Below are 105,278 nucleotides of genomic sequence, written 5' to 3' on the forward strand. Positions count from 1 at the left end.
TGGCGGTGCGTGTCGGGGCGGTGCGTGTTAGGGCGTGTCAGGGTGGTGCGTGTCGTGGCGGTGCGTGTTAGGGCGTGTCGGGGCGGTGCGTGTCGGGCGGTGCGTGTCGGGGCGGTGCGTGTCGGGCGGTGCGTGTCGGGGCGGTGCGTGTCGGGGCGGTGCGTGTCGGGGCGGTGCGTGTCGGGGCGGTGGCGTTGTCGGGGCGGTGCGTGTCGGGGCGGTGCGTGTCGGGGCGGTGCGTGTCGGGGCGGTGCGTGTCGGGGCGGTGCGTGCCGGGCGGTGCGTGTCGGGGCGTGTCGGGCGTTTCGGGGCGTGTCGGGCGTGTCGGGGCGGTGTGTGTCGGGGCGTGTCGGGGCGGTGCGTGTCGGGGCGGTGCGTGTCGGGGCGGTGCGTGTCGGGGCGGTGCGTGTCGGGGCGGTGCGTGTCGGGGCGGTGCGTGTCGGGGCGGTGCGTGTCGGGGCGGTGCGTGTCGGGGCGGTGCGTGTCGGGGCGGTGCGTGTCGGGGCGGTGCGTGTCGGGGCGGTGCGTGTCGGGGCGGTGCGTGTCGGGGCGGTGCGTGTCGGGCGGTGCGTGTCGTGGCGGTGCGTGTTAGGGCGGTGCGTGTCGGGGCGGTGCGTGTCGGGGCGGTGCGTGTCAGGGCGTGTCGGGGCGGTGCGTGTCGGGCGATGCGTGTCGGCGTGTTGGGGCGGTGCGTGTCGGGGCGGTGCGTGTCAGGGCGTTTCGTGTCGGGGCGATGCGTGTCGTTGCGTGTCGGGGTGGTGCGTGACGGGGTGGTGCGTGTCGGGGTGGTGCGTGTCGGGGTGGTGCGTGTCGGGGTGGTGCGTGTCGGGGCGGTGCGTGTCAGGGCGTGTCGGGGCGGTGCGTGTCGGGGCGATGCGTGTCGGCGTGTCGGGGCGGTGCGTGTCGTGGCGGTGCGTGTCGGGGCGTGTCGGGCGGTGCGTGTCGGGGCGTGTCGGGGCGGTGCGTGTCGGGGCGGTGCGTGTTAGGGCGTGTCAGGGTGGTGCGTGTCGTGGCGGTGCGTGTTAGGGCGTGTCGGGGCGGTGCGTGTCGGGGCGGTGCGTGTCGGGGCGGTGCGTGTCGGGGCGGTGCGTGCCGGGGCGGTGCGTGTCGGGGCGTGTCGGGGCGTGTCGGGCGTGCGGGGCGGTGTGTGTCGGGGCGTGTCGGGGCGGTGCGTGTCGGGGCGGTGCGTGTCGGGGCGGTGCGTGTCGGGGCGGTGCGTGTCGGGGCGGTGCGTGTCGGGGCGGTGCGTGTCGGGGCGGTGCGTGTCGGGGCGGGGTGCGTGTCGGGGCGGTGCGTGTCGGGGCGGTGCGTGTCGGGGCGGTGCGTGTCGGGGCGGTGCGTGTCGGGGCGGTGCGTGTCGGGGCGGTGGCTGTCGGGGCGGTGCGTGTCGGGGCGGTGCGTGTCGGGGCGGTGCGTGTCGTGGCGGTGCGTGTCGGGGGCGGTGCGTGTCGGGGCGGTGCGTGTCAGGGCGTGTCGGGGCGGTGCGTGTCGGGGCGATGCGTGTCGGCGTGTTGGGGCGGTGCGTGTCGGGGCGGTGCGTGTCGGGGCGGTGCGTGTCAGGGCGTTGCGTGTCGGGGTGGTGCGTGACGGGGTGGTGCGTGTCGGGGTGGTGCGTGTCGGGGTGGTGCGTGTCGGGGTGGTGCGTGTCGGGGTGGTGCGTGTCGGGGTGGTGCGTGTCGGGGTGGTGCGTGTCGGGGTGGTGCGTGTCGGGGTGGGGCGTGTCGGGGCGGTGCGTGTCGGGGCGTGTCGGGGCGGTGCGTGTCGGGGCGTGTCGGGGCGGTGCGTGTCGGGGCGGTGCGTGTCGGGGCGGTGCGTGTCGGGGCGGTGCGTGTTAGGGCGTGTCAGGGCGGTGCGTGTCGGGGCGGTGCGTGTCGGGGCGGTGCGTGTCAGGGCGTGTCAGGGCGGTGCGTGTCGTGGCGGTGCGTGTTAGGGCGTGTCGGGGCGGTGCGTGTCGGGGCGGTGCGTGTCGGGGCGGTGCGTGTCGGGGCGGTGCGTGTCGGGGCGGTGCGTGTCGGGGCGGTGCGTGTCGGGGCGTTGCGTGTCGGGGCGTGTCGGGGCGGTGCGTGTCGGGGCGGTGCTTGTTAGGGCGTGTCAGGGCGGTGCGTGTCAGGGCGGTGCGTGTCGGGGCGGTGCGTGTCAGGGCGTGTCGGGGCGGTGCGTGTCGGGGCGGTGCGTGTCGGGGCGGTGCGTGTCTGGGCGGCGCGTGTCAGGGCGTGTCAGGGCGGTGCGTGTCAGGGCGTGTCAGGGCGTTGCGTGTCGGGGCGGTGCGTGTCGGGGCGTGTCCGGGCGGTGCGTGTCCGGGCGGTGCGTGTCGGGGCGGTGCGTGTCGGGGCGGTGCGTGTCGGGGCGGTGCGTGTCGGGGCGGTGCGTGTCGGGGCGGTGCGTGTCGGGGCGGTGTGTGTCGGGGCGGTGTGTGTCGGGGCGGTGTGTGTCGGGGCGGTGCGTGTCGGGGCGGTGCGTGTTAGGGCGTGTCAGGGCGGTGCGTGTCGGGGCGGTGCGTGTCGGGGCGGTGCGTGTCGGGGCGGTGCGTGTCGGGGCGGTGCATGTCAGGGCTTGTCGGGGCGGTGCGTGTCGGGGCGGTGCGTGTCGGGGCGGTGCATGTCAGGGCGTGTCGGGGCGGTGCATGTCAGGGCTTGTCGGGGCGGTGCGTGTCGGGGCGGTGCGTGTCGGGGCGGTGCATGTCAGGGCGTGTCGGGGCGGTGCGTGTCGGAGCGGTGCGTGTCGGAGCGGTGCGTGTCGGGGCGGTGCGTGTCGGGGCGGTGCGTGTCGGGGCGGTGCGTGTCGGGGCGTGTCGGGGCGGTGCGTGTCCGGGCGGTGCGTGTCAGGGCGTGTCAGGGCGGTGCATGTCAGGGCGTGTCGGCAGTGCGTGTCGGGGCGGTGCGTGTCAGGGCGTGTCGGGGCGGTGCGTGTCGGGGCGGTGCGTGTCGGGGCGGTGCGTGTCGGGGCGGTGCGTGTCGGGCCGTGTCGGGGCGGTGCGTGTCGGGGCGGTGCGTGTCGGGGCGCCATTTTCTCCCTGCGGAGGGTGTTTGTGGCTCTGGACAGGGGCTCGATTGTGAGAGACACAACCCCCCACCTGTGGGTAATGAGATGCTCTGGGAGTTGGGGAGCAGGAGTCTGCTCTCTGGCTCGAGGTGCTGGGCTTGAGGGAGTCCGGCCATCACTGTGGCTTCTTCTCCTGGCTCCAGCTCTTGATGCAGCTGGCACAGTGTGGGGGGAGGGCACAGTGCGGGATTGGGGGGCTTTCTTTGTCTGTTATGAGGGGCCTGCCTACAGGATTTTCTGGTCCTCTGAAGGCCTGGAATGCTCTCGGCCACTAACACATCAAAGGCGGCTGAGGATGGCACCCCTCCCCGACCCCACCCCCTCGGAAACCCCCATCAGCAGAGGCACTCGGCAGCATTGTCTCTGATTGGCGGTGGGGCGGCGATTATCCTCAGGGGAAGATGGTGAAGAGAAAGGCTCCCCCCTCTCTCCCCCCCCCCCTCCCTACCCCCCTCCCTCCCCCCCTCCCTCCCCCCTCTCCCCGGCGTGGTCACTCTGGCCCCCCGCCCCTGTTATGAGGTCACTCCAGCACCTCGGCTTCGGTGACGTGCCTGGTGGAGAGGAGGGCCCTGGTTGCCAAGGTGACCAGAGGAGTGGGCTGGATGTCTGGGTGCTGTGTCTGGCCAGTGGCCCTGACTCGTTGGGTGTACCGAGGAGGCTCGAGCAGGCGGAGTGCTCTCGTCCGATCTCACCCCTGTTCGGGTGGAATCTCTCATCGATGTGAAGCCCTGTAACCTCCCCCGGGATCCTGCACCCACAACCTGATCCGTCTCAGGGCAATTTCCCGCCGTGCTATTTCGCTCTGCACAGAGGGGTTTCCTGTGTGAGCTGCTCCTGCACACTCTCCACTTCATCATCCACCTCTCCCATCCGGACTGGGGCAGGGGGAGCGAGGGGAGAGGGGGAGCGAATCATAGAAAGTTATGGCACAGAAGGAGGCCATTCAGCCCATCATGTCCGTGCTGGCCGAAAAAGAGCTATCCAGCCCGATCCCACTTTCCAGCACTTGGTCCGTAGCCCTGTGGGTTACAGCACTTCAAATGCTCATCCAGGTACCTTCTTAAATGTGATGAGGGTTTCTGCCTCTCCCACCCTTTCAGGCAGTGAGTTCCAGACCCCCACCACCCTCTGGGTGAAAACATTTCTCCTCAGCTCCCTTCTAATCCTTCTACCAATCACTTTAAATCTATGCCCCCTGGTTATTGACCTCTCTGCTAAGGGAAATAGGTCCTCCCTATCCACTCTATATAGTCCAGTCATAATTTTATGCACCTCAATTAAATCTCCCCTCAGCCTCCTTTGTTCCAAAGAAAACAACCCCAGCCTATCCAACCTTTCCCCATAGCTAAAATTCTCCAGTCCTGGCAACATCCTCGTAAATCTCCTCTGTACCCTCTCTAGTGCAATCACATCTTTCCTGTAATGTGGTGACCAGAACTGTACACAGTACTCAAACTGCGGCCGAACCAAAGTTTTGTACAGTTCTAGCATAACCTCCCTGCCCTTATATTCTATGCCTCGGCTAATAAAGGAAAGTATCCCGTATGCCTTTTTAACCACCTTATCTACCTGTCCTGCTACCTTCAGGGATCTGTGGACATGCACTCCAAGGTTCCTTTGTTCCTCTACACCTCTCAGTATCCTCCCATTTATTGTGTATTCCTTTGCCTTGTTTGCCCTCCCCAAAAACATCACCTCACATTTCTCCGGATTGAATTCCATTTGCCACTTTTCTGTCCACCTGACCAGTCCATTGATATCTTCCTGCAGTCTACAGCTTTCCTCCTCACTATCAACCACACGGCCAATTTTTGTATCATCTGCAAAGTTCTTGATCATGCCCCCTACATTTAAGTCCAAATCATTAATATATACCACAAAAAGCAAGGAACCTCATACTGAGCCCTGCGGAACCCCACTGGAAACAGCCTTCTAGTCACAAAAATACCTGTCGACCATTACCCTTTGCTTCCTGCCACTGAGTTAATTTTGGATCCAACTTGCCACTTTCCCTTGGATCCCATGGGCTTTTACTCTTTTGAGCAGTCTGCCAAAAGCATTGCTAAAATCAATGTAGACTACATCAAACACGTTACCCTCATCGGTCAGCATGGCTTTATGAAGGGGAAGTCATGTCTGACAAATTTGCTTGAGTTCTTCGAGGATATAACGTATAGGGTGGATAAAGGGGAACCAGTGGACGTAGTGTATTTAGACTTCCAGAAGGCATTCGACAAGGTGCCACATAAAAGATTATTACTTAAGATAAAAAATCACGGGATTGGGGGTAATATTCTGGCATGGGTGGAGGATTGGTTATCAAACAGGAAGCAGAGAGTTGGGATAAATGGTTCATTTTCGGACTGGCAACCAGTAACCAGTGGTGTTCCACAGGGGTCGGTGCTGGGTCCCCAACTCTTTACAATCTATATTAACGATTTGGAGGAGGGGACCGAGTGCAACATATCAAAATTTGCAGATGATACAAAGATGGGAGGGAAAGTAGAGAGTGAGGAGGACATAAAAAACCTGCAAGGGGATATAGACAGGCTGGGTGAGTGGGCGGAGATTTGGCAGATGCAATATAATATTGGAAAATGTGAGGTTATGCACTTTGGCAGGAAAAATCAGAGAGCAAGTTATTTTCTTAATGGCGAGAGACTGGAAAGTACTGCAGCACAAAGGGATCTGGGGGTCCTAGTGCAAGAAAATCAAAAAGTTGGTATGCAGGTGCAGCAGGTGATCAAGAAAGCCAACGGAATGTTGGCTTTTATTGCTAGGGGGATAGAATATAAAAACAAGGAGGTATTGCTGCAGTTATATAAGGTATTGGTGAGACCGCACCTGGAATACTGCATACAGTTTTGGTCTCCATACTTAAGAAAAGACATACTTGCTCTCGAGGCAGTACAAAGAAGGTTCACTCGGTTAATCCCGGGGATGAGGGGGCGGACATATGAGGAGAGGTTGAGTAGATTGGGACTCTACTCATTGGAGTTCAGAAGAATGAGAGGCGATCTTATTGAAACATATAAGATTGTGAAGGGTCTTGATCGGGTGGATGCAGTAAGGATGTTCCCAAAGATGGGTGAAACTAGAACTAGGGGGCATAATCTTAGAATAAGGGGCTGCTCTTTCAAAACTGAGATGAGGAGAAACTTCTTCACTCAGAGGGTGGTAGGTCTGTGGAATTTGCTGCCCCAGGAAGCTGTGGAAGCTACATCATTAGATAAATTTAAAACAGAAATAGACAGTTTCCTAGAAGTAAAGGGAATTAGGGGTTATGGGGAGCGGGCAGGAAAGTGGACATGAAGCTGAGTTCGGATCGGTCAATGCCCTGTGGGTGGCGGAGAGGGCCCAGGGGCTATGTGGCCGGGTCCTGCTCCGACTTCTTGTGTTCTTTAGATTTGTGGTTGGGATCAGATCAGCCATGATCTTATTGAATGGCGGAGCAGGCTCGAGGGGCCGATTGGCCTACTCCTGCTCCAATTTCTTATGTTCTTATGTTCTTATGTTGACCCTCCTTGTTACCATCTCAAAAAAATTCAATCAAGTTAGTCAGACACTTCCCTTAACAAATCCATGCTGACTGTCCTTGATTAGTCAGTGCCTTTCTAAATGACGATTTATGCTGTCCCTCAGAATCTATTCCAATAATTTCCCCACCACTGAGGTTAGGCCGACTGGCCTATCATTACTCGGCCTATCTCTTTCTCCCTTTTTAAACAATGGTACAACGTTAGCAGTCCTCCAATCCTCCAGCACCACGCCTGTATCCAGTGAGGATTGGAAATGATGGTCAGAGCCTCCGCTATTTCCTCCCTGGCTTCTCTTAACAGCCTGGGATACATTTCATCCGGGCCTGGTGATTTATCCACTTTCAAAGATGCTAATCCCCTTAATACTTCCTCTCTCACTATGTTTATCCCATCCAATATTTCACACTCCTTCTCCTTAACTTCAATCCCTGCATCATCCCTCTCCTTTGTGAAGACAGACACAAAGTATTCATTAAGAGCCATACCCACATCTTCCGCCTCCACACAAGTTACCGTTCTGGTCTCTAATAGGCCCTACTCTTTCCTTAGTTATTCTCTTGCTCTTTATGTATTTATAAAACATTTTTGGGTTTTCCTTAATTTTACTTGCCGGTATTTTTTCATGCCCTCTCTTTGCTTTCCTAATTTCCTTTTTAATTTCACCCCTGCACTTTCTATACTCCTCGAGGCTTTCTGCAGTATTGAGCTCTCGGTGTCTGACATGAGCTTCCCTTTTTTTGCCTTATCTTACCCTGCATGTTCCTTGTCATCCAGGGGGCTTTAGATTTGGCAGTCCCACCCTTTTTCTTTGTGGGAACATGTTTACTCTGAACCCCTTGAATCTTCCCCTTGAATGCCTCCCACTGCTCTGACACTGATTTACCTTCAAGTAGCTGTTTCTAGTCCACTTTTGCTAAATCACTTCTCAGCTTAGTAAAATTGGCCTTTCCACAATTTAGAACTTTTACTCCTGTTCTATCTTTGTCCTTTTCCATAACTATGCTAAATCTAACTGAATTATGATCACTACCTGCTCTCCCACTGATACTCCTTCCACCTGCCCAGCTTCATTCCCTAAAACTAAATCCAGAACTGCCTCCCCTCTTGTTGGGCTTGCTATATACTGGCTTAAAAAGTTCTTTTGAATGCATTTTAAGAATTCTGCACCCTCTATACCCTTCACACTGTTTGTATCCCAGTTAATATTCGGGTAGTTGAAATCCCCTACTATTACTGCCCTATTGTTTTTGCACTTCTCAGAAATTTGCCTACATATTTGCTCTTCTATCTCCCTCTGACTGTTTGGGGGTCTATAGTACACCCCCAGTAATGTGACTGCCCCTTTTTTGTTCTTCAGCTCAACCTGAGGGTGAGGAGAGCGGGGGAGAGGGTGAATCGGCAATCGGGGCAGAAACCCCTCGTATCAATAATGAGGAGATTCCTTCTACAACTCTTCACAAAACCATAAAACTGCCCTCAGGGCACATGAGGGTGGGGGAGTCTGTATCATCTGTTGAAAAGAAGACCCCCAGACGTAAGTGGTCACATTGATCAAAGGAGCAAAGATCGGGGGGGGGTCTATTATACTACTCCCAGAACATTGGGACCTTTCCCGTTTCCCCCCCCACCCCCCAGAGCGTCTCTAGACCCCCCCCTTTATACATGTGGGACCTGGGGGGTGTGGCAGGGCCTGGGGGTAGGGTCTGTACAGGCACAAAGGTAGATGGAGGTCCAGCAAATTCCAACCCTTTGCCCATTCCTCACTGTCCGTCCTCGCTGGCCTCCTCCTGGAGAATCTACACTGAACCCTCTCTGTGGCTTCAGTGTCTTTTCTATAGTGAGGCCCAGAGCTGCAGACGGTCCTCCAGTGTTTTGTGTAAATTGATTATCGCCCCTGTTTATAAAACCCAAAATACTCTTTTTATCACTGGCATCTGTAATTTCAGGGCAGTCCTGAAATGCGTCGGCCGTGTGTTCTGGGCCAGGGGCTGGATTTTGGAGTGGGACCTGGTTCTGCTCGCTCTCTGTTCCCTTCTGCCTGCAATCCGAACCTCTAATGGGGAGGGACGCAGGTGTTTCCAGCACCTGTCCCTTCCATTCACATCACTGACAGTCGGTCTCAGGGCAATCTCAGAGTCATCCACTGTCGTTCAGGAAGCTGCAACAGAACCCTGGATGGTTTTATTTGAAGATTTGTTCTATCTTCAGCTGTAATTCCACCCCACACCAATCCTGCTCTGATCTTCCTGCTCCCACAGGCCCAGGTAGTGTCATTATCGACTCCTGCTTATTGTCCCCTGGTATCTTCTCTCTCTCACCCTTTCAATGTAAATGCGCCCATCTCAGGACTTGGGACTGGGTCAACCCTGCGTCACATGAGCTCGATGTATTTTGGCCCATATGTTTCTGAACATCTCCAAGCCTGAAATTTTAACGAGCTTCTCATTGCAAACTCCCTTTGAAACTCCATGTACATTCGAGGCCAGATTCCACATCTAGGAGTTTGCAGCGTTACAACAGCCAGGAACTCGCAGGCCTGCACTGATCAGCAGATCATTAATCTAAATGGCAGGGGTCTGGTGCCCGGGGTCTGGGACCTGGGGCTCTCCGTTGAGTGCTCTCCGCTTGGATTGCCTGACTGCTGAATTAGATCTTCCATCCCTTTATCAAAATAACATCACTTCTTCAAAACACTTAGTGTTGTGATGATCTGGAATGCGCTGCCTGAAAGGGCAGTAGAAGCAGATTCAATAGTAACTTTCAAAAAGGAATTGGATAAATACTTGAAATTTACAGGGCGACGGGAATAGAGCGAGGGAGTGGGACTAATTGGAAAGCTCTTTCAAGGAGCCAGCACAGGCATGATGGGCCGAATGGGCTGCCTCCTGTGCTGTATCAAAATTAGTTCCTTCAGCTTGTCTTTGACAAATCCATGCTGAGTGTGCTTGATAATCTCGTGCATCTTTAAATACTCACTGAGTGGATTTAGATGATGGTCTCTGGGCCTCGGGCAGTTTGGGCAGAAACTGAGCCAGACAATAAACCACAGACTGCCCCTGGATTCCACTCTTTTTTAGCTCCAGCCATTTTCCAGTGGGGAGGGAGTTTGTTGGTGCCTCTTCTGCCCACCCATCCTGCACCAAAAGGCACTAAGGGGAGTTCCCAGGCTACCTCTTTATGCCTAGAAAAGGCCAAAGCAGAGCTTCTGCCAGCTGAGAGTAGGTGTGAATCCAACCGAGACTCCCGACATCGCTGGGGTACAATAATGGATGCTGGAGCTGTGTGCCACTCCTCCTCCCTGCTGGGGAACGTGGCAGATGCTATTGATGCCCCCTAGAGATGGGTTGTGCCCACTCCAACATCCCTGGGGTTTCAGGCAAGCTCCCCGGACAATGCCCCAGTTCTTATATCTTTCTGAAGCATATTTAACGACAGTAGTTTAATCACATTAGCCCCATGATGTCATCTGTCCCGGACACCTCCCCCTCCCCCCCCAGGGTGCCTATTGTTCCAGACATCTTTCGATATCCATTCTATGGTGTTAACTGTTTGTCAGACACCTTTTCCCTGGGGTTAATTGTTGTCAATTCTCTCTAGTTTATGGGAAGGTACATGCCCTTATCTTCCTGTGTAGCCGGGCCCCTGCGTGTCCTGTTTTTGCTTCACAATCTTATTGTTTGGACATTTAAGATGTCTCATCCTGTGTACACCAATCACGAAGGTTAGCGAATTATCTGAAGAAAGCTCCTGCAATTAACAGAACAGGATTAGTCTGTGTCCAGGTTCTGAGTCTTCGATTATGCCTTGGGACTTCTGTTATGTTTCTGACAATTGCTCTTCAATGTGTCTGTTTCACGTTTCTATTGTCTCTGCAATCTTCCCAATCACTTTGCCTGATGTCAGATTTAATCTTGTCAGATTTAATTACCTCAGCAATATCAGTGTTATCATTTCCTGTGGAATGTTTGTCCTCCCCCCGCCCCCCCTCAGTGGGTGATACAAACTGTTACAGACACAGGGTCTGCCCTTCCCACAGCATCACTTTTTAGCCAAGCACCTGAAGCTTTGCAGGATGGGATACATGATTATGATTTGGTCTAGAAATCGTACTTCTTTCATCTCCCTCCTTTTGACCCTGAGGTCATGTTAAACCCCCCCGCGCCCCCATAATATTGTCATGGTCTTACCTAAGATCACCTTGGCTTTACATTTTATCAACATTACGTTCACAGAAACACACAGAGACATGTTGCTTCAGCGGGCCCTGTTTGTCAATAATGGCGCGCCCAGTCAATACGTACTAAATAATTATTAGCCACAATACGCAGCATTGAAAAATAACGAATAGTTTTACCACCATTCTTGTCCACAGCTGGACAGAGAAATTCATGCCTGCAGCTTTTTATACATTGAAAATACTACACAAAACATTATAACAATTATAATCAGAACAAATTGGGCAAGGATTAAAACCTGTGAGAATTCTGACCCAAGACTGTTGTATCCTATTTCCCACTATTTAGCTTCCCCTCGCTGCCCTCTATCGCTCTCTATGGCGCACTTTGTTGTTGTAGGTCGATTAGGTGGCACACTGAGGTGACCGTCCATTCGAGCACAGTTTGAAGATTCAGTGACAGTGGGGGAATCGGATGTCCAAATTGTATAATCTCCTTCTGAACTTCTTAAACTGATTTCCACCTGAATTTCCGCAGCATTATAAATATTCACTGGGATCAGGACTGAACTCTCAACCCTTGTAGGTAACTTGGGAAAAGCAAAACGATGGTGTTCGTACAGGGCACTGCTGTTTCCCATGGCTGTAAATCAAGTCTGATCTCGTCACGCCTCTTCCCATGTCTCCGTGCTTTGCCTGTCCCAATTTCCATCTTCTAATACTAACGGTACAGTTGGGGGAGAACTCATCTCGGGTGAAACCACAAGCCGGGACACATCGCACCAACACGTCCAGGCGCCCTTGATCTGAGTAGATTAAGATCAATCTGACGCCACCCCGGTTTCACCATCATCTGTCAATACCTTTGGATCGCTGACAAATTCTTTATGTATGTCACCTTTGAGGACGCCTATGGACGCCACCTTGAAGACCCCTGAAGGCTTCTGATTGGGTGAAAGGTGTGGAATGGCCATAGTCATCGTGAAAACGTGCCTTCACAGGAGTGTTTCGCTGGGTGTACAGATCCCAGGCGCCTGATATTACAATGGCTTCCTCCATTCTCACCAGTCCATTTATTTAGCTGTTCATCTGTTATAAAAGAAGGGATGTGATTTCTCAATGTCTTCCAATCCCTTCTGCACCTGAGACAACACAAACATGATGCACGGAATTCCTTTGGAGATCTGAATCTTGGATGCCTCCATATCACTGATCATTGTATTAACCTTTTCCTGAGTCTGTCAAAAGTTGTTGACCATTTCCTTCAGAAACACTTAAACTTGTTGCTGTTCATACAATGACCCTATCACTATCCTATTCTCTCCTTTCACAATGCCTTTTAATTGCTTTCCCACGGCTTCATTCTGTTCCTACATGTTGTCTACGTCTATCCAGTGCCAAGCGACTGTTCCTGTTATGGCCCCTATACCCACCATTCAGCCACTTCCCGTTTTCTATTCTGTCTACTGGGGGTGTGGGGCTATTCCTTGGGACTTTGTCTATGTCCCGACCTGAGTTTCTCTCCATAAACTAACTCAGTTTCCCGGACAACATCTATTGGTAGAATCTCTCATAAGTTTCATTACACAAACCTGGTGACAGAGCAACTTTTGAAAAATTAAACTGAACAGGGAAGGTGTCAAATCTCACATCATTGTTCAGGGTCTGATATGTTTTAAAAACCAATAAGCCATTGCCGGGACCTTTGTCCGTAACCGGGCACCCGGCGGAGGCTGAATGGGCAGTTGCTCCTGACAATTTTGCATTCTCAATTACTTTAAAGCAGAAGGACCAGGATGACAGCATTCTGGTTTCTTACCTGAGTTGGCACCCATAGCAATCAGCATGTCGCCTCCAGACCTGAGGGAAATTCATTAGGGAACGCAAAGATGTCCTTAGTGTCTCCCATATAGGGCATGCCAAAAGGCACCAGGTCACTGCCCTTACTGGTGTTCACACTCATCCAATACCACTTGATAGGAGCTGGTTCTTTTCCCTCGCTGATACATGTACAGGTCAATCGAAGCCCTTTCCCTGCGGGTATGTGTGCCGGGACATCCCGCGTGGATCATGGCCTGGTATCCTTGGTGATATAACTCACGACCACAGTCCCAGTCGTTCCAAAGATGATCGGCTTCACTGAGGATCAAGACGCATTCCAACATGGCAGTTCACCAATATATGCTCTTGGTGAATATCTGATACCATTATTTATTCACTTACAACCAGCCATATAAATACTGTGGCTACAAGAGCAGGTCAGAAGCTGGGTATTCTGCGGCGAGTGACTCACCTCCTGACTCCCCAAAGCCTTTCCACCATCTACAAGGCACAAGTCAGGAGTGTGATGGAATACTCTCCACTTGCCTGGATGAGTGCATCTCCAACAACACTCAAGAAGCTCGACACCATCCAGGACAAAGCAGCCCGCTTGATTGGCACCCCATCCACCGCCCTAAACATTCACTCCCTTCACCACTGGCGCACAGTGGCTGCAGTGTGCACCATCCACAGGATGCACTGCAGCAACTCGCCAAGGCTTCTTCGACGGCACCTCCCAAACCCGCGACCTCTACCACCTAGAGGACAAGAGCAGCAGGCACATGGGAACAACACCACCTGCACGTTCCCCTTCAAGTCACACACCATCCCAACTTGGAAATATATCGCCATTCCTTCATCGTCGCTGGGTCAAAATCCTGGAACTTCCTAACAGCACTGTGGGAGAACCTTCACCACACGGACTGCAGCGGTTCAAGAAGGCGGCTCACCACCACCTTCTCAAGGGCAATTAGGGATGGGCAATAAATGCCGGCCTCGCCAGTGATGTCCGCATCCCATGAACGAATAAAAAAAACATGATAAGTCGCAATAGCATCATGGATACGAAATTGGCTAAGTGACAGGAAGCAGAGAGTAGTGGTGAAGGGTTGTTTTTCGGACCGGAGGGAGGTGTACAGTGGTGTTCCCCAGGGGTCGGTACTGGGACCACTGCTTATCTTGATTATATTAATGACTTGGTCTTGGGTGTACAGGGCACAATTTCCAAATTTGCAGATGACACAAAACTTGGAAGTGTAGTAAACAGTGAGGAGGATAGTGATAGACTTCAAGAGGATATAGACAGGCTGGTGGAATGGGCGGACACATGGCAGATGAAATTTAACGCAGAAAAATGTGAAGTGATACATTTCGGTAGGAAGAACGAGGAGAGGCAATATAAACTAAAGGGCACAACTCTAAAAGGGGTACAGGAACAGAGAGATCTGGGGGTATATGTGCAGAAATCATTGAAGGTGGCAGGGCAGGTTGAGAAAGCGGTTAAAAAAGCATACGGGATCCTGGGCTTTATAAATAGAAGCAAGGAAGTCATGATGAACCTTTATAAAACACTGGTTCGACCACAACTGGAGTATTGTGTCCAGCTCTGGGCACCACACTTTAGGAAAGATGTGAAGGCCTTAGAGAGGGTGCAGAAGAGATTTACTAGAATGATTCCAGGGATGAGGGACTTCAGTTACGTGGATAGACTGGAGAAGCTGGTTTTGTTCCCCTTGGAACAGAGAAGGTTGCGAGGAGATTTGATAGAGGTGTTTAAAATCATGAAGGGTCTGGACAGAGTAGATAGAGAGAAACTGTTCCCATTGGCAGAAGGGTCAAGAACCAGAGGACATAGATTTAAGGTGATTGGCAAAAGAACCAAAGGTGACATGTGGAAAATCTTTTTTACACAGTGAGTGATTAGGATCTGGAATGCACTGCCCGAGGGGGTGGTGGAGGCAGATTCAATCATGGCCTTCAAAAGGGAACTGGATAAGAACTTGAAGGGAAACAAATTGCAGGGCTGCAGGGATAGGGTGGGGGAGTGGGACTAGCTGGATTGCTCTTGCATAGAGCCAGCGCGGACTCGATGGGCTGAAAGACCTCCTTCCGTGCTGTACCCACTCTATGATTCTATGATAAGCGTATAATATATGGCTTACCATGACCAAATTAATAAAATGGTGCTTTGAGCCAATGTAAATCACAAAAGTTTTCCTTCAATTTAATTTGAAGTGAACGTCTATATTTGCTTACATTCTGTCATGAAAGACAAGAGCACAGAGGGTTAAACTGCTTTTCGCGTTGTGGAAAGGAGAGGGCGGAGCCGACACCAGAAACAACTTCTCACAGACATATTTTAAAAAGAGGCTTTTAAACGTAAGAAACTCTCCAGCTTTTTAAACGTTTGGAACATTCTTGATGTTAAACCATCAGCAAATTTCGTGTTTACTGAATCGCGGACTAGTCGACACTGTCCTAATCTTCCTTCTTAGCCTCCATTGAGGGGCTTCACATTCCAGACGTCTTGGTCTGAGGGAAGCCCACCTTGGTTTTGCACTAACTCGAGCTCGAAGCTCCATGTTTGTTATGTTGATAGGATCGGGGTATGGCCACCAGTCACCCGCACTCTCCATTGTTATAAGTCTCACACTGGCCACACCACCCTTAAGTTCAGGCTCGTTGTACTGTTTTAGCTGATTTAAATGAACCCAGGCTAGGTCCTTGTCAGTGTATTTTGTAAATCTGTGGACTTAATTTGTCGAAAATCGGACACGGGCCTTCAAATTTGGTTTCCATTTTCCCTCATACATGTTAAGCCGGACCATCACTTGGTTCCTATCTCATCCCCTTCGGAGGTGGTCAGAGTCTGGTCCAGTGGACCTACTCAGGCATGTCCCATATTTCGGGCTGCTGATAGTTGCACTCGTTGTAAGTGCTGTTTTAACTGCTGCATCTGGGTGTTCATTTTTCCACCCTCTAGCCGAAGTCCTGATAAATGACCTGCCAGCCACACTTCAGGGAGGCGCATCTTTCTACCGTTCATTATTTCGGACAGGCCGTACCCCGTGCGTTTAGAAGGGTTGCCTCGAATGGCCATTCGAAGGAGGGGTAGTAAGCTCTCCCATCGTTCTCCTGAATCGGAGAGGGACTTGGCCAATCTATTCTTTATGTTCGATTCATTCGTTCCACTATTCCTGCCGCTTGAGGATTATATGGAATGTGGAATCTTAATAATCGCAGTGTTTCTTGCATAACATCCCCAGTGAAATGGGTTCCTCTGTCCAATTCAATAGTGTCTGGCAACCCTCACTGGGTGAATACATGTTCAATCAAGACCCTTGCTGTTTGGTAGGTGGTGTTTCTTACCACTGGGAAAGCCCCTACCCATTTCGAGAAACACTCTGCCACCATCAGGGCATATTCCCTTTATTGCACAGTGCGAGGCAAGGGCCCAATGTCATCAATATACAGGCATTTCCATGACCCTGATGTGGCTTTAACATGTCCCAGTGGAATTTTAATTTTTGGACCGGGGTCATATTGGGCACAAGTGATACATTGGTTTACTACTTCCCCAACAACATTGCCCATTGTGGCCCACCACATGCTCTGGAGTAGCCTCTGAATCAGGCCTTCTGATGTCCGCTGAATGTATGAGTCCACTGGACAATTTCCATACATAAGGGGGTGGGAATTATCACACTTTCTTGGTAACGTACCAAGCCATTCGGGCTTACTGTGAGTCCTTCACCATTTTTAGGGGCTTTAGGAGGCCACCAGACTGTACCTGTAATGGCCTCTTTAATCTGTTTGATCCAGGATTCCTGGTCCTGTAACTCATTTAAGTGTGGGGATAACGGGGGTCATTGGGGCACAATCGGCGGAGGGGGGAGGGGGGGGGTTTGGGCTCCAGCTTTCATCACTCTGCTGGAAAGTGTGGGCGAGTTTGTCTGTTACCCCATTTCCGTCTACCCAGGGGGTGTTTAGAGAATACCTTTACCTTTCCTATGGTTAGGCCTGTTTCCACTGTTTCCTTTTTCTCCCCGCCTCCTCCAAATCCTACTTTTTCCTCAAGGCTTCTATCTCTGACTCTCCTTCCTTTACTATTTCCCTTTGGGCAAGCTGCTCCCACCACCTTCTTAGGACATTGGCGGGAGAAATGACCTGCCTGGCCGCAACAACAACACTCCGGTCCCGACCGGTCTCTGGTTGGGGCCGATGGGGCAGGATGATACTGGGATCTTCCCTCATTCCACCAGGGCCTCTCTGGGGTTGTACCACATGCATTTGCCTTATAGTGTTCCCATTTGCTGTTCATCCACCCCACTACCCATGCCTCATCATGGGCTGCTACCGTGGGATCATATATGTCACTAATGGTCCCATATTTATCATTTAATGTTCCTCGGAGATACTGGACCCACTGCCTTGTGCCGGGACGGTCCAAACCATTATGGTCTTCCGCTGGGAAGGCACCGTTATAATGGTTCCATAAACTGTCTGCAAAAGCCTGCGGGTTTTCATTACTTTCCTGCCCACATTCTAGTAACCCTTTCAAGGCTGTCCGGTTTGAATCTGTTCCATGCCCCGTGGCTTTCCATACCCTCCCTCTAGCTTCCTCCCAGGTACCTTTCCCATTTTTAAGTTCTCCTGGTAGTGCCTTATATACCTCGGGGTGACCCACATGAAGCAATAACTTTATCCTTTCCTTGTTACCACGTTGCTGTAGACCGGAGGTTTGCTCGATCGTAGCCAGGCTGGTACCAGGATCCTCTCGGACCTTCATTATCAGGATGTCCTGCACCATCTCTTTCAACTGAAGCAGTCCGAGCCCGCATGCAGCAAGACTTGGACAACATCCAGGCTTGGGCTGATAAGTGGAAAGTAACATTCGCGCCAGACAAGTGCCAGGCAATGACCATCTCCAACAAGAGAGAGTCTAACCACCTCCCCTTGACATTCAACGGCATTACCATCGCCGAATCCCCCACCATCAACATCCTGTGGGTCACCATTGACCAAAAACTTAACTGGACCAGCCACATAAATACTGTGGTTACAAGAGCAGGTCAGAGGCTGGGTATTCTGTGGCGAGTGACTCATCTCCTGACTCCCCAAAGCCTTTCCACCATCTACAAGGCACAAGTCAGGAGTGTGATGGAATACTCTCCGCTTGCCTGGATGAGTGCAGCTCCAACAACACTCAAGAAGCTCGAGACCATCTAGGACAAAGCAGCCCACTTGATTGGCACCGCATCCACCACCCTAAACATTCACTTTGTTGGCCAGGGGCTGCAGAAACTACTGAGTTTATTCCGAACTGCTGACACACAGGCAAAAGCAACTTTTGAACTGAAGTAACCTGAGTTCAGTCGCTGGCATGAGCTGGCTGGAACTGGTTTGAATTAGCTAAGTTTTGTGAAAGACAAAGGAGATGCGATAAGACACAAGTCCTTATTTAGAAAAGGAGTAATGAGGTAATGCTACATAAATCCTTGGGACAGAGCCATTGAGGAGAAGACACTGACTAGGCGAGCAAGCCTAAACCAACGGGAGAGAGAGACAGCACAGCTTGAAGAGATAAGATTCAGAATAAGAAGGAAGAATCTGGGGCGTGGAGCCCGACCGAAGACTCCGGAGACCAACCATCGCGAAAGTGGAAGACCCTACGTTAGGGACGTAGAGATGACGCCGAAAGAGAGAGAGAGAACGGAATGCCTGGCCAGCGTCAGCTCTCCTTTTCGGGTATTATCCTTTATACTCAGGGAGTGTCAGAGAAACCTAGTGGGTGTGCGTTTAGATCCTAGTTTGGGTATAAAACTGTATAACCTGGTGCAAACTGCATGTCTATATCTAACCAGACGTATAAGCTATATGTATATGATCTAACGACGTGAATAAAGCGAATTGAGAGTTAAGAGAGAATTGACTCTTCTCCTCTTTGTACTAAGCCAATAACTGTAACCGGTGACAACATAATTTGGCGTCCCTGGGTGGGCTCGAGTATAAATCTCTCCGTTGAGTCAGCGGGAGAATCGAGTCGAACCGAATTGGCAAAGTACACAGAACAGGAGTTTGGGTTAATTCATAGCTATTAACATAAGATGACGAATCAAGGGGAATCTCCAAGCCCTGGGGACTTGGACTGTTTTGACTGGAAGGGACTCCTTCAAAAATACGTAATAGGGAAGTGGCCGCAATACGGGGATTATGTGGGTCACATTGGAGACAAGGGAACGCCTGTTGGGGAGGTCCTTTGGAGAATCGCGCAAACAAAGATGTCAGATAAGAAATTTCAAAAGGTACAGAAGTCCGTAGCGGTCGGATGTTTACTTGAGGAATGGATAGAATGCCGACAGCAGGCTCGGAGAGAGAGAGACAGACTAGAGGAAGAGAATAAAAAACTCCGTGAGGAGATCGCCCGCCTTAGTGAGAAGGTAACTGATCTACAGGGACAGAGGAGTGCAGATTTGATGCACATGAACCAATATCAGTTACAGTGCAAAAAATTGGCTAATGAAAAGAGTAAGAGAGAGGGAGAAGCCCAAGCAGCTAAAGCTGAGGTGGAGAGATGGAAACAACAATGTAGTGATTTAAAAACTGCTATGAATGTGATTCACAGAGCAGCTCAGGAGAAGAGGAGTAGTACTGGCGATCACACAAAGTGTCAGAAACTGATAGGGAGGCTGCAAGATCAGCTAGCCGCACAGAGGGGCATATTGTGTGCTTTTGCACCCGGGAGAGGTGAAGAAAGTGGTTTAGGGGATGTCGATTGGGATGATTTAGCAGACAAGGCGGATAGATACAGCAGCGGTGATAGGGAACCTCTACTAGGGGACCCACCGCCAGCATATGCTCCAGAGCAGGAAAAACCGTCTGCCCCAATGGCCCCCCTTTTAACCACTAGAGCACAGATGGGGGAAGATGGTCAGGATATGACATATTCCACCCCACTTAGGGTACAAGAACTGAGGGTTATTGCAAAAGATATTGGAACGTGTGCGCCTGGGGATGATCCTAGGGAGTTGTTCCTAGCGGTCAGGCAACAGAGAGCGATACACGGCTTAGACGATGCCGAGGAAAGGAAATTAATCCTAATGTGCCTACACCCACATATACACTCCGCCCTACCGGAGGAACAAAAACTTGGTAGAGGCACAAATAAAGCCTTAAAGGACCAGGTATTATCTGTCATGGGCGATAACAGAGGGGATCCAGTGGAGGCGCTGATGAAATGCTATCAAAGGAAAGGTGAACACCCCACTGTATTTTCGGCCCGCATTTGGGCGGTGTTTCAGGGGGTCTATGGTACAGACTTAGACAGGGATAATTTACAGCAGGAGGTTAGGAACCGATGGTTGAGAACACTGCTGTCGCATGGCACTGAGGAGTCGAGGAAGGCACTAGATCAGTTTGACCCTGCTGATGACAGACATACGGAACCCTGGATAATTAGGAAGATGGTTAGCGTATGGGAAAGGGAAATACCAAAACGATCCAAGGCATCCGGGGACAGAGCAATGCCTGTTAAAGATCAGGCGATAACCTGGAGAAATGAAGGGAGGGGACCTACTCAGGGGGAACCCCCTCCAGCTTATCAGACAGTGGGAAGAGGTAGAGGCAGAGGAAGAGGAAACTTCTCGGGAACAGGGAGAACTCCAGGCGAGGTGTCCAAATGCTATAACTGTGGCCAAGAGGGACACTTCGCAAGGGACTGCCTGAACCCGAGACGAGAGAATGCAGGTCGGGAATATTTTCCACCCAGATCAGTTATATATTCTGACAGCATGTATGTCTGTAATAGCCTCACAGAACATTTGCCCCTATGGGAAGCGAGGGGATTTGTCTCAGCAGATGGAAGGCCCCTTTCCGTCGGCCCCGCTATTACGGTACATCTTTGAAGAGCAGGGGAAAGGATATGGGGTCACAAAAGTGAAAGCTCATTCAAAACTATCTCCCGAAGCAAACAGGAAAGCTGATGAACCAGCCAAACGAGGTGCTGTAAGTGGACAGGAATGGCAGCCACCGATTGGGGAAATCGGAGGCCAGAAAGAGAAGCAGGTCAAAGTAATGGATTTAACGGAGGAGCAAAAGAAAGACGGAGAATTAAAAAAACTAATAGAAGGAGCAGAGTCAGACACATACAAAAGGCACAAGGGGGTCTATATTCGAGACGGAGTGGTTTTATGTGTAGGAAAATTTGTGGTGCCAGAGGGGGGACGAAACCAAATAATCCACTGGTACCATGACCTATGGGGACATAAAGGGACGGAGAGCATCCTAGATAGGATAAAGGAGATGTGTTGGTGGCCTGGAATGACAGGTGACGTGGAACACTATGTCAGGAATTGTTTGATCTGTGCACAACACAACCCCGATAGAAATGTTAAGAAAGGGGTCCTCCGACATACTAGACCAGTAGAAGGGCCTTGGACTAATTTACAGATAGACTATATCGGACCGCTTCCTCCCACTCCAGGAGGGTACAAGTACATTCTAGTAATAGTGGATACCTTCACTAAATGGGTGGAAGCTTTTCCGACCAGAACAAACTCAGCCAAAGTTACTGCGAAAATTCTATTAGAAAAGGTGTTTACCCGTTGGGGTTTACCCCGAAGCATAGAATCGGATCAGGGAACACATTTTACAGCCCAAGTAATGCAAGATGTTATGACCCTTTTTGGGGTTAGACAGAGATTTCACATACCCTATAGACCACAGTCTAGTGGAATTGTGGAAAGAATGAATCAGACATTGAAAAACATGATCGCCAAAATGGTGCAGCAGCGCAAGACAACCTGGCAGGTGGTTCTGCCCTTTGTGCTGATAATAGTCAGGAATACCGTGGCTTCATCAACAGGCTACACTCCTTATAGACTCATGACAGGAAGGGACAAAACAGGACCAGCTACAGTCCAAGAGGAGGTGATTGAAAACAAATTTGATACTGTCCATTCACAGGCAGAGGCGAATCCAGGGACAAAACCGAAAGAAAAATAAAACAAAGAGGGGGAATAAATGGGTTCGAAGAAACGTACGGTTAGAATCTGAAACAAATTGGGAACAGGATTTGGACGGTCTGGCTCCGTATATGGAGAGACTGGACTTAAGATAGTACTTAAAAGAAACTGTAAATAAGAGCAGAAATTACACTTGTTTATTACAGGTCCAGCCTATGTCCCCCTGAAGTCTGTTACTATCCTCCTCACTGTGTACTACTTTTTTTGAGTTTCATTTCATCTGCAAACTTTGAAATTATACCCTCTATCCCAAGTCCAGGCCATTAATATATATCAAAAAGAGCAGTGGTCCTAATACTGATCCCTGGGGAACACCACTGTATACTTCCCTCCAGTCTGAAAAACAACTACTCTCTGCTTTCTGTCCCTTAGCCAATTCTGTATCCACGCAGCCTCTGTCCCATTAATCCCATGGGCTTTAATTTTGCTAACAATTCTATTATATGGTCCTTTATCAAATGCCTTTTGAAAGTCCATATACACAACATCAGGCGCACTACCCTCATCAACCCCCTCCGTTACTTCATCAAAGAACTCAATCAAGTTAGTCGAACACAATTTTCCTTTATAGTGTATCTCCTCCCAGGGATTCTCACTCCCGCTATTATCGGTACTAATTTGCCTTTTGGTTACTGCAAACATTACAACCTTATGTTCTTCCAATTGCTCTTTTAATTCACTAATCTCTTCTTGACATTGCTTGTGATTGCCCTGTTTGTCGGCCTTACTCCGATCTTCTTGATTCTGACTAAACACCCCTCAGTGCGCGGACCCTAATTCTTCCACTTTTAGCTCGAGTTTCTCTGCTAGCTCCATTTTTCCTGCTAGGGCCGCCTGGAATTCTCCCATTGTTCGTACCTTATAGCTACTACCTGCCTGCAACCAGGATACTGAGGCCGGGAGAGTTTTCACAACACAATCTTTTGATGGCTAATCATTTCGAACATTTTTCCGCTTCTACTTCCTGTTTACCTGATTCTGTCTTGAACTTGCTTCTGTGTAGAGTTTGCCACAGTGAGAGGACAGCTTTCCAACTATCTTTCTTTAGTTTCTTTACCTTAGAGAGGGTCCATACCACGACCTCCAAGTCTTCTATACTATCAATATCTTTTACCAGGGTTCGACATAACCCGAATTTACCATCGACATATTTCTGAAGCATCGATACCAAACCATCTTGCATCTTTGCCATGGTTTCCGTAAAGAGATACATTTATATCCATGTCTCTACCCAGGATTTGGGTCACTGCTTTTTGTTTCCAACCGTACACTGCTCCAGAGGAATCGGCTACAACTGTACCCTCCCCCTGATGTCTAATTTACCACGGAGTCATCTTATAATAAGCCTCACATATCATAATCACTTAAACTCAGGCCCACCCACGGACACCAGAATGTTGGAAATATGTTATTATTAATGCTGCCAAGGCTTGTTGATTCTTCTTAATAATAACTTCCACGATGATTCGACCCGAGTGTGACCAAACGTGCAAGTTTTTTTTATAGACACAAGAACAATGTTCTAATGAAGTTACAGCAAATAAACAAGTATTGTACAATCTGCCCTATTCCTAGGAGATGTCAGGCTGATCAAAACTAGTTCATAGGGTGTGTGGACCTCCGCCATCCCAAGAAGCCTCTAACTTTTAGTGGGACAATGCCCCAATTCTTATATCTTTCTGAAGCATATTTGCTTCAAGTAGTTTAATCACATTAGCCCCATGATGTCATCTGTCCTGGACACCTCCCCCTCCCCCCCCAGGGTGCCCATTGTTCCAGACATCTTTCGATATCCATTCTATGGTGTTAACTGTTTGTCAGACACCTTTTCCCTGGGGTTAATTGTTGTCAATTCTCTCTAGTTTATGGGAAGGTACATGCCCTTATCTTCCTGTGTAGCCGGGCCCCTGCGTGTCCTGTTTTTGCTTCACAATCTTATTGTTTGGACATTTAAGATGTCTCATCCTGTGTACACCAATCACAAAGGTTAGCGAATTATCTGAAGAAAGCTCCTGCAATTAACAGAACAGGATTAGTCTGTGTCCAGGTTCTGAGTCTTCGATTATGCCTTGGGACTTCTGTTATGTTTCTGACAATTGCTCTTCAATGTGTCTGTTTCACGTTTCTATTGTCTCTGCAATCTTCCCAATCACTTTGCCTGATGTCAGATTTAATCTTGTCAGATTTAATTACCTCAGCAATATCAGTGTTATCATTTCCTGTGGAATGTTTGTCCTCCCCCCGCCCCCCCTCAGTGGGTGATACAAACTGTTACAGACACAGGGTCTGCCCTTCCCACAGCATCACTTTTTAGCCAAGCGCCTGAAGCTTTGCAGGATGGGATACATGATTATGATTTGGTCTAGAAATCATATTTCTTACATTCTCATTCTCTATCCGTCTCACATCAGATCTCCCACTCCTGACTTTTTGGCCCATTTAATCTGTACCACTAAACTTTCCTTTTTTTCAGTCCCTTATCTTTGACTTTTCATTATCCTTTTCTATTCTTACATTGACCCTACATGTTGTTGTTGCTGTTTCCCAGTTGTTCTCCTCCTCTCACATCAGTAATTTGCTCAACTTTATTTCCCAGAACTAAATTAAGCAATGCTTCTGGACCAGTAATGGGCTGATCGAGGAAGCAGTCCTGCAATCATTATAAAAAGTGTCCCAACTTCCACCACCTGCATTACCGTTATCCCAATCCATCTCGGGACAGTTGAAGTCAGCCAATGTTATGGCCCTGTTGTTCTCACATCTCTCTGCAGATCTCCCCCTCTACCTCATCTCCCTGTAATGTACATGGAGAACTGCACCATTTCTTTCCTATCCCTAACTCTACCCGTCTGGATTGTGTCTGAACTCAACTCCTAACATCCTTGTGCTCTGGCGCTCTGATAGAATTGCTCAGCACCATTGCCACCTTCCTTCTCTTCCTATCTTTCCTGAAAATATTATAACCAGGAATATCAGGTCCCCATTATAGCCGCTATATCAGACCCCTCGAATGTTATTGATTCTAACACTCCAATTTTATTTTGAATGATTTGAGCATTCACATACAAACCTTTCAATCCCATCATTTTTTGGAAAATTGATCCTTATTTTTTTCCCTGGTTTTCTCGTTTAATTGTTTCATATCCCCTGCCGGCTGTATTTTGAATCTCTCACTATCTTATAGCCTCTTTATTTCCCTTTCTGGTCCTCTGATATTTTCTCATTATTAATTCAGCTACTCCTCCTGCCTCTGTTAATCCTGCTCTCCCTCTCCAGTCTCAAACCTACACTTTGCCCACTGCCTGCCTGTTAGTTTCAATCCTCTCTCCAAGGTCACTGCTGCCATTGTGGTCAAGGTAACTGTCCTGGTTCAAGAGCTCACTTCCGATTAATCCGATCGTGATCCTTTCTGTAGGACAGGTATGGAATGCAGCACAGGAACAGGAGGAGGCCATTCAGCCCCTCAAGCCTGTTCCACCATTCAATTAGATCATGGCTGATCTGCATCTTAACTTCATTTACCCGCCTTGGTTCCTTAACCCTTAATAGCCTTACCTAACAAAAATCGATCCATCTCAATTGACCCCCAGCCTCAACAGCTGTTTGGGGGAGAGAGTTCCAGGTTCCCACTCCCCTTTGTGTGAAGAAGTGCTTCCTGACATCACCCCTGAATGGTCTAGCTCTAAATTTAAGGTTATGCCCCCTTGTTCTGAACTCCCCCCACCAGAGGAAATAGTTTCTCTCTCTCTACCCTGTCAACTCCTTTAATTATTTTAAACACCTCAATTAGATCACCCTTTAATCTTCTATCTTCAAGGGAATACAAGCCCAGTCTCTGCAACCTGTCCTCATAATTTAACCCTTTTAGCCCCGGAATTATTCCGCTGAATATTCACTGCACCCCCTCCAAGGCCGATATATCCTTCCTGAGGTGCGGTGCCCAGAACTGAACATGGTCTCCAGATGGGGTCCAACCAGAGTTCTGCACAGCTGTAATATAAAGTCCATCCCTTTGTATTCCAGTGTTCTTGAGATAAAGGCCATTAGCCTTTTGAATTATTTTTTGTACCTGTCCACTAGCTTTTGGTGATTTCTGTACTTGGACCCCATAATCTCTCTGCTCACCACAGTTCCTGGCTTCTCAACTTTTAGAAAATACTCAGATTTTTCTTTCTTGGGTCCAAAGTGGATGTCCTCACACTTTCCCACATTAAACTCCATCTACCACAGTTTTGACCACTCACTTAATCTATCAATGTCCCTTTGCAACTTCCTGCTCCCATCTACAGTATTTACTGTTGTCAGCAAATTTGGAAATACAGCTCTCTATTCCTTCATCCAAGTCATTTATAAATATAGTGAAAAGCTGGGATCTTGTCCACATGGAAAGAGATAGCACTGTACCATAAGAACGTAAGAAACAGGAGCAGGGGTAGGCCATACGACCCCTGGAGCTCCGCCATTCAATCAGATCATTGCTGATCTTCAACCTCAACTCCACTTTCCTGCCCGATCCCCATATCCCTTGATTCCCCTAGAGTCCAAAAATATATCTATCTCAGCCTTGAATATATTCAGTGATTGAGCATCCACAGCCCTCTGGGCTGGAGAATTCCAAAGATTCACAACCCTCTGCATGAAGAAATTCCTCCTCATCTCAGTCTTGAATGGCCGACCCCTTATCCTGTGAATATGCCCTCTAGTTCTAGATTCTCTAGCCGGGGAAACAATCTCTCAGCATCTACCCTGTCAACCCCCCTCATAATCTTATATGTTTCAATGAGATCACCTCTCATTCTTCTAAACCCCAGAGAATATAGGCCCATTCTACTCAATCTCTTCTCATAGGACAACCCTCTCATCCCAGGAATCAAACTAGTGAACCTTTGTTGCACCGCCTCTAAGGCAAGTATATCCGTCCTTAGATAAGGAGACCAAAACTGCACACAGTACTCCAGGTGAGGTCTCACCAATGCCCTGTGCAATTGTAGTAAGACTTCCTTACTCTTGTACTCCAACCCCCTTACAATAAAGGCCAACATGCCATTTGCCTTCCGAATTGCTCGCTGTACCTGCATGCTAACTTTTTTGTGTTTCTTGTACCAGGACACCCAAGTCTCTCTGAACACCAAAATTTAATAGTTTCTCACCATTTAAAAAATATTCTGTTTTTCTATTCTTCCCACCAAAGTGAATAACCTCACATTTCCCCACATTATACTCCATCTGCTATGTTTTTGCCCACTCACTTAACCTGTCTATATCCCTATGCAGACTCTTTGTGTCCTCCTCACAGCTTACTTTCCCACCTAGCTTTGTATCATCAGCAAACTTGGATACATTACACTCGGTCCCTTCATCTAAATCATTAATATAGATTGTAAATAGCTGAGGCCCAAGCACTGATCCCTGCGGCACCCCACTAGTTACAGCCTGACAATCTGAGAATGATCTGTTTATTCCTAACTCTCTGTTTTCTGTCCTTTAACCAACCCTCTATCCATGTTAATATATTACCCCCAACCCCATGAGCCCTTACCTTGTGTAATGACCTTTCGTGTGGCACCTTATCGAATACCTTTTGAAAATCCAAATATACTACAACCAGTTTCCTAAATATACTCAGATCTAAATTTGGGGCCTCAGATATTGCCTGGAAAAGCAACGCAGAATCCCTGAATCCAGTTCTGATGAAGGGCCCGCACATGAACCATTAACTCATCTGCTCTTTCCACAGATACTGCCTGACCTGCTGAGCCTTTCCAACATTTACTATTTTTGTTTCCAGCATCTGTAATATTTTGCTTTTTGTACCCTTGGTTGTAAGGCTTCATCCTGGATGTCCCCATTTCTCCATGGCCCCCAGTTCTGCCGCACATCAGCTGCTTTGATGTGGTGGAGCCTGTAGCCAATGGGCAGAAACAATCTGGTTCGATTTTGTGAAAGCTGCATTTACTCTGAGCTGTGTGTGGAACGGGAGGCTGTGCTGCACCATAAATAGCTGCTTCTCTCCAGATTGCCTTAGAGATATTGTAGTGAAGTCTGTAATCTGAGTGAGTGTTACTCTGTGTTTAGGGTTGGGTTGGTCTGGTTAAGATTACGCAGCTTTTGGGCAGCAGGGAATGTGGCATCTGCCTCTCCTTCTCATTTACTTTAGTCGGTTCCACTATATGACAAGGTCTCTGGTTCCTGGCACCGTGAAGTTTGTAATTATTCTGGTCCAGCCCCTGTTCCTATATAATCTCCTAGTATAGCCAGTTCCATCAGTTCCTTCGCTTTGCTACAGCCCTCCTCCCGTGTGTGCTGGGCACCATTTATTTCATGTTGATGAACTAGTGTCGCACTCGTTTTGTTTGAGTGTCTGTGGCCCTTTCATCTGTGCCTTTGCTTCTATTTAAGTTTTGCAGTGCTCTTCCTTCCTGCTCTATTGCCCTGTGTCTCTATTGCTCTGTGTGACCGTGTCTCTGTGTCTCTATTGCACTTTGTCTCTATTGCTCTGTGTGACTGTGTCTCTATTGCCCTGTGTGATTGTGCCTGTATTGCCCTGTGTCTCTGTGTCTCTATTGCCCTGTGTGACTGTGTCTCTATTGCCCTGTGTGACTGTGCCTGTATTGCCCTGTGTCTCTGTGTCTCTATTACCCTGTGTCTCTGTGTCTCTATTGCCCTGTGTGATTGTGTCTCTATTGCCCTGTGTGACTGTGTCTCTATTGCCCTGTGTGATTGTGCCTGTATTGCCCTGTGTCTCTGTGTCTCTATTGCCCTGTGTGACTGTGTCTCTATTGCCCTGTGTGACTGTGCCTGTATTGCCCTGTGTCTCTGTGTCTCTATTGCCCTGTGTCTCTGTGTCTCTATTGCCCTGTGTGACTGTGTCTCTATTACCCCGTGTCTCTGTGTCTCTATTGCCCTGTGTCTCTGTGTCTCTATTGCCCTGTGTGATTGTACCTGTATTGCCATTCCTACTGTCAGTCAGAATGTCGATTGCTAGTATAGCTACTGAGTTTATTTTATCTGATTCTCTCATCCGGGAACCGAAGGATTCGAGGGCCAAGAACTTGCGCTTAGAGCTGGCCACTGACCGAATGATTAAGTTTATCTCCGTGGGACTCCCTCTGCTCCTGGTCTCGGCCGCACTGGCGAAAGAAATCTCTCTCAGTGAGTCTCAATCCATTCAGATTCACTGTCTTTAACACGGATCACTAAATGGTTAATTAATCGATGCTTAATGGGCATTAATGATTAGTTAATGGATGGTTATTGGTTAATTAATGCATTGTTAATAGTTAATGCCTAATGAATAATGGTTAGTTAAAGATTGGTTCTGGTCATTTAATACATTGTTAATGGGTTGTTAATGTTAGCTCAATGGCTAGTTAATGCATAGTTGATAGTTAGTTTATGCTTGGTTAATAGTTAATACATGCTGAATGCTTATATAATGCCTTGTTAATCGTCAGTTAATGCTTTTTAATGGTTAGTTAATGATTGCTTAATGGTACATAGGAAACTAGGAATGTAGGAACACGAATAGATCATTTAATCTATTTCGAGTGGTGTTTGTTTAGTCTGATTTACTAGTTCTTGGGATGTGCTTATTCTACCTGTTGAGACAATGTTCATAAAGGTATTTCATTTATCAGTAACTGAAGATTTCTTGTGTATTATCCCCCACCTCTTGTTCAGTTCAAGCTTCCCCTTATAGGAACAGCAGGAGGCCATTCGCCCCCTGGATCCTGTTCTGCCATTCATTAGATTATGGCTGATCTGTACCTCAACTCCATTTCCCGTCTTTGTTCATATCCCTTAATATTTTTACCTAACACAAATCTATTGATCAGTCTTGAAAATTTCAGTTGCCCCCCAGAATCCACAGCCTTTTGGGGGAGAGAGTTCCAGATTTCCACTCCCCTTTGTGTGAAAAAGTGCTTCTTGATTTCACTCCTTGAACGGCCTGGCTCTAATTTTAAGATTATTCCTCCTTGTTCTGGACTCCCCCACCAGAGGAAATAGTTTCTCTCTCTCTACACTATCAAATCCCTTTATAATTTTAAATATCTCAATTAGATCACCCATCGACCTACTAAACTCAAGGGATTACAAGCTGTCATCATTTAACACTTTAAGCCCTGGCATAATTCTGGCGAACCTGCTCTGTCCCCTTTCTACCGACAATATATCCTCCCTGAGGTGCGGTGCCCAGAACTTAATGTAATACTGCAGGTGGGGTCTGACCGCGGTGCCATACAAATGAAGCAAAACTTTTTTATTCCAAGCTCCTTGAGTTAATGACCAACATTCCATTAGCCTTTTTGATTGCTTTTTGTACCTGCTCACTATCTTTTAGTGATCTGGACACCCAAATCCATTTGCTCCTCCACAGTTCCCAGTCTCTCACCATCAAGAAAATATTCCGATTTGTCTTTCTCGGATCCAAAGTGGATGACCTCACACTTCCCCACATTGAACTTCATCTGCCATAGTTTTGCCCACTCACTTAGTCTGTCTATGCCCCTTTCTAACTTCTTCCTCCCATTTGCACAACACGCTGTGCCTCCTAACTTAGTGTCATCTGTAAACTTGGATATACAACTCTCTATTCCTTCATCCAAGTCATCAATAAATACGGTGAAAAGCTGAGGCCCCAGAACAGATCCGTGGGGACCACCACTTGTCACATCCTGCCAATCAGAGAACGTTCCCTTTATCTCTCTCTGTCTCCTATCTCCCCAACCAATTACCAACCCATATCACAAAGTTACCTTCAATTCCATGAGCTTTTACTTTTGCTAATAATCTCTTTTGTGGACCTTTATCATATGCCTTCTTGAAATCCATATTGAAAAAATACATAGACACACCCCTATCCTCCATGTTAACTAGATTAATCAGACATGACCGATCCTTCACAAATACAGGCTGACTCTCTTTGATCTGCTCATACTTATCGAAGTGCTCAGTCACTCTGTCTCAGATGATAGATTCCAGTAACTTCCCCACAACAGGCGTTAAACTGACAGGCCTGTAGTTTCCTGCTTTCTCCCTCACTCTCCTCTTAAATAATCAAATAACATTTGCAATTTTCCAATTTAAAGGCACAAGCCAACTTTAGAAAATTATTATCCCATCTGCAATTTCCCCATCTGTTTCAATACCCTAGGGTTGAAGCCATCACATTTTGGAGATTAGTCTGTCTTAAGTCCCACTATTTTCTCCATAGTTTTTACATGTGTTAAATCAAATAAGCTCCTCCCCTTCACTTATTTTTAGGTCCACTTGTACCACTGGCATTTTTCTTTCTCCACTATGAAAACGGATACAAAGTCCTCATTTAATAAATTTACCATTTCCTTATTGTTCATTATAGTCTCGCCACATCTTTCTTTAATCGGCCCACATTTTCACTTACCACTCTCCTTCTCATAATATATCTATTTAAAGCTTTTGCTGTTCGTTTTGATATCTCTTATTCCCTATTTGTTCCTCTCATTACTTCCTTTCTATCCCTTTGTTGCTTTTTAAAGCTCTCAGTCCCCCGGATTTCCACTTCTCCTTGCATTTGTGTAAGCCTCTTCTTTCAGCTTGATCCTGTCTTTCACTTTCTTTGTTGACCATAGTTGTTTAACTACACAAGTCGAGCCTTTGCATTTTCTGAGTATAACCCGGCTTTGTATCATACCGAATACTTCACTGTATCTATAGGTTTACCCATTAACAGATCAGCCCAGTTTACTGTGGTCAATTTATTTCTCATCCCCTCGAAGTTTGCCTCACAAATTTAAAACCTTGTTTGAGACACTCCCTTCCCTTCTCAAACCCGTATCAAACTCTATCATATTAAGGTCACTATTTGCAAGAGGTTCCCTTACCGTCAGATTGTTAACTAATTCTGGTTCATTACTCACCACTAAATTATCAAGGAATATAAACAGAAATAGTAAAGTATTCTACAGACACATAAATAACACAAGAAAAATCAGCATAGGGATAGGGTACTAAGGGATGCACACGATAAACTCACAGGTAATGACAGCGAAATGGCAGAAATATTGAATAGTTACTTTGCCTCAGTATTTACCATAGAGACAGGGTGGGCAGGACATCAGAAGAAGAGATCAAAAAAGATATAAAAACATTTAAGATAGAAAGGGGGGAAATAATTGATAAACTAATCAAACTTAGAGAGGATAAAACCCCTGGTCCGGATGGATTGTATCCGTGCATAAAAGAAGTTAGGGAAGAGATAGCAGAGGCATTAGAAAAGGGAATAGTGCCAGAGGATTGGTGGACATATTTAAAAGGGAGATAGAACAAGTCCAGGGAATTTGGCAGGAAGAACGAGGAGAGGCAATATAAACTAAATGGTACCAGGAACAGAGAGACCAGGGGGTATATGTGCACAAACCTTTGAAGGTGGCAAGACAGGTTGAGAAAGTGGTTAAAAAAGCATATGGGATCCTGGGCTTTATTAATAGAGGCATAGAGTACAAAAACAATGAAGCCATGATCAACCTTTATAAAACTGGTTCGGCCACAACTGGAGTATTGTGTCCAATTCTGGGCACCGCACTGTAGGAAGGATGTGAAGGCCTTCGAGAGAGTACAGAAAAGATTTACTAGAATGGTTCCAGGGATGAGGGATTTCAGTTATCTGGATAGATTGGAGAAGCTGGGGTTGTTCTCCTTAGAGCAGAGAAGGTTGCGAGGAGATTTGATAGAGGTGCTAAAATTCACGAAGGGTTTAGATAAAGTAAATAAAGAGAAACTGTTCCCATTGGTGGAAGGGTCGAGAACCAGAGGACACAGACTTAAGGTGATTGGCAAAAGAACCAAAGGCGACATGAGGAAAAACTTTTTTACGCAGTGAGTGATTAGGATCTGGAATGCACTGCCTGAGGGGATGGTGGAGGCAGATTCAATCGTGGCTTTCAAAAGGGAATTGGATAAATACTTGAAGAGAAAAAATTTGCAGGGCTACAGGGAAAGAGCGGGGGAGTGGGACTAACTGGATTGCTCTTACAAAGAGCTGGCATGGGCTCGATGGGCCAAATGGCTTCCTTCTGTGCTGTAACCATTCTATGATTCTAACCATAGACCAATTAGCTTAATGTCAGTGGTAGGAAAGATAATGGAATCTTTACTCAAAGATGTAAGAGAAAAACATAGAAACTGAAAATATAATGAAGAATAGTCAGCACAGATTTCAGAAGGGGAATTCATGCCTGGACAACCTTATTGAATTCTTTGAAGAAGTAACAGAAAGGGTAATCTAGTACATAGAATTACATAGAAATTACAGCACAGAAACAGGCCATTTGGCCCAACTGGTCTATGCCGGTGTTTATGCTCCACTCCTCGTACCACCCTACTTCATCTAACCCTGTCAACCTATCCTTCTAGTAGATGTAATATATTTTTCAAAAGGCCTTTGATAAGGTACCGCATTGTAGACCCATGACTAAGGTCAGAGCATGTGGAGTCAGGGGACAGGTAGCAGAATGGATAGCAAGCTGGCTATAAAACAGAAAACAGAGAGTAGGGGTTAAGGGTAGTTATTCAAACTGGCAAAAGTTGGGAAGTGGTGTTCCCCGAGGATCGGTGCTGGGACCACTGATGTTCACCATCAATTTGGATTTTGAAATTGGAAGTACGATTTCAAAATTTGCGGACGACACCAAATTGGGAGGTGTATTTAATACAGGGGAGGACTGCGACAAAATACAAGAGGATATTAATAAACTTGCAGAATGAGTGTGTAATTGGCAAATGAATTTCAATATTGATAAGTGTGAGGTGTGAGGTTATTATTGTTCCATTTTGGTGGGAAGAATAAGGCAGCCACACACTACTTGGATAATTAGAGTTTGAATGGAATAGAGGAGCAAAGGGATCTGGGGGACAGATACACAAATCACTAAAAGTAGCGACGCAGGTTAACAAGACCATAAAAAAGACAAACCAAGGACTGGGGTTCATTTCGAGAGGGATAGAATTGAAAAGCAGAGAAGTTATGTTAAACTTGTATAGAATCTTGATTAGACCACACTTGGAGTACTGTGAACAGTTCTGGTCTCCATATTATAGAAAGGATATAGAGGCACTGGAAAGGGTGCAAAAAGTATTCACAAGGATGATACCAGAACTGAGAGGATATCCTTATCAGGAAAGATTGAACAGGCTGGGGCTCTTTTCTCTAGAAAAGAGAAGGCTGAGGGGTGACCTGATAGAGGTCTTTAAGATAATCGGGTTTGATAGGGTAGCCTTACAGAAAATATTTCCACTTGTGTGGAGTCCAAATCTAGAGGTCATAAATATAAAATAATTACTAATAAATCCAATAGGGAATTCAGGAGTAACTTCTATACCCAAAGAGTGGTAAGAATGTGGAACTCACTACCACAAGGAATAATTGAGGTGAATAGCATAGATGCATTTAAGGGGAAGCTAGATAAACACATGAGGGAGAAAGGAATAGAAGGATATGCTGATAGGGTGAGATGAAGTAGGGGGAGAGGAGGATCGTGTGGAACATAAATATCGGCATCGACCAGTTGGGCCGAATGGCCTGTTTCTGTGCTGTAGTTTTGATGTAACTCGATGTAACCCAATGTAGGTCAGCCAGCACAGGGGGTGATGGGTGAACGGGACTTGGTGCGAGTTAGGATATGGACAGCAGAGTTTTGGATGAGCTCAAGTTTATGGAGGGTGGAAGTTGGGAGGCCAGGAGAGCATTGGAATATTCGAGTCTAGAGGTAACAAAGGCATGGATGAGGGTTTCAGCAGCAGATCAGCTGAGGCAGGGGTGGAGACGGGCGATGTGATGGAGGTGGAAGTAGGCGGTCTTGGTGATGGAGCAGATATGTGGTCGGAAGCTCATCTCAGAGTCAAAGAGGACACCAAGGGTTGTGAACAGTCTGGTTCAGCCTCAGACAGTGGCCAGGGAGAGGGATGGAGTCGGTGGTTAGGGAACGGAGTTTGTGGCGGGGACCAAAGACAATGGCTTTGGTCTTCCCAATATTCATTTAGAGGGAATTTCTACATACAATTTACAGAGCCAGGTCCCATGGAAACGATCAAAGTGGTTCATGTATCAACCCAGTGTTTTATTGATTTGTTCGAGGGATGTGGCAATATCGGTCGGTCAGGATTTATTGATCATCTCTCAGTACCCAGAGTCAACCAAACACTGAGAGCATTGTCAGCCCTTCCTGGAGGGTGGGGGGAAGATTCCCCTCCCTGAACGATGTTAATGAATCCCAGCTGCTTTTGACTATTTTTCTGGGGTTAGCTCACAAATGATTTGCTGAATTCGGTTTCCCAACTTGCCATGAAGGGGATTTAAACTCGGAACCTTTGGGTTTCCAGCCGAGTAAAATAACCACGAGACTCCCGTAGCCTCCATCACTTCATTCTGTGCTAAGGTTTTCCATGAATTTTTATGGTGACCAGCAGAGCACTGGAGCATTCAGCCAGATAGGGGAAGAGCAGAAGTGGACCTGACATTAATGCCATCAATCAGTATCCACGTACACAACTTTAAATGGGCCACATTCAAATGAAAGGTGTTTAAAATGTTAAAAGTAGTTGATAAGGTAGATAGAGAGAAACTATTTTCTCTGGTGGGGGAGTCCAGAATAAGGGGGTACAACCTTAACATTAGAGCTAGGCCGAGTACGAGTGAAATCAGGAAACACTTTTTCACGCAAAAGGAAGTGGAGATCTGAAATTCTCTCCCCAAAAAGCTGTGGATGCTGGGGGCCAGTGGAGCTTTCAAGACCGAGAGCAATAGATTTGTGTTGGGAAAGGGTATCGGGGATAATGAGTGGGTAAATGGAGTTGGGGAACAGATCAGCCATAATCCAATTGCGGAGCAGGCTTAAGGGGCTGAATGGCCTCCTCCTGTTCCTATAAAGAGGGAGCTTCAACAGAAGTTACAGTTTATATAAAGCTCTGGTTAGACCCCATCTGGAGACTGCGTTCAGTTCTGGGCACCGCACCTCAGGAAGGAAATATTGACCTTGGAGGGGGTGCAGTGCAGATTCACCAGAATGATACCGGGGCTCAAAGGGTTAAATTATGAGGACTGATTGCATAGACTGGGCTTGTGTTCTCTTGAGTATAGAAGATTAAGGGCTGATCTAATTGAAGTGTTTAAGATGATTAAAGGATTTGATAGGGTAGATAGAGGGGAACTCTTTCCTCTGGTGGGGGAGACCAGAACGAGGGGGCATAACCTTAAAATTAGAGCTAGGCCGTTCAAGGGTGATGTCAGGAAGCACTTCTTCACACAAAGGGGAGTGGAAATCTGGAACTCTCTTCCCCAAAAAGCTGTTGAGTCTGGGGGTGAATTGAAAATTTCAAAACTAAGATTGACAGATTTTTGTAAGACAAGGGTATTAAGGCAGGTAAATTGAGTTAAGGTATAGATCAGCCATGATCTCACTGAATGGCAGGTCAGACTCGAGGGGCTGAATGGCCACCTCCTGTTCCTATGTTCCTAGAACAATACGTAGGGGGGTGGGGAGGATAATACACAAGAAAATCTCAGTTACGGACAAATGAAATACCTTTCTGAACATGTGGGAGTTTTTTCCCCCCAGGACGGGTGAGACAGTGAGTAGGGGGTGGGTTACATTGCTAAAAATGAGAAACCCGACCCCAGCCCGCCACAAAGGCGCTGACCTCCAGTGTAGCCAGGGTGGGTCGGGGGTCGGCCTAGTAACCTGCTCTCGAGAGGCAGGTCAGTAATTACATGTTAATGAGGCTCCGTACCTCAGATTATGTCGGCCATTTGGATTTAACACCCCCAGCATGGGTTTCCCGGGGCTCGGCCCCAAGGCTCAGGGCTCGTGGACCCGGTCCCAGGGCTCAGGGTTTGGGGCTCAGTCCCAGGGCTCGTGGCCTGGTCTCAGGGCTCAGCCCCAGGGTTCGGTCCCAGGGCTCGGGGCTCGTGGCCCGGACCCAGGGCTCTTGGCCTGGTGTCGGGGCTCGGTCCCAGGGCTCAGTCCCATGGCTCAGGGCTCAGGCTTAGGGCTCAGTCCCAGGGCCCAGTTCCAGGGCTTGTGGCTCAGTCCCAGGGCCCGGGGCTCGGCCCTAGAACCCGGGGCTCAGTTGTGGGGCTCGGGACAACCGGCAGCTAAAGGGAAGTGAGAACTGCTGGAGCCAGCAGGTGGGCCAGGAGAAGGAGTGCTTCCCCTCGGCCCCTCAAGCTAACCTGCCTCAATCTCTCCCCGCCCACCCACCCCCACGATCTCCAGACCCACTCACCCCCCGTGATTCCCAGACGCTTCCTCCTGTGATCTCTTCCTCCCTCCCACCTTCCACTCCAGTCCCCGATTGCTGCCATCTACCACAGACCTTCTCACTCGACAGTGGACGGACTCTCAATCTGGCCGGCGTCCTGGTGTGAAATGGAGTAAAAAATACTAATGGCAGGACCCCCACCTTCCTGGTATTTCGGGGTTTCCTGGCTGCAGTCTCATGCCCCGCCATAACCGCCGGGAACTGAGGGAGGAGAGACTCCGGCCACAATATTTCAATCTTCCTTAAATATGCAAATTGTGCCGTTGGCCTGCCGATGTTGTTTAAGAAAACTGAGGATAAACCGGGTAACTATAGAGTTTGTTTAATTACTGTTTGGTTATTAGAGTTTTTTGAAGAGACTGATTGGCTAGACAACTGAGCCTCGGGTTCTAGGGCCAAGCCCCGGGCCCTGGGACTGAGCCCCAGGCCCTGGAACTGGGCCCTGGGACTGAGCCCTAAGCCTGAGCCCTGAGCCTTGGGACCGAGCCCCAAGACCGGGCCAAGAGCCCTGGGACCGGGCCACGAGCCCCGAGCCCTGAGCCCTGGGACCGAGCCCCGAGCCCTGGAACTGGGCCCTGGGACTGAGCCATGAGCCCTGGAACTGGGCCCTGGGACTGAGCCCTGAGCCTTGGGACCGAACCCTGGGACCGAGCCCCGAGACCAGGCCACGAGCTCTGGGACCCGAACCCTGAGCCCTGGGACCGGGTCACGAGCCCTGGGACCGGTTTTGTGTACATGGATTTTCAGGCAGCGTTTGATCAGGAGGCTTGTTGAGAAATTCCATGTTTATGTAGCTCTGTGTGAAAACATTTCTGCACATTGCCCCTTCCAGTGATGATCCTCCCGATGTGCCCTTGTTACCCATCACCAACCAGTGGGAATAGTCTTTCACTGTTTCACTCTCTCAAAATCTTTCACAATTATCAAACCGTCCTTCGCTTTCTCTATTCAAGTGAAAAAAGCACCATTTTTTTGGCTGTAATACCCATCCTGCACTGGGTTGCACATTATACTCCGATTGTGGTCTAACCACAAACAAAACTTCACTTGCTTGTCTTAATATTTAGTTCCCCTTTGTATAAAACCCACAATCCATTGGCATTTTCGACCTACACTGTCACCTTTCCATTAGCATCTGGTACCTGAAAGGGGGAAGTTACTGAGCCCCAGGGAGGGGTGTGATTGACAAATCAGATAATCCCATGGGCAACAATCAGGAGCCCTACGACCAGACAGACAGACAGACAGACAGTAGATGAAAAATCACATTTTCATTGTCTATTTTTCAGGATCACAAATCACCTGTTTCCCCCCCAGTAACTTCTCGCTGAAGCAGGCCACATACGTGGACTTGTATTGTTGGGAGACTCTGCTCCACCATCAGTTCCAAACCAGCGGCACTGTGGAGATGTCACTCTGGATTCACAAGGTACTGAACACACGAGACACCAGTGTCCAATATTAATCCTTTACCAACAACCAACACAGCTGTGAGATTGAACAAGAACAACAGGGCATCCTTCCACTCAAAACCACGCCCCTGTGTACATAAATAGGCCCTCGTAAACTGTAGTAGGGTGATGGAGGGCTGGTATAGCAACCATAGGCTGATGAAGGCCCGGATCCCTGAGTAAGGGTATGGCCCTTTAAGAAACCTTCCCTTTAAGAGGAAGGGTCTGGCCCTTTAATAAACCTCATCTTTATAAGGGGTGGAGAACTTCCCTAGGCAAATGAGAATAAAAGGTCGAGGCACCGAGAAACAAGGTCCCTGAAACGGAAGCCGGCGTGGACGGAGGGGGTCGAGGGGGTCACGGGGCGGAGGGGCAGAGGGGGTCACGGGGCGGAGGGGCAGAGGGGGTCACGGGGCGGAGGGGGCAGAGGAGGTCGAGGGGCGGACGGGGTGGAGGGGGCGGAGGGGTACTATTGCTGTGGCTGGAGCCAGAGAGCTGAAAGACAGCTGAGGGCAGCTGCAAAGGAACCCTGAGGCTCCTGAACGAGCCAGGGAGTTGGAGAGTGTTGCAGATGTTACTAACATCGAATGTATTGTGACTTTGTGTTGCTGCGAGAGCCCCATAACAGAAAGGCAGCTGGGGCTGGCCTGGGCTCTGAGACCTGAAAGAAGCTGATGAGCTGAAATGCAGCTGTGGACAGCTGCAAGAGCCTGGGACTGGGAAAGTGTACTCAGCGTTACCGAAGGTTCTGTCGTGTGACATTGTGAGGTGTGAATTAAAAGAAAAGTATTTAAAGTACGAAGAAAGTTACAAGATGGTAAAAATACATAAACACGCCCGTATACACATAAACATGACCGTATACACATAAACACGATCGTATACCCATAAACACACCTGTATACACATAAACACACCCGTACACATAAACACGTCCGTATACACATAAACACACCTGTACACATAAACACGATCGTATACCCATAAACACACCTGTATACACATAAACACATCCGTACACATAAACACGTCCGTATACACATAAACACGTCTGTATAACAGATTTTAAGAGCTTCTACAAGTATATAAAAAGTAAGAGATTAGCGAAAGTAAACGTGGGTCCCTTAGAGGCAGAGACAGGAGAAATTATAAAGGGGAATAAGGAAATGGCAGAGACGTTAAACAAATATTTTGTATCTGTCTTCACAGTAGAAGACACAAAAAACATACCAGAAATAGTGGGAAACCAAGGGTCTAAAGAGAGAGAGGAACTTAAAGTTATTAAGATTAGTGAAGAAAAAGTACTGGAGAAATTATTGGGACTAAAAGCCAACAAATACCCTGGACCCGATGGCCTACATCAGAGGGTTCTAAAAGAGGTGGCTGCAGAGTGTAAATGAATTGGTTTTGATCTTCCAAAATTCCCTAAATCCTAGAACAGTTCCCGTGGATTGGAAGGTAGCAAATGTAACCCCGCTAGTCAAGAAAGGAGGGAGAGAACACACAGGGAACTGCAGGCCAGTCAGCCTGACATCAGTCGTCGAGAAAATCTTGGAATCTATTATTAAGGATGTGGTAACAGGGCACTTAGAAAATCATAATATGATAAGGCAGAGTCAACACGGTTTTATGAAAGGGAAATCGTGTTTGACAAATTTATTAGAGATTTTTGAGGATGTAATTAGCAGAGTAAATAAAGGGGAACCAGTGGATGTCGTATATTTGGATTTTCAAAAGGCATTTGATAAGGTGCCACATAAAAGGTTATTACACTAGGTTTGGGTTCGTGGGATGGGGGTGATATATTAGCACGGATTGAGGATTGGTTAATGGACAGAAAACAGAGTAGAAATAAACGGGTCATTTTCGGGTTTGGCAGGTTGTAACTAGTGGGGTGCCGCAAGGATCAGTGCTTGGGCCTCAGCTATTTACAATCTATATTAATGACTTAGATGAAGGGACCGAGTGTAATGTATCCAAGTTTGCTGATGATAAAAAGTTAGATGGGAAAGTAAGCTGTGAGGAGGACACAAGGGCCTAAATTTTAACAATGAGGGGGATCTCAGCAAGGGGGCCAATTAGCGGGTGGGAAACCTGGAAAACATTTTCGTACATGTTCCCGCGTGAAGCCACTGAACTGAATTTCCGGGTTTCGCATCTTCAAGCTGCGTAGCGGGCGGACTACACACCTGCATGTCGCGATTAAAGCCCACTATTTAAAGGGCCAATGAAACAATGGATTTTGAAGGAGAAAGGAGGAAAGGGCACAATGGAGCGTCCTAGAGCAAAGTCAGCACCCAGGCTCTCGGACGCCGCCCTGGAGATACTACTGGCTACTGTGAGAAAGAAGAGGGAGGTCCTATATCCAGCTGACAGGAGGAAGAAACCTGGTTCTGCCACCAAGAAGGCGTGGCTGGAGGTGTCAGGAGCACGGAACAGTGCAGGAAGCGATTTAATGACCTAACCAGGTCAGTAAAAGTGAGTACAGTTACTGATTCACCTGCGTTCTGAGGTGAACATTATCCCACATCCCCCTCACACTGCACTGCGAAGCCGACTCCATCACATCACTCCTCACACCCACTTAAGGCTCAGTCTCGACTCATCTTCACTTTCTGTACACTTCCTCACCTCCCCATTTGTGAATCCACCTCTCCCACTCACCCCAATCCTGATGCAATGTCATGAATCTGTCTGATAGTCACCCACTGATCCATCTGCTTCATTGTTTCCCCTTGTGGGAGAGACTAGAACTCGGGGCCACAGTTTAAAAATAAGGGGTCTCCCATTTAAGACAGAGATGAGGTGAAATATTTTCTCTGAGGGTTGTGAGTCTGTGGAACTCCCTTCCCCAGAGAGCGGTGGAGGCAGGGTCATTGAATATTTTTAAGGCTAAGTTAGAGAGATTCCTGATTAACAAGGGAGTCAAAGGTTATAGTAGGTAGACGGGAAAGTACGGTTGAGGTCACAATCAGATCTGACCCAGAGCGATGCATCCATTGGCTGACCCTGTCACACTCACTCACTCACACTCATCTGTATTTTCTCCCCTTGTAGGAGGAGAGAGCAAAGTACAAGGGAGAGGGCGAGGTCTGGAAGGGGCCTCCACAAATCGTGGCTGTCACAGAGATGGAGGAGGAGGCGTTGGACATAAGCCAGATGGTGGAGTGCCTGGCCATAGGGGATGCCGAGACTGGTAGCCCGCAGACGTCTGGTGACAGAAATTTAACATCCATCATACACACCATGAATTGATGTTATCAATGTGGAAAATTGCCCAGGTATGTCCTGTCCACAAAAAGCAGGACAAATCCAATCCGGCCAATTACCGCCCCATCAGTCTACTCTCAATCATCAGCAAAGTGATGGAAGGTGTCGTCAACAGTGCTATCAAGCGGCACTTACTCACCAATAACCTGCTCACCGACGCTCAGTTTGGGTTCCGCCAGGACCTTGACATACCTGGGCAATTTTCCACATTGTCGGGTGGATGCCAGTGTTGTAGCTGTACTGGAACAGCTTGGCTAGAGGCGCAGCTAGTTCTGGAGCACAAGTCTTCAGCACTACAGCTGGGATGTTGTCGGGGCCCATAGCCTTTGCTGTATCCAGTGCACTCAGCCGTTTCTTGATATCACGTGGAGTGAATCGAATTGGCCGAAGACTGGCTTCCGTGATGGTGGGGATATCGGGAGGAGGCCGAGATGGATTATCCACTCAGCACTTCGGGCTGAAGATGGTTGCAAACGCTTCAGCCTTGTCTTTTGCACTCACGTGCTGGACTCCGCCATCATTGAGGATGGGGATGTTTGCAGAGCCTCCTCCTCCCGTTAGTTGTTTAATTGTCCACCACCATTCACGACTGGATGTGGCAGGACTGCAGAGCTTTGATCTGATCCGTTGGTTGTGGAATCGCTTAGCTCTGTCTATAGCATGTTGCTTCCGCTGTTTAGCATGCATGTAGTCCTGAGTTGTAGCTTCACCAGGTTGGCACCTCATTTTTCGGTACGCCTGGTGCTGCTCCTGGCATGCTCTTCTACACTCCTCATTGAACCAGGGTTGATCCCCTGGCTTGTTGGTAATGGTAGAGTGAGGAATATGCCAGGCCATGAGGTTACAGATTGTGCTGGAATACAATTCTGCTGCTGCTGATGGCCCACAGCGCCTCATGGATGCCCAGTTTTGAGCTGCTAGATCTGTTCTGAATCTATCCCATTTAGCACGGTGGTAGTGCCACACAACACGTTGGATGGTGTCCTCAGTGCGAAGACGGGATTTCATCTCCACGAGGACTGTGTGGTGGTCACTCCTACCAATACTGTCATGGACAGATGCATTTGCGACAGGTAGATTGGTGAGGACGAGGTCAAGTAAGTTTTTCCCTCATGTTGGTTCGCTCACCACCTGCCGCAGGCCCAGTCTAACAGCTATGTCCTTCAGGACTCGGCCAGCTCGGTCAGTAGTGGTGCTACCGAGCCACTCTTGGTGATGGACATTGAAGTCCCCCACCCAGAGTACATTTTGTGCCTTTGCTACCCTCAGTGCTTCCTCCAAGTGGTGCTCAACATGGAGGAGGACTGATTCATCAGCTGAGGGAGGACGGTAGGTGGTAATCAGCAGGAGGTTTCCTTGCCCATGTTTGACCTGATGCCATGAGATTTCATGGGGTCTAGAGTCAATGTTGAGGACTCCCAGGGCCACTCCTTCCTGACTGTATATCACTGTACCGCTACCTCTGGTGGGTCTGTCCTGCCGGTGGGACAGGACATAGATAAGAACATAAGAACATAAGAAATTGGAGCAGGAGTAGGCCAATCGGCCCCTCGAGCCTGCTCCGCCATTCAATAAGATCATGGCTGATCTGATCCCAACCACAAATCGAAAGAACACAAGAAGTCGGAGCAGGACCCGGCCACATAGCCCCTGGGCCCTCTCCGCCACCCACAGGGCATTGACCGATCCGAACTCAGCTTCATGTCCAATTTCCTGCCCGCTCCCCATAACCCCTAATTCCCTTTACTTCTAGGAAACTGTCTATTTCTGTTTTAAATTTATCTAATGATGTAGCTTCCACAGCTTCCTGGGGCAGCAAATTCCACAGACCTACCACCCTCTGAGTGAAGAAGTTTCTCCTCATCTCAGTTTTGAAAGAGCAGCCCCTTATTCTAAGATTATGCCCCCTAGTTCTAGTTTCACCCATCTTTGGGAACATCCTTACTGCATCCACCCGATCAAGACCCTTCACAATCTTATATGTTTCAATAAGATCGCCTCTCATTCTTCTGAACTCCAATGAGTAGAGTCCCAATCTACTCAACCTCTCCTCATATGTCCGCCCCCTCATCCCCGGGATTAACCGAGTGAACCTTCTTTGTACTGCCTCGAGAGCAAGTATGTCTTTTCTTAAGAATGGAGACCAAAACTGTATGCAGTATTCCAGGTGCGGTCTCACCAATACCTTATATAACTGCAGTAATACCTCCTTGTTTTTATATTCTATCCCCCTAGCAATAAAAGCCAACATTCCGTTGGCTTTCTTGATCACCTGCTGCACCTGCATCCCAACTTTTTGATTTTCTTGCACTAGGACCCCCAGATCCCTTTGTACTGCAGAACTTTCCAGTCTCTCGCCATTAAGAAAATAACTTGCTCTCTGATTTTTCCTGCCAAAGTGCATAACCTCACATTTTCCAATATTATATTGCATCTGCCAAATCTCCGCCCACTCACCCAGCCTGTCTATATCCCCTTGCAGGTTTTTTATGTCCTCCTCACTCTCTACTTTCCCTCCCATCTTTGTATCATCTGCAAATTTTGATATGTTGCACTCGGTCCCCTCCTCCAAATCGTTAATATAGATTGTAAAGAGTTGGGGACCCAGCACCGACCCCTGTGGAACACCACTGGTTACTGGTTGCCAGTCCGAAAATGAACCATTTATCCCAACTCTCTGCTTCCTGTTCGATAACCAATCCTCCACCCATGCCAGAATATTACCCCCAATCCCGTGATTTTTTATCTTAAGTAATAATCTTTTATGTGGCACCTTGTCGAATGCCTTCTGGAAGTCTAAATACACTATGTCCACTGGTTCCCCTTTATCCACCCTGTACGTTATATCCTCGAAGAACTCAAGCAAATTTGTCAGACATGACTTCCCCTTCATAAAGCCATGCTGACTTTGTCCTATTAAATTATGCTTATCTAAATGTTCCGTTACTGTCTCCTTAATAATAGACTCCAAAATTTTACCCACCACAGATGTTAAGCTAACTGGCCTATAATTTCCAGCCTTCTGCCTACTACCCTTTTTAAATAACGGTGTTACATACCCAGGGATGGTGATGGAAGAGTCTGGGACATTGGCTGAAAGGTATCCCTTGTCGCCAAGGTGCCATCCCTAAATGTGTCTTGTGCATGGAAGAGGGCCGGGATGTTGGATTCATGCAGAATGAAGGAATCATGGCAGCTGCCAGGGAATTTGACACATACCTGCAGAAACCTCCTCCGGTGGTCACGAACCAGCTGTGCGTCAATGGAGTGATATCCCTTTCAGTTGATGAACAGTCCTGGCTCATGTGTGTGGGTCCTTGGATTGCTACGTCTGTGCAATCAATTGTGGCCTGTACCCGTGGGAAGCCAGCCAGAGAGTGGAAACCCACTGTCCTCTCAGTCTGGCTGATGTCGTCATGGGGGAAGTTGACGTAGTCGGATGTCCTGGCAAACAAGCCATCCATCACCTGTCAGATACACTTATGTGCAGACAACTGAGAGATCCTAGTGGCGCCCTGGAAGGATCCAGAGGCGAAGAAGTTGAGGGCAGTGGTGACTTTAACTGCGACGGGCAATGGGTGGCCACCAGACCCAGCCGGGAGCAGCTCTGCTTGAAGGAGCGAGCAGATGCCTGCGACCACCTGGCGATGCCCTCTGAGCCTTCGTAGGCACTGCTCCTCAGAGGTCCAGGAAGCTGAGCCTCTGTCTGTCGACCCTCTCACGTGGGTAGTGCCGCCTGTGACATCAAATCCTCCGTTGGTCCCCTCTCTGCCCTTCAGGTCCCTGTGGCGCACCTGTCTTGTGGAGCTGCAACTCCCAGAACTGTACGCTGTGCCTCCCGTTGATGGTGATGTGCCTCCTCCCCAGATGTACTGCTGAATACAATCAGTGTGCCCCCCTCTCCATCCTGATGGTGTCAATTTGAGAGGGTCCAAAATGTGGGAAATGTAGGTAAATATGTGTGAACAAAGAAATCTCAGTCCAAACACAAAGAACTCGCAGTCAAAGGTTTGTCTGAGAGAACTGATCGCCCTGCTGCAAAAACTCACCTTTTCTTCACATTTGTCAATCACTGGATTAAAGGTCCAAGTGAGGGTCGGCTGCAACTCCCCTCCATTTCCACGGCGTGTTTCAGAGGCCACGGGAGACACGTTCAGGAAAAATAAAAATTGTTTGTCCGTCTCAATCCACTAAAATTTAATTCACTTAACGACTTCAAATATCTCATTTGTCCCTTTAAATGTCCGGCATTCTGAAGCACACACCCAGATGCGTCCAGGTGAAATGAGAAATTTGGCGGGTTGGAGCCAGGATTTGTTCCCACTCCAAACTTTTAACATTTTTGCTGCACCCCTTCCCTCAACCCACCCATTCATCAGGGTTAAAATTTACCCCAAGGAGTCTGCAAAGGGATATAGACAGGTTAAGTGAGTGGGCAAGAGGTGGCAGATGGAGTATAATGTGGGGAAATGTGAGGTTATTCACTTTGGTAGGAAGAATAGAAAAACAGAATAATTTTTAAATGATGAGAAACTATTACATTTTGGTGTCCAGAGAGACTAGGGTGTCCTCGTACAAGAAACACAGAGTTAACATGCAGGTACAGCAAGCAATTAGGAAGGCAAATAGTATGTTGGCCTTTATTGCAAGGGTGATACAAGAGTAAGGAAGTCTTGCTGCAATTGCACAGGGCTCTGGTGAGACCTCACCTGGAGTACTGTGTACAGTTTTGGTCTCCTTACCTAAGGAAGGATATACTTGCCTTAGAGGCGGTGCAACGAAGGTTCACTAGATTAATTCCTGGGATGAGAGGTTGAGTAGAATGGGCCTATACTGTCTGGAGTTTAGAAGAATGAGAGGTGATCTCATTGAAACATAGAAGATTCTGAGGGGGCCTGACAGGGTAGATGCTGAGAGGTTGTTTTCCCCTAGCTGGAGAGTCTAGAACTAGGGGGCATAGTCTCAGGATAAAGAGTCGGCCAATTAGGACAGAGATGAGGAAAAATTCTTCATTCAGAGGGTTGTGAATCTTTGGAATTCTTTACCCCAGAGGGCTGTGGATGCTGAGTCATTGAGTACATTCAAGGCTGAGATCGATAGATTTCTGGACTCTAGGGAATCAAGGGATATGGGGATCGGGCAGGAAAGTAAAATTGAGGTTGAAGATCAGCCATGAACGACAGGCAAAAAGGAAAAGGAGGTGGGGTGGCGTTGTTAGTAAAGGATGAAATCAGAGCAATAGTGAGAAAGGATATTGGCTCAGAAAATCAAGATGTAGAATCAGTCTGGGTGGAGTTAAGAAGCACCAAGGGGCAGAAAACACTGGTGGGAATTGTTGAAAGGCCTCCAAACAATAATGGTAATGTAGGGGACGGCATCAAACAGGAAATTAGAGATGCATGCAACAAGGATACTACAGTAATTATGGGTGACTTTAATCTACTTATAGACTGGCCAAACCAAATTAGCAATAATACTGTGGAGGATGAATTCCTGGAGTGTGTACGAAATGGTTTTTTTTAGATCAGTAGGTTGAGGAGCCTTGTTCCAAACATGGACGAAAGAGCTGAATTCCAGAGGTGAGGTGAGAGTGACTGCCCTTGACATCAAGGCAGCATTTGACCGAGTGTGGCACCAAGGAGCCCGAGTAAAATTGAAGTCAATGGGTATCAGGGGGAAAACTTTCCAGTGGCTGGAGTCATACCTAGCACAAAGGAAGATGGTAGTGGTTGTTGGAGGCCAATCATCTCAGCCCCAGGACATTGCTGCAGGAGTTCCTCAGGGCAGTGTCCTAGGCCCAACCATCTTCAGCTGCTTCATCAATGACCTTCCCTCCATCATAAGGTCAGAAATGGGGATGTTCACTGATGATTGCACAGTGTTCAGTTCCATTCACAACCCCTCAGATAATGAAGCAGTCCGAGCCCGCATGCAGCAAGACCTGGACAACATCCAGGCTTGGGCTCATAAGTGGCAAGTAACTTTCGCCCCAGATAAGTGCCAGGCAATGACCATCTCCAACAAGAGAGAATCTAACCACCTCCCCTTGACATTCAACAGCATTACCATCGCCGAATGCCCCACCATCAACATCCTGGGGGTCACCATTGACCAGAAACTTAACTGGACCAGCCATATAAATACTGTGGCTACGAGAGCAGTTCAGAGGCTGGGTATTCTGCGGCAAGTGACTCACCTCCTGACTCCCCAAAGCCTTTCCACCATCTACAAGGCACAAGTCATGAGTGTGATGGAATACTCTCCACTTGCTTGGATGAGTGCAGCTCCAACAACACTCAAGAAGCTCGACACCATCCAAGATAAAGCAGCCCATTTGATTGGCACCCCATCCACCACCCTAAACATTCACTCCCTTCACCACCGGCGCACAGTGGCTGCAGTGTGCACCATCCACAGGATGCACTGCAGCAACTCGCCAAGGCTTCTTCGACAGCACCTCCCAAACCCGCGACCTCTACCACCTAGAAGGACAAGGGCAGCAGGCGCATGGGAACAACACCACCTGCACGTTCCCCTCCAAATCACACACCATCCCGACTTGGAAATATATCGCCGTTCCTTCATCGTCACTGGGTCAAAATCCTGGAACTCCCTTCCGAACAGCACTGTGGGAGAACCTTCACCACACGGACTGCAGTGGTTCAAGAAGGCGGCTCACCACCACCTTCTCAAGGGCAATTAGGGATGGGCAATAAATGCCGGCCTCGCCAGTGAAGCCCACATCCCATGAACGAATAAAGAAAAAAAGGAGCCAGCCAGGGTACAGGCCATCCTAGATTGTGTATTATGCAATGAGAAGGGTTTAATTAATAATCTTGTTGTGCGAGGTCTTTAGGGAAGAGTGACCATAACATGATAGAATTCTTCATTAAGATGGAAAGTGAAGTAGTCCAATCCAAAACTAGGGTCCTAAATCTAAACAAAAGAAAGTATGAGAAGTGAGTTGGCTCTGATAGATTGGGAAGCTTCATTAAAAGGCATGATGGTGGAGAGGCAATGGCTGACATTTAAGGAACGAAAGCATGAATTGCAACAATTATACATTCCTTTCTGGCACAAAAAGAAAAGCGGCCCAACCATGGGTCACAAAAGAAATTAAGGATAGTATTAGATACAAAAAGGAGTCATATAAAGTTGCCAGAAAAAGTAGCAAGCCTGAGGATTGGGAGCAGTTTAGAATTCAGCAAAAAAGGACCAAGAGATTGATTAAGAGGGGAAAAATAGAGTATGAGAGTAAACTTGCAAGGAACATAAAAGCAGACTGTAAAAGCTTCTACAAGTATGTAAAAAGAAAAAGATTAGTGAAGACAAATGTAGGTCCCTTACAGTCAGAAACAGGAGAATTTATAATGGGGAACAGGGAAATGGCAGAGCAATTAAACAAATACTTTGGTTCTGTCTTCACGGAAGAGGACACAAATAACTTCCCAGAAATGCTAGGGAACCAAAGGACTAGTGAGAAGGAGGAATTAAAGGAAATTAGTATTAGTAAAAAAAATAGTGCTGGAGAAATTAATGGGACTGAAAGCCGATAAATCTCCAGGGCCTGATAATCTGCATCCCAGAGTACTAAAAGAGGTAGCCATGGAAATAGTGGATGCATTAGTTGTCATCTTCCAAAATTCTATAGATTATGGAACAGTTCCTGCAGATTGGAGGGTGGCAAATGTAACCCCACTATTTAAAAAAGGAGGGAGAGAGAAAACAGGGAACTACAGACCGGTTAGCCTAACATCAGTAGTCAGGAAAATGCTAGAGTTTATTATAAAGGATGTGATAACAGGACACTTAGAAAATATCAACGGGATTAGACAAAGTCAACATGGATTTATGAAAGGGAAATCATGTTTGACAAAACTACTGGAGTTTTTTGAGGATGTAACTGGTAGAATAGATAAGGGAGAACCAGTGGATGTGGTGTATTTGGATTTTCAGAAGGCCTTTGATAAAGTCCCACATAAGAGGTTAATGTGCAAAATTAAAGCACTTGGGATTGGTGGTAATATACTGGCATAGATTGAAAATTGGTTAACAGACAGGAAACAGACAGTAGGAATAAATGGGTCTTTTTCGGGGTGGCAGGCAGTGACTAGTGGGGTACCGCAGGGATCAGTGCTTGGGCCCCAGCTATTCACAATATATATCAATGATTTGGATGAGGGAACCAAATGTAATATTTCCAAGTTTGCTGACAACATAAAATTAGGTGGGATCGTGAGTTGTGAGGAGGATGCAAAGAGGCTTCAAGGTGATTTAGACAAGTTGAGTGAGTGGCAAATACATGGCAGATGCAGTGTAATGTGGATAAATGTGAAGTTATCCACTTCGGAAGGAAAAACAGAAAGGCAGAGTATTATTTAAATGTTGATAGATTGGGAAATGTTGATGTACAAAGGGACCTGGGTGTCCTTGTACACCAGTCACTGAAAGCAAACATGCAGGTACAGCAAGCAGTTAGGAAGGCAAATGGTATGTTGGCCTTCATTGCAAGAGGATTTGAGTACAGGAGCAAGGATGTCTTACTGCAGTTATACAGGGCCTTGGTGAGACCACACCTGGAGTATTGTGTGCAGATTTGGTCTCCTTACCTAAGAAAGGATATACTTGCCATAGAGGGAGTGCAGCGAAAGTTCACCAGACTGATTCCTGGGATGGCAGGACTGTCGTATGAGGAGAGATTGGGTCGACTCGGCCTGTATTCACTCGAGTTTAGAAGAATGAGAGGGGATCTCATTGAAACATAAAATTCTGACAGGGCTAGACAGACAGGATGCAGGGAGGATGTTTCCCCTGGCTGGGGGGTCCAGAACGAGGGGTCACAGTCTCAGGATACGGGGTAGGACATTTAGGACTGAGATGAGTCTATCTCCTGGCCCCACCTAACTCCTCTCCTCATGTCTTCTCTCTCTACTCTTCCTAGCCCCTGTTATTCACACTGTCCGAACCTTTTCTCACTTCATCATGATTGAACCCAACCCATTCCCCATCCCCCCATCCCATGCAACTGCCGCCCCAGTCACTTTTCCTTTAACGTTCCCATGGCTCCCTTACTGATGCCTCTTGTCAGCATCTTCACTTGTCGATCCCACTCCACTAACTTTGGAACCAGGAATAACATCTCCAACCTCCCCCAACCCTCGTTCACTTCCCAATGCCCCATCTGACCATCCCCCCTTGTGGGTCGCCTATTACCCTCCATCGCATATTATCCTGTAAAATGCACTTTCCTTTGCAAACAAAGCCATCTACATCATGACGTTATCAGGAAGACTCCATCATCCTGCACCTAACAACAACTGCTGCTGCCTCCTTCCCCTCACCAACACTGCACCATCTGGCCAGGTGTTCCATGTTTAAAGTGGTGTGGCTCTCCTCTCTTGGTCCAATCTCCTCTGTCCTTACTGCTCTGGTATCTCCTTATTTGAGCCCCTCTCTCTCTATCACCCTTCATGCTGTTCCTATAATGTCCTCATTGTCTACCACCTCCCAAACCCATCCCCCCTCTTTACCTCACCTTAGCTTTTGCACTGAGCAACACCTCACCCTTGATGCCTTCAACCTACAGCTAAATTCTCCTTGCACCCCCTCCTTCAATCGCCCACCCCCACTTGACCTCACCCTGTACATTCACTCTCTTACCTATTACTTTCTGTCACGTGAGGTTTCAGCATCTCCGTGATCTCAATCATTGCCAGGATCAGTTCTGTTCACCTGCTCATCATAGTCATCGTCCACGTCTCCCTGCACCCTCCAATGCCTTCACCTTCACCCTCTGCCCTTGGAAATTCCCACCACTCCCTAACTCCTACCCCACCATTCAATGCCTCTGTCAATCTCCTGACCTGTTGCCTTGTTTCCATATTCGAATCCTCATCCCACCGAATGCATCTCCCGCCATCATTCCCCCAGTTCAACACCCATCTCAGTGACCTCAAACCCAAGGAGCACAGGCTTTATCCACAAGGCGTTGACTTCAGGCTTTGACCCAGACGTGTCTGGCTGCGCGCACTTCTGACACCCGGAGGTCCCGCCGGCACTTAAATCTGGCGGGCCGATATTTAAAGGGCCAATTTAGGTATTTAAAGTATTTAATGCTGTTAAGTTTTTGTGCATTGAGTCACACAAATCATTTTAACTTCTCCTGAACGTGTTTCCTGTGGCTTGTGAAACACGCCATGGAAACAGAGGAGAGTTGCAGCCGGCCCTCATTTGGACCTTTTAAACCAATGATTGACACATGGCAATCAGTTCTCTCAAACCTTTGACTCATGACACCTGTGAGAAACCCCAGCAGCGAGGCACAGCAGCGGATAACGACAGTCACATCACCACCAGGTCTGACATTGAACAAGCCATTGGAATGCTGAAGATGCGCTTCAGGTGCCTGGATCGATCTGGGGGGAGCCCTTCAGTACTCACCGGCGAGGCTGTGTAGAGTAATAGTCGTGTGTTGCCTCCTGCACCACATCGCTCAACAGAGAGGGTTACAGGTGGAGGAGCTCCCGTGCGCTCACGAAGCATCCGCACCTGTCAGCAACATTGAAGAAGACGAGGTGAATGAGGAGGAGGAGGAGGAGGGGGAGGAGGGGGAGGACGATGGGCAACCCATCGCTGGAGCAGCGGCGCACATGGCTGCTCGTGATGCCAGGGAGTCACTTATAGCTGATAGATTCTCATAAGAAGACCTGCAAAGTGAAGATAGTGAATTACTCAGACCATCTGGAACAACTACCACAGACACCAGCCCCCCCCCACAACGCATACACCCATTGTAAACACACCCACTGGGTGGCATCAAGTCTCGCTGTTCATGATGAAGCACGTGAAAGTGCGCTTTCACGAAAGGGACTCAAGAATGGACAAGACGTGGCCGTGTTGGTGAGAATGAAAACATTTAATGTGTGTGTAATAAAAAACAAATAAAAATGCAAAACATAACGTTTTGTCAGACACCCTTGTGCATCCCCTGATCACAAAACCTTCGTCTTTCTCTTCCTACTGCTTCTACGTGGTGCACGCCCTGTGGCTGCAGCAGAGGTAGTGGCAGGTTGCTCAGGTCCCTACCCTGATTGCTGAGATGCTTTTGGGCCTATGCTCTCTGGGCTTCGGAGCCTGTGAGGCACCGCGAAAGACCGCTCCACCTGCACCTGTGCAGGGGCAGACTCGGCCATCGGGAGAGGAGGCAGCATTGTGGGTACCGGTTGAGGTCGGGGGAGGTGGCAACGGGTGAGATGTGGGGGCAGATTGAGTGGAGTCCCCACTTCCACGTCCCCTTTCACCATCATCCCTCTCCAGGGCCACGGCCACATCACTCCTACCACCTTGCTGGACAACAGCGTAGAAGGCCATGGCAAAAGTATCTGCCTGCCTGTTTGCAGTGGAAGACATGTTGGCACCCTGAGTCCGCACGGCCGTTGTCAGGGCCTGAATGGACTCATTTGTGAGCCGTGCTGGAAGCTCAATGGAGGCTAGCCTTCTCTCCATCGCAGACATTCCCGCACTTACCTGCGACACTAGTCCACTAATGCTGGGGGTGGACAGAACATGGCCGTCTTCCAATACGTCGGCACTATTTGTTGTGGCCCCCCCTCCAGTCCACTCCTCTCCCCTGCATTTTGCACTCTCTTCTCCTACAAGGAGGGAATGAAGAGACATATGAGTGAGTGAGTGTAACGGGGTCACCCAAAGGATACATTGCTCCGGGTGAGGCTGCCCATGAAAGAGGTGCATCAGTGGGTGAGTGTCAGACAGATTCATGACATTGCATTAGGATTGGGGTGAGGGGGAGTGGTGGGTTCACAAATGGGGAGGTGAGGAAGTGCACAGAAAGTGAAGGTGAGTTGATACTGAGCCTTAAATGGGTGTGAGGAGTGATGTGTTGGAGTAGACTTGGCAAGACAGAGTGAGGGGGGGGTGGTAATGAACACCACAGGATGTCGGTGAATCAGTTACTATGTTTACTTTTCATGACCTGGTTAGGTCATTAAATCGCTTCCTGCACTGCATCTATATCCTTACCACCATGCTCCTGCTGCTCAGCTCCCCTGCCACCTCCAGCCATGCCTTCTTGGTGGCAGAGGCAGGGCGCTTCCTCCTCACACTGGCCAGTAGCAACTCAAGAGAGCAGCCATTAAAGCAGAGTGCTGCCTCACTCCACTTCTGCACATTCCTCCTCTCTCCCTCAAAATCCATGCTTTCGATGACCCTTTAAATACTCCAGTTACCAGCATGTTATTCGGGTGCCCAGAACGCCCACTGCGCAGCTTGGAGATGTGAAACCCTGAAGTCACATTAAGGGCCTTCAATTGAGTTGCGATCGCTCGAGCAAACACCCAAAAACTTTTTCCGGGTTTCCCATGTGACTATTCACCCCCCCCCCCTGTCCCGGCTGAGTTCCCGCCACCATGTTAAAATTATTCCCCATATTTTTAACTGCCCTCCCATTGTGTAAGAAAGCTCGACCCTCTCACAGCCCAGCAGAGATGAGAGAGTTTTCCAACAATGGTGAGAGCAGCAGTTCCCAATACTCAGACAAACTAACCAGTTTGAAGAAGCAGCTTCCAATTAACATAAAACAAACATTTTAATGATACCGTTCCTCCCTGTGCCCCTCTTCATTTTTAAAACCCATAAAATCTATAAATATAATTCTGTTTCCAAATCCTTTCTGTGGAAAAAAGATCAAAAACACCAGAAACGTGACATCAGCATTGGCCAGACCAACGCCATCTTGTTTGGCTACCAGCAGAAACTCACACTTGGCCTTCAGTTCCATGGTTCTTCCTCATTACTCATGCGGACTGCATCCCTGCTCAACACCAGGGTCCTGTTTGTACCTGAGTTGATCTTCAAGCCTGAAGGTTCAGCCATCATTAAGAACAACTAAATCCACCTGAAATCCTCCCTATCACTTGGCTCCACCCCTTATGTGATGGAGCAGACATCTGCCTTGTTTAATTTCATAAAGAATCTCTACAGGGAGAGTTCTGTGAGGCCATCTGCAATGGAGGAAAAACCAGGGGCAATGTCCTGGTCATTTTCTGATTTGCATTGGCTGCATCCGAGGCCCAGTCAGTACTGTGGAGCCTCACTAAATTTACTCGTATATTTTTACTGTTTCTTTTTACTGGGCGCATGTGTCTGTAATGCTTCTAATTTGGTTACTGCTTTGTCTGAACACAGGTTGAAATATATACCTGGCAATGGAAGTTTTGAATCTCTCTGGCTGACTGAGTAATCAAGTCCTGTGGCCGGCAGGTCTGCAGTGCACCCCTTGGTATTACTCTGCAGCCTGTCTCACTGATAGAAGCTGGAGGGGCAGCTCAGTCACACTGCTGGAATTCTCCTCATTCAGCTCCAGATAACTCTGCAGGACAATGCCCCAGTTGGTAGGGACGACTTAGCTGGACAAGCAGCAGAAGCTCACCAGTGTTGTGCTCTTGTAAGCTGCATGAGTTTAGTTGGTTAAACTCTAGTTTTATCTCATGCACACTTGCATAAAAGCTCTCCGGACTTAGGTACTTATGTAATTGTCCATATGGGGTTACAGAATGTGCCTGCAGATCTGTGTATCTGTACCCCTAAATCTTTGTATCTCCACCCAGATATGCGTATCTGTACCCCTAAATCTGTGTATCTGCACCCAGATCTGTGTATCTGTACCACTAAATCTGTGTATCTGCACCTCTGATCTGTATCTGTACCCCTAAATCTGTGTATCTGCACCTCTGATCTGTGTATCTGTACCCCTAAATCTGTGTATCTGTGCACCTCTGATCTGTGTATCTGTACCCCTAAATCTGTGTATCTGCACCTCTGATCTGTATCTGTACCCCTAAATCTGTGTATCTGCACCTCTGATCTGTATCTGTACCCCTAAATCTGTGTATCTGCACCTCTGATCTGTATCTGTACCCCTAAATCTGTGTATCTGCACCTCTGATCTGTGTATCTGTACCCCTAAATCTGTGTATCTGCACCTCTGATCTGTATCTGTACCCCTAAATCTGTGTATCTGCACCTCTGATCTGTATCTGTACCCCTAAATCTGTGTATCTGCACCTCTGATCTGTATCTGTACCCCTAAATCTGTGTATCTGCACCTCTGATCTGTGTATCTGTACCCCTAAATCTGTGTATCTGCACCTCTGATCTGTGAATCTATACCCCTAAATCTGTGTATCTCCACCCCAGATCTCTATCTGTACCCATAAATCCGTGTATCTGCACCCCAGATCTGTATATCTTTACCCCTAAATCTGTGTATCTGCACCCAGATCTATGTATCTGTACCTAGATCTGTGTATCTATACCCCTAAATCTGTGTATCTGCACCTCCAGATCTGTGTATTGTACCTCTAAATCTGTGTATCTGCACGCAGACCTATGTTAATGGGTAAACTTACAGAAAAACATTGGGAAGTATTCAAAGGAGCAATTGGTACGATACACACCAGTACATACCCCAGAAAAGCAAATGCTCCATTTATGTACTTAAACAGCAATGGGCAACAAATGAGGTAAGGGACAGTATTAATCTAAAAGCTTACAAGAAAAGAAGAGACTATGCGAGAAAAAGTGGAAATCCATGGACTGGGAGAGCTATAAAAAGCAACAAAGGGATACAAAGAAAGTAATGAGAGGTGTGAAAAGGGAATATGAAAAAAGAACTGGCAAGAGATATCAATGCTAACAGTTAATTTTTTTATCACTATATTAAGAGAAAGAGAGTGGTTAAGGGGGATTATGGGCCTATTATAGACGGATGCAGGTGAGATTATAATAGGCAACAAAGAAATGGCAGACTTGTTAAATGAGGACTTTGTGTTGGTTTTCACAGCGAGGACAGAATACCAGTGGTACAAGGGAACCTAAAAATAAATTAAAGTGAGAAACTTAGTTAATTTAATATAAGTTTAAAAGAATATAAATGGAGAAAATAATGAGACTTAAGATAGACAAATCTCTGGGGCCTGATGGCGAGGAAATTGCAGATACCATCGTCATAATTTTCTGAGCTCCCTAGATTCAGAAACTGTGCCTATGGATTGGAAAATTGCGAATGTCACTCCGTTATTTAAGAAGGGAGGGGTTGGAAAAACCAGGAAACTACAGACTGTCAGATTAACATCTATTGGGGGAAGTTTCTGGAATCTACCATCAGGGACAGAGTGATTGAGCACTTGGACAGACAGTCAGCGTGGGCCTGTGAAGGGAAGGTCATGCCCGACTAATATAGTTGATTTTTCTTGAAGAGGTGGATAAGGGAGGATCCATGAATATCATCTGTGAGAGTGAGGAACTTAAAGTAATTAATATTAATAAAGAAAAAGTACTGGAGAAATTAATGGGACTAAAAGCTGACAAATCCCCTGGACCTGATGGTTTATATCTTAGGATTTTAAAAGCAGTGGATGCAGAGTATAAATGCATTGGTTTTGATCTTCCAGAATTCCCTAGATTCTGGAACGGTCCCAGCAGATTGGAAGGTAGCAAGTGTAACCCCACTGTTCAAGAAAGGAGGGAGAGAGAAAACAGGGAACTACAGGCCAGGTAGCCTGACATCAGTCGTCGGGAAAATCCTAGAATCTATTATTAAGGACAGGGCACTTAGAAAATCATAATATGATTAGGGAGAGTCAACACGGTTTTATGAAAGGGAAATTGTGTTTGACAAATTTATTACAGTTTTTTGAGGATGTAACTAGCAGGGTAGATAAGGGGGAACCTGTGGATGTGGTATATTTGAATTTTCAAAAGGCATTTGATAAGGTGCTACATAAAAGGTTATTACAAAAGATTATGGCTCATGGGGTTGGGGGTAATATGTCTGCAACGATAGAGGATCGGTTAACAGATAAAAAACAGAGAGTAGGGATAAACGGGCCATTCTCAGGTTGGCAGGTTGTAACTAGTGGGGTGCTGCAAGGATCAGTGCTTGGGCCTCAGATATTTACAATCTATATCAATGACTTAGATGAAGGGACCGAGAGTAATGTATCCAAGTTTGCTGATGATACAAAGCTAGGTGGGAATGTAAGCTGTGAGGAGGACACAAAGAGTCTGACAAGGGATATAGACAGGTTAAGTGAGTGGGCAAGAAGGTGGCAGATGGAGTATAATGTGGGGAAATGTGAGGTTATTCACTTTGGCAGGAAGAATAGAAAAACAGAATATATTTTAAAAGGTGAGAGACTAAGAAATTTTGGTGTTCAGAGGGATTTGGGTGTCCTTGTACATGAATCACAGAAAGCTAACATGTGGGTATTGATACTAGCTCAATTGCTAAATTTAAATGTGAGATAGATAGCTTTTTGGCAACCAAAGGTATGAAGGGATATGGGCCAAAGGCAGGTATATGGAGCTAGATCACAGATCAGCCATGATCTTAGCAAATGGCGGAGCAGGCACGAGGGGCTGAATGGCCTACTCCTGTTCCTATGTTCCTAGGTACAACAAGCAATTAGGAAGGCAAATGGCATGTTAGCCTTTATTGCAAGGGGTTGGAATATAAGGTTAAGGAGGTCTTGCTGCAATTACACAGGGCTCTGGTGAGACCACACCTGGAGTACTGTGTACAGTTTTGGTCTCCTTACCTAAGGAAGGATATATTTGCCTTAGAGGGGGTGTAACGAAGGTTCACTAGATTGATTCCTGGGATGTGAGGGTTGTCCTATAAGGAGAGATTATGTAGAGTGGACCTATATTGTCTGGAATTTAGAAGAATGAGAGGTGACCTCATTGAAACAATAAAAATTCTTAGAGGGCTTGATAGGGTGGATGCTGAGATGCTACTGCCCTTGGCTGGAGAGCCTAGAACGAGGGGTCATAGTCTCAAGATAAGAGGTCGGCCATTTATGACTGAGATGAGGAGAAATGTTTTCACTCAGAGGGTTGTGAATCTTTGGAATTCTCTACCCCAGAGGGCTGTGGATGCTCAGTCGTGGGATAGATTCAAGACTGAGATTGATAGATTTTGGACACTTTGAGAATGAAGGGCTATGGGGATCAGGCGGGAAAGTGGAGTTGAGGTAGAAGATCAGCCATGATCTGATTGAACAGCGGAGCAGGCTCGAGGGGCTGTATGGCCTACTCCTGCTCCTGTTTCTTATGTTCCACGTGGACTTCCAGAAGGCGTTTGATAAGGTTCCACACAAGACATTATTAGAGAAAATGAGACTGCACAGAATTGGAGGTAAACCTTGTGACATGGGATGGTAATTGGTTGGGGAGACAGGAGACAGAGTGGGGATAAAGGGAACATTCTCTGATTGGCAGGACAAGTGGTGGTCCCCAGGGATATCTGTTCTGGGGCCTCAGCTTTTCACCGTATTTATCAATAACCTGGATGAAGGAATAGAGAGTTGTATATCCAAGTTCACAGATGACACTAAGTTAGGAGGCACAGTGTGTTGTGCAAATGGGAGGAAGAAGTTACAAAGGGACATAGACAGTGGCAAAAAATTTGGTGTCTTAAGTACACAAATCACTAAAAGCTAATGGACAGGTAAAAAAAAATCAAAAAGGCTAACTGAATGTTGGCCTTTATCTCAAGGGGGCTGGAATACAAAGGGGTGGAAGTTATGTTACAGTTATATAAAGCTCTGGTTAGACCCCATCTGGAGACTGCGTTCAGTTCTGGGCATCGCACCTCAGGAAGGATATATTGGCCTTGGAGAGGGTGCAGTACAGATTCACCAGAATTATACCAGGGATTAAAGGATTAAATTATAAGGACTAGTTGCATAAACTTGAGTTGAGAAAGTTGAGAGGTGATTTAATCATGTTACAAATGATATAGGGATTTGATAGGGGAGATACAGAGAAACTATTTCCTCTGGTGGAAGAATCCAGAACAAGAGGGCATAATCCTAAGATGAGAGCTCGGCCAATTAGGGGTGAAATCAGGAAACATTTTTTCACACAAAGGGTACTGGAAATCTAGAAAACTCTCCCCTAAAAGGCTGTGGATGCTGGGGGTCAATTGAAATATTTAAGGCTGAGAGTGATAGATTTTGTTGTGTAAGGGCATCAGGGGATATGAAGCTAAGGCACGTCAATGGAGTTGAGATAAAAATCAGCCATGATCTAATTGAATGGCGGAACAGGCTCGAGGGGCTGAATGCCCTCCTCCTGTTCCAATGTATCTGTACCTCTAGATCGATACCCCGATTATGCTGTTGAGCCCAGTACATTTTTGTTCCCTGCGTATTATTTTAATGTAAATAAATGGACTGCATTTTAGCCTGCACAAAGAGTCCAACCATGGGCTATTTCCCTAACTGACTGGAAGTTTACAGATCATCTCACAACCTACAGTCAGCAATATCCCATTAACAGGGTGAGGTGTGAGATCTCAGCTCTGCGAACCTCAAAATCTTTTTGAGTCTAAATGTATCACAGCGACTGCTTCAGTGTTGTCCACATGTTTGGACTTTTCCTGACAGAGTTCCCGTACTCCCGGCTGGTGATAGGTGTAACTGGGGCTCTTTTACTGTTACAGGTGTTCCCGTACTCCCTGCTGGTGATAGGAATGACCATGTATCTTCCTGCTTTGATCTGGAAAGTATTTGTCACTCCATCCCTCATCGCTGACCTACTTTTCATTATTGATGAGTTGGACAAAGCCTACAATCGATCGATCAAAGTGGCTCAACTGATTGTGAAGAAATATGAGAACAGCCCGAACGCCAATAGCCTGATGCAGGAGGAGCTGGACAGGTAGAAGCAGGCATCTCATTGGGAGCAAAATGGACAAAAACAAGCACAAGTTAAACCTGTGGTTTCAACAATGGCAGAAACTGAGGACGGAGAATGAGTGGAGCTGGTGATAGAGAGAGTGAATGGGGGAGGAGCTGATTATTGATAGAGAGTGAATGGGGGAGGAGCTGATTATTGATAGAGAGTGAATGGGGGAGGAGCTGATTATTGATAGAGAGTGAATGGGGGAGGAGCTGATTATTGATAGAGAGTGAATGGGGGAGGAGCTGATTATTGAGAGAGTGAATGGGGGAGGAGCTGATTATTGATAGAGAGTGAATGGGGAGGAGCTGATTATTGATCGGGAGTGAATGGGGGTGGAGCTGATTATTGATCGGGAGTGAATGGGGGAGGAGCTGATTATTGAGAGAGAGTGAATGGGGGAGGAGCTGATTATTGAGAGAGTGAATGGGGGAGGAGCTGATTATTGACAGAGAGTGAATGGGGGAGGAGCTGATTATTGATCGGGAGTGAATGGGGGAGGAGCTGATTATTGATCGGGAGTGAATGGGGGTGGAGCTGATTATTGATCGGGAGTGAATGGGGGAGGAGCTGATTATTGATCGGGAGTGAATGGGGGAGGAGCTGATTATTGATAGGGAGTGAATGGGGGTGGAGCTGATTATTGATCGGGAGTGAATGGGGGAGGAGCTGATTATTGAGAGAGAGTGAATGGGGGAGGAGCTGATTATTGAGAGAGTGAATGGGGGAGGAGCTGATTATTGACAGAGAGTGAATGGGGGAGGAGCTGATTATTGATCGGGAGTGAATGGGGGAGGAGCTGATTATTGATCGGGAGTGAATGGGGGAGGAGCTGATTATTGAGAGAGTGAATGGGGGAGGAGCTGATTATTGACAGAGAGTGAATGGGGGAGGAGCTGATTATTGATCGGGAGTGAATGGGGGAGGAGCTGATTATTGAGAGAGTGAATGGGGGAGGAGCTGATTATTGATCGGGAGTGAATGGGGGAGGAGCTGATTATTGAGAGAGTGAATGGGGGAGGAGCTGATTATTGACAGAGAGTGAATGGGGGAGGAGCTGATTATTGATCAGGAGTGAATGGGGAGGAGCTGATTATTGATAGAGTGAATGGGAGAGGAGCTGATTATTGATCGAGTGAATGGGGGAGGAGCTGATTATTGACAGGGAGTGAATGGGGGAGGAGCTGATCATTGATTGGGAGTGAATGGGGGAGGAGCTGATCATTGATTGGGAGTGAATGGGGGAGGAGCTGATTATTGAGAGAGTGAATGGGGGAGGAGCTGATTATTGAGAGAGTGAATGGGGGCGGAGCTGATTATTGAAAGGGAGTGAATGGGGGAGGAGCTGATTATTGATCGGGAATGAATGGGGGAGGAGCTGATTATTGACAGAGAGTAAATGGGGGAGGAGCTGATTATTGATCGGGAGTGAATGGGGGAGGAGCTAATTATTGACAGAGAGTAAATGGGGGAGGAGCTGATCATTGACAGAGTGAAAGGGGGAGGAGCTGATTATTGATAGAGAGTGAATGGGGGAGGAGCTGATTATTGATCGGGAGTGAATGGGGCTGGAGCTGATTATTGATAGGGAGGGAATGGGGGAGGAGCTGATTATTGATAGGGACTGAATGGGGGAGGAGCTGATTATTGAGAGGGAGTGAATGGGGGGGAGCTTTTTATTGATGGAGTGAATGGTGGAGTAGCTAATTATTGATCGGGAGTGAATGGGGGAGGAGCTGATTATTGATGGAGTGAATGGCGGAGTAGCTAATTATTGATAGGGAGTGAATGGGGGAGGAGCTGATTATTGACAGAGTGAATGGGGGAGGAGCTTATTATTGATTGGGAGTGAATGGGGGAGGAGCTAATTATTGATAGGGTTTGTTCAGAGGAGGATCTGATCATTGATCGGGAGTGAATGCGGGAGGAGCTGGTTATTGATAGAGAGTGAATGGGGGAGGAGCTGATTATTGATCGGGAGTGAATGGGGGAGGAGCTGATTCTTGATAGAGAGTGAATGGGGGAGGAGCTGATTATTGATCGGGAGTGAATGGGGGAGGAGCTGATTATTGACAGGGAGTGAATGGGGGAGGAGCTGATTATTGATCGGGAGTGACTGGGGGAGGAGCTGATAATTGATCGGGAGTGAATGGGGGAGTAGCTGATTATTGATCGGGAGTGAATAGGGGAGGAGCTGATTATTGATCGGGAGTGAATGGGGGAGGAGCTGATTATTGATCGAGAGTGAATGGGGGAGGAGCTGATTATTGATAGGGAGTGAATGGGGGAGGAGCTGATGATTGATCGGGAGTGAATAGGGGAGCAGCTGATTATTGATAGGGAGTGAATGGGGGAGGAGTTGATAATTGATAGAGTGAATGGGGAGGAGCTGATTATTGATAGAGAGTGAATGGGGGAGGAGCTGATTATTCATCGGGAGCGAATGGGGGAGCAGCTGATTATTGATAGGGAGTGAATGGGGGAGGAGCTGATTATTGATGGGGAGTGAATGGGGAGGAGCTCATTATTGATAGGGAGTGAATGGGGGAGGAGCTGATCATAGAAAGGGAGTGAATGGGGGAGGAGCTGATTTTTGATCGGGAGTGAATGGGGGAGGAGCTGATTATTGATCGGGAGTGAATGGGGGAGGAGCTGATTATTGATCGGGAGTGAATGGGGAGGAGCTGATTATTGACAGAAAGTGAATGGGGGAGGAGCTAATTATTGATTGGGAGTGAATGGGGGAGGAGCTGATTATTGATCGGGAGTGAATGGGGGAGGAGCTGATTATTGACAGGGAGTGAATGGGGGAGGAGCTAATTATTAATCGGGAGTGAATGGGGGAGGAGCTGATTATTGATAGAGAGTGAATGGGGGAGGAGCTGATGATTGACAGAGTGAATGGGGGACGAGCTGATTGTTGATAGAGAGTGAATGAGGGAGGAGCTGATTATTGACAGAGTGAAAGGGGGACGAGCTGATTATTGATTGGGAGTGAATGGGGGAGGAGCTGATTGTTGATTGGGAGTGAACGGGGGAGGAGCTGATTATTGACAGAGTGAATGGGGGAGGAGATGATTATTGATGGAGAGTGAATGGGGGAGTTGCTGATTATTGATGGAGAGTGAATGGGGGAGGAGCTAATTATTGATTGGGAGTGAATAGGGGAGGAGCTGATTATTGATAGAGAGTGAATGGGGGAGGAGCTGATTATTGATCGAGAGTGAATGGGGGAGAAGCTAATTATTGATAGGGAGTGAATGGAGGAGGAGCTAATTATTGATAGGGAGTGAAAGGGGGAGGAGCTAATTATTGATGGGGTTTGTTCAGAGGAGGATCTGATCATTGATCGGGAGTGAATGCGGGAGGAGCTGATTATTGATGGAGAGTGAATGGGGGAGGAGCTGATTATTGATAGGGAGTGAATGGGGGAGGAGCTGATTATTGACAGAGTGTTTGGGGGAGGAGCTGATTATTGACAGAGTGTTTGGGGGAGGAGCTGATTATTGATAGAGAGTGAATGGAGGAGGAGCTTATTAATGACAGAGAGTGAATGATGGAGGAGCTTATTTTTGAGAGGGTGTGAATTGGGGAGGAGCTGATTATTGAGAGGGAGTGAATGGGGGAGGAGCTGATTATTGATAGGGAGTGAGTTGGGAAGGAGCTGATTATTGATCGGGAGTGAATGGAGGAGGAGCTGATTATTGATGGAGTGAATGGGGGAGGAGCTGATTATTGATCAGGAGTGAATGGAGGAGGAGCTGATTATTTATAGCGAGTGAGTTGGGAAGGAGCTGATTATTGATCGGGAGTGAATGGCGGAGGAGCAAATTATTGATCGGGAGTGAATGGGGGAGGAGCTGATTATTGACAGAGATTGAATGGGGGAGGAGCTGATTATTGATTGGGAGTGAATGGGGGAGGAGCTGATTATTGAGAGGGAATGAATGCAGGAGGAGCTGATTGTTGATGGAGTGAATGGCGGAGGAGCTGTTTGTTGACAGGGAGTGAATTGGGAGGAAATGATTATTGATAGAGAGTGAATGGAGGAGGAGCTGATTATTGATCGGGAGTGAATGGGGGAGGAGCTAATTATTGATTGCGAGTGAATGGGGGAGGAGCTAATTATTGATCGTGAGTGAATGGGGAGGAGCTTATTATTGACAAGGAGAGAATGGGGGAGGAGCTTATTATTGACAGGGAGTGAATGGGGGAGGAGCTGATTCTTGATCGGGAGTGAATGGGGGAGGAGCTGATTATTGACAGGGAGTGAATGGGGGAGGAGCTGATTCTTGATCGGGAGTGAATGGGGGAGGAGCTGATTCTTGATCGGGAGTGAATGGGGGAGGAGCTGATCATTGATGGGGAGTGAATGGGGGAGGAGCTGATTATTGATAGGGAGTGAATGGGGGAGGAGCTGATTATTGATTGGGAGTGAATGGAGGAGGAGCTGATTATTGATACGGAGTGAATGGGGGAGGAGCTAATTATTGATAGGGAGTGAATGGGGGAGGAGCTAATTATTGATAGGGAGTGAATGGGGAGGAGCTGATTATTGACAGGGAGTGAATGGGGGAGGAGCTAATTATTGATCGGGAGTGAATGGAGGAGGAGCTGATTATTGACAGAGAGTGAATGGGGGAGGAGCTAATTATTGATCGGGAGTGAATGGAGGAGGAGCTGATTATTGATCGGGAGTGAATGGGGAGGAGCTGATTATTGATAGGGAGTGAATGGAGGAGGAGCTGATTATTGACAGGGAGTGAATGGGGGAGGAGCTGATTATTGATCGGGAGTGAATGGGGAGGAGCTGATTATTGACTGGGAGTGAATGGGGGAGGAGCTAATTATTGACAGGGAGTGAATGGGGGAGGAGCTAATTATTGATCGGGAGTGAATGGAGGAGGAGCTGATTATTGATCGGGAGTGAATGGGGAGGAGCTGATTATTGATAGGGAGTGAATGGGGGAGGACCTGATTATTGATCGGGAGTGAGTGGGGGAGGAGCTGATTATTGATCGGGAGTGAATGGGGGAGGAGCTGATTATTGAGAGGGAGTGAATGGGGGGGTAGCTGATTATTGAGAGGGAGTGAATTTGGGAGGAGCTGATTATTGATAGGGAGTGAATGGTGGAGGAGCTGATTAATGATCGGGAGTGAATGGAGGAGGAGCTGATTATTGACAGGGAGTGAATGGGGGAGGAGCTGATTATTGACAGGGAGTGAATGGGGGAGGAGCTGATTGTTGATTGGGAGTGAATTGAGGAGGAGCTGATTGTTGATCGGGAGTGAATGGGGGTGGAGCTGATTATTGACAGGGAGTGAATGGGGGAGGAGCTAATTATTGACAGGGAGTGAATGGGGGAGGAGCTAATTATTGATCGGGAGTGAATGGGGGAGGACCTGATTATTGATCGGGAGTGAAAGGGGGAGGAGCTAATTATTGATAGGGAGTGAATGGAGGAGGAGCTGATTATTGATCGGGAGTGAATGGGGAGGAGCTGATTATTGATAGGGAGTGAATGGGGGAGGACCTGATTATTGATCGGGAGTGAAAGGGGGAGGAGCTATTTATTGATCTGGAGTGAATGGAGGAGGAGCTGATTATTGATCGGGAGTGAATGGGGGAGGAGCTGATTATTGATAGTGAATGAATGGGGGAGGAGCTTATTCTTGATTGGGAGTGAATGGCGGAGGAGCTGATTATTGATTGGGAGTGAATGGGGGAGGAGCTTATTCTTGATTGGGAGTGAATGGCGGAGGAGCTGATTATTGATAGGGAGTGAACGCGGGAGGAGGTGATTATTGATAGGGAGTGAATGGGGGAGGAGCTGATTATTGATCGGGAGTGAATGGGGGAGGAGTTGATTATTGATAGGGAGTGAATGGGTGAGGAGCTAATTATTGACAGGGAGTGAATGGGGGAGGAGTTGATTATTGATAGGGAGTGAATGGGGGAGGAGCTAATTATTGACAGGGAGTGAATGGGGGAGGAGCTGATTATTGACAGGGAGTGAATGGGGGAGGAGCTGATTATTGACAGGGAGTGAATGGGGGAGGAGCTGATTATTGACAGGGAGTGAATGGGGGAGGAGCTGATTATTGATAGAGAGTAAATGGGGGAGGAGCTGATTATTGATCGGGAGTGAATGGGGGAGGAGCTGATTATTGACAGAGTGAATGGGGGAGGAGCTGATTATTGATGGGGAGTGAATGGGGGAGGAGCTGATTATTGATAGAGAGTGAATGGAGGAGGAGCTGATTATTGACAGGGAGTGAATGATGGAGGAACTGATTATTGATCGGGAGTGAATGGGGGAGGAGTTGATTATTGATAGAGAGTGAATGGAGGAGGAGCTGATTATTGAGAGGGAGTGATTGGGGGAGGAGCTGATTCTTGAGATGGAGTGAATGGGGAGGAGCTGATTATTGAGAGGGAGTGAATGGGGTAGGAGCTGATTATTGAGAGGGAGTGATTGGGGGAGGAGCTGATTCATGAGATGGAGTGAATGGGGAGGAGCTGATTATTGAGAGGGAGTGATTGGGGAGGAGCTGATTATTGAGAGGGAGTGAATGGGGGAGGAGCTGATTATTGATAGGGAGTCAATGGGGGAGGAGCTGATTATTGATAGAGTGTGAATGAGGGAGGAGCTGATTATTGACAGAAAGTGAATGGGAGAGGAGCTAATTATTGATCGGGAGTGAATGGGGGAGGAGCTAATTATTCATCGGGAGTGAATGGGGGAGGAGCTAATTATTGATAGGGAGTGAATGGGTGAGGAGCTTATTATTGAAAGGGAGTGAATGGGTGAGGAGCTGATTATTGATGGGGAGTGAATGGGGGAGGAGCTAATTATTGATAGGGAGTGAATGGGGAGGAGCTAATTATTGACAGAGAGTGAATTGGGGAGGAGCTGATTATTGATCGGGAGTGAATGGGGGAGGAGCTGATTATTGATCGGGAGTGAATGGGGGAGGAGCTGATTATTGATGGGGAGTGAATGGGGGAGGAGCTGATTATTGATAGGGAGTGAATGGGGGAGGAGCTAATTATTGACAGAGAGTGAATTGGGGAGGAGCTGATTATTGATCGGGAGTGAATGGGGGAGGAGCTGATTATTGATCGGGAGTGAATGGGGGAGGAGCTGATTATTGATCGGGAGTGAATGGGGGAGGAGCTGATTATTGATCGGGAGTGAATGGGGGAGGAGCTGATTATTGATCGGGAGTGAATGGGCGAGGAGCTGATTATTGACAGGGAATGAATGGGGGAGGAGCTGATTGTTGATAGGGAGTGAATGGAGGAGGAGCTGATTATTGATTGGGAGTGAATGGGGAAGAGCTGATTATTGATAGAGAGTGAATGGGGGAGGAGCTGATTATTGATCGGGAGTGAATGGGGGAGGAACTGATTTTTGATCGGGAGTGAATGGGGGAGGAGTTGATTATTGAGAGGGAGTGAATGGAGGAGGAATTGATTTTTGATCGGGAGTGAATGAGGGAGGAGCTGATTATTGATTGAGTGTGAATGAGGGAGGAGCTGATTATTGATGGGGAGTGAATGGGGGAGGAGCTGATTATTGATAGGGAGTGAATGGGGGAGGAGCTGATTATTGATGGGGAGTGAATGGAGGAGGAGCTGATTATTGATAGGAGGTGAATGGGGGAGGAGCTGATTATTGAGAGGGAATGAATGGGGGAGGAGCTTATTATTGATAGGGAGTGAATGGGGATGGAGCTGATGATTGATAGGGAGTGAATGAGGGAGGAGCTGATTATTGATAGGGAGTGAATGGCGGAGGAGCTGATTGTTGAGAGGGAGTGAATGGGGGAGGAGCTTATTATTGATAGGGAGTGAATGAGGGAGGAGCTGATTATTGATGGGGAGTGAATGGAGGAGGAGCTGATTATTGACAGGGAGTGAATGGGGGAGGAGCTGATTATTGATAGGGAGTGAATGGCGGAGGAGCTGATTGTTGAGAGGAAGTGAATGTGGGAGGAGCTTATTATTGATAGGGAGTGAATGGCGGAGGAGCTGATTGTTGAGAGGGAGTGAATGGAGGAGGAGCTGATTATTGACAGGGAGTGAATGGGGGAGGAGCTGATTATTGAGAGGGAATGAATGGGGGAGGAGCTTATTATTGATAGGGAGTGAATGAGGGAGGAGCTGATTATTGATTGAGTGTGAATGAGGGAGGAGCTGATTATTGATAGGGAGTGAATGGGGATGGAGCTGATGATTGATAGAGAGTGAATGGGGGTGGAGCTGTTTATTGATAGGGAGTGAATGGGGGAGGAGCTAATTATTGATAGGGAGTGAATGGGGGAGGAGCTAATTATTGATAGGGAGTGAATGGGGAGGAGCTAATTATTGATAGGGAGTGAATGGAGGAGGAGCTTATTATTGACGGAGTGAATGGGGGAGGAGCTGATTATTGACAGGGAGTGAATGGGGGAGGAGCTGATTATTGATGGAGAGTAAATGGGGGAGGAGCTTATTATTGATAGGGAGTGAATGGGGATGGAGCTGATGATTGATAGGGAGTGAATGAGGGAGGAGCTGATTTTTGATGGGGAGTGAATGGGGGAGGAGCTGATTGTTGAGAGGGAGTGAATGGGGGAGGAGCTTATTATTGATAGGGAGTGAATGGCGGAGGAGCTGATTGTTGAGAGGGAGTGAATGGGGGAGGAGCTTATTATTGATAGGGAGTGAATGGCGGAGGAGCTGATTGTTGAGAGGGAGTGAATGGGGGAGGAGCTTATTATTGATGGGGAGTGAATGGAGGAGGAGCTGATTATTGACAGGGAGTGAATGGGGGAGGAGCTGATTATTGATAGGGAGTGAATGGCGGAGGAGCTGATTGTTGAGAGGGAGTGAATGTGGGAGGAGCTTATTATTGATAGGGAGTGAATGGCGGAGGAGCTGATTGTTGAGAGGGAGTGAATGGTGGAGGAGCTTATTATTGATAGGGAGTGAATGAGGGAGGAGCTGATTATTGATGGGGAGTGAATGGTGAAGAGCTGATTATTGATCGGGAGTGAATGGGGGAGGAGCTGATTATTGATAGAGAGTGAATGGAGGAGGAGCTGATTATTGATTGGGAGTGAATGGTGAAGAGCTGATTATTGATCGGGAGTAAATGGGGACGGAGCTGGTTATTGACAGAGAATGAATGGGGGAGGAGCTGATTATTGATCGGGAGTGAATGGGGGAGGAGCTGATTATTGATCGGGAGTGAATTGGGAGGAGCTGATTATTGATCGGGAGTGAATGGGGGAGGAGCTGATTATTGATCAGGAGTGAATGGGGGAGGAGCTGATTATTGAAAGGGAGTGAATGGGGGCGGAGATGATTATTGACAGGGAGTGAATGGGGGAGGAGCTGATTATTGATTGGGAGTGAATGGTGAAGAGCTGATTATTGACAGGGAGTGAATGGGGGAGGAGCTGATTATTGATTGGGAGTGAATGGTGAAGAGCTGATTATTGATCGGGAGTGAATGGGGGAGGAGCTGATTATTGATCGGGAGTGAATGGAGGAGGAGCTGATGATTGATCGGGAGTAAATGGGGACGGAGCTGGTTATTGACAGAGAATGTATGGGGGAGGAGCTGATTATTGATCGGGAGTGAATGGGCGAGGAGCTGATTATTGACAGGGAGTGAATGGGGGAGGAGCTGATTATTGATTGGGAGTGAATGGTGAAGAGCTGATTATTGATCGGGAGTGAATGGGGGAGGAGCTGATTATTGATAGAGAGTGAATGGAGGAGGAGCTGATTATTGAGAGGGAGTGATTGGGGGAGTAGCTTATGATTGATGGAGTGAATGGCGGAGGAGCTGATTATTGATAGGGAGTGAATGGGGGAGGAGCTGATTATTGAGGGGGAGTCAATGGGGGAGGAGCTTATGATTGATGGAGTGAATGGGGGAGGAGCTAATTATTGATAGGTAGTGAATGGGGAGGAGCTAATTATTGATCGGGAGTGAATGGGGGAGGAGCTGATTATTGATGGGGAGTGAATGGGGGAGGAGCTGATTATTGATAGGGAGTGAATGGTGAAGAGCTGATTATTGATCGGGAGTGAATGGGAGAGGAGCTGATTATTGATCGGGAGTGAATGGGGGAGGAGTTGATTATTGAGAGGGAGTGAATGGAGGAGGAACTGATTTTTGATCGGGAGTGAATGAGGGAGGAGCTGATTATTGATAGGTCGTGAATGGAGGAGCAGCTGATTATTGATAGGTCGTGAATGGTGAAGAGCTGATTATTGATCGGGAGTGAATGGGAGAGGAGCTGATTATTGACAGAGAGTGAATGGGGGAGGAGCTGATTATTGATCGGGAGTGAATGGGGGAGGAGCTGATTATTGATCGGGAGTGAATTGGGAGGAGCTGATTATTGATAGGGAGTGAATGGGGGAGGAGCTGATTATTGAAAGGGAGTGAATGGGGGCGGAGCTGATTATTGACAGAGAGTGAATGGGGGAGGAGCTGATTATTGAAAGGGAGTGAATGGGGGCGGAGCTGATTATTGACAGAGAGTGAATGGGGGAGGAGCTGATTATTGAAAGGGAGTGAATGGGGGAGGAGCTGATTATTGAAAGGGAGTGAATGGGGGAGGAGCTGATTATTGAAAGGGAGTGAATGGGGGAGGAGCTGATTTTTGATCGGGAGTGAATGGTGGAGGAGCTGATTATTGATCGGGAGTGAATGGGGGAGGAGCTGATTATTGACAGAGAGTGAATGGGGGAGGAGCTGATTATTGATCGGGAGTGAATGGGGGAGGAGCTGATTATTGATCGGGAGTGAATGGGGGAGGAGCTGATTATTGACAGGGAGTGAATGGAGGAGGAGCTGATTATTGAAAGGGAGTGAATGGGGGAGGAGCTGATTATTGACAGAGAGTGAATGTGGGAGGAGCTGATAATTGATAGGGAGTGAATGGGGGAGGAGCTGATTATTGATCGGGAGTGAATGGAGGAGGAGCTGATTATTGATAGGGAGTGATTAGAGGAGGAGCTGATTATTGATAGGGAGTGAATAGAGGAGGAGCTGATTATTGATTGGGAGTGAATGGGGGAGGAGCTGATCATTGATCGAGAGTGAACGGGGGAGGAGCTGATTATTGATAGGGAGTGAATGGGGGAGGAGCTGATTATTGATAGGGAGTGAATGGGGGAGGAGCTGATTATTGACAGAGAGTGAATTGGGGAGGAGCTGATTATTGATCGGGAATGAATGGGGGAGGAGTTGATTATTGATCGGGAGTGAATGGGGGAGGAGCTGATTATTGATCGGGAGTGAATGGGGGAGGAGCTGATTATTGACAGAGAGTGAATTGGGGAGGAGCTGATTATTGATCGGGAATGAATGGGGGAGGAGTTGATTATTGATAGGGAGTGAATGGGGGAGGAGCTGATTATTGATCGGGAGTGAATGGGGGAGGAGCTGATTATTGATCGGGAGTGAATGGGGGAGGAGCTGATTATTGATCGGGAGTGAATGGTGGAGGAGCTGATTATTGATCGGAAGTGAATGGGGGATCATGTGATTCTTGACAGGGAGTGAATGGTGGAGGAGCTGATTATTGATCGGGAGTGAATGGGGGAGGAGCTGATTATTGAAAGGGAGTGAATGGGGGAGGAGCTGATTATTGAGAGAGAGTGAATGGAGGAGGAGCTGATTATTGATCGGGAGTGAATGGGGTTGAGCTGATTATTGATCGGGAGTGAATGGTGGAGGAGCTGATTATTGATCGGGAGTGAATGGGGGAGGAGCTGATTATTGATCGGGAGTGAATGGGGGAGGAGCTGATTATTGATCGGGAGTGAATGGGGAAGGAGCTGATTCTTGATCGGGAGTGAATGGAGGAGGAGCTGATTATTGATAGGTAGTGAATGGGGGAGGAGCTGATAATTGACAGAGAGTGAATGGCGGAGGAGCTGATTAATGATCGGGAGTGAATGGGGGAGGAACTGATTATTGACAGAGAGTGAATGGCGGAGGAGCTGATTAATGATCGGGAGTGAATGGGGGAGGAGCTGATTATTGATCGGGAGTGAATGGGGGAGGAGCTGTTTATTGATCGGGAGTGAATGGGGGAGGAGCTGATTATTGAAAGGGAGTGAATGGGGGAGGAGCTGATTATTGACAGAGAGTGAATGGGGGAGGAGCTAAATATTGACAGAGAGTGAATGGGGGAGGAGCTGATTATTGATCGGGAGTGAATGGGGGAGGAGCTGATTATTGATCGGGAGTGAATGGAGGAGGAGCTGATTATTGATCGGGAGTGAATGGGGGAGGAGCTGATCATTGATCGAGAGTGAACGGGGGAGGAGCTGATTATTGATCGGGAGTGAATGGGGGAGGAGCTGATCATTGATCGAGAGTGAACGGGGGAGGAGCTGATTATTGATCGGGAGTGAATGGGGGAGGAGCTGATTATTGATCGGGAGTGAATGGAGGAGGAGCTGATTATTGATCGGGAGTGAATGGGGGAGGAGCTGATTATTGACAGAGAGTGAATGGGGGAGGAGCTGATTATTGATCGGGAGTGAATGGGGGAGGAGCTGATTATTGATCGGGAGTGAATGGAGGAGGAGCTGATTATTGATCGGGAGTGAATGTGGGAGGAGCTGATTATTGACAGAGAGTGAATGGGGGAGGAGCTGATTATTGATCGGGAGTGAATGGGGGAGGAGCTGATTATTGATCGGGAGTGAATGGGGGAGGAGCTGATTATTGACAGAGAGTGAATGGGGGAGGAGCTGATTATTGATCGGGAGTGAATGGGGGAGGAGCTGATTATTGACAGAGAGTGAATGGGGGAGGAGCTGATTATTGATCGGGAGTGAATGGGGGAGGAGCTGATTATTGATCGGGAGTGAATTGGGAGGAGCTGATTATTGATAGGGAGTGAATGGGGGAGGAGCTGATTATTGATCAGGAGTGAATGGGGGAGGAGCTGATTATTGAAAGGGAGTGAATGGGGGCGGAGCTGATTATTGACAGAGAGTGAATGGGGGAGGAGCTGATTATTGAAAGGGAGTGAATGGGGGAGGAGCTGATTATTGATCGGGAGTGAATGGGGGAGGAGCTGATTATTGAAAGGGAGTGAATGGGGGAGGAGCTGATTATTGATCGGGAGTGAATGGAGGAGGAGCTGATTATTGACAGGGAGTGAATGGGGGAGGAGCTGATTATTGAAAGGGAGTGAATGGGGGAGGAGCTGATTATTGACAGAGAGTAAATGGGGGAGGAGCTGATTATTGATCGGGAGTGAATGGGGGAAGAGCTGATTATTGATAGGGAGTAAATGGGGGAGGAGCTGATTATTGACAGAGAGTGAATGGGGGAGGAGCTGATTATTGATCGGGAGTGAATGGAGGAGGAGCTGATTATTGATCGGGAGTGAATTGGGAGGAGCTGATTATTGATAGGGAGTGAATGGAGGAGGAGCTGATCATTGATCGGGAGTGAATGGGGGAGGAGCTGATTATTGACAGAGAGTAAATGGGGGAGGAGCTGATTATTGATCGGGAGTGAATGGGGGAAGAGCTGATTATTGATAGGGAGTAAATGGGGGAGGAGCTGATTATTGACAGAGAGTGAATGGGGGAGGAGCTGATTATTGATCGGGAGTGAATGGGGGAGGAGCTGATTATTGACAGGGAGTGAATGGGGGAGGAGCTGATTATTGATCGGGAGTGAATGGGGGAGGAGCTGATTATTGACAGGGAGTGAATGGGGGAGGAGCTGATTATTGATCGGGAGTAAATGGGGGAGGAGCTGATTGTTGATAGAGAGTGAATGGGGGAGGAGCTGATTATTGATCGGGACTGAATGGGGGAGGAGCTGATTATTGATCGGGACTGAATGGGGGAGGAGCTGATTATTGAAAGGGAGTGAATGGGGGAGGAGCTGATTATTGACAGGGAGTGAATGGGGGAGGAGCTGATTATTGAAAGGGAGTGAATGGGGGAGGAGCTGATTATTGACAGAGAGTGAATGGGGGAGGAGCTGATTATTGATCGGGAGTGAATGGAGGAGGAGCTGATTATTGATTGGGAGTGAATGGGGGAGGAGCTGATCATTGATCGAGAGTGAACGGGGGAGGAGCTGATTATTGATCGGGAGTGAATGGGGGAGGAGCTGATCATTGATCGAGAGTGAACGGGGGAGGAGCTGATTATTGATCGGGAGTAAATGGGGGAGGAGCTGATCATTGATCGAGAGTGAATGGGGGAGGAGCTCATTATTGATCGGGAGTGAATGGGGTAGGAGCTGATTATTGATAGGGAGTGAATGGGGGAGGAGCTGATTATTGATCGGGAGTGAATGGTGGAGGAGCTGATTATTGATCGGGAGTGAATGGTGGAGGAGCTGATTATTGATCGGAAGTGAATGGGGGATCATGTGATTCTTGATAGGGTGTGAATGGGGGAGGAGCTGAGTATTGATCGGGAGTGAATGGGGGAGGAGCTGATTATTGATCGGGAGTGAATGGGGGAGGAGCTGATTATTGACAGAGCGTGATTGGGGGAGGAGCTGCTAATTTATCGGGAGTGAATGGGGGAGTAGCTGATTATTGATCGGGAGTGAATGGGGGAGACGCTGATTATTGAAAGGGAGTGAATGGGGCAGGAGCTGATTATTGATCGGGAGTGAATGGAGGAGGAGCTGATTATTGATCGGGAGTGAATGGGGGAGGAGCTGATTATTGACAGAGAGTGAATGGGGGAGGAGCTGATTATTGAAAGGGAGTGAATGGGGGAGGAGCTGATTATTGACAGAGAGTGAATGGAGGAGGAGCTGATTATTGATCGGGAGTGAATGGAGGAGGAGCTGATTATTGATCGGGAGTGAATGGGGGAGGAGCTGATTATTGACAGAGAGTGAATGGGGGAGGAGCTGATTATTGATCGGGAGTGAATGGGGGAGGAGCTGATTATTGACAGAGAGTGAATGGGGGTGGAGCTGATTATTGATCGGGAGTGAATGAGGGAGGAGCTGATTATTGATCGGGAGTGAATGGGGGAGTAGCTGATTATTGATCGGGAGTGAATGGGGGAGGCGCTGATTATTGATCGGGAGTGAATGGAGGAGGAGCTGATTATTGAAAGGGAGTGAATGGGGCAGGAGCTGATTATTGATCGGGAGTGAATGGAGGAGGAGCTGATTATTGATCGGGAGTGAATGGGGGAGGAGCTGATTATTGACAGAGAGTGAATGGGGGAGGAGCTGATTATTGATCGGGAGTGAATGGGGGAGGAGCTGATTATTGACAGAGAGTGAATGGGGGAGGAGCTGATTATTGATCGGGAGTGAATGGAGGAGGAGCTGATTATTGATCGGGAGTGAATTGGGAGGAGCTGATTATTGATAGGGAGTGAATGGGGGAGGAGCTGATTATTGAAAGGGAGTGAATGGGGGAGGAGCTGATTATTGAAAGGGAGTGAATGGGGGAGGAGCTGATTATTGAAAGGGAGTGAATGGGGGAGGAGCTGATTATTGACAGAGAGTGAATGGAGGAGGAGCTGATTATTGATTGGGAGTGAATGGGGTTGAGCTGATTATTGATCGGGAGTGAATGGTGGAGGAGCTGATTATTGATCGGGAGTGAATGGGGGAGGAGCTGATTATTGATCGGGAGTGAATGGGGGAGGAGCTGATTATTGATCGGGAGTGAATGGGGGAGGAGCTGATTCTTGATCGGGAGTGAATGGAGGAGGAGCTGATTCTTGACAGAGAGTGAATGGGGGAGGAGCTGATTATTGACAGAGAGTGAATGGGGGAGGAGCTGATTATTGATCGGGAGTGAATGGGGGAGGAGCTGATTATTGATCGGGAGTGAATGGGGGAGGAGCTGATTCTTGATCGGGAGTGAATGGAGGAGGAGCTGATTATTGATAGGTAGTGAATGGGGGAGGAGCTGATTATTGAAAGGGAGTGAATGGGGGAGGAGCTGATTATTGACAGAGAGTGAATGGGGGAGGAGCTGATTATTGATAGGGAGTGAATGGAGGAGGAGCTGATTATTGATAGAGAGTGAATGGGGGAGGAGCTGATTATTGATAGGGAGTGATTAGAGGAGGAGCTGATTATTGATAGGGAGTGAATAGAGGAGGAGCTGATTATTGATTGGGAGTGAATGGGGGAGGAGCTGATCATTGATCGAGAGTGAACGGGGGAGGAGCTGATTATTGATCGGGAGTGAATGGGGGAGGAGCTGATCATTGATCGAGAGTGAACGGGGGAGGAGCTGATTATTGATCGGGAGTAAATGGGGGAGGAGCTGATCATTGATCGAGAGTGAATGGGGGAGGAGCTCATTATTTATCGGGAGTGAATGTGGGAGTAGCTGATTATTGATCGGGAGTGAATGGGGGAGGAGCTTATTATTGATCGGGAGTGAATGGGGGAGGAGCTGATTGTTGATAGAGAGTGAATGGAGGAGGAGCTGATTATTGAAAGGGAGTGAATGGGGGAGGAGCTGATTATTGATAGGGAGTGAATGGTGGAGGAGCTGATTATTGATCGGGAGTGAATGGTGGAGGAGCTGATTATTGATCGGGAGTGAATGGTGGAGGAGCTGATTATTGATCGGAAGTGAATGGGGGATCAGCTGATTCTTGATAGGGAGTGAATGGTGGAGGAGCTGATTATTGATCGGGAGTGAATGGGGGAGGAGCTGATTATTGATCGGGAGTGAATGGGGGAGGAGCTGATTATTGACAGAGCATGAATGGGGGAGGAGCTGATTATTGATAGTGAGTGAATGGGGGAGGAGCTGATTATTGATCAGGAGTGAATGGGGGAGGAGCTGATTATTGATCGGGAGTGAATGGGGGAGGAGCTGATTATTGATAGGGAGTGAATGGAGGAGGAGCTGATTATTGACAGAGAGTGAATGGAGGAGGAGCTGATTATTGACAGAGAGTGAATGGAGGAGGAGCTGATTATTGATTGGGAGTGAATGGGAGAGGAGCTGATTGTTGATTGGGAGTGAATGGGGGACGAGCTGATTATTGATTGGGAGTGAATGGTGGAGGAGCTGATTATTGATCGGGAGTGAATGGGGAGGAGCTGATTATTGATAGGGAGTGAATGGGGGAGGAGTTGATTATTGACAGAGAGTGAATGGGGTAGGAGCTGATTATTGATAGGGAGTGAATGGAGGAGGAGCTGATTATTGACAGAGAGTGAATGGAGGAGGAGCTGATTATTGATCGGGAGTGAATGGAGGAGGAGCTGATTATTGATAGAGAGTGAATGGGGGAGGAGCTGATTATTGATCAGGAGTGAATGGAGGAGGAGCTGATGATTGAAAGGGAGTGAATGGGGGAGGAGCTGATTATTGATAGGGAGTGAATGGAGGAGGAGCTGATTATTGATAGGGAGTGAATGGGGGAGGAGCTGATTATTGAAAGGGAGTGAATGGGGGAGGAGCTGATTATTGATCGGGACTGATTGGGGGAGGAGCTGATTATTGAAAGGGAGTGAATGGGGGAGGAGCTGATTATTGATCGGGAGTGAATGGGGGAGGAGCTGATTATTGATAGGGAGTGAATGGGGGAGGAGCTGATTATTGAAAGGAAGTGAATGGGGGAGGAGCTGATTATTGAAAGGGAGTGAATGGGGGAGGAGCTGATTATTGATCGGGAGTGAATGGGGGCGGAGCTGATTATTGATCGGGAGTGAATGGGGGAGGAGCTGATTATTGAAAGGGAGTGAATGGGGGAGGAGCTGATTATTGACAGAGAGTGAATGGGGGAGGAGCTGATTATTGACACAGAGTGAATGGGGGAGGAGCTGATTATTGATCGGGAGTGAATGTGGGAGGAGCTGATTATTGATAGGGAGTGAATGGGGGAGGAGCTGATCATTGATCGAGAGTGAACGGGGGAGGAGCTTATTATTGATCGGGAGTGAATGGGGGAGGAGCTGATTATTGATAGAGAGTGAATGGAGGAGGAGCTGATTATTGATAGAGAGTGATTGGGGGGGGAGCTGATTGTTGATGGAGAGTGAATGGCGGAGGAGCTGATTATTGCGAGGGAGTGAATGGGGGAGGAGCTGATTATTGATCGGGAGTGAATGGGGGAGGAGCTGATTATTGATAGGGAGTGAATGGAGGAGGAGCTGATTATTGATCGGGACTGATTGGGGGAGGAGCTGATTATTGAAAGGGAGTGAATGGGGGAGGAGCTGATTATTGATCGGGAGTGAATGGGGGAGGAGCTGATTATTGATAGGGAGTGAATGGGGGAGGAGCTGATTATTGCTAGGGAGTGAATGGGGGAGGAGCTGATTATTGATCGGGAGTGAATGGGGGAGGAGCTGATTCTTGATTGGGAGTGAATGGGAGAGGAGCTGATTATTGATTGGGAGTGAATGGGGGAGGAGCTGATTATTGATAGGGAGTGAATGGTGGAGGAGCTGATTATTGATCGGGAGTGAACAGGGGAGGAGCTGATTATTGATAGGGAGTGAATGGGGGTGGAGCTGATTATGGATCGGGATTGAATGGGGGAGGAGCTCATTATTGATCGGGACTGAATGGGGGAGTAGCTGATTATTGATCGTGAGTGAATGGGGGAGGAGCTGATGATTGATAGAGAGTGAATGGAGAATGAACTGATTATTGATAGGGAGTGAATGGTGGAGGAGCTGATTGTTGATAGAGAGTGAATGGGGGAGGAGCTGATTATTGATCGGGAGTGAATGGGGGAGGAGCTGATTATTGATCGGGAGTGAATGGGGGAGGAGCTCATTCTTGATCGGGAGTGAATGGGGGATGAGCTGATTATTGATAGAGAGTGAAATGAGGAGGAGCTTATTATTGATCGGGAGTGAATGGGGGAGGCGCTGATTATTGATCGGGAGTGAATGGAGGAGGAGCTGATTATTGATAGAGAGTGAATGGGGGAGGAGCTGATTATTGACAGAGAGTGAATGGGGGTGGAGCTGATTATTGATCGGGAGTGAATGGGGGAGGAGCTGATTAATGAAAGGGAATGAATGTGGGAGGAGCTGATTATTGATAGAGAGTGAAATGAGGAGGAGCTGATTATTGACAGGGAGTGAATGGGGGAGGAGCTGATTATTGATAGGGAGTGAATGGGGGAGGAGCTGATTATTGAAAGGGAGTGAATGGGGGAGGAGCTGATTATTGATAGGGAGTGAATGGGGGAGGAGCTGATTATTGATAGGGAGTGAATGGGGGAGGAGCTGATTATTGATAGGGAGTGAATGGGGGAGGAGCTGATTATTGATAGGGAGTGAATGGGGCAGGAGCTGATTATTGATAGGGAGTGAATGGGGGAGGAGCTGATTATTGATCGGGAGTGAATGGGGGAGGAGCTGATTCTTGATCGGGAGTGAATGGGAGAGGAGCTGATTATTGATTGGGAGTGAATGGGGGAGGAGCTGATTATTGATAGGGAGTGAATGGGGGAGGAGCTGATTCTTGATCGGGAGTGAATGGGGGAGGAGCTGATTCTTGATCGAGAGTGAACAGGGGAGGAGCTGATTATTTATAGGGAGTGAATGGGGGTGGAGCTGATTATGGATCGGGAGTGAATGGGGGAGGAGCTCATTATTGATCGGGACTGAATGGGGGAGTAGCTGATTATTGATCGGGAGTGAATGGGGGAGGAGCTGATGATTGATAGAGAGTGAAAGGAGGATGAACTGATTATTGATCGGGAGTGAATGGTGGAGGAGCTGATTGTTGATAGAGAGTGAATGGAGGAGGAGCTTATTATTGATCGGGAGTGAATGGGGGAGGAGCTGATTATTGATAGAGAGAGAATGGAGGAGGAGCTGATTATTGATAGAGAGTGAATGGGGGAGGAGCTGATTATTGATAGAGAGTGAATGGGGGAGGAGCTGATTATTGATCGGGACTGAAGGGGGGAGGTGCTGATTATTGATCGGGAGTGAATGGAGGAGGAGCTGATTATTGAAAGGGAGTGAATGGGGGAGGAGCTGATTATTGAACAGGAGTGAATGGGGGAGGAGCTGATTCTTGATAGGGAGTGAATGGTGGAGGAGCTGATTATTGACAGGGAGTGAATGGGGGAGGAGCTGATTATTGATTGGGAGTGAATGGTGGAGGAGCTGATTATTGATAGGGAGTGAATGGTGGAGGAGCTGATTATTGATAGGGAGTGAATGGTGGAGGAGCTGATTATTGATAGGGAGTGAATGGTGGAGGAGCTGATTATTGATAGGGAGTGAATGGTGGAGGAGCTGATTATTGATAGGGAGTGAATGGGGGAGGAGCTGATTCTTGATAGGGAGTGAATGGTGGAGGAGCTGATTATTGATAGGGAGTGAATGGGGGAGGAGCTGATTATTGATTGGGAGTGAATGGTGGAGGAGCTGATTATTGATAGGGAGTGAATGGTGGAGGAGCTGATTATTGATAGGGAGTGAATGGTGGAGGAGCTGATTATTGACAGGGAGTGAATGGGGGAGGAGCTGATTATTGATCGGGAGTGAATGGGGGAGGAGCTGATTATTGATCGGGAGTGAATGGGGGAGGAGCTGATTATTGATCGGGAGTGAATGGGTGAGTAGCTGATTATTGACAGAGAGTGAATGGGGGAGGTGCTGATTATTGATCGGAAGTGAATGGGGGAGGCGCTGATTATTGAAAGGGAGTGAATGGGGGAGGAGCTGATTATTGATCGGGAGTGAATGGAGGAGGAGCTGATTATTGAAAGGGAGTGAATGGTGGAGGAGCTGATTATTGATCGGGAGTGAATGGAGGAGGAGCTGATTATTGAAAGGGAGTGAATGGGGGAGGAGCTGATTATTGATCGGGAGTGAATGGAGGAGGAGCTGATTATTGAAAGGGAGTGAATGGGGGAGGAGCTGATTATTGATAGGGAGTGAATGGTGGAGGAGCTGATTATTGATAGGGAGTGAATGGGGGTGGAGCTGATTATTGATCGGGAGTGAATGGAGGAGGAGCTGATTATTGACAGGGAGTGAATGGGGGAGGAGCTGATCATTGAAATTTGAGTGAATGGAGGAGGAGCTTATTATTGATCGGGAGTGAATGGGGGAGGAGCTGATTGTTGATAGAGAGTGAATGGGGGAGGAGCTGATTATTGACAGAGAGTGAATGGGGGAGGAGCTGATTATTGACAGAGAGTGAATGGGGGAGGAGCTGATTATTGATAGGGAGTGAATGGGGGAGGAGCTGATTATTGATAGAGAGTGAATGGGGGAGGAGCTGATTATTGATGGAGAGTGAATGGGGGAGGAGCTGATTATTGATCGGGACTGAATGGGGGAGGAGCTGATTTTTGATCGGGAGTGAATGGGGGAGGAGCTGATATTGACAGAGAGTGAATGGGGGAGGAGCTGATTTTTGATCGGGAGTGAATGGGGGAGGAGCTGATATTGACAGAGAGTGAATGGGGGAGGAGCTGATTTTTGATCGGGAGTGAAGGGGGAGGAGCTGATTATTGATCGGGAGTGAATGGGGGAAGAGCTGATTATTGATAGGGAGTAAATGGGGGAGGAGCTGATTATTGACAGAGAGTGAATGGAGGAGGAGCTGATTATTAATAGGGAGTGAATGGGGGAGTAGCTGATTATTGATCAGGAGTGAATGGGGGAGGAGCTGATTATTGATCGGGAGTGAATGGGGTAGGAGCTGATTATTGATCGAGAGAGAACGGGGGAGGAGCTGATTATTGATAGGGAGTGAATGGGGTTGGAGCCGATTATGGATCGGGAGTGAATGGGGGAGGAGCTGATTATTGATCGGGAGTGAATGGGGGAAGAGCTGATTATTGATCGGGAGTGAATGGGGGAGGAGCTGATTATTGATCGGGAGTGAATGGGGGAGGAGCTGATTATTGACAGAGAGTGAATGGGGGAGGAGCTGATTATTGATCGGGAGTGAATGGCGGAGGAGCTGATTATTGACAGAGAGTGAATGGGGGAGGAGCTGATTATTGATCAGGAGTGAATGGGGGAGGAGCTGATTGTTGATAGGGAGTGAATGGGGGAGGAGCTGATTGTTGATAGGGAGTGAATGGGGGAGGAGCTGATTGTTGATAGGGAGTGAATGGAGGAGGAGCTGATTATTGAAAGGGAGTGAATGGGGGAGGAGCTGATTATTGATCGGGAGTGAACGGGGAAGGAGCTGATTATTGATCGGGAGTGAATGGGGGAAGAGCTGATTATTGATCGGGAGTGAATGGGGGAGGAGCTGATTATTGATCGGGAGTGATTGGAGGTGGAGCTGATTATTGATAGGGAGTGAATGGAGGAGGAGCTGATTATTGATCGGGATTGAATGGGGGAGGAGCTGATTATTGATCGGGAGTGATTGGAGGTGGAGCTGATTATTGATAGGGAGTGAATGGAGGAGGAGCTGATTATTGATCGGGATTGAATGGGGGAGGAGCTGGTTATTGATCGGGAGTGAATGGAGGAGGAGCTGATTATTGATCGGGAGTGATTGGAGGTGGAGCTGATTATTGATAGGGAGTGAATGGAGGTGGAGCTGATTATTGATCGGGATTGAATGGGGGAGGAGCTCATGATTGATCGGGAGTGAATGGGGGAGTAGCTGATTATTGATCGGGAGTGAATGGGGGAGGAGCTGATTATTGATAGAGAGTGAATGGAGGATGAACTGATTATTGATCAGGAGTAAATGGAGGAGGAGGTTATTATTGATCGGGAGTGAATGGGGGAGGAGCTGATTATTGATCGAGAGTAAAGAGGGGAGGAGATGATTATTGATAGGGAGTGAATGGGGGTGGAGCTGATTATGGATCGGGAGTGAATGGGGGAGGAGCTCATTGTTGATCGGGAGTGAATGGGGGAGTAGCGGATTATTGATCGGGAGTGAATGGGGGAGGAGCTGATTATTGACAGAGAGTGAATGGAGGATGAACTGATTATTGATAGGGAGTGAATGGGGGAGGAGCTGATTATTGATAGGGAGTGAATGGGGGAGGAGCTGATTATTGACAGAGAGTGAATGGGGGAGGAGCTGATTATTGATCAGGAGTGAATGGGGGAGGAGCTGATTGTTGACAGGGAGTGAATGGGGGAGGAGCTGATTATTGATCGGGAGTGAATGGAGGAGGAGCTGATTCTTGAAAGGGAGTGAATGGGGGAGGAGCTGATTATTGATCGGGAGTGAATGGAGGAGGAGCTGATTATTGAAAGGGAGTGAATGGCGGAGGAGCTGATTATTGATAGGGAGTGAATGGAGGAGGAGCTGATTATTGACAGAGAGTGAATGGGGGAGGAGCTGATTATTGATCGGGAGTGAATGGGGGAGGAGCTGATTATTGATCGGGAGTGAATGGGGGAGGAGCTGCTTCTTGATCGGGAGTGAATGGGAGAGGAGCTGATTATTGACAGAGAGTGAATGGGGGAGGAGCTGATTCTTGACAGAGAGTGAATGGGGGAGGTGCTGATTATTGATCGGGAGTGAATGGGGGAGGAGCTGCTTCTTGACAGAGAGTGAATGGGGGAGGTGCTGATTATTGATCGGGAGTGAATGGGGGAGGAGCTGCTTCTTGATCGGAAGTGAATGGGAGAGGAGCTGATTATTCATCGGGAGTGAATGGGGGAGGAGCTGATTATTGACAGAGAGTGAATGGGGGAGGTGCTGATTATTGATCGGGAGTGAATGGGGGAGGAGCTGCTTCTTGATCGGGAGTGAATGGGAGAGGAGCTGATTATTGATTGGGAGTGAATGGGGGAGGAGCTGATTATTGATAGGGAGTGAATGATGGAGGAGCTGATTATTGATCGGGAGTGAATGGGGGAGGAGCTGATTATTGATCGAGAGTGAACAGGAGAGGAGCTGATTATTGATAGGGAGTGAATGGGGGAGGAACTCATTATTGATCGGGAGTGAATGGGGGAGTAGCTGATTATTGATCGGGAGTGAATGGGGGAGGAGCTGATTATTGATAGAGAGTGAATGGAGGATGAACTGATTATTGATCAGGAGTGAATGGTGGAGGAGCTGATTGTTGATGGAGAGTGAATGGAGGAGGAGCTGATTATTGACAGAGAGAGAATGGAGGAGGAGCTCATTATTGATAGAGAGTGAATGGGGGAGGAGCTGATTATTAATAGGGAGTGAATGGGGGAGTAGCTGATTATTGATCGGGAGTGATTGGAGGAGGAGCTGATTATTGATAGAGAGTGAATGGGGGAGGAGCTGATTAATGATCAGGAGTGAATGGAGGAGGAGCTGATTTTTGATCGGGAGTGAATGGAGGAGGAGCTGATTATTGATCGGGAGTGAATGGGGGAGGAGCTGATTATTGATAGGGAGTGAATGGAGGAGGAGCTGATTATTGACAGAGAGTGAATGGAGGAGGAGCTGATTATTAATAGGGAGTGAATGGGGGAGTAGCTGATTATTGATCAGGAGTGAATGGGGGAGGAGCTGATTATTGATCGGGAGTGAATGGGGTAGGAGCTGATTATTGATCGAGAGAGAACGGGGGAGGAGCTGATTATTGATAGGGAGTGAATGGGGTTGGAGCCGATTATGGATCGGGAGTGAATGGGGGAGGAGCTGATTATTGATCGGGAGTGATTGGAGGTGGAGCTGATTATTGATAGGGAGTGAATGGAGGAGGAGCTGATTATTGATCGGGATTGAATGGGGGAGGAGCTCATGATTGATCGGGAGTGAATGGGGGAGTAGCTGATTATTGATCGGGAGTGAATGGGGGAGGAGCTGATTATTGATAGAGAGTGAATGGAGGAGGAGCTGATTCTTGACAGAGAGTGAATGGGGGAGGTGCTGATTATTGATCGGGAGTGAATGGGGGAGGAGCTGCTTCTTGACAGAGAGTGAATGGGGGAGGTGCTGATTATTGATCGGGAGTGAATGGGGGAGGAGCTGCTTCTTGATCGGGAGTGAATGGGAGAGGAGCTGATTATTCATCGGGAGTGAATGGGGGAGGAGCTGATTATTGACAGAGAGTGAATGGGGGAGGTGCTGATTATTGATCGGGAGTGAATGGGGGAGGAGCTGCTTCTTGATCGGGAGTGAATGGGAGAGGAGCTGATTATTGATTGGGAGTGAATGGGGGAGGAGCTGATTATTGATAGGGAGTGAATGATGGAGGAGCTGATTATTGATCGGGAGTGAATGGGGGAGGAGCTGATTATTGATCGAGAGTGAACAGGAGAGGAGCTGATTATTGATAGGGAGTGAATGGGGGAGGAACTCATTATTGATCGGGAGTGAATGGGGGAGTAGCTGATTATTGATCGGGAGTGAATGGGGGAGGAGCTGATTATTGATAGAGAGTGAATGGAGGATGAACTGATTATTGATCAGGAGTGAATGGTGGAGGAGCTGATTGTTGAGGGAGAGTGAATGGAGGAGGAGCTGATTATTGACAGAGAGAGAATGGAGGAGGAGCTCATTATTGATAGAGAGTGAATGGGGGAGGAGCTGATTATTAATAGGGAGTGAATGGGGGAGTAGCTGATTATTGATCGGGAGTGATTGGAGGAGGAGCTGATTATTGATAGAGAGTGAATGGGGGAGGAGCTGATTAATGATCAGGAGTGAATGGAGGAGGAGCTGATTTTTGATCGGGAGTGAATGGAGGAGGAGCTGATTATTGATCGGGAGTGAATGGGGGAGGAGCTGATTATTGACAGGGAGTGAATGGAGGAGGAGCTGATTATTGATCGGGAGTGAATGGGGGAGGAGCTGATTATTGATCGAGAGTGAACGGGGGAGGAGCTGATTATTGATCGGGAGTGAATGGGGTTGGAGCCGATTATGGATCGGGAGTGAATGGGGGAGGAGCTCATTATTGATCGGGAGTGAATGGGGGAGTAGCGGATAATTGATCGGGAGTGAATGGGGGAGGAGCTGATTATTGATAGAGAGTGAATGGAGGATGAACTGATTATTGATCAGAAGTGAATGGGGGAGGAGCTGATTATTGATAGGGAGTGAATGGAGGAGGAGCTGATTATTGACAGAGAGTGAATGGAGGAGGAGCTGATTATTAATAGGGAGTGAATGGGGGAGTAGCTGATTATTGATCAGGAGTGAATGGGGGAGGAGCTGATTATTGATCGGGAGTGAATGGGGTAGGAGCTGATTATTGATCGAGAGAGAACGGGGGAGGAGCTGATTATTGATAGGGAGTGAATGGGGTTGGAGCCGATTATGGATCGGGAGTGAATGGGGGAGGAGCTGATTATTAACAGGGAGTGAATGGGGGACTAGCTGATTATTGATCGGGACTGAATGGGGGAGGAGCTGATTCTTGAAAGGGAGTGAATGGGGGAGGAGCTGATTATTGATAGGGAGTGAATGGAGGAGGAGCTGTTTATTGATAGAGAGTGAATGGAGGAGTAGCTGATTATTGACAGAGAGTGAATGGGGGAGGAGGTCATTATTGATCGGGAGTGAATGGGGGAGGAGCTGATTATTGATAGAGAGTGAATGGAGGATGAACTGATTATTGATCAGGAGTGAATGGGGGAGGAGCTGATTATTGATAGAGAGTGAATGGGGGAGGAGCTGATTATTGATCAGGAGTGAATGGGGGAGGAGCTGATTATTGATCGAGAGTAAACGGGGGAGGAGCTGATTATTGATCGGGAGTGAATGGGGTTGGAGCCGATTATTAATAGGGAGTGAATGGGGGAGGAGCTGATTATTAATAGGGAGTGAATGGGGGAGGAGCTGATTATTGACAGAGAGTGAATGGAGGAGGAGCTTATTATTGATCGGGAGTGAATGGAGGAGGAGCTGATTATTGATAGGGAGTGAATGGGGTTGGAGCCGATTCTGGATCGGGAGTGAATGGGGGAGGAGCTCATTATTGATAGAGAGTGAATGGAGGATGAACTGATTATTGATCAGGAGTGAATGGTGGAGGAGCTGATTATTGATCGAGAGTGAATGGAGCAGGAGCTTATTATTGATCGGGAGTGAATGTGGGAGGAGTTGATTATTGATAGGGAGTGAATGGGGGAGGAGCTGATTGTTGACAGAGAGTGAATGGGGGAGGAGCTGATTATTGATAGGGAGTGAATGGGGGAGGAGCTGATTATTGATCAGGAGTGAATGGGGGAGGAGCTGGTTATTGATCGGGAGTGAATGGAGGAGGAGCTGATTATTGATCGGGAGTGATTGGAGGTGGAGCTGATTATTGATAGGGAGTGAATGGAGGAGGAGCTGATTATTGATCGGGATTGAATGGGGGAGGAGCTCATGATTGATCGGGAGTGAATGGGGGAGTAGCTGATTATTGATCGGGAGTGAATGGGGGAGGAGCTGATTATTGATAGAGAGTGAATGGAGGAGGAGGTTATTATTGATCGGGAGTGAATGGGGGAGGAGCTGATTATTGATCGAGAGTAAAGAGGGGAGGAGATGATTATTGATAGGGAGTGAATGGGGGTGGAGCTGATTATGGATCGGGAGTGAATGGGGGAGGAGCTCATTGTTGATCGGGAGTGAATGGGGGAGTAGCGGATTATTGATCGGGAGTGAATGGGGGAGGAGCTGATTATTGACAGAGAGTGAATGGAGGATGAACTGATTATTGATAGAGAGTGAATGGGGGAGGAGCTGATTATTGATAGGGAGTGAATGGGGGAGGAGCTGATTATTGACAGAGAGTGAATGGGGGAGGAGCTGATTATTGATCAGGAGTGAATGGGGGAGGAGCTGATTGTTGACAGGGAGTGAATGGGGGAGGCGCTGATTATTGATCGGGAGTGAATGGAGGAGGAGCTGATTCTTGAAAGGGAGTGAATGGGGGAGGAGCTGATTATTGATCGGGAGTGAATGGAGGAGGAGCTGATTATTGAAAGGGAGTGAATGGCGGAGGAGCTGATTATTGATAGGGAGTGAATGGAGGAGGAGCTGATTATTGACAGAGAGTGAATGGGGGAGGAGCTGATTATTGATCGGGAGTGAATGGGGGAGGAACTGATTATTGATCGGGAGTGAATGGGGGAGGAGCTGCTTCTTGATCGGGAGTGAATGGGAGAGGAGCTGATTATTGACAGAGAGTGAATGGGGGAGGAGCTGATTCTTGATAGAGAGTGAATGGGGGAGGAGCTGATTATTGATCGGGAGTGAATGGGGGAGGAGCTGATTATTCATCGGGAGTGAATGGGGGAGGAGCTGATTATTGACAGAGAGTGAATGGGGGAGGAGCTGATTATTGATTGGGAGTGAATGGGGGAGGAGCTGATTATTGATAGGGAGTGAATGATGGAGGAGCTGATTATTGATCGGGAGTGAATGGGGGAGGAGCTGATTATTGATCGAGAGTGAACAGGAGAGGAGCTGATTATTGATAGGGAGTGAATGGGGGAGGAACTCATTATTGATCGGGAGTGAATGGGGGAGTAGCTGATTATTGATCGGGAGTGAATGGGGGAGGAGCTGATTATTGATAGAGAGTGAATGGAGGATGAACTGATTATTGATCAGGAGTGAATGGTGGAGGAGCTGATTGTTGATGGAGAGTGAATGGAGGAGGAGCTGATTATTAATAGGGAGTGAATGGGGGAGTAGCTGATTAATGATCAGGAGTGAATGGAGGAGGAGCTGATTTTTGATCGGGAGTGAATGGAGGAGGAGCTGATTGTTGATCGGGAGTGATTGGAGGTGGAGCTGATTATTGATCGGGAGTGAATGGAGGAGGAGCTGATTATTGATCGGGAGTGAATGGGGGAGGAGCTGATTATTGACAGGGAGTGAATGGAGGAGGAGCTGATTATTGATCGGGAGTGAATGGGGGAGGAGCTGATTATTGATCGAGAGTGAACGGGGGAGGAGCTGATTATTGATCGGGAGTGAATGGGGTTGGAGCCGATTATGGATCGGGAGTGAATGGGGGAGGAGCTCATTATTGATCGGGAGTGAATGGGGGAGTAGCGGATTATTGATCGGGAGTGAATGGGGGAGGAGCTGATTATTGATAGAGAGTGAATGGAGGATGAACTGATTATTGATCAGAAGTGAATGGGGGAGGAGCTGATTATTGATAGGGAGTGAATGGAGGAGGAGCTGATTATTGACAGAGAGTGAATGGAGGAGGAGCTGATTATTGATCGGGAGTGAATGGGGTAGGAGCTGATTATTGATCGAGAGAGAACGGGGGAGGAGCTGATTATTGATAGGGAGTGAATGGGGTTGGAGCCGATTATGGATCGGGAGTGAATGGGGGAGGAGCTGATTATTAACAGGGAGTGAATGGGGGACTAGCTGATTATTGATCGGGACTGAATGGGGGAGGAGCTGATTCTTGAAAGGGAGTGAATGGGGGAGGAGCTGATTATTGATAGAGAGTGAATGGAGGAGTAGCTGATTATTGACAGAGAGTGAATGGGGGAGGAGGTCATTATTGATCGGGAGTGAATGGGGGAGGAGCTGATTATTGATAGAGAGTGAATGGAGGATGAACTGATTATTGATCAGGAGTGAATGGGGGAGGAGCTGATTATTGATCAGGAGTGAATGGGGGAGGAGCTGATTATTAATAGGGAGTGAATGGGGGAGGAGCTGATTATTGACAGAGAGTGAATGGAGGAGGAGCTTATTATTGATCGGGAGTGAATGGAGGAGGAGCTGATTATTGATAGGGAGTGAATGGGGTTGGAGCCGATTCTGGATCGGGAGTGAATGGGGGAGGAGCTCATTATTGATCGGGAGTGAATGGAGGATGAACTGATTATTGATCAGGAGTGAATGGGGGAGGAGCTGATTATTGATAGAGAGTGAATGGAGCAGGAGCTTATTATTGATCGGGAGTGAATGTGGGAGGAGTTGATTATTGATAGGGAGTGAATGGGGGAGGAGCTGATTGTTGACAGAGAGTGAATGGGGGAGGAGCTGATTATTGATCAGGAGTGAATGGGGGAGGAGCTGATTATTGATAGAGAGTGAATGGGGGAGGAGCTGATTATTGATAGGGAGTGAATGGGGGAGGAGCTGATTGTTGACAGAGAGTGAATGGGGGAGGAGCTGATTATTGATAGGGAGTGAATGGGGGAGGAGCTGATTATTGATCAGGAGTGAATGGGGGAGGAGCTGATTATTGATAGAGAGTGAATGGGGGAGGAGCTGGTTATTGATCGGGAGTGAATGGAGGAGGAGCTGATTATTGATCGGGAGTGATTGGAGGTGGAGCTGATTATTGATAGGGAGTGAATGGGGGAGGAGCTGGTTATTGATCGGGAGTGAATGGAGGAGGAGCTGATTATTGATCGGGAGTGATTGGAGGTGGAGCTGATTATTGATAGGGAGTGAATGGAGGAGGAGCTGATTATTGATCGGGATTGAATGGGGGAGGAGCTCATGATTGATCGGGAGTGAATGGGGGAGTAGCTGATTATTGATCGGGAGTGAATGGGGGAGGAGCTGATTATTGATAGAGAGTGAATAGAGGATGAACTGATTATTGATCAGGAGTAAATGGTGGAGGAGCTGATTATTGATAGAGAGTGAATGGAGGAGGAGGTTATTATTGATCGGGAGTGAATGGGGGAGGAGCTGATTATTGATAGAGAGTGAATGGGGGAGGAGCTGATTATTGATAGAGAGTGAATGGAGGAGGAGCTGATTATTGAAAGGGAGTGAATGGGGGAGGAGCTCATTATTGATAGAGAGTGAATGGGGGAGGAGCTGATTATTGAAAGGGAGTGAATGGGGGAGGAGCTGATTATTGACAGAGAGTGAATGGGGGAGGAGCTCATTATTGATCGGGAGTGAATGGGGGAGTAGCTGATTATTGATCGGGAGTGAATGGGGGAGTAGCTGATTATTGATCAGGAGCGAATGGTGGAGGAGCTGATTATTGATAGAGAGTGAATGGAGGAGGAGCTTATTATTGATCGGGAGTGAATGGGGGAGGAGCTGATTATTGATAGAGAGTGAATGGGGGAGGAGCTGATTATTGATCGGGAGTGAATGGGGGAGGAGCTGATTATTGACAGAGAGTGAATGGGGGAGGAGCTGATTATTGATCGGGAGTGAATGGTGGAGGAGCTGATTATTGATAGAGAGTGAATGGAGGAGGAGCTTATTATTGATCGGGAGTGAATGGAGGAGGAGCTGATTATTGATAGGGAGTGAATGGAGGAGGAGCTGATTATTGATAGAGTGTGAATGGGGGAGGAGCTGATTATTGATCGGGAGTGAATGGGGGAGGAGCTGATTATTGATCGGGAGTGAATGGAGGAGGAGCTGATTATTGGCAGAGAGTGAATGGGGGAGGAGCTGATTATTGACAGAGAGTGAAATGAGGAGGAGCTGATTATTGATCGGGAGTGAATGGGGGAGGAGCTGATTATTGATCGGGAGTGAATGGGAGAGGAGCTGATTATTGATCGGGAGTGAATACGGGAGGAGCTGATTATTGATCGGGAGTGAATGTGGGAGGAGCTGATTATTGATCGAGAGTGAATGGGGGAGGAGCTGATTATTGATAGGGAGTGAATGGGGGTGGAGCTGATTATGGATCGGGAGTGAATGGGGGCGGAGCTCATTATTGATCGGGAGTGAATGGGGGAGTAGCTGATTAGTGATCGGGAGTGAATGGGGGAGGAGCTGATTATTGATAGAGAGTGAATGGAGGAGGAGCTGATTATTGATAGAGAGTGAATGGAGGAGGAGCTTATTATTGATCGGGAGTGAATGGGGGAGGAGCTGATTATTGATAGAGAGTGAATGGGGGAGGAGCAGATTATTGATCGGGATTGAATGGGGGAGGAGCTGATTATTGATCGGGATTGAATGGGGGAGGAGCTGATTATTGATAGGGAGTGAATGGGGGAGGAGCTGATTATTGATAGAGAGTGAATGGGGGAGGAGCTGATTATTGATCGGGATTGAATGGGGGAGGAGCTGATTATTGATTGCGGGATTACCGGGCTGCCTCCTACTCTCCCCATTAAGATCGAGCTCATTTACTCTGTTTCTCTGTCCACAGACGCTGCCCAACCTGCTGATTGATTCCAGCAGTTTCTCTTTTAATTTCAGACTTCCACAACTGCAGGATTTTGCTTTTTCTTCCTTTTTTCTTGAGGTTTAGAGATGTTCCAAATCAAGCTGATTTTTACTGATTTTCCACAAGGTTTTTGGTGCTAAAATATTGAATCTGAACAACACCCAAACGAAACCGTGTTTTAAATTGGCGATTTAATAAAACTGTTAGAGATCCTCTTACTTACGGTTTGAACATAAGAAATAGGAGCAGGACTCGGCCACACCGCTCCTCGAGCCTGCTCCACCATTCAATAAGATCGTGGCTGATCTTTGACCTCAACTCCACTTTCCTGCCCAATCCCCATATCCGTTGATTCCCTTCGGGCCCAAAAATCTATCGATCTCAGCCTTGAATATGCTCAACAACTGAGCTTCCACTGTCCTCTGAGGTAGAGAATTCTAAAGACTCACAACCCTCTGAGTGAAGAAATTTTTCCTCATCTCAGTCCTAAATGTCCGACCTCTTATCTCAAGACTATGCCCCCTCGTTCTAGACTCTCCAGCCAGGCGTAACAATCTCTCAGCATCTACCCTGTCAAGCCCTCTTGGAATCTTATATGGTTCGATGAGATCACCTCTCATTTTTCTAAACTCCACAGAGTATAGGCCCATTCTACTCAATCTCTCCTCATACAACAACCCTCAATCTAGTGAACCTCCATTGCACCACCCCTAAGGCAAGTATATTCTTCCTTAGATAAGGAGACCAAAACTGTACACAGTACTCCAGGTGAGGTCTCACCAGAGCCCTGTACAATTGTAGTAAGACTTCCTTACTCTTGTACTCGAATCCCCTTACAATAAAGGCCAACATGCCATTTGCCTTCCTAATTGCTTGCTGTGCCTGCATGCTAACTTTTTGTGTTTCATGTACAAGGTCACCCAAATCTCTCTGAACATCAACATTCAATAGTTTCTCACCATTTAAAAAATATTCTGTTTTTCTATTCTTCCTACCAAAGTGAATAACCTCACATTTCTCCACATTATACTCCATCTGCCACCTTCTTGCCCACTCACTTAACCTGTCGATATCCCTTTGCAGAATCTTTGTGTCCTCCTCACAGCTTACTTTCCTACCTAGCTTTGTAACGTCAGCAAACTTGGATACATTACACTCGGGCCCTTCATCCAAGTCATTAATATAGATTGTAAATATCTGGGGCCCAAGCACTGATCCTTGCGGTACCCCACTAGTTACAGCCTGCCAGCCTGAAAATGACCCGTTTATCCCTTCTCTCTGTTTTCTGTCCGTTAACCAATTCTCTATTCATGCTAATATATTACCATCAACCCCACGAGGCTTTATCTTGTGTAACAACCTTTTGTGTGGCATCTTATCGAATGCCTTTTGAAAATCCAAATATACGACATCCACTGGATCCCCTTTATCTACCCTGCTGGTTACACCCTCAAAAAACTCTAATAAATTTGTCAAACATGATTTCCTTTTCATAAAATCATGTTGACTCTGCCTAATCATATTATGATTTTCTAAGTGCCCTGTTACCACTTCCTTAATAATGGATTGCAGCATTTTCCTGATGACTGATGTCCGGCTAACTGGCCTGTAGTTCCCTGTTTTCTCTCTCCCTCCTTTCTTGAATAGCGGGGTTACATTTGTCACCTTCCAATCCGCTGGGACCGCTCTAGAATCTAGGGATCTTTGTAATTTTGAAGAGCCGAACTCTGAGTTGGACTCACTCAGAATCATTCTGTCCCACAGCACTCAGGGTTCAGCTGGGAATGGAAGCGATTCCTTCTGAAAAATTGAGGTATCTCGGGGTGGGGGTGCAGCTCCTGTTGCCCATTCAATGTCCACTTGGACAAAGTGTAAGGAAATGCTTCATAAGCGCATCAGTTGTTTAGCACAGAGTGTCACTTTCTTTGTGCTTGTTTTGTGTTGAAAGGGCTCGTCGGGAGAAGTTCTTTGAGTTCCCTCTGCTGCAGCGTTACCTGGCCTGCAAGAGTCGATCGCATTACTTCATCTGCATGTACTTCATGAAGCAGCTTCTTCTGCTGGTGTTCATTGCTGCCGCCTGCCTCTACCTCATCTTTTGCCATTTGCCGGCACTTTTCCAGGATCAATTCAGTTGCTCCATTAAATCGGGGCTCCTGGCCAATGACCCCAATATCCCGGCTGTGATTCAGTGTAAACTGACCTCTGTGAACATATTCAAGATGATCAGTGTGGTGAATGGTGTTGTTTACGTGCTTCTAGTCCCCATGATTGTTTACAGCCTGTTGCAGCTCTGTTACTGGGATAAACAATTTCTGGCTGTATACGAGATGCTTCCTGCGTTTGACCTGGTCAGTAGGAAGATGCTGGGCTATTCCCTGAATGACCTCAACATCATTCTGCATTTCCTGCGTGCGAACATTAATCAGCTGCAATCGTTCAATCGTCTGACTATCCTGTGCGTCGTGAAGGATGTGAGTGCAGGAGGGAAGGGCTACACCCTGGTAGATATGATGACACTCCTTGTGGGATTGGAAGGCTACACACATGAAGGTGCCAACTGTACCAATGCAAGCACAGAAAATGGGGCGATTAGATTGCAGCATCGGGGGTACACGGGCCGTCAGCAAGAAGGCCAGCAGGGTAAGTGACCATCAGCAACATTCAATACCATTACTTACAACTTCACACGAAAATATTAAACCCGTAACAAGCACTGTGGCAACAAATCAGATAATAGTGACAAAATATTACAGACCTGCCAATAAATGGAAAAGCTAAAAATCAGTTACTTCATCACCAGCATTAACTCCCCCTCTAACACCCCCCACTCTAACCCCCCCATTCTAACCCCGCCTACTCTAACCCCCCGCAGTCTAACCCCCCACTCTAACCCCCTGCAGTCCAACCGCCCACTCTAACCCCCTGCTCTGACCCCTGTTCTGACCCCCCCTCCATCCCCCGCTCTGAACCCTGCTCTGACCCCCCCTCCACCCCCGCTCTGAACCCTGCTCTGACCCCCCCTCCACCCCCGCTCTGAACCCTGCTCTGACCCCCCCCCCTCCACCCCCGCTCTGAACCCTGCTCTGACCCCCCCCTCCACCCCCGCTCTGAGCCCTGCTCTGACCCCCCCCTCCACCCCCGCTCTGAGCCCTGCTCTGACCCCCCCCTCCACCCCCGCTCTGAGCCCTGCTGTGACCCCCCCCGCCCTTCATTACTGAGATGTGGTTGCACGGTGACCAAGATTGGGAACTAAATATTCCAGGGTACATCTTTTCAGAAAGACAGACAAAATGGAAAAAGTGGTGCGGGGCAGTCCTGATAATAAAGGATGACGTAAAGACAGTGAGAAAGGATCTTGGCTCAGAAGATCAGGAAGTAAAATCAGTCTAGGTGGACATAAGAAATAAGATGGGGCAGAAAACACTGGTGGGAGTAGTCTATAGGCCCCCTAACAGTACTTATACTGTGGGACAGAATATTAATCAAGGAATAAGAGGAGCTTGTAACAAAGGTAATGCAATAATCATGGGGGACTTCAATCTTCATATAGACTGGGCAAATCAAACTGGCAAAAGTAGTTTGGAGGACAAGTTCATGGAATGCATTCGAGACAGTTTTGTAGAGCAAAATGTCATGGAACCAACTAGGGAACATGTTATTTTAGACCTTGTCTTTTGTAATGAGACAGGGTTAATTAGTAATCTCATAGTAAGAGGTCCTCTGGGGAAGAGTGATCATAATATGACAGAATTTCAAATTGCATTCGAGAGTGACGTACTTAAGTCCGAAACCAGAGTCTTAAACTTAAACAAAGCCAATTACATAGGTATGAGGGGCGAGTTGTCTGAGGTAGATTGGGAAATTAGATTAAAAGATATGATGGTAGATAGGCAATGGTGAACATTAAAAGAATTAATTCATAATTCTCAACGAATATACATTCCATTGAGGAATAAAAACTTCAGGGGAAAAGGCATCCATCCGTGGCTAACTAAAGAAGTTAAGGATAGTAATAGATTAAAAGAGGACACTTATAATGTTGCCAAGAAGAGTAGTAAGCCTGAGAATTGGGAGAGTTTTGGAAACTAGCAGAAGATGACCAAAAAATTGATAAAGAGGGAGAAAATAGAATATGAGAGTAAACTAACAAGAAATATAAAAGCAGACTGTAAGAGCTTCTACAAGTATGTAAAAAGGAAGAGATTAGCGAAAGTAAACGTGGGTCCCTTAGAGGCTGAGACAGGAGAAATTATAATGGGGAATAAGGAAATGGCAGAGACATTAAACAAATATTTTGTGGAGGACACAAAAAACATAACAGAAACAGTGGGCAACCAAGGGTCTAACAAAATTGAGGAACTTAAAGTAATTAATATTAGTAAAGAAAAAGCACTGGAGAAAGGAAGGATATATTTGCCTTAGAGGTGATGCCATGAAGGTTCATTAAATTGATTCCTGGGATGATAGTGTTGTCCTATGCGGAGAGATTGAGTAGAATGGGCCTATACTCTCTGGAATTTAGAAAAATGAGAGGTGATCTCATTGAAACATATAAGATTCTGAGGGTGGTTGACAGGGTAGATGCTGAGATGTTGTTTCCCCTGGCTGGAGAGTCCAGAACAAGAGGGCATAGTCTTAGGATAAGGGGTCAGACATTTAGGACTGAGATGAGGAGGAATTTCTTCACTCAGAGGGTGGTGAATCTTTGGAATGCTCTATCTCAGAGGTCTGTGGATGCTCAGTCGTTGAGTATATTCAAGGCTGAGATGAATAGATTTTTGGACACTAAGGGAATCAAGGGATATGGGGATTGGGCAGGAAAGTTGAGTTAAGGTCAAAGATGAGCCGTGATCTTATTGAATGGTGGAGCAGGCTCGAGGGGCTGTACAGCCTACTCCTGCTCCTATTTCTGATGTTCTTATGACCCCTGATCTGACCCCCCGCACTGACCCCCCGTTCTGACCCCCGCTCTGACACCCTGCTCTGACCCTATGACCCCCCCCGTTCTGACCCCCTGCTCTGACCCCCCACTCTGACCGCCTGCTCTGACCCCCCCCCGCTCTGACCCTCCGCTCTGACCCCCTGCTCTGACCCTGTGACCCCTCCTGCTCTAGCCCCCCCCGCTCTGACCCCTCCCCTCCGCTCTGACCCTCCGCTCTGACCCCCTGCTCTGACCCTGTGAACCCCCCTGCTCTGGCTCCCCCCCGCTCTGACCCCCCACCCTGCTCTGACCCTGTGAGCCCCCCTGCTCTGGCCCCCCCGCTCTGACCCCCCTGACCCTCCGCTCTGGCCCCCCCGCTCTGACCTCCCCGCCCTGACTCCGCTCTGACCCCCCTGCCCTGACCCCCTTGCTCTGACCCCCCCGCTCTGGCCCCCCCGCTTTAACTTGCTCATTTTAACTAGAGAGAAAAAGAAAAAGAACACGAAAACTGGAAATCTGAAATGAAAAACAGACGGTTGTGGGAATCCACTGCGGGCCCGACAGTATCTCTTATACTGAAAAGATGCTGAACATTTTGGGTGGAGGCTCTTCCTTGGTCCTGATCAAGTGTGGGTGACATTTTGTGATGTGTATAACAGGATTACAAAGAAAGCATTTTGCATTTATGCAGCACCTGATCAAATCCTAAGGACCCCCCAAAGTGCTTTACAACCAATGAATTATTTTTGAAGACCAGTCACTGTTGTTTCACAAAGAAACACAGCAGTCAATTTGCTCACAGCATGGACCCCAAATCAACAAATCAGACAAATGACCGGCTGAGATGTTTTTGGCAGTGTTAATTGAGTGATGGATGTTGGCTAGGAGATCTCCCTACTCCTCTTCGAATAGTGTCAGGCAATGACCATCTCCAACAAGAGAGAGTCTAACCAACTCCCCTTGACATTCAACGGCATTACCATCGCCGAATCCCCCACCATCAACATCCTGGGGGTCACCATTGACCAGAAACTTAACTGGACCAGCCATATAAATACTGTGGCTACGAGAGCAGGTCAGAGGCTGGGTATTCTGTGGCGAGTGACTCACCACCTGACTCCCCAAAGCCTTTCCACCATCTACAAGGCACAAGTCAGGAGTGTGATGGAATACTCTCCACTTGCCTGGATGAGTGCAGCTCCAACAACACTCAAGAAGCTCGACACCATCCAAGATAAAGCAGCCCGCTTGATTGGTACCCCATCCACCACCCTAAACATTCACTCCCTTCACCACCGGCGCACCGTGGCTGCAGTGTGTACCATCCACAGGATGCACTGCAGCAACTTGCCAAGGCTTGTTTGACAGCACCTCCCAAACCCATGACCTCTACCACCTAGAAGGACAAGAGCAGCAGGCACATGGGAACAACACCACCTGCGCGTTCCCCTCCAAGTCACACACCATCCCGACTTGGAAATATATCCCCGTTCCTTCATCGTCGCTGGGTCAAAATCCTGGAACTCCCTTCCTAACAGCACTGTGGGAGAACCTTCACCACAGGGACTGCAGCGGTTCAAGAAGGCGGCTCACCACCACCTTCTCGAGGGCAATTAGGGATGGGCAATAAATGCCGGCCTCGCCAGCGACGCCCACATCCTATGAACGAATAAAAAAAAGTGCCCAGGGATCCTTACATCTACCTGAGAGGGCAGATCAGGCCTCGGTTTAATGTCTCATCCAAAGGTCAGTTCCTCCCTCAGTATTGCCCTGGAGTGTCAGCCTGGAGAGGGATTCAACCCCAGAGCAGAGAACGCGACCAATTGAGACAAACCCGCAATCAATGATTCTTAAACCGTGTTTTATTTATAAAATGTGATTGTGAGATTTATTGATAACCCATTTTTCTGATTATAATCCAGGTCGGTTTCAGACAAGGGAGGGAGCAGACTGGACCTGTGGGAACGCCCAGGGCTCCTCAAGTTGCTGAGAGCAGCACAAGACCACCTGCAACCATCGGACTCTGTCATCTACCACATCTCATTAGGCCTCACAAATGTATTTGTAATAAAACTATTAAAGCCCATTCACAGAATATGTGCATGAAGAATTATTCCAGTGTAAATACAATACAGGGTGGGTGTTTCTATTATCTGCACTATGGGGTGGGGAGTATACATTGTGTACCATGGTATACATTACCTGTATACATTACCTGTACCATATATATTACCTGTACCAGGGGGTGGGGTGTGTACATTACTTGTACCATGAGGTGGGTTGTAAATATTACCTGTACCATGGGGTCCAATGTGTATATTTCCTGTACTATGGGTTGGGGAATATACATGACATGTACTATGGGATAGGGAGGATACATTACCATGGGGTGTATATATTACCTGTATCATGGGGTATATATTTTATCTGTACCAAGGCGGTGGGGAATATACATTACATGTACTATGGGGTATATATAATACCTGTACGATGAGGTAGGGGGTATATATATTACCTGTATTATGGGGTGGGGTGTATATATTACCTTTGACATGGAGTGGAGAATATACTGTTCCTGTAGCATGGGATAGGGTATATGTTACCTGTACTATAGGGTGGTGTATATGTTACCTGTACCATGGGGTGGCATGTATATGTTTCCCATGGGGTGGGGTGTATATGTTACCTGTGCCCTGGGGTCGGGTGTTTATATTACCTGTACCATGGGGTGCGGTGTGTATATTACCTGTACCATGGGGTGGGGTGTATATGTTACCTGTACCATGGGGTGCGGTGTGTATATTACCTGTACCATGGGGTGCGGTGTGTATATTACCTGTACCATGGGGTGCGGTGTGTATATTACCTGTACTATGGAGTGGGTTGTGTATATTACCTGTACCGCCTTTCGGATGCGACGTTAAACCGAGGTCTTGTCTGCCCTCTCGGATGGATGTAAAAGATCCCATGGCACTATTCTGAAGAAGAGCAGGGCAGTTCTCCCCGGTGTCCTGGGGCCAATATTGATCCCTCAACCAACATCACTAAAAAACAGATTATCTGGTAATTATCACATTACTGTTATTACAACAGTGATTACACTTCAAAAAGTACTTCATAGGCTGTAAAGCGCTTTGGGACATCTGGAGGTCATGAAAGGCACTATAAAAATGCAAGTCTTTCTTTCATGGTGTAGGGAGTATACATTGCCTGTACAATGGGGTGAGTTGTGTATGCTACCTGTACCATGGGGTGTGTATCCTACCTATACCAAGGGGTGTGTTGTGTACGCTACCTGGTTCCATGAGGTATATATTACCTGTACCATGAAGCGGATTGTGTATATTTTACCTGTACCATGGGGCGGGTTGTGTATATTTTACCTGTACCGTGGGGTGGGGTGTATACATTCGCTGTACCATGGGGCGGGCTGTGTATATTCCCTGTACCATGGGGTGGATTGTGTATATTCCCTGTACCATGGGGCGGGTTGTGTATATATTACCTGTGCAATGGGGCGGGTTGTGTATATTTTACCTGTACCATAGGGCGAATTGTGTATATATTACCTGTACCGTGGGGTGGGGTGTATACATTCGCTGTACCATGGGGCGGGTTGTGTATATTCCCTGTACCATGGGGTGGATTGTGCATATTCCCTGTACCATGGGGCGGGTTGTGTATATATTACCTGTACCATGGGGCGGGTTGTGTATATTTTACCTGTACCGTGGGGTGGGGTGTATACATTCGCTGTACCATGGTGCGGGTTGTGTATATTCCCTGTACCATGGGGCGGGTTGTGTATATTCCCTGTACCATGGGACGGGTTGTGTGTATATTCCCTGTACCATGGGGTGGATTGTGTATATTCCCTGTACCATGGGACGGGTTGTGTATATATTACCTGTACCATGGGGCGGGTTGTGTATATTTTACCTGTACCGTGGGGTGGGGTGTATACATTCGCTGTACCATAGTGCGGGTCGTGTATATTTTACCTGTACCATGGGGCGGGTTGTGTATACATTCGCTGTACCATGGTGCGGGTTGTGTATATTTTATCTGTACCATGGGGCGGGTTGTGTATATATTACCTGTACCATGGGGCGGGTTGTGTATATTTTACCTGTACCATGGGGCGGGTTGTGTATATTTTACCTGTACCATGGGACGGGTTGTGTATATTACCTGTACCATGGGACGGGTTGTGTATATATTACCTGTACCATGGGGCGGGTTGTGTATATATTACCTGTACCATGGGGCGGGTTGTGTATATATTACCTGTACCATAGGGTGAATTGTGTATATATTACCTGTACCATAGGGTGAATTGCGTATATTTTACCTGTACCATGGGGTGGGTTGTGTATATTCCCTGTACCATGGGGCGGGTTGTGTATATTCCCTGTACCATGGGACGGGTTGTGTATATTACCTGTACCATGGGACGGGTTGTGTATATTACCTGTACCATGGGACGGGTTGTGTATATTCCCTGCACCATGGGACGGGTTGTGTGTATATTACCTGTACCATGGGATGGGTTGTGTATATTCCCTGCACCATGGGACGGGTTGTGTATATTCCCTGTACCATGGGATGGGTTGTGTATATTCCCTGTACCATGGGACGGGTTGTGTATATTCCCTGAACCATGGGACGGGTTGTATGTATATTACCTGTACCATGGGATGGGTTGTGTATATTCCCTGCACCATGGGACGGGTTGTGTATATTCCCTGTACCATGGGATGGGTTTTGTATATTCCCTGTACCTTGGGACGGGTTGTATGTATATTACCTGTACCATGAGATGGGTTGTGTATATTCCCTGCACCATGGGACGGGTTGTGTATATTCCCTGTACCATGGGATGGGTTGTGTATATTCCCTGTACCATGGGATGGGTTGTGTATATTCCCTGTACCATGGGATGGGTTTTGTATATTCCCTGTACCATGGGGTGGGTTGTGTATATTCCCTGTACCATGGGGTGGATTGTGTATATTCCCTGCACCATGGGGCGGGTTGTGTATATTCCCTGTACCATGGGGTGGATTGTGTATATTCCCTGTACCATGGGGCGGGTTGTGTATATTCCCTGTACCATGGGACGGGTTGTGTGTATATTCCCTGTACCATGGGACGGGTTGTGTGTATATTCCCTGTACCATGGGGTGGATTGTGTATATTCCCTGTACCATGGGACGGGTTGTCTATATTCCCTGTACCATGGGACGGGTTGTGTATATATTACCTGTACCATGGGGCGGGTTGTGTATATTTTACCTGTACCGTGGGGTGGGGTGTATACATTCGCTGTACCATGGTGCGGGTTGTGTATATTTTACCTGTACCATGGGGCGGGTTGTGTATATTTTACCTGTACCATGGGACGGGTTGTGTATATTACCTGTACCATGGGACGGGTTGTGTATATATTACCTGTACCATGGAGCGGGTTGTGTATATATTACCTGTACAATGGGGCGGGTTGTGTATATATTACCTGTACCATAGGATGAATTGTGTATATATTACCTGTACCATAGGGTGAATTGTGTATATTTTACCTGTACCATGGGGTGGGTTGTGTATATTCCCTGTACCATGGGGCGGGTTGTGTATATTCCCTGTACCATGGGACGGGTTGTGTATATTACCTGTATCATGGGACGGGTTGTGTATATATTACCTGTACCGTGGGGTGGGGTGTATACATTCGCTGTACCATGGGGCGGGTTGTGTATATTCCCTGTACCATGGGGCGGGTTGTGTATATTCCCTGTACCATGGGACGGGTTGTGTGTATATTCCCTGTACCATGGGGTGGATTGTGTATATTCCCTGTACCATGGGACGGGTTGTGTATATTCCCTGTACCATGGGACGGGTTGTGTATATATTACCTGTACCATGGGGCGGGTTGTGTATATTTTACCTGTACCGTGGGGTGGGGTGTATACATTCGCTGTACCATAGTGCGGGTTGTGTATATTTTACCTGTACCATGGGGCGGGTTGTGTATACATTCGCTGTACCATGGTGCGGGTTGTGTATATTTTATCTGTACCATGGGGCGGGTTGTGTATATATTACCTGTACCATGGGGCGGGTTGTGTATATTTTACCTGTACCATGGGGCGGGTTGTGTATATTTTACCTGTACCATGGGACGGGTTGTGTATATTACCTGTACCATGGGACGGGTTGTGTATATATTACCTGTACCATGGGGCGGGTTGTGTATATATTACCTGTACCATGGGGCGGGTTGTGTATATATTACCTGTACCATAGGGTGAATTGTGTATATATTACCTGTACCATAGGGTGAATTGCGTATATTTTACCTGTACCATGGGGTGGGTTGTGTATATTCCCTGTACCATGGGGCGGGTTGTGTATATTCCCTGTACCATGGGACGGGTTGTGTATATTACCTGTACCATGGGACGGGTTGTGTATATTACCTGTACCATGGGACGGGTTGTGTATATTCCCTGCACCATGGGACGGGTTGTGTGTATATTACCTGTACCATGGGATGGGTTGTGTATATTCCCTGCACCATGGGACGGGTTGTGTATATTCCCTGTACCATGGGATGGGTTGTGTATATTCCCTGTACCATGGGACGGGTTGTGTATATTCCCTGAACCATGGGACGGGTTGTATGTATATTACCTGTACCATGGGATGGGTTGTGTATATTCCCTGCACCATGGGACGGGTTGTGTATATTCCCTGTACCATGGGATGGGTTTTGTATATTCCCTGTACCATGGGACGGGTTGTATGTATATTACCTGTACCATGAGATGGGTTGTGTATATTCCCTGCACCATGGGACGGGTTGTGTATATTCCCTGTACCATGGGATGGGTTGTGTATATTCCCTGTACCATGGGATGGGTTGTGTATATTCCCTGTACCATGGGATGGGTTTTGTATATTCCCTGTACCATGGGGTGGGTTGTGTATATTCCCTGTACCATGGGGTGGATTGTGTATATTCCCTGCACCATGGGGTGGATTGTGTATATTCCCTGTACCATGGGGTGGATTGTGTATATTCCCTGTACCATGGGGCGGGTTGTGTATATTCCCTGTACCATGGGACGGGTTGTGTATATTCCCTGTACCATGGGACGGGTTGTGTGTATATTCCCTGTACCATGGGGTGGATTGTGTATATTCCCTGTACCATGGGACGGGTTGTCTATATTCCCTGTACCATGGGACGGGTTGTGTATATATTACCTGTACCATGGGGCGGGTTGTGTATATTTTACCTGTACCGTGGGGTGGGGTGTATACATTCGCTGTACCATGGTGCGGGTTGTGTATATTTTACCTGTACCATGGGGCGGGTTGTGTATATTTTACCTGTACCATGGGACGGGTTGTGTATATTACCTGTACCATGGGACGGGTTGTGTATATATTACCTGTACCATGGAGCGGGTTGTGTATATATTACCTGTACAATGGGGCGGGTTGTGTATATATTACCTGTACCATAGGATGAATTGTGTATATATTACCTGTACCATAGGGTGAATTGTGTATATTTTACCTGTACCATGGGGTGGGTTGTGTATATTCCCTGTACCATGGGGCGGGTTGTGTATATTCCCTGTACCATGGGACGGGTTGTGTATATTACCTGTATCATGGGACGGGTTGTGTATATATTACCTGTACCGTGGGGTGGGGTGTATACATTCGCTGTACCATGGGGCGGGTTGTGTATATTTTACCTGTACCATAGGGCGAATTGTGTATATATTACCTGTACCGTGGGGTGGGGTGTATACATTCGCTGTACCATGGGGCGGGTTGTGTTTATTCCCTGTACCATGGGGTGGATTGTGTATATTCCCTGTACCATGGGGCGGGTTGTGTATATATTACCTGTACCATGGGGCGGGTTGTGTATATTTTACCTGTACCGTGGGGTGGGG

The 105,278-nt window shown here is 47.8% G+C and overlaps 2 protein-coding genes across 2 annotated transcripts in view; both read left to right on the forward strand.

Annotated features, from left to right (window-relative positions):
* The window catches only part of LOC137301353 (suppressor of tumorigenicity 14 protein homolog), a 92,325-nt gene extending 83,099 nt beyond the window's left edge, over nucleotides 1-9,226 (forward strand). Inside the window, exons 16-17 of the mRNA XM_067970796.1 lie at nucleotides 7,939-8,115; nucleotides 9,081-9,226. Coding sequence (XP_067826897.1) covers nucleotides 7,939-8,115; nucleotides 9,081-9,226 — 323 coding nt within the window. The remainder of the gene's footprint in view (nucleotides 1-7,938; nucleotides 8,116-9,080) is intronic.
* Nucleotides 9,227-28,570: 19,344 nt separating this feature from the next.
* On the forward strand, nucleotides 28,571-99,295 carry panx3 (pannexin 3). Its single transcript, XM_067970787.1, has 5 exons — nucleotides 28,571-28,751; nucleotides 38,186-38,325; nucleotides 60,141-60,358; nucleotides 94,333-95,024; nucleotides 99,228-99,295. The coding sequence occupies exons 1-5, from the start codon at nucleotides 28,571-28,573 to the stop codon at nucleotides 99,293-99,295; spliced, it is 1,299 nt and encodes a 432-aa protein (XP_067826888.1).
* Nucleotides 99,296-105,278: the final 5,983 nt, after the last annotated feature.

Source organism: Heptranchias perlo, chromosome 33 (assembly GCF_035084215.1).
Source record: "Heptranchias perlo isolate sHepPer1 chromosome 33, sHepPer1.hap1, whole genome shotgun sequence".
In the NCBI taxonomy this organism is placed as follows: domain Eukaryota; kingdom Metazoa; phylum Chordata; class Chondrichthyes; order Hexanchiformes; family Hexanchidae; genus Heptranchias; species Heptranchias perlo.

What these genes read in the sequence shown, in the direction of transcription:
- panx3 (XM_067970787.1), top strand. Translation starts at nt 28,571, where the DNA reads ATGTCGATTGCTAGTATAGCTACTGAGTTTATTTTATCTGATTCTCTC. An exon ending in TGTCACTCTGGATTCACAAG is followed by an intron (nt 38,326 to 60,140) that starts GTACTGAACACA and finishes TTACTGTTACAG; the next exon opens with GTGTTCCCGTACTCCCTGCT. An exon ending in TCAGCAAGAAGGCCAGCAGG is followed by an intron (nt 95,025 to 99,227) that starts GTAAGTGACCAT and finishes ATTATAATCCAG; the next exon opens with GTCGGTTTCAGACAAGGGAG.